The sequence below is a fragment of the Eucalyptus grandis genome, chromosome 8 (genome assembly GCF_016545825.1).
Source record: "Eucalyptus grandis isolate ANBG69807.140 chromosome 8, ASM1654582v1, whole genome shotgun sequence".
In the NCBI taxonomy this organism is placed as follows: Eukaryota; Viridiplantae; Streptophyta; class Magnoliopsida; order Myrtales; family Myrtaceae; genus Eucalyptus; species Eucalyptus grandis.
Genome location: NC_052619.1, coordinates 15,519,677 through 15,658,190, shown reverse-complemented (window position 1 = coordinate 15,658,190; position 138,514 = coordinate 15,519,677). Strand labels below are relative to the sequence as shown.

Genomic DNA, 138,514 nt, shown 5'->3' with positions numbered 1-138,514 from the left:
TGGTGGCGGCGATGGTGGGGTGCTACAAGACGTTCGGGGAGGTGAACCCGATCGCCGGCGATCTGGTGAAGATATGCTTCGCGTGGGCGGGCCTCTTGTCCGTGGTGAATCTGAAGCTCGTGTCCATGTGAAGAAAGCGATGGAGCGTCGTCGTATCACGTGGTAGCGTCGGGCTTAGAATTTGGTGTTCTAGCGTCTTCGGTTTCGTGCGCTCTCGTACAGAACGTGAGTCCGTCTCGTCAGAGTGCTTGATGTACATAATGTTTTGAGGTTTCAGTTTCTCGTCCCCTTTGAGGGAGACGATGTGGTTATGCTGGCGTCGTTACTTAGGTTGTCATATCATCCTTAGGCCATTTTGGCCCACTCTGAACGATACCCGTTTCGATATTCTGTGGTCGCGGTCTTGTGATTGTGTTGTATCCATAGGTACTTTGATCAAATAAAACGTGAGCTGATGCCACTGAAAATTTCACAAGCTGGAAGAAAACGGATGGTCTCGTGGACGGATCATACAATTTCAGAACCAACAAAATTCTACAAGCAATACCCCGGCAGCGATTCCTCAAATCCTCTATTTTCTAGGAACTTCGTCGCCCCTCACGTCTCGTGAAGATATATTATCTCAAACGCCCGGAGATGCTCAATGTGCTAAGTATTTAGGCATTTGAAGCCAACCAAAAAGTGAATAGCGCTAGAGTAAGTAACTAGGAAGCAAGATATTAGAAAGTTCCCCAGCATTGCATAGCGTTTTGGTAAAGTCAGAAATAGCCGCCTAAATTGTCAAATTCCCAAAGAGAGAAACTGCTGACTGCTGTGCGATCTCATCTGATTTACCGCTTCGAAAACGTAAACTTGCTTAGAAAAGCCAGGAGGCAAACAAGTTTCCGAAAATGACAAGCTGCTCTGAACTAATTTGACCATTGCAGTGTATTTTTCGTGTTGATCAATCTCGGTACCTATCGTCCCTTAATAGTTCTCTGATCGAGTACATCAACAAAAAGACCCTCCAAGAAGACGAAACTTCTTTCCTGAGTTGAGCTAATACGCTACTCGGCAATGGAAAGCTTTCTCAGTGTGATAGAGATTCTTCTCTTCTGATCTAGCTCCTGCCCTTGCCATACCTGAAATCCCGGTTTGCGATTGATTTCGTGTTTCCAAAGGTAGCGAGCTTCTCCTGACATAAGAACCAAGGAACCTGGAGGCAGATAGACTGGTACTTTAGACATTGGCTGCTCGTTTTCTACTTCGCTGCTGGTGTTGCATGTATCTCCAACCCAGGTGAAGTGCATGATGCATGGAGACTCGAGGGATACGATAGCAATTCCATCGCCAAAGCGCATTAGATCAACATGTGCGCAAATACCCTGCAAGTGCAATTGTCTGTTTGAGGTGGCGTGCCAACAAGTGCAACTCAAAGTAATAGAACCATTGCAGAAAATGGCTTAGGCATAGAAAAAAGCATTTGAAAGTTAAACAAGTACAGAACACAAAAGCCAAGGCATACAATCCCTTCCAACGCGAGTTATCAAGCACTTTAGAAGAGTGACCAAGAAAACGCATGGTTGAGGAGGCAATCGACAGTGATCGGAAACTTTATTCTCAAACAGTTCAAATATTGATGCACTCAGACAAAGCGAAAGCATTGCTGCTTGAGTATTCTTTCAAGATTAAATCTTTTTAATGCCTCAAAGAGATGAATGGTATGAAGTGGTAAACAATATCTTACCTCGCCCGGATGGTATAAGTTCACAATGAGTTGATCAAATAGAGGCTCTCTCCCCAATAATTCCAATGGCAGGATAGGAAAGAGAGAAGTAGCCTCCCGTGCATCTGAATTTGACAACTCAAACTCTGGGACAAAGTCCCCTAACAACACCGCCTCTCGAATAGAATTAGAAAGCTCAGTTGCCCACGCTGGAAGACTCCCAAACCTCATGGCCTGCAGAGACAAAATGCAGGACGATACCAGTTCAGTTCCAATCAGTGATGGCAAGAAGTGCATGGCTATTCACGGCCTGAAACGATTTTGCTCTGCCATTGTGCAAATGGAATGCAATCAGCTGCACGTAGTTTTCAGAAACTCGAGCTATTCAATTCGCTTTCGCTCATATAATTATGGAGCCGACAAGAAAATGCGTGCAACGGAACAGAAGGCGGATGATAAGAAATTGTTCCCAGCTATGAAAGCCCCGTCAATCTCTTGAAGAATCAATGCATCCAAATCTAAAAGACAGTAAAAGTTATCCATCTCCTAGCAAGCTGCGAAAACTAAATATCTCAAGCAAACTCCTATGATGTCCCCGATAAACTCAGAACTCTAGATCTGCATATAAGTTCACGCATAAAGCTCACTCGTGGTATTTGCGCCGATCACGAATGTACAGACTAACATAATCGCATCGACCTAAAATAACGAAATTAGCAGCCTAGATAACAACAAGATCGCATGGTTCGTTACCAGTTTAACATGCATACGACCTCCTCTCGTTACTCATCAAGTTACAGAGGTTAAAATCAAATGGAATCCTTTCGCTTGCACGCGACGCGCGGATAAAGCGTAATTATCTAAACCTAGATTTCAGAAGAAATACCGCAACAGAAGTCTGCCTACAGCACCGATTCATATTAAGCGAAAACCGAAGCCAAGCCAACAACGATCACATTGCCAGTCAAGCGGCTTGTGATGAGAATTTGCAGTGCAGAATTTCAACGCTCTTGAGGCACACAGGACAGCAAGCGCTTATCGATAGGCGGGGCGACGTAATACCTGGTTATGCGAAGCTTCGATGAACCATCCCTCTACAAGAAGAACAGCACAGCACAGAACACGCGAATCAGTGAAATCGCCGGTCTCGATCCTTCCATTTCCCCTCCGCGATCTAACAAAAACGAAACTCGCAATTACGAGAAGGAGACGCACCTTCCTCGACCGCAGAGAGCAGAGAGCGCTGCTGTTCCGGGGAGAGGAAGTCGCCGCACAGCCACAGCCCGTCGATCTCCTCGATCGGCGCCCAGGTTGGGCTCTGCCTCGGCGCCGGTCGCCGCGGCGGCTCCCGCTCGTCCCCGTCGCGAGCTACGAGCCCGTCGAGCTGATCGCCTTCTTCGTCGGAGGAATCCCCGAACGCTTGCCTGAGAATCGCCGCGGCGTCGCCGCCGTCCATTTCCGTCGTCTCCCTCTGAAGATACGGTATCGCCAGTTCGCCGTTACCGGAGCGCACGGAAGAAACGGGTTGGACTTTCCTAACCCGATTGGGTTGTCTGTTTGTTTGTCAACAAAGCATCATGGGAAGAAGTTCCACTTGGTTAAATTTCAGAAGCTCCTTTGAATATCGTTTAAGTCGCGCTGAATTTTAATCTCAGCTACATTAAAGCATTAATTTAAGTCGGATCTTGGACAAACAAAGGCAAAAACAAATTTTTTTTTTTTTTTTGGTAACCAAGAATCCACCAGGCGCCGGGCAACCCACAGCCTAAAGAGTGTGCAATGCACCCCAGACCAACTGTCAATATCTCAGAGAGCTGGCCCAATAACCCACTCCGGACCCTCACTTAAGTAGTGTTAGTGCTTGAAGATTCGAATATATTCCCTTGGCGATGAGGTAGTAAGACGCAAACCACAGGTAGTTAATAAAGTTTAATTTATCAATACTCAATAAAGTTATCACCGCCTGTGGTGACGTCGCTGGCTTCAAACTCTCTCTCCTTCACAAAAAGAAGAAGTTCAAATCCCAAAAGCATCATTAGGCTTTTTAAGCCTAACGTTAGGATGGTGGGTCATTCACTAGCATTATTCAATAAAGTTAGTAATTGATAAAAAAAAAAAAACGAAACAAAAACTAACCAATAATAGCAAATGCAATCTCAAGTCGTTACCAGAGTTCTTTTTCCTTTTTGGATGATATCAAAATTTCAAATCATAATTAACTCAAAGATAAAAAAAAATTCGCTAGGGACAAAGCGTTTTTGCCCTTTTATTTTTTCACCATCTCCCCTCACTTTCCTCGAGTACTGTTTGCTTATAGTTGTTAACTCTTCGAGTGGTCATAGATGTTAACTCTTCTGCGGATTTTTATTGTTTATGTGATTGCACACGCCTTTTCAATAGAAAGAATGTAATTGCATTTAATGTTTAATTCTTTCCCATTTTTTATGAAAATAAATGAAGAACATAAACTCATGGGGAGTTGGAAATTTGGAAAGCTTCACGTACTACGCAAACTTCAATTTCTTTTTTATTTCTATGGTACGCCTTGTATCCTTATTTGATCTTCCAAATCATCCATCCACTTTTCTTTTTCTTCGACAGAAGGCGGGTATAAACCTTTACGATATCCTCACGAGCCACGCCTTTTTCTTATGCCGCACGATGCGCCTTATACTTTGCCAAATAAGCAGCACATTAGCAATGCCAAGTTCCTCGAAAAATTCAAACGGAGCACCTTCGAAATCCTCTCGATGTGCGCACATGCGCGCGCGCTGGTAGCACAGAGGTGTGATGCGGCCCAGAGTTGGTGATGCTCCGCTTCATCGCGGCGACCACCACGTGACCAATCGGGAAGAATCGTCACCAGAACGAGTGAAAGGCAATGAAAATAAGTAGCTGGCCAATATTGATTTCAAGCAAAGATTCCAGAGATCACCGGCAGCAATATCCCTTCCCAAAACAATTGCCGTTTGGTCCAGAATAGCTTTGGCAGTCACAGTTAAGACGATGAACTTATTCAACAGAGCCAATGTACAGTAAGTCTGGAGCAGGAGCCATCCGAACGGCCATTAAATCCATCTAGGTTCGCAAATTGTTAAAAAACCATGGGCAACCACCAACCACAATAATATCGCATTAGGCATCATTCGTGCGTTCTTCGTACAGACATTGCGCCAGTGTTCGTATGGCAAGTTCGAGCCTATCAAAATCTACTGTGGCATACACACTATTGGGCATATATGAACAACAGGACAACAATTCGAGACCAGCCACAATGCAGGAAACCAGTTCCTTGACATGCACAAGATGAACAATCCCCACTGTTCAATCATCCAGACGTTTTCACAATGATATGAAATTCACTGCATCTAATTGGAAAATCTTTTAAGGGAAGACAATATTATTTGATTTTCCTCAATAATCCATCTCGTACTTGATACATCTATCAAGTAAATATAAAACGAACAAAATAGGGAGAGTTCCAAGTAAGAAAAGGACATAAGAGCCAACGAATGAGCTGCAAAATTAAGGCCCGGCATGGCATTTCGACAGTGGGCTAGTAAATTGAGTAAGTCTCACTAACCCCGGGGCGGAGGCTCTTATAGATGGCTGTCACAATGGGAAGGATACCCACAAGCGCAATCTGAAGCTGCTCAGAGCTGCTGGTACGAACCGAGATTTGTCCACTTAGCTTGTTGTTTAATCCAGCACGTACTGCAATCTTAGAACTTCGTCCAACAGAAAACTGAGACTGCATATTAGCACCTAATGCAAGATCCCCTCTCCACTTCACAAGGGACAAGCTCATAGAAGTCTGATCCTGGCCCACAGGGAAGTCCGCCTCCCTAAGCCGCACTTCAAGATTAGCTCCATATGCCGCATCACTGTTAGATCTAACGGTTCCAGCGCTACCCACCAGCATCACACGCTTTCCAAGGGCAATTTGGTCCTCAACTTTAAAACCAGTGGCTATGTTCTCACCTAAAAACGTAACAGAAAAGCCAGCAGCAGTCTTGTTCTTTTTGAAGTTCTTGAATTTAGTGTCCCCACGGACAATGTAGGCAAGTTGTTTGCCAATATTTTGGATGTCGAAACCTGCCATGGTTGACCCATTGTCGCCATGCTTTGCAGCAACTGAAGAATCCAAGTGGATGTTGAATTCTTTCTTGTCTTTGGTGATCTGCAGTGCAACTGCTCCAGGGAATTGACTGGCGATAGCTAGACTATGCTCGAGGTTTACCCCATCATAACCACAATCATGATCCCAACCATGTGTGTCCAGAACGGGCCTTGCTACGAACTGTGAAGTTGGCTCCAGAAAGCGGTACCTGCAAAGAGAGATTATTTTAGGGCCAAAATTTTCAAGCTTTAACATTGCAAGACATCCCTTTGAAGGAAAAAAGCTTTGTATGTTAGGCTCAAAAGACATTAACCATAAATATGAAAATGTAAACTATTACTTATGCACCCAATACTTCCGCAGCCAAAAGTATCATTTCTTTTCCTCCTGTGATCTTTTCTATCCATGCCAACATGCCATCGAGAAGATCGTACCTGTAAGCAGGATTGTCACTGTCAAAGGATTGTGGAAGAACCATATCATGCAAAGGAACAGGCACGGCAGCTGGACTTCCATCCTCTGGATCACCATCCTCTCCCATATAATCATACTCATCAGGAGAAACCTTTCCTTTCTTCTTAATCTCTCTCATTCTTTTCAGCTCCTCTCTCCACTGTTTCTTTTGCAGAAGTTTCACCCTGTAATCATACTCCTCAAAATATGCTTTCCTCTGTTCCTTGCTAAGCTTAGCAATTTGAGATTTCCTGAGTGGCTTAAACGGAGGAAGCTGGTCATACTCATCCTCTTCATCTTCTTCATCCGAATCAGAAGAATAAGCCATATCAACATCAGAATCACCGTTCTCCAGACCCTGATCAGAGGAGAGCCTGGGGTGTGTGCGAGACTGCAACAACCAGGATAACAAGTATGGAAGTGGAGGTGAGCGGACACGGAAACCAAACAGCTTGCGTTGATCGAATGGGTCTTGAGGTTTTGAGAGAGAACTTGCTTCTGCTAATATCTTCATGGAGAAGCACAACAATAGCAATTGAGGTCTCCAGGTTTGGCCATTTGGGAGCACCTTCTCACCATCTCGATTCTTCCGACAAGATGTGTGATTCTCCACAAGAGAAACTGGGTTCATCAGACTTGGATTCATAAGGCGTAAATCACCTACAGCCTGTCCTATGGATTGCTGAACAACATGGGAACGCTGAGCAACAAACACGTCATAACTAAGTGGAGAACCAGATGGTCCGTCTGGTGGAGCAGAAGCACCATGGGTAAGAGTGACAATAGCACTTCGCCAGATTGATGGGCCAAGGGCACTGGTGATTGATTTTAGCAATGGTAAATCATTGAGGTCTCTCGTTTGGGTGTCAAGTCGATCAACATAAAGTACGATATCTGGCGGGCATTTCTTCGTGAACTTCTTTATAGAAGAGAAGATTCTACGGTTCTCATTTTGTTCCATAACAGATGATTTTAAACCAGGAGTGTCAAAGACCCTGATCTTAACTCCATGAACTGTTCCAGTTATCTCTTTCACTGCTGTTGTGGCGGGTTCAAATGCATGGATCATTGCCTTATCCTCACCAAGAAGTGAGTTTATGGTTGCACTTTTGCCCACTCCAGCTTTTCCAAGAACCAATATGTTCAAAGAGTAGTTCAAATCATCTTTCTTTTCCAGTTCAAGCTCAGATGCTGTCTTTTTTGCTGAGTCAAGGCTAAATAATTGACCAGCTTGCCTCCCAGCAACAAGCGCCAACCTGTACAGAACTTGAGCTGCCAGTGAATCTTCTGGAGAATAACCTACCCGTTGAACAAGCCTTAGGAATTTGACCCTCAACTGCTGAATCTTCTCAAGTTTCTTCTTTTCTTCTTCGGTCAAATTGTTGTCAGACTCCGCAGGAGTCAGATTAGAAGTAAAAAGACTAGAACGGTTCGGTCGGGAGGCAGGTTTCACCGACCTAAGAGAGGACCCCAACCCAGCAGGACGCTCAACAGAGAATAGCCTCGAGCCATCTTGGGAGGTTATAGTGATGTTTCCGGCATCTGTATCAGCACCTGTTGCAGCTTTTAGCAGAGCAGCCAAAGCAGCTGAATCAAACAACTCCTTACCATCACCGTCCTCATCAGTGTCAACTTCTTCATCAGAGTCCGTGACAATCTGACCATCAATTCTCTGTGAATGATCATGAGAACTTTCAGCACCAGATTGAGAACCAGCACCTCTTTCCAGTTCTTCCAAGAACTGTTTGGCAGCTTGGGAGTTCTCAAAAAGCATACTTCCTTTTTCTCCATCGGTATCTGAGCCTTCCATGTCGGTTTCTTCATCCACCTGAAGTTTATCATCATCTCCAGGTTCCACCGACACATCTTGGTCATATGACAGAGATTGCACTGGAACCCCTGTTTCCACTCCAAGCCCCTCAACTTCAGCAATAGTTCCATTATTCTCCGGCGGTTTTGCCTTCCCATCTAGTTTAGGCTCTGCATGTCCAGTCACAGAGTCCAATGAAAGAGACTGGACTTCATCTCTCTCACCAGAAACATGACTATATGCACTTTCCACTCCATGATCGGCAGCTTTCGTCGCAGGCTCATCGTGTTTGGGTCCAGATTCTGCTTCTGGCTCCATTTGCATTTCTTTTTTTACCTCCTGATCAGGATATTCAGTCGCTTGGTCAACAACTGCTACGCCAGGCTCTGGCATGTTATCTCCTCCAACACCAGGAACATCATCTTTCTTCATTTCAGGAACCCGTTCGGAGGCTTCATCGATGCTGTTCCGTAGTCCATCGCTGCTCTCATCCAATCTAACTGCCATGATTTCAGCAGGATTTTCAGCTTTTGGGCTTATTTGATCGAAACCGTTTTCCAGTGGCACAGGTTCGCTAGAGAGTTCCACTGCTTGGATTTCAGAATCCCTCCCATCCATCACTTCCCCAACGACAGCAGCTCCCGAGGCCGTCAAATCAACTTTTACAGCATCCACAACCGTGTCTCCACCATCATTAAACTTCACGCCATCATCTTCAATTTGCTTGACATCTTTCTGCTCAAGGTTCTTGGAGTCCACTCTGTCAGCGCTAGCCACTGAACTATATACGAATTCAACTGCTTTGCTCAACTCCTCGGACTTACCACCGCCGGAGCTATCCAAAGCCTGCTCCACAACAGCTCCCTCACTTTGCAATTTAGCCACTTCCACAGCCCCAGCCTGAACACTCTGCTCAACCACATCTCCACTCTCAATTACCTTATCTTCTTTCACACCCATCGGAACCTCCTTCACGCCTTCCTGATAATCATCATCACCACCGCTTGTCTCCAGCAATTCTTTTAAACTCTTGCGCCGGGACACCCTTCTCTCCCCAAAACCAAAATTTCCACTTTCCACCCCCTTCTCCAAACTACCACTCCCCGAAACACCGCTCAGACCCCGAACACCACCCTCCAACGACCCCAATTCCTCACCGCCTTCAGCCGCACCGGCCAAAACCTTAACTTTCGGCTCCCCGAAACCGCCACCACGCACCGCCTCACCATCATCCTCCCCATCGACCACCTCACCATCCTCATCATCGTCATCATCGTTGGACACCTTAGCGACCGGCCTGAAGCTCCCCGGCGCCGCGAAAGCCGGCCGCTCCTCCTCCCCGCCGCTCACGAACCCCCCGTCCTCCTCGGACTCTCCGCCGCTGCCGCTGCCGCCGACCTTGACGGGATGGGCGACGACGGGAGGAACGTAATCGTAATCGCGAGACGAAGAAGAAGAGGAGGAGGAGGAGGAGGAACCTGAGGAGAGCGCGTTGGTCTCGGGAGCGACCGGCTTGGACTCCATGGATAATCGACCGGTGGGAAGGATGGGAATGGAGGAGGATAGAGTAGATAGAGAGAGAGAGAGAGAGGGATTTAGGGTTTATGGAGGGGGAGGGGGAGGGGGAGGGGGAGGAGTTTGGGGATTGGATTGTCTTTATCGGGGAGGTTTTGTGGTGGGGGGTGGGGGAGGGGATGGGGAAGAAGATAAGATGGGAGTCTATCGGAGGAACGAGCTCAGTCCCTAGCTGGGACTCCTCGTTGCGATGTCCGTTTGGGGTTAGCTGGATAGTGGATAGGGAAGGGAGGGAGACGGAGGGAGGAGGAGGAGGAGATGCGGGCTTTGGGGTTTTCGGAGGCGTGAAGGCTCTCTCCTCTTCAATTTTTCCCTGTCTCTCTCTCTCTCTCTATTTTCTTTTTTTTCTTTTTTTTTTTTTTTTCTTTTTACTTTGTTTTTTTGATTTGGTGAATTGCTCCTTCTTGGCAGATTTTTTGCAGCCACTTTTTTCATTTTAAAATATTTTTTTAAAATAACTTCCCACGTCACTTGAAAATTTTAGTTAATGAAAAAAAAATAAAATTATTCATCAGTAGAAAAAAATTACATTTTTTCAAACGATTTCTTGAGTTTAAATGTTTTTCCTAAAATTTTCTTTAAACATTAATTAACGAAAAATATTTTTATTTATTAATAAAAAATTATCTAAATATTTTTTAAACGATGAAAATACTTTTGATTTATTCATTTTTTCATGCGATGCAAAAAGAAATATTTTTTAAATTACTCATTTTATACATAATAAATGAAGCCTAACTAGTTGTTTGTTTGTTTCCTTGCTAAATTATAACTTAGCAGTCCACTTCGTCATTTGCTCTTATGCAAATTAGGTAAGACATTAGGAATAATTTCGCCTTGAACTCCGGAGTTGCATAGATGACGAACATGTCCCTTATTCTAGTTTAATATTTGAGTTTGAATCGTTGTGCTTGCACAAGGACCACCCCCAAGAGTGCAAATCCATGTACTCAACCAATCATTCAGCGTGCAAGGGGTCAATGTAGATTAGATGATTGGATGTTTTTTTTACTTTCCCACACTTACCATGCTTTTTCGCCAATCGGAACTAAAATCGTTGACACAACCGCATCAAATGAACTAGTAATCATACGAGTAATCAATCAATTAGTGGGAGCAATAAAAAGAAGAAAAATGGAGCGTCATAGTAGATCTATCGACGTGTTTCTTCCTAGTTATGTTAAGATTTTCTATATAATTTTCGGTTCGAAGAATAAATTAGAAGTTTAAAGGTGCTTGAAAATTAGGAGGGTTTCTTTAGGATGAGGAGTCAACGTTTTGTTTAGTTTTGAAGGTTTGTTATTAATTCGAAACAGCTTTTAATTAATTAAAGGTTTGTGATATGTCTATTATATTAATTCTTTTTCTTTATCATGATAATTTCTAGATCATGGAAATTTGATTGGATCACCCAAAAATAAAACATAAAAAATTGTTCAAAAATATTTCACGTAAAAATATCTTTGGAAAATCTAGTTGATTAAGACAACCTAACTTCTCCAAAGATCTAGCCGTCGAAACTCGATCCCTCGTCGCTGCTAGGGTTTTCTCTAGATTTTGTCAGCATTCGAGAGGACATTTTGGTGTGTCCAACGTTCGATTCGTTCGGGAGATAACGTTGGGGATTAGGTTGTTGTCAGTTTTGTTGGCTTCTGCGTACTTGCTCTGGTCCACTCCCAACTCCTCATCTCATTTGGAGGGCCAAGATTTTTTTTGCATTTTTTTGCTTTGACTCGACTTGGATAAAATTCTCGGACCAAAAAAAAAAAATAGGAAAAGAAGAACAACTCTAATAAAATTCTATTTCTTTAGAGTTTGCAATTCGTGATAATATCTTGGTCCCATCTATTTTAATTTAATTATTAAAAAAATCAGTTACTTAATTTATTTTTCTTTTTCTAGTGTTAAATTCAATTGAGTGACTTTTTTTTTCCAAGTACTTGCTATTGAAATTATGGTTGCGTATCACTTATCATGGACCAATCGAATTTTGATATTTGAATGAGAGATATCATCAATTGTATGGACTAGAGTACTAAGGTTATGATTCCATGGGTCAGTCGATCAATAGGGATGATCGATCGGAATAGTTATGTGTTGAGAAGCTTAGGTTCACAAATTTAAGATGGTACCTATTTCTTAAGTTGAACCAAAGTTCATAAGGTGCTTTCCTTTTCTTGATTGTCAATTCTTTTTATCTACTCAAGTAACCCAGATTACACTTGGAATCACAAAAAAACACGTGTCCTTGAAGCACGTGCACGCATGAAATTGATTCAAAATATTTAAGAGTAAAGTCGATTGTAATATGCTCCCGACATTGAAAAGTCAACTAAATTTGGCCCGAAGCTTTGTTCACATGACAGCACATGATTGATTATAGATAACAAATCAATCATGTAACTCAAAACATAAATAAATATGAAGAAACATAAGAGGACATTTCGCATGTGAGAGCATGCATCCAGAGCCCTGAGAAATTGACCGAAGTCAACACCAAAGACATGTTAAAATATAGTCTTGAAGTATTTTATTCGAGTCTTCCCACCTCCCTCCATAACAAGTAACATGACCAGAGAGCTCCAAGAAAATAATTGATCGAAGCCTATATTAGGGGGCATATTGCAATAGATTTCAACAAGCTGGAGTTGAATTGAAAAGATTGATATAATATGGACAACTTGCCATTCCCTGAAAAACTTAGGGAGACAGAGTAATTTGACCCTAAATTTAAGCCTGCAAGCCTTGTCCTCGTCCATATTTTCGACACATTAAATTAAATGAAATTTATTTATGCACGAAATCGAATTTATTTGGAAATTAAGTTATTATTGACGTTAGCAATAGTTGCTTTATTGAGAACGTATGTTTTTGGATCGTTCTTCTTGTATTTAATTTTATAAGTGATTTTCTTTATCTGTAATTTGCAATTTTTGATTCATTTTATTTGGTTCACTTTCGGAGAAGAGAATCTGCGAGAAGAGAACACAAATTTTGGGATTTTTAAGTTTAGAGATTTGGCTTTTTTATTCAAATTTTTTTCAACAAAAACGCCTTTATTGCAATTGCGGAGATATCACATGCTCACCGGTCAACAAGCTCAAGCCATCATGTAAAATTGACTTGACACTTGACATCTTTATTTGAAACAAAGTAACTTTAATATCTTTTAAGCAAATGGTGGCACTTTAAATATTTATTTGAAATTTTCTTTTATATATATATGTGTGTGTGTGTGTGTGTGTATGTATGTATATACTCTATTTGGTAAAGAGATAAACACCACTTAACTAATAACTTGAGACAAAACACTACCTCAACCATGAAAACTTGAAATTCTATCAATTTACTAATAAACAAATATCAAGCTCAAGTGCAACATTATATAACTATTCCTAAAAAAGACTGTATTAACTATGACTCGATTAAACTACATTTGCTAACTAAGGAATTCTAACTCACTAAGAAAGTGATGAATGCTTGTTGCCCAACGTGCCACGACAACAAATGTCTCATTGAAGCTCTATTGAGTCCATTTTAAAAGTTTCAAGTTATTGAAAAGTTAGCTCAACACCCTAATAATGCTTACTCGCTTCTAACCTAAAAGATGGCCGAAGGGTGGAAATTGTTTCGTACAATAGTGCACTTCAGAATTTCACCCAAGTCAAATCATAGTCCTAAATTTCTATGAAATTCCAAAGATCTATGACCCCCCCAGGGTTTCCTATTAAATTTGATTCCGTAGCTCAAAAATCACTGGAATCAAACCTATGACGCAGGACTCGAAACAATATGAATTTCAACTCAACCATGAAAAATGCTCCAGCAAGAGAATCGCAACTTCGAATTCTTACTAAGCGCTTTGAGAACGAAGTTAATTCAGCGTGCCAAGTCTTCCTCGAAGCATGCACCTACCTATCCTCTTTGTTTTTCAGTTTCCTTATCTCTTTCCTCGGGACTAAGCAAGGAAGGGGTTGTTTGGCAAATTTTTGTTTCTGTTACTCCGAACACACAATTTTTGTTCTTTTGTTATGGGAAACAAAAAGAATGTAAATGCATTTATTTACATTTTTGTTTTCGGGAACATATTTGGAACAAAAACAATTAATAGAAAAATTTATTCCTTATTCCCAAGAACACTTTTAAGAAACAATTTTTTTCTTCTTTTTTTTCTCTTTCTTTTTCTTCTTCTTCTTCCTTTTGCCGGTCACCGGCTCTTGGCCATGGCCGGTGCAGCGATTTGGCCAGCTTTAGAGTGGACGAGGGGGACCGCATGACCTCGCCGAAGCGTCACGGTCCCCAGGAGAGGCCAAGCCACGGCGAGGCTCATCGACTCGAGCCTTGCCATGGCCACGCGAGGCTCGGCCGCTAGATCCGGGCAAGGTCGAGCCTCGTGTGGCCACAAAGTGAAGCTCACCTTCCTAGCCATTGTGAGGCCGGGCCTCGCTAAGCCAGGGCGAGGTCGAGCCTTGTCGGTGCCAGGTTGACCTTCAGCGAGCTCGCTGGACGTCGTCTGGCCGAAGAAAAAAGAAAAATATTTAAAATATTTAAAAATTAAAAAAAACTAAAAAAATTATACAAGTTTACCAAATATGTTTATGTTTTTTTCTATTTTAGGAACATAAATTTTATACAGATTACAAACGCATTATTCTCGTTAAAAAATTGTTCCCCCGTAATAAAAATAGTTTTATATACTTTTGTTTCTAGGAACAATTTTTAAATAAAACATTATTAAACGCGCCCTAAGATTTCCTTTTGTTTTTGTCCAGATTTTGGGATTTGGATAAAACAACGATAGGGTATTGCAAGGTATAGAGCAAAAAAACCTTGTTGTACAAATTAGTGGGTGTACATTAGAATAATGAATGCATCTATAGAACAAGCGTCACTATATATCAAAAGAACAAGTCGTGGAGGCCTGTGTGAGAGCTTTGACTCCTCTTCTATAGTGAGGTTGCACTTCTTTTTTCTCTGTTCTACTCAAACTATCAACCCACCTTCAAAATATTGCTTCACTTCTTTAGAGACCGTGAAAGTCGAATCACATACTTGAAATTAAATTTCCCCACCCCTAGTCATTGGTGAAGGTAGAGAATCGAACCTCCCACTTCTCACATATGAAGGGTGATCACCTAGACAATCCACATGATTTGGTGAGTGGTTTTTTTTTTTTTTGTCGAAAGATAGTGATCATTACTAACAAGTTGCGGAACCGCAACTAAGTTCGGAATCATTACATAACAAGACCAAAAGTGGATGAGGGGAATATAAAATCCAATTGTCAAGAAGACGGTTGTCCCATTGAGCTTTTGCTATCCAATCGATAGGCTTGTTTGCTTCTCTATGCACGCAAAATACGGAGATTCCTTTGAGTTGGGCCAACAGCCTCTAAGATTGGTTCCACTGTCCATGGGAGGTTACATTTTGTAATCAACAACCAATGACCCATAGGAGATCCCTGTTTTTTATATTGCGTCTCGGTCCTCTTTGTTTCTCGGCTTCCTTGTCTCTCCTTATTTCTTTCCAAATTGATGTATTCTTGCTCTCATCGATGGGTCTTGGATGGTAATTAAAAAATTGTTTGGGATGGCATATCCCAATTCACAAAATATAATATAATGAGGCCAAGTAGACCACACCACGGGCCCTCCTCCCTATCACAAGCTTGCCGCATCAAATGAGTCCAAGGGTAAAATTTAGACATGCCTTGATAAACGGGTTTTTAGTAATAAAGTCAGCGGGACCCAGCGGTCGGCCCGATTTAGGCTCGTTTATTCTCAATAAATATTCACACTCCATTTGTTTGAAAAAAAAAAAATTTAAAATTATATTTTTAAAAAATGATCGCTTGTGTTATTTGAAATAATTAGTCAATAAAAAATATTTTCATTGACGATAATTTATGTTTAAACATAGTCGCGATCCATTTTTATAAGCGACATAAATGATTATTTTTAAGAAATCTTTTTTTCCAAATCATTAGTTTTCCACGAAAAGTAATTGGTCGACAGAAATATTTTCATTACCAATTACAATTTATATATAAATTTTGTTATAATGGAAATACTTTTCATTTATTCATTTTGTAAGCGATACAAACGATCATTTTTGTGAAAATATATTTTAGATCAATTATTTTCCACAAAATAAACGAAATCTTTGGTCCAAGATGTGAAGCATTGATCAAATTTTTAGAGATTATTTTCAAATCGGAAAGGGGAGAAAGAACTTGGAGTTGTGTTAAGTGTCGTTAAAGAAGAGATGGACCTTTAATGACAAAGAAGATGAGCGTCGGTGAAGAAGAGTTGATGACGAGCGAGCAAAAGAGTGAAGAAAGAGCGACGCACACCTCAGAAAAGCAAGAGAGTCCGGAGAAGGAAAGTGAAAGTTTGAGAGAGAACTCGATAAAAAAGGAAAGCGTTTCTAGCTTCTCACACTAAGGAATCCACTTCCCTAAAATTACACATGATACATGTGTTGGTCTTAAAGTGTTTTCCATGGACCAAATCATTTTCGGATAGCCAAATGGTTGAAAGTTCAGAAAACGCTTTTCCTGAAAACATTTTCATTGAAGTAAACACACTCTTAATTCTTTTTCTTATGAGCATGGTTTGGAATATAAGTTTTGCCTAACCCGAGACTTGACCTAGCTCATGTTCATTCAATAGTGCCAAGTACCGTGAATCCTCTTATTTTCTCCGGGATTAATAGTACTTGACGAGCAATGATTAATCTAGATGAATTGTAAAATGACATTTCATATACATCTACAGACCCTCTCATTTTCTATGCAAAGTGCTCGTGGCGAACTGCTACATACATTATTAGATGCAATAAGGCAAATAGGTGTGTCCTAGGGCATTTTTGTTGAATTTTTCTGAAACAATTTCTTAAAAGTGCCTTTGACATCAAATCATAAAGAGTTCGTTACTTAGTAATGAGAAAGAAGGTATAATTATTAGGTAACCAAATTAGAAAGATGGTGCAACTTTTAAAGGCTGATTGTCATTTCGACTTCGTAATTAAAGTTTTGAAAATTGAATAATTTCACTTTTGGTATATTTAACAAGTGCTCCGAACCATTCATTATCAAGATCTTTTTAAAATTTATAATATTCTCTAGCATGATTGCTTACTAAGTGGCATGCTGTGGTTTTCAATTAAGGGGTACCTAGGCTAATCCGATTTTATATATTAAATGGAATGGTTGAGAAATAATATTGGGGGTGATGTGGCTTCTTCGAGGGATTTCAAGCGGATTTTGAATTTTATACCGCACTCCACTACTTTTTTCACCTATACCTAAGAAAAATATAAATAAAGTAAAATATAATATACTAAGTAAAGTGCACTGAAGAGGTGAGGAGGCTTTTGAGTATTCTTTAATGGTTTTGGTTGCTTTTTTTTTTTTTCCTAATCTCACCTTTACTTCTTACGTACAAAGATTATTATATAATTTTATTTTTGTCTACTAAAAGTGAACTAATTTTTTAATAAAGACAAAGATGATTTGGTCTCTTGAAGTTTGTCTCTCTGGTGACTTAAAATTTTCTAAGCACACAGTTTACCTAGTTTATATTAAAGGAAAACTCCAAGTAAGGACTTGGAGTAGGTTTCTTCTCATAAGAGGATGTAAAGTGAAATTTGTCTTTAATAAATATCTAGAGTGATAGAGTTGTTTCAAATAATTCACTAGCCAGTCAAATTTTCACTGTCCTGTGAACACTTGGATTTTCGAGCGCTTGGAAGAGGGTGTTTTTGTCCAAATAAAAATCTGAATAAGGAACTAGAACGGCCAAAAAGATAATTAGAAAAAAGAATGAAAGAAATAAAGAGAACCTGAAACGCCGCCTCCGTGAACACAGCACCCCAACCATGTCAAAGATCCGGCGGCGTCAACTCACAAGTCGTGACGCTATGGCTCCTTCGTCAGTTCTTTGCTAATTGATCACACGGCCCAAACCACCGCCACCTAATCTCTCCCGTGTTCACACCATCGCTTTCCCACCTCTAGCTTCCCAGCGCGTCTTCGATTTCCGCCATGTCCATTCGCCTCGACCATTCTTTGCAATCCTCTTTTGTTGGTGTCTTGATTGCTACCGTTCGGTGATGCAAGGAGGCGACACCTAGGAGTGAGCACGATTCAATGATAGAATTATGAACCTAACTTGAGAATCGTACATATAGAAATTGATATGATTTCAGGTTGTGGAATATATAAGGTAAGTTTCAAGTCTAAAAAGTTTGGAAACCTGTTACGATGGACTATTTTGAATTTGAAACTTTGAACAAGTTTTTGTATTTTTCTTGTTCTATGTATTCGCACAAATCTTGTGACGTTCTATACTGCCAAATGATGAGTGTATAATATGCAATTACTAATCTAAGCTTCCATTTTTGGCGATATTCACATTTCATAATTTTTATATAGTAATTTATTGTAATTATTCAATTAAGAATACAAGTAAAACGTACATAGACTCTAGAATTAACCCTATAACTCGTGATAGGGTATGATCTAGGTTTTTAGATATATAGAGTAGGCTTCAAATTCCAAAAATTAAGAAATTTGTTCTGATAGGTAAGTTTCGGGTTTCGAATTTGGATGGAATATGAAATCACTCACCTCTAATGTAGTGATCTAGTGGGTGATTCCAAGAAATGGAGTCGTGCCATTCATTCGTCGGCAAAATTCATGTTTAAGAAAATATTTTTTAATTCATTTATTTTTCACAGAAAAAATGGTGTATAAAACCAAAATGAGTTTCAATTTGCTATGTGCTAAGGAATTTTTTGTTGAGATATTCTTCTTTTTGGGCTAGTGTTGACTTTAATCTTTCCAATACGGCATGCTTTGTCTTCGATACTTACTTTCCATGTAGCCCTATAATACTCCAATTAAAACAATGTCCAACATTATTGCGTTGGATATTATGTCTTTAAAGAGCGGTCGGTCCATATCAATCATGAAATTATAAATCTCGATCCATATGAGTATGTCGAGTAAGCAATGCAACGAGCTATGCTCCAAGAATACCTAAGGATGTATTCATATCCAATCTAGTCAAAAAGGGTAGCACTCTCAGATCGGGTTACCTAATACGGCCAATATGATAAGGTTGGCAATTATTTTATGGAATGAATCTGAAGAGCATCATCACATCCCAACTATACTCCAATCAATTGGCATTTTCGGCATCAAATGTTAAGGGTAGGTAATTTAAGCGTATCACCATTTTAAGGGTAGGTAATTCATGCCTCGGAGATTTAGGGGGTAAAAAGACAAATGGTGTTTAATTAGACATTGCCGTTTAATTTCGCAGTGCCTAACGAAATCGCCAGTCCGCCAGTACCGTAAAAATTCCACCTTTAAAACATAAAAAAAAGGAACCAAGGAGATTACCAGAAAGAAAACCTCGATAACCGATCTTCCGCAATCACACCCCGTTTCTCTCTCCTCTTTTTTACTCTCTTTCTCTCTCTCTTATAATATCGCCTTCTCTAGCACCAGCAAAAACAGAGGAAACCCTCGATTGATTCGAGAGAGAGAGAGAGAGAGAGAGAGAGAGAGAAGTGAGGAGAAGCGAACCGCGGAGCCTCCTTCAAGAACGACCTTGACCATGGTGGAGACCAGGCGCAGCGCCTCCGCCAACAAGCGGCCCCTCTCGTCGCCGCAGAATTCGTCCTCCTCCGGCAGCAAGCGGTCCAAGGTCTGTGCTTTTCTCCGCCCGCTTTCTCGCTTTCTCGTGGGCCGGCGGGGACCCGAGGAATTCGTGATGCGACCCGCGCCGGGGCCTTCTGGCGAGGTCAGATTCGGTGGGTTTCGTTTTGATTTCGTGCGGTTGATTTGGGTTTTTCCTGTCGCAGGTCGGGGAGGGTAATTTGTCCGAGAAGGCCGATTTGGGGGCGAAATCCGGGTCGGAATCTCGAGATTTCGGGCTCAGATCCTCCGATCGGCGGAGCTCGGATGCGGAGAAGGCCACCGCCGACGCATGCGAGGCGGAGAAATCGCCGCAGCCGTCAGGTCTGACCTTTCGTTCCTCTTGCATGTGGCCCTAGTCGGTTGATTTGGTTGGGGTGTTTGGGTGATTCGTGCTAGGGGTTTTCATCTGTTGTTTGGTTTTGTTCTTTGGTGGGTTTCTTGTTTTGTTAGGCGAAATTGCGATAGATGGCGAGAAACAGAACTGGCAGAAGAAGAAGTCTTCAAAGCCGACAAAGAAACCTAAGTCTGCGTGGGGACAGCTTCTTTCGCAGTGCAATCAGGTGTGTTTTTCTCTTCTTCTTAATGTCAACGGTATTATATAGTTTGCTTGGTTCATGGGAAGTGCGAGAACTTGTATTCTACTTGGGCTTCCTTGGTATATGGTGGTCCCAGAACTCTGATGAGAATGATGAGAACGAGAGTTGGATCTGAGAGGTCACTCGAGCTGTTTGGAATATGGGAATGTCATGATTTTTTTTTTTTTTTTTTGAACAGGATGGGAATGTCATGATTGATCACTGATCACTGTTCGTTTGGGTTGTTAATTTTGTAGTGGCGTGATATCTTGTGTTTATAGGGTGATTGAATGTGATAATTTATTCATGATTGTGTTGATCTGAGCATTCTTTTGAGCATCACTTTTGGTGGTTGATCCAGTCTTGATTTCATAGCAATCAATGACTGAAGTGTTCCTGTCTTGTGGTGGGAATACACTTGGCCAGGATGTTATATTTTGATCTTTTTATCTTTGGGCTGGTTGCGTTTGTATATTATGAACTGGCAACTTGTGTGCCACACTTAGTTTTGTAACTGGGCATGCATTGAATCACCACCACAATGGCTTGGAATTTATTCTGGCCTGCAAGAAATGGGCGAGGCTGGCGATTTCAATTTACATATTTATGGTTGAGTGTGACTGTCAGTTTCATTGCATTTTGGATTAGACCGAAGTGGAACAACGCACTTTATCTTGTCATCATGTCAAGCTTGTTGGAAGATGGCTTCTTATGAGGAGATGACAGATTGTTGCATTTATTGCTGGCATTTGATTATGATCATTGGAATTTTTACAATGTAAAAACGCCTAGGAGGGTGTGTTGCTGTTGCTGATTAACTTAGAAGAGTGCCAACTGATGGGCAGCAATTACTGAAGGATTGCAAATTTTATTCCTTCCCAGCTCTATTGAACAATCAGATCATGGGATCTTAAGCATTAGGATTTGTACATATTACAATTCCTATGAAAACTGTTATGGACAGGTGGCATATCTTCGGAGAATAATAAGATGCAGAAGAGATCTAGTCCAAAAAACTAAATTGGTACTTTCAAACTGTTTAGGTGAGCCTTACGGTTTGCTTAACAAAATCAACTAAAATTTATGGCCCCTGGCTACCTATCAGACTAGTCCATTGCCACCTTTAAGAGACAACTGATGTTGAACTTTATACCTCATATGAGGAATAAGATTTTAGAGTTTCACATTTAAAATTCCCATCAGAATTATTGTCTTGTATGCCGTAAACATTTTCAAGAAACTAACTTTTAGTAATAAAATGGGGTCAGTCCTTCCAAAAAGATATATGGAAACCTTAAGAATGAATTTTTTTTAATTGAGATTCCAAAGAAAGAAATTGCTTGAAGTTGACACTTGTTATATTGATATAAAAGGGATGGGGAAGCCTTGTCATTGGATCAGTCACAGAATATTGCTCTTAAGGTGTCCTAGGAAGTTTCAGAAAAGGTGAAGTCATTGATTTTGATAGTTATGAGATAGGATGATGACACTATCATTGCTTGGACTTTTATCGATTGTTCAATACTATCCCTGAAACTTTCTTTTGTTCAATTCCTTTGAACTATGGCTTTTTGGTTCTTTCAATCGATGTCTGCCACGTCAACACTTTTTGGGCCAATTAATGAACAGCAAATTAAATATACAAAAACAAGCATAAACTGTGAACATGGAATTAAAAAATACAAAACCAATCACACGCCAGAGGCTGGCCTCCCACCGGCCACTGGTGACCCTTGTGAGTCAAAAGGAGGGCCTTTGCAGCAAGAGAGGGACTGGGTGACGCTCACCAGTGCTCCCATGCGAGGTTTGCGATCCTCATTGGCGAGTGGTGAGGGTGGCAACCCCTGCTTCATTTCTCTGGGGATTGGTGGCCTTGTCGAATCCCTTAATCTCTCTCTCTCTCTCTCTCTCTCTGGATAAGATGAGGAGGCGGCAGTAGAGGCCTTTGCCTAAGGCTATGGTGGCCTAGATCCACACCCTCTCTCTAGGGTTTGAGCATCTCTTGTTTTCCATTATTGTGTTTGTTTAATTCATGTCAGCTGGTTTGTCTGCTCAATGTTGACATTTTCATGTCGGCATTTTTGTCCATATCTCAATTGGTAGGACCAGCGGAACCATAAAGACCATAGTTTAGGGATCCAATTGAAGAAGAAAAAAAGCTTAAGGATGCACTGAACAATTAGCAAAAGGATTGGTAGAGTTGTTATCATCCCTTATGAGATCACCCATGAAGAAAATTTGCACTCAGATCAAGCATATTTAGGATTGAATAATTGTGGTCTTCCTTGCGGTCCCTTTTCTGAAAAGAGAAGTTAATTGGTTTCACATTTAGAATAACTATCTATAAACTTCTGAAGTTGATTGGTTGAACTGATGTACACGAGTTTCATGATGTCCTATCTCAAGTCTCTCTCTCTCTCTCTCTCTCTTCCCTTACTCTTGGCTTATACATATTCATTATCTATTAAAAGATAGATTCAACTCTACAGTGCTCTACAAGTACAAAATTTTCTTCCTCTAAAAGGAAACCTGTCACATCTTTTTGATCCGCACAAGATGAATTGCTTACTATGTGCTATTTTGAGCCGTTCCACAAGTTGTTGTTACTCATGTGCTTGTTGCCCTTATTCAATGTCTCTTCTATGCAGAATCCCAACTTGCTGATGCGGGATAGCCTTTTCATCGTCGGTCATGGCAGCCAGTGCAATTTGTGCCTTGCAGATCCATCTATTAGCGTGGTGTTGTGTAAACTCAAACACATTGTGGTATGTTTTGGTGTACTTGCTTGCATTTATAAGTTTCTCGGTTTAGATTGTAGAAACGAAGGCAGGCATATCATCTTTTACCATTTATATCATCCTATCTGCTATTGGTGCAGCGCGGAGGTTCATCGGCGACTCTCCTTGAAATTACTGGGGGTAAAGGTACTGTCCAAGTAAATGGAAAGATTTATCCACGGAATTCGACTGTTCTATTATGTGGTGGTGATGAGGTGGTTTTTACGGAGTCAGGCAACCATTCTTATGTATCCTTAACTTTTTTGGCTTGGGCTACTAGATAGTTCATCTTTCTCTGCCAAGTTCTCCATCCTTAATACCGATAAAGGAAAGAAATGTTAGTGGACGAAAGATATCTGTAAATGCTACAACTTTTTCGCTCTACTATTATTCTTTTTTGGGTTTTTCTCTGCCAGATGTGTTCCTTAATGCATTCTTAGGTATTTCAGCCATTTGATGATAATGTAGCCGATGTAGGCATTCCTTCAGAATGTATTTTGGAAGCTCAAGGTGCTTCGATGAAGGAATTACATATTGAGTCAAGATCTGAGGGCCCCTCAGCTGTTTCAGGAGCATCAATGTTATCCTTGACTGATTTACAAGAAGACTTGTCCCTCCTTCCACCTCCTGGCAAAAGTAGTCCAGACGTGCAATGCAATACGGGAATTCCCATTGTCCCGTCTGTATGTGATACATCAGATAATCAAAATGGAGAAGTTGAAATAAGGGATAGTTCTAATAACGACGATGCGAGAGATGTTTCCACAAGGGAAAAAAGTGTTTCTCCATCTGCTGAATGCAATGATGAAAATGCAAATTTAGATGGTGCTGGCTTTGATAGTAGGGCTCCTGGGGATGAAAAGGTACCTGGGGCAGCCTGTGAATTAAGGCCATTGTGGCAAATGATTGGAAGCCCCCCCAACTTTGACATTTTGTCCAAAATTGTGGAAGATCGATGTGAAATAAGAAGAAAATTACTCAGAAATAGCGATGCTTCACTTCTAAAAAATAACGATATGTCATCTGATTCAAGAACAGATTGGCGGAAGGCATTTAGAGAAAGTCTAGAACAAGCCATAAGTGATTCTGATAATATTGAAGTCTCTTTTGAGAATTTCCCATATTACTTGAGGTATGACTCGTTTAATTTCAAGCATTTCCTATGTTGGTGGTACTTGTAACATTTGACTAGTATCTCATAAATGTATTTGTCGTTCTTACCTTTCTGATCATGTTACTGTAGTTAGTAATTGGACCTTTACAAATTTTGTGGAGCATTCCCTTCCCCTGATATTGGAAAGACTTTGCTATATTTTAAATTCCCTCAATTACTTTCGAAGACCTTTGAGATTCAGTGCTCGTGTTTGGGCTTGCAGTGACACAACAAAGAATGTTTTGATTGCTTCTACTTATTTACGGTTGAAGCGCAGTGAATTCGTGAAATATTCTAAGGACCTTCCAACTTTATGCCCCCGTATATTGTTGTCGGGTCCTGCCGGTAAGTCTTGCCCTCTTGTGTAATTCATAACATCAAGTTTTATGGTCCTGGTCTAAAACTGTTCATCAATTGGCTGGTTGTAGGCTCAGAAATATATCAAGAAACGCTGACAAAAGCGCTTGCTAAGCATTTTGGTGCTAGACTACTGATTGTCGATTCTCTGCTCTTGCCTGGTGTAAGCTTCTCCCAATTTGTCTTGGTCATTTGCTTATTAAGAATTGATTCTCTTTTTGTTGGTTGTAGAAGGTTGGGTTGGTTCGTCTTCCATCCTTTCCCAGTCATATTTTAATGACGCACTTACATAGTCTTCTGACAGAGAAATGCCAATTTTCCAGGATTTAATGCCTAAAGATGTTGATTCACTGAAAGAATGTGTGAAGTCTGAAAAAACATCCGTTCATGCCAAGCGGGCTGGACAGTCTTCTGCAGTACATCATAGAAAACCAACCTCAAGTGTCGAGGCTGATATTACCGGTGGATCTATTGTTGGTTCACGCGCTCAGACAAAGCAGGAAGTGTCCACTGCAACATCGAAAACCTATAAGTTCAAGAAAGGCATGTTTTGGTTTCGGGGGGGTGTTGCTTGCTGTGCAGATGCTTGTTATTTATTTTCTTGTCCAGTCTTCATCCTTTGCATATAGTTCATATTAATAATGCTTATTTGAGTTTTCATCATGTATTAGTAGATGGAAAATGACTTTTAACTAATTATATGCAGGGGATAGAGTGAGATTTGTGGGTTCTGCTGGGCTCTCTTCTTTGCAGCCGTTGAGGTACCTTCTCCATGATATTTTTATCTCACCTGATTAGGAAAGAAAGGAAGGCCTGGGGGGTGTTAGACTCTATAAGTTCTGTTGGTACCATGATTGGATATTGCTGTCTCTTGAGCTTTCATCCAGTGGTGACAGCTTCTGGAATACAATGCTTCAGTCTATAAATGGTGAAGATTATTTATGTTAAGTTATTTATTATGACATGAACTGGTTAAAGTAGATGGGGTTCATTTAATCATGAGGCATTGATTAACAATCCTTTGGCAATAGGAAGATGAGTAGTTGAGGAGATATATGCTCAGAAGTTTCTATGGATATGCTGTTCCTTTCTTTTTCAGTTTATGTTGAGGAATGATAACTTTAATTGTCTAGGCCATTGATATGCTGGTGCTTTGTGCCAGCTACATATGGCTACTTATGGTGGGAATACGTATGTATTTTATTAGCTCAAGGCTCAACTTAATTATTGAATAATCAAGACTTGAGTCATTTTATTCAGATGGAGACATGGTGCTATTTCTGAATGATCCAACCTATTGTATTCTTTGAAAAATAATAGATCTTGGTTGAGAAGGGTTCTGAGGGGAATTCTTCATTACTTCATTGGGGTTTCATTTAATTTTAGGAAATTTATTATCAACTTTCCCTGAATTTTTATGTTATTTTTGGCTGGCCAGGGGTCCATCTGATGGTTATCGAGGTAAAGTAGTTCTTGCATTTGAAGAAAATGAAAATGATGCAGCAAAAGTTGGAGTGAGATTTGATAAGCCAATTCTTGAAGGCAATAACCTCGGTGAGCATTGTGAAAAGGACCACGGTTTCTTCTGCTCTGGTAATTTTTCTTGGTTTTGTGGATTTTGGCTTTTGTGGATGGTCCTAGCACTCATTTCTGCAATGTGAATTCTCAACAGCCAATTCACTTAGGTTAGAAAGTTCTGGAGGGGAAGAAACTGACAGCCTGGCCATTGATGAAATTTTTGAGGTAAGCCTGGAGGTTGCTCTAGAAGCTTGCATTTCTTTGTGCTGTCATAATGTTGCTTCTATTTTGATGTGCTTAAATTTGAAGGTCGCCTTGAGTGCAAGTAAAAGTTGTCCTTTGGTGATATTCGTGAAAGATGTGGAGAAGGCCGTAGTGGCTAGCCCAGATGCAGGTCAAGTGTTTAGAGCCAAGCTTGAAAATCTGCCAGGGAATGTAGTCGTTATCGGCTCTCATATTCAATTGGACAGCCGCAAGGAAAAGGTAAGCATCCGACCTTTTCCATCTCCTGTTTTCACTCTCAGATATCTCTCTGGCTTCACGGGCCACATTATTAATAATATGGCATTTTCATTTTCAGTCCCATTCCGGTGGGCTTCTGTTCACAAAGTTTGCAGGCAATCCCACTGCTTTGTTAGACCTGGCGTTCCCGGTACACAAGTCATTCAAAGTTTGTTGCTTTGTTGTCATATTCTGAATGTTATTTGGATTTGCTCTGCTTTTATTTTTTCCGTTTATGTTGGTTTATATAGGCTTATGTTATTTTAAGGGTGTTGGACAACATTTTTACAGTTAACATAAATGTAGTTAGCATGACATACTCAATTATGAGAGTGGTCCTCACCATTTGTCCAGTGTATAAACCTAACTAGGTTGTATCCTATGCACCTTTAGCTATGACTCCAGAGTTCCATCATAGATTTAATAAATATCCATAGAATGGTTGCCTGGCCGGAATGCAAACAGAAGGTGATCAACAGGTTTAGTGATTTGTTTGCACAGGCTATATTTGTTTGACAAATGTCATCGTCCCTTCTTTAGATTATTCAGATGGCAACTTCAATACTGCTTTGGAAGTGAAAATAGACCTTCATTCAAGTTCCATCATTCAAATTATCTTCCTTGCAAATCCTGCTTAGTGCTTGCTATACCAATTGGGTAGAGACCAAAACTTTAGAATGACTTAAAAGTGAATGAACCACTATCGTTTTACAATTGTTAATGCTGTTCTAGAATTGAAAAGAGATCTTTGTTTGAGTCCCATCTTTTAAATTATTGTCGTTGGGATATCCTGCTTAGTATACGAATTGGGGTGGGAATAAAACTTTGGAACGACTCAAAGGTAAATGATCCACTATCCTGTTACCCTTAGTAGCATCTACCACAGTAACATCCACATTCTGTGGGAAGTGGAACTCGGACATGCCCATCATCTAAACTGGAGTCTTTTTGCCATCAACAACTTTGTGCAAGATTTAGGCCTCTGTGTATCATCTCTGTATATGCCAAGCATGAGCAAGTGCTGAATCTGAAAATTTTAAGGTGTATCCAGTAAGAATACCAGTTGTGCCCATAAGGAAATTGCTTATCCAACAGCAAAAGAAGTATGTGGAGAGACTTCGCCTGTTTTGCCAACATGTGCCGTGTACTCATGAATATTCCCCTGAGTCCAGATCTTGGGGTTGGCTGACTTCAAAAATTGTCATTTTCCGCATAATATTGTTCTAAGAACACTTGCAGCCGACAATCTAAAATGTATCTTTAGTAGTTGCAGAAGATTACTGGTTTGAATTTACCTAAACTAGCATGGAAACTGATGCATGAGATTATTATTAGGCTAAATTAAATAAATGCTGTTAGATCAAAGTGAGCCTTACAGCTTAAGTTTGCATAAATGTTCCAAAAATTGTAAGCAAACAAAGTTTTTACCTCTATGATTCATATATGCAAATAGATCAATGTGGTTTTGTTATTTCTTGGTGTTCCAAGGATTCATGAGGATGGCTCTTTCTCTCAATTGCTAAATAGTATTATTAGTTTTTGAACTTTATTTTACTACGCTATATTTGCAATATTTCAAATAGAAAATTATGAGAGGTTTTCAAACTATATGAATATAATTTATTCTCTTCAAAATTTGAATCATGTATTTATTTTTTGAGAATTGTTTTCTATCATCTTTATGATTGGTTAGTGTGGTTGTTGCAAACTCTATAGTTGTGTTAAAATTTTCCAAACTATGAGGATGGTCAATATTCTTTTATTGTTTTAATTTAGGTTGTTTTTACTATATTTATTATTTAATGGTTTTAAATTTTGATTAATTTAGGTTGTTTTAAATTTCTTCTTTTAAGATCTTATATTTAGAATTTGACATCATAATAAATGGTTTTAACCTTTTGATCTTAGGCTTTGTTCTATTCTATAATTTTATGCGGATTGTTTAGATTGCATAAATTTCACGCACGCCACATAGCAAAGTCACTAAATGTCAAATTTAAGTGACGATCACTAAATCTTTCAGACTACTCTGTCTAATATGAGATACTATTGATGGGAGTGGGGGTTGGTGATTAGCAGAAATGATACATAGTTGATTGTAATAGCCTCTACTTTTTTAAGAGTGCCCAAACATTGTGGACCACAATGCTGTTATTGTTCTCTAAGTCCTAGCTGATAATTGTCTTCTTTGCACAGAATGTCCAATATTTCCTTAAATGATGAAGACCTATAATATTTCCTTAAATGATGAAGACCTATATGTTAAAAATCAGCAAAACAACCTTCCTCTGTCATCCACTATTAAAAGATTCTTCTTTTAGCAACAGGAAAAAGAACAAGGAAATGGAATTTTATGAGGTGTAGGTTTGAAGGAAAGAGGGGAAGGAGGATGAGCAAGTAGAAGTTAATTATCTTGTGATGTTATCACTAAGAGGAGGTTAACCTTGAATTGACAGTTATCCTTCTTCTGAAGGAACGACCATTCATATAAGACTAAACATAATGAAGAATACGGAAAATGGCAAAAAAAGACTAAGAAGCTTGGCTGTATTTAAAGTTCATTTCTGTTGTGCTTGTTAACTTAAGTGCTGGATTGGTGTCCATATTATATCCAAACTTAGAGTAGGGTACTGAGTTTTAGTTCTATTTCAGGATAGTTTTGGCAGGCTGCATGAGAGGGGCAAGGAAAGCCCCAAAACGATGAAGCAACTTGCTCGACTTTTCCCAAATAAGGTGTCAATCCAGTTACCTCAGGTATAGATCTCTATAGACCTTATTGTGGTTATATCCTCCCTAGCTTCTTATTGGTAATGTTATCTATGGGCCTTTGCAGGACGAAGTTTTACTCTTGGACTGGAAGCAACAATTGGAACGAGATGTTGAAACGATGAGAGCACAATCCAACATTGCTAGCGTTCGTTTGGTAAGTATCGTTTTGGCATATTAATGGGAGTGTCTGAAGGGACAGTTTTTGGGCGTTCCATTTGTGATTCTCTTTTATCTTGGAGACAACCTTAAGCTTAAATCATCCTCCACTTTCATTTCTTAGGATATGATGGGTTTCTGTTTATTATAAAGAGTTACTCCTCATTCTAATCTTATTATTGTAACCTTCCTATTTGATTCGTTTTAATTTGTCATGCAACTTGCTTGCCTGTTTCTGATTGCAACTCCCCTTTCTATTTCTCTCCATCTCTCTGGGGTCAGGTGCCAAGATTATATGATTTACCTAGAATTTGAAATTCCTTCTTACCAGTACATGATTTATTTTGATGATCTACAGGTCCTGAATCGAAGTGGGATGGACTGCCCTGACATTGAAACTGTGTGCATTAATGATCAAACACTTACAAGTGAAAGTTAGTATATTGAGCTTAATTGTGCTGTACTTTCTGTTGTATCGCTCTTTTTTGTTATATGATACAATTGTTGTTTGTGAGCTAGGTGTGGAGAAAATAGTTGGATGGGCCCTAAGTCACCATTTTATGTGTTCTTCTGAAGCACCTGTCAAAGATGCTAAACTCGTGCTTTCTAGTGAAAGGTTTGCACTTTTTAAATCAATTCGTCTGAAACTAAAGTAGAACTCAGAAGAATTCACTGGGAATACTCTTATAACTTCCTCCTTGTTTTTGTGTTATGTGCACTACAGCATTAGGTATGGGATCAATATCTTTCAGGGTATACATAATGAAAACAAGGGCTCAAAGAAATCTCTGAAGGTAGGAGACTGACTCTTGATCTGGTTGGCTCATGAGTACCTTCTTGTTGTTGCTGATGGAGCCTATAAATTGTTGTATATGCGATTGCCACATGTTTTTTTTTTTTCTCTCTATTGGATGCTCTGATTTTAACTTGAAGAATGCCAGGATGTTGTCACTGAGAACGAGTTTGAAAAGAAGCTTCTTACGGATGTTATTCCACCCACCGACATTGGTGTTTCTTTTGATGATATTGGGGCCCTAGAAAATGTGAAGGATACTTTGAAGGAGTTGGTGATGCTTCCTCTTCAAAGGCCTGAATTGTTTAGTAAAGGGCAGCTAACAAAGGTGTGGTTCCTCCCTGTTTTATCTCCTTTTTTAATTTCTTTTTGACATAAGTCTGTTCTGTTCTTGACACAACTTCGTCAAGCATGTATATTAATATTTATGTATCTGAATGTGGTTGCCTAATTTTCAGCCATGCAAGGGAATACTGCTATTTGGGCCTCCTGGTACAGGAAAAACCATGCTTGCAAAAGCTGTGGCGACTGAGGCAGGCGCAAACTTCATCAATATATCAATGTCAAGCATCACTTCAAAGGTTATTTCTCTTGAAGCTATGAACTTTGGGGAATATAATGGTTGCATTGCTTTGAAACTGATTTTTAATCATACTTATGTATTTGCAGTGGTTTGGTGAAGGAGAGAAGTATGTGAAGGCAGTTTTCTCTCTGGCCAGTAAAATTGCCCCTAGTGTTATTTTTGTTGATGAGGTTGGCCGTGTCTCTAAATTTGTTATAATCTAATCCTTGTTGGTTCTTTGTGCTTCTACTTAGAAAGTCCATGCTGTGAATGAGTATATTGTTGCTCAAATCAGTTTTCCCACTATGTTTTTTCAGGTTGATAGCATGCTAGGAAGAAGGGAAAATCCAGGAGAGCATGAGGCTATGCGGAAAATGAAAAATGAATTTATGGTTAACTGGGATGGTCTACGCACGAAGGATAAAGAGAGGGTCTTGGTACTTGGTGCTACTAATAGGCCGTTCGATCTTGATGAGGCTGTTATCAGGAGGTTTCCTAGGAGGTAAGAATGATAGAAAATATTTCTCAAGTATTATTTTTTAGTGACTCTATTAAATGAGTTGAAATGCAAATGTTATTTGCAGGTTGATGGTTAACTTGCCAGATGCTTTGAACAGAGAAAGAATTCTTAAGGTCATATTAGCCAAAGAAGAATTGGGCTCTGACATTGACTTTGAAGCAGTTGCAAAAATGACAGAAGGGTATTCTGGAAGTGATCTAAAGGTTAAATTTCCTAGTTCAGCCATGCAGCTGTTGTGTGGGCTTTGAATTTTAGAACTGAGTGAATGGAGAAACTTAGGCATCTATTTCATTCCCTGGTTGCAGAATCTTTGTGTGAGCGCTGCGCATTGTCCCATCAGAGAAATTTTGGATAAGGAAAAGAAGGTTAGCATACATAATGGTCCCTTATTGTTGATTTACATTCCTTCTGAGTCAGTTGATTATGTGTATGAAATAATTTTGTTGAATTTGTCAACATTTCTGTCGATTGACTGCACTAAATACTCAGAAGGTGATGACTGACATATAAGCCAAAAAAGAGCACGCGTTCTCTTTTATTTCTCGTTGGTAATAATTATTTTACATTAGAAATAATAAAAATGTTCAAGATATACTTCGAGAGCCGACCTTGGATGATGCTTTAGGGTGGTTCCAAGTACATAGTCCTGTTAATTTATGAATGCCAGAACTTGATTCATCACGCAGCACCTATGTAACATCTACTCCTGCATCACTGGATGTGATTTTTTATTTTTTATTTTTTATATTTTTCCATTTTGAAATGGCTATGCTCACTTTTGCCTCTTGTATTTTTGAGTCATCAGCTTTTAGGGTAGATTTTCACCGCCTGAGAAATGGTTCTGGGCATTTCTAGAATAGTATTCTCTCTGTGTAATAACCATGCAACATATGTGTCTGTCAACCCGGTAGCTTATCTTTTTGTATTTAAAGAAGAGTAAATTAGCTATAAGTCTTAGAACAGCAATAAGGTTCTTTCACATTGTCAATGGAAGCCCAGCATGAAAAATGTATTAGATTTGCCGATCACACCTCTGATGAGTTCAGGTGCTGGTCTCAATGAGATTCATCAAGAGATCGACCTAGATATGACATGGCAGTAGGCAATTTAATAATTAGATAAGTCATGACATTGCTATTAGAAAATCTATATGAAGTTTGCTTCAGTCGACTTTGTAGGAAAAACAAAATGGAAATTTATGTTTTGTGTCGGAAGAACAAACTGTAGTTATTAAATGCAAGTTGAGGAAGATAATGCATCCGGGTAAGAATATATCACTTTACAATTACGAGTAGTAGCTTTCTGAGTTCTTCATTGCATGTTAATCAACACTCTTTGGAAGTTTTTGAGGCTTTTTTCAGAGAACTTCGTATTGTTCTTTCTGCCAAATAGATTAGACACAAGCTAATATTGCTGCATGAAACAAGAGTCTTCCCTTTCCCACCCAAAACTTGCAATACTTTGAGGTCTTCCAGACATATGAGGCAACTTTACTGTTCCCAGAACATCAGAAAGGTTATTTGGATCGACCAGTATATTAGTCAAGGCTTAAAGTTTGCCTAAGCCACAAGGAACTTACTTTCTCTGCTTCTGTGTAACTCGCAAGTCAGCCAGTCCCATATGCATTTGCAGAGGTAAAAAATGCATGACCACAGATGCATGAGCGATTGATTTGTCACAATGTCGAAATTGGTGAACATGATACCGGGTAGTCCACATGGAAGAGCAATGAAATTCATTTTTTTATGAAATATTTATGTAGTAAGAGTTAAGTTAGGGTTGATTGACCGGATGAGTTAGTACATGTAAAAACCAACTCATAATGGAACTTTATGTGACAATAAGGGAATTTTGTGCTTATTTGTTAAGTACTCATTGACCTCTGGCTTCAGTGGTTTGGTGAAATTTATAGAAGCTGACAACCAAACTCTTTTACACATTTGCAGGAGAGAACCTTAGCTGTGGCTGAAAACAGACCTTTACCTTCATTGTACAGTGGTATGGACATCCGTCCCCTAAAGATGGACGACTTCAAATATGCACATGAGCAGGTATGGCATTTAATATTCTCATGCTCTATACAATAAGGCCCTATGCGTTAAGCCATTCGAAAACTACCCTTTTCCCCAAACAGCACAAACCAAAAGCCCTAACCCACTTGCATTTCATTCCTGCCTTTGGACTAGGGGGTTCTTACATGCACTAATTTCTCAAGCAAATTCAACAATATATCTACATGTCTGCCTCGAATTATTTGAAAGTATAATTCCTTATAATTTCCGAGCAAGTTGAATAATGCTATAAGGTAAAGGTTTATATCTGGTTATGCCATTGTGATTGCAATATGATACGGTGTAAGAGGTAAAGGAACTCTCATTCCGGAAGCTGAATAAAGAGTGTCTGAATTGACAGTGATCAGTGACGAATGGTGGGCACTTTTTTCATTTTAAATTTCAAACCAAAAGTCAGATTCAGTTGATGAAAATGATAATATTTCTTGACTTGTTTTGTTTGGAAAGTAGGATAGAAAACAAAGATATAAGGAAACAATAGTGATATCGGGTTTGATATGGTTTTTACGTAGACGATCTGGGATATAGTTTGCTAGTACTTCTATTTGACAGCTGTTTTGTGCTTTGCTTCTTTGTTCTTAATTAACTCACACAGACTGGCTCAATTATAGACAGATCTCATAATCAGAATCAGGAGCGAAGTAAATTTGGATGGAAAATTGATTTTCATGTTTTCTTTGTTCAAAGGTGCGGTAGTAGAAGTGGTGTAATTATTACCAAACATGCATGCTTTGAATGTTTTCCCTATCTGTCTGGGCTAACCAGGATTTTAGACATTATCGGTGGCCGTATCACTGTTGGACACTAGAGCCAATGACTCTTACAATTGGCTTGGAGCCATTGCCATTTTATTCTTGGTAAAAAAAATGTCGAGTTTTTCTGGTCAAGTGAAGTGTCTTGTCTGGAATGTGGTCAATGACCTGTAATGTGAGAGGGAGAGAGGGAGAGAGGGAGGGAGGGAGGTATTATTTGGTCTTATTTCATCCCTCCCCGTGAAGCTAATCCATTGTGACCCTATTTGCTCATGCATTTTCAGTGGCTACAAATTATGTTGGCTGATATAGAGCTTGTGATGTCGCTACTTGGCAGTTCTTCTACGTGCCGCTGTTTTTGCTTTTTCCATGAGAATCTCTGCACTCCCGTGGAACAATTAATAACTATCTTTGCAAAATCTTCATCTAGAATGTTTGCTATGAAACATGACGGTGTCTTTTGGCCAAGGATTCCTGCATTAGTTTTTTGTGGTTGGCTAGACTCATGAACTCGATGTATGACCACCATGCAGGTGTGCGCCAGTGTATCATCGGACTCTACGAACATGAACGAGTTAGTCCAGTGGAATGATTTGTACGGTGAAGGCGGAACGAGAAAAAGGACATCTCTCAGCTACTTTATGTAGTGGAGGTATATATGTACAGCAATTTGTTTAGCTTCTATTTTGCTGTCGACAAAGATTAAGCGGCGTTTGTTAGAGATCAATGTGGACGGGTATGCCATCAACGCTTCCAAGCCCCGCCCAAGTGTTAATATGATATTATAGGTCTTCTCTTTGCAAATTTATTTTTCTAATTGAGGAATCGTAAAGATATCGATCTTTGAGTGGATAGTTGATGGAAGCTTTTTATTACCCTTGGCCCCTCCTTGTACAGACTCATTGATCCATCAATAAATCAACCATTAAAGCCTCTTTCATAATTTCTAACTATCGATGCAACACATAATATGCCATTATGCTCTGTGCTGTTGTGTTTTGGTCGCCGGTCTTTCGAATCTTTCATCAAAAGAATCCGTGTGGAGTTTCCATGTCTTCAATTACTGTCTGGATCGGTGTTTTTTTTTGTCCCCAGAATCAATACATTCTAGTCCTTCGAAAAAGAAGCGCCTTTTTATTTATTCAAATGATGGGTCAAGTTTCTTTCTGCTGCAGCGAACTGCAGATGAAGTGGTGGATGATTAGTTGTAGTCTCGATCTCCCATCATGTTGCCTTGCGTTAGTCATTAGTTTCCCCAATGTTCTTGCCTGATTGGATCGGAAGTACTCGGGTTCGAGGCGTTGAGTCGAAGACGGGTCTGTTTCACGTCATTGAGTGATGATCTGACGACTGTAGTTTTGAGATTTCATGGATATGTTGGGTGCTGCATACCGAACGGCTTCATCGAAGATTTACTGAACCGCAAAACCGGTTCGTGTTTGCCGCTCCATCTATGTCTAACCCGATGCACATTCCACTGATAAACTATCATAGCTAAACCTCATGGTTTAAGGTTGAGGAAGCTGAAGATAGACCAACATTAGACGTTAGGTTCCCGTCTCCTTAAGGAGTCTAGAGGTAACTCGGATGCGACCCCTCCGGAACAACAGATGTTGTTCAAATCAGGTTGTGCGTGAACACTTTGTGGTCGTCCGCATCAGATTCGACCACCCGGAATCCTCTCCTGTGTTGGGAAAGTTTTAGTTTTTAGCTTAAAGAATGTCTAGGAAAACTACGATTCTTACTCTTCAAAATGCCAGATTCTCTATTGATCCGGGAGGGGGACCCACCGAGATCGCGGCGCGGGTGCTGGTTGGCTGTCGGGACGAGAGGGCTCCACATGACGGGCAGAGAGAGATGGACAGCCTCTACGACGGCAATAATTTCGACAGCGGTCGGATGCTGTTTCTGATCGTGCTTCTGATCATCCATCGACGCGCTTGTAGGTGGTTTTCTTGATTTAGTCAGACAAACGGGGTAGATGCAATAATCGAGCGTATCTCGTGAGTGGATCGGTGGGTGGTTCTTGTCTCTTTGCGATGAACGAATGGTATTGGCCGCAGCACTCGTGCGGAATGAGCATTAGTGGGTCGAACACGTCTACCGACGAACCATATTGTGTACGGCGTTTTCGCAATGAATGGTTCCGTAATTCGTGAGAGGAATTGCACGCCAAACAGAATTCCCAAGATAGATTTCAGTTTGCAGGAAGGCGGCCGACGGGCCGGCGGGTGATTGCTCGCCTCCATTCCGTTTGACTTATCGTGAGATTGCGAGATTTATATGGGATCATTGTTTTTTTTTTTTTTTTTAATTTTTTAATTTTTTTGTTGGAGGAATCCGGCCACGACAAACCGCGTCGTAAACCCCATGCGACACTTAAGAGGAGTGACCCACCACCCCTAAAGCCACACTTAATACACCTACGCCTCTCATTGGTTTTGACCCTTCACCTTTAGCCGGGACAGTGGCCTTATTCAATGGAGCCACCGCGGCCGGTGGTTATATGGGATCGTTGCTAATTATTCAAAAATCTTAAATTATTAGATGGAGGCGTGATTTCATATTTAATTACTTTAATAAGACTGTAACTTCAAGCACGTATTATGAAATACAAATGGCACGGCCCGTCACATCGCCGCCAGAGGATGCTGTCTAGCACCCCGTGTTGTCGACGCATTGTGTAAGTTGTGAGCATGGTGCGTTGAGTGGGGGCAATGCGGGGCCTCATGAAAATTTGAAAGATAATAGAGTGCGCATATTCTTTCTCGACACAAACATAAGTAATAAATTACCGAAATAATTATGAAAATTCAAAAGTTATAGAGTGTGCATATTCTTTTTCTACACATACATAAGTAATAAATCACCAAAATAATTATTATTATTACGTGAATCATGAGTGATTACTAGAAATACATTTTCAAGAAATATGCATAAGAACGGGGCATGGCGGGGCCCTCCGCGTGCCGCCAATTTCCACAGCGGAGCCCAATTGAATATGCAAGTGGGGGGCGCAATGAACTCTCCAATATTGTATCAAATCAAATCAAAATCTCCCTAACCAAAGAAAAGTCGTACCTTACATTTCAGCCTCGCAAGACCACCGCTTACCTTCCATAGAAAATCCTAAATCCTCTCTCTGTCTCTGTCTCTCTCTCTCTCCCCGCGATCTCCGATCCGATTCCTCCGCCGGAGCGGCGCGCGCACCGTCGCAATGGACGTCATGCGCCACTGCTCCTCCTTCCTCCTCCCGGCCACCTCCACCGCCGCCGACAGCGACGGCGTCGGCGGCACGGCGGCGCCCCCTCCGGCTTACGCGCTCGTCTTGCTCAACCAGCGGCTCCCGCGGTTCGCTCCCCTGCTCTGGCAGCACGGTAAGCTTCTTCGTCGTCGTCCCCGGTGAACTCGTTCCGGTTGTCCCTTTCTTTTTTAATTTACTGTTCGTCCGGATGTCGGTTCGTTTGACTCGGATTCTGCTCGGCGCCGGTTCTTTTCTGCGCGCGTTTGTGCGTTCTGTTCGGAGCAGCGCAGGTACGTATGTGCGCGGACGGGGGCGCGAACCGCGTGTACGACGAAATGCCCGACTTGTTCCCGGACGAGGACGCTTCCGCTATCAGAAACAGGTCGGTAGCTCTGGCTTCCTTTGCGTTCTTTTTTTTTTTTTTAATAGGATTTCTCCCGCTGGTTCGGCTTCCGGTATGCGTCATGTCTGATTAGCGCGCGCTGGCCTTTTGTTTTTGTTTTTTTTTTTTTTTTTTTTTTTTGCTGCGTTTGTAAGAGGCTTCCGCCGGGAAGAAACTTACGCGTTTCCCGTGGACTTCATTTTGGTATACTCGTATTTGCGTTATTTGATATTAGCTTTTGAAGTGAAGTAGGTGGTCATGCGATTGCGTAACTGCATAACTGGAATGATTGCGGTTGTTATTGTGTTATCTCTCTAACCGTTCGCTGAAACTTGAGAGCCTGTTATTAATTTCGAACGCCTCTAAATGGGCAGACGTTTTAGTAGGGTAATTGTTGTGGGAAGCCATGGTAGTTGAGATAAGATAGCAGAGAGGATAAATGTGGGTCACTGTTATTCAAAAAGAGCGAAAGGGTTGCACCTATTTCATGACTATCGTCATTGTTTAAGGCTGCTAGAACAAACTGACAACTACATGGATACAGAGGAGTAGAGAAGTTTGCTGCAGAGTGTTCTGTAAATTATATGCTTTATGTGACCACAATTCTCCTCCAGTGTCTGTTCATTCTCAAATGATTTGCATCAATTGTAAGGATTGCGTGTTCCAGTATGAAAGCTCTACTGTTCCCTTGAGGATCCAGAGCAACTTCTCTGAGTGAAGATAATAGTTTGTTAGACCTGTCATTGCCTGCTTTAACTACTGCTACTACGTTTGGGAAATGGTTAGTCTCAAATAGGCTTTGTTGTGTTGAATGAGCAAACTTTTTTTTTTTTTTTTTTTTTTCCTTCTCTCATCTTTAACTCGCCTTCCTTCTTGCAGCATGTATAAATGCATAGTGGACCTGATTTTGTTGCCAAGTTCCTCATGTCTTGTGTAAACACATTGTTCAAACCCATTTTGCTCCAGATGAGCCTACCACTTAGCTTAAATTTGATATCGAACCTGTTCTTATGTATAACCTGCATGAAATGGGCTTTTAGAACATCTTTTTTTTCCTTCTCTTTAATCTGATATTAAATTATATAGAAATGGGCTGTAGTGGTCAGTTATTGGTTGAGGAGTCTTCTTTAATGGTCAATTTTGAGGAGAAACGGATAAAAGTTTAGATTGGAGGAGTGGCAAGTAATTTGTTTTAAAGCGCCAAGTAGATAATATCAAGTCTCTGAATAGTTGATTGCCAAAAGCACTGCTTATGAGAGTGCTTTCCTTCTCTTATTTTTTGTTAGAAACTTCAACCTAAAATGATTAAACCATTAGGTAGAGGAAGACTAAATGTATATAAGGCACATTATAACCACGTATATTAGGTAATGTGGGATTGTGTTTGACACTTCTTAAGTATATCCTCCATAATGGATACTTTGCAATTATGCTTTTTGGTGGTTTTCATTTTGGTCAACTCAGCCTCTGATTTTGAGTATGTAAAATGGACGGTATTAACCATATTCCTAAGTGACAATATTTCACTTGTTGCAGTGCTCAATAGTATTGTTGAACATTTTTCACCATGTCTAGGGTGAAATTTGACCCACAATTTAGGGTTCTCGTTGTCTTCTTTCTTTCCTTCCATATATGGATTGCCACATTAATAGACAGATAAAAATAAAACCATGCGAGTGATAGAATTGCAAGTAGACCCAACCAAAATCTACATAAGCAAGGAAATCCACTGGGTTTAGCTGTGATATGGTACTTGAAATTAGTAGGTATACTCACTGCTGTTTTGCTCAAAAAACTATGTAAAGGGTAACTTAGGTAGTATATTCTGCAAGAAATTACATATCGCTTAGGTTGAATATTTTGATAGCAATTTCTTATCATTTATATGGATATTATGCAGCAATCACTTCTTGTTTTTGCTCCAAGTTGAACATCCATGCTGATGTAGTCACGATCATGAATAGCAAATCAGGTGTCACTGATATGCTATTAGGACCTTGAGACAATGATCAGGACCTGAATGGATACTGATCTGCTATTGGCATATTGTGGACTCTTGACTGGTTGGCCAGTAAATAGCCCAAACTCTTTGCTAAATCCAGTCCCTCAACTTTTCAATTGTGGTTCAATGTGAGACCTTTGTTAAAATCGTGGATGGATAACGCCAAATTGGACACTAACATCGGTAAATAGCCGCTAATTAGCATTAGCGTCTGATGTGATTTCTTGAAATGATGCCATGTGAATAGAGACGTATTGGATGGTCTAAATCATCCAAGTTAGCATTTTCTTTCTCACCTCATCACCCAATACCTAAATGGATATGGTATAATTTTTGCGTAGTAAGCAATCCACATCAGCAATTGAGTTTTAAATTTGTTAAGCAAACGAGTCATGTGAGCAAAATCACATGATGTGGTGATTTATTCAACAAAGGCCTCACACTGAGCTAATTGATTGAAAAAGAACAAGAATTCAGGTATTTGTGGTGTCATTGACCCCAAAAAAACATCAACAATCTGGTTTAAATGAGGTAGGGCCTAGGTTATCTGTTAAACGAGAGAAGCTTGATTGAATATGTTGCAAGATGCCTATTACTTCAGGCCAATGAATTTCTGTCGTGAAAGTGAAACACAGTATAAGTCATTGCATGTCCATCAACTAATTACTCCATTGTCAAGGCTTAGTAAAGTGAGTGGAACTTTTTGGATTTGTCTTATTAAAAAATAGAACTTGGGTTTCTAATTCATGCTTCTCTGCTAGGTGGACCTTTCATGATGCTTAATTAGTGCTATTCTATGTTTCTCTTGATTGTCTTCCATAGATCCTTTTGCTCATGATAGGAGTGATTTGTTTGTCGTGTTTACTTTGGACTATAAAAGGCATGTGCAAGTTTCCCTGAGAGGAGGACATATTTACTAGTTATACCATCTGCAATTGCCTAAATCTCGAGAGCTTTATTACCAACCATAACCTCAAGTTCTTCAAGCCAACCATATACTTCATTAGACTAGGTAAATAAGTAGTGGTCCTGCTTAGAGATCTGTTGATTTATCATACTTGCTAGAGGCTTTCCAAGCGAAAATTGTTCAGTTCCATTTATCTCTATAATTAGACAAAATAGGCTGGCATTCTTCCTCTTAGAAATTATTACTCTCTGACTTAGCTGAAATGCCATGCAACAATCGATATTAGAGCTTTGGAGTTTTTAATGCTGGATGTGATGCCCCTAGTAGTTGACTAGTATTAGAATTCAAAACTATCCATGATTGAAGTATTTATGCTATTTTATCTCCCGGGTTCAGTATGTACTGCAGATCAGTCTACGGCAGTCATTTCCAGTTAAGAATAGCTTTGTCTTGTAAAGCAGATAAACTAGGACTAACTCTTATAATTCTTCCAGGTACAAACCTGAAGCCATAAGAGGAGATATGGATTCGATTCGGCCAGAAGTAATGGATTTTTACAGAACGCTGGTAAGGAACCTTTTCTGCTGAAGTACATATTGATTGTTTGTGATTTCCCTACAACAGGGAAAAATGCTAGAAGTCGTAAATCTTATGTATGAATCACAATAGGTCCTAAACCTTGTCAATTGATGCAATCAAGTCTTAAATATTTATTGAATGGTGCAATCAACTCCTCATGCATATATGTAAAACTGCAGCTTTAGGTCTCCCGGTAGGCAACTTATGAGTGTCATGTTAGCCAATTTCTTAAATTGTTCATTGAATTGACTTGACTGCATTTTGGAAAAATATTATGATTTGATTTCACCAATTTTGAAAGGTTAAAGACTCAATTGTGCTCCGTTAAAACTTTAAATAATTTTCCCTGCCCTTCTTCCAAAACTATAGAACCAAGGGATCTTCTTCTGCTTACTAATTTTCCCATTTTTCTGTTCCGACCCACTGAAGATAACTTTAGTAAGAATTTTCATGTTACTTACAAGTCCCAGTATCTATGTGTTCACCAAAATCCTCAAACGCGTTGTGCTTCGTTTGGTAAGCTGGTGTTATTAAACCTCTACTTGTGTCATTGCTAACGAGGTATCATGCTCGAGATATTGACTTTTGTGCTCTTGAACAGGGAACAAAAATTTTAGATGAATCTCATGATCAAGACACTACCGATCTTCACAAGTGTGTGTCATACATCCGTGATTCTACACCTGAGCTAAATAATTCTAATGTTAGTGAATTGCTATTAGCTGTTCTTTTTGTTATTATTACTTAATGTTGGCTTTTTCTCAAACACCTACTTTTCTGCAAATTAGAGATTTCATCCTTACTGATAATTTATGTTTTTGACATATTGGAAGCTTTGTATTCTTGTTGCTGGAGCACTTGGTGGACGATTTGACCATGAGATTGGAAACATTAATGTGCTATGTCGTTTCTCAGACACGCGAATTATCCTTATTTCGGATGATTGCCTAATACAATTGCTTCCGAGGACTCACCGTCATGAGATTCATATTTTATCATCTGTTGAGGGTCCACATTGTGGACTCATTCCTATCGGGATGCCTTCCAAAAGTACTACAACAACAGGTCTCAAGTGGGATCTCGGTAGGTTTTATTTCAACTTTTGAGCTTGTGTCATTGTGTCCTTGTCATGGTTTGTGTGGTGTAGACAAAATTGATGAACGTTTAGTGCCCATCGATATAAACAGTATTATTCTTTGGCAGCATGATATAATCGGTTGCCAGGATTCAGCTAGTTCTCTTTCGTCTAAATTAGTACCATTGTTTGTTCTCTCATTCTGAAAATCTAATGAATCAAGACTGTCTATCGCAGCTGACACTGAGATGAAGTTTGGTGGCTTAATAAGCACATCCAACATTGCCAAAGAGGAGACAGTTACCGTTCGTTCTGATTCAGATCTTCTTTGGACAATATCCATTAAAAAGCCTGGATTTGCCTCTCAGCATGAGGTGCACAAGAAATCTATCTAGCATTCAGATTCACGCACTTGGTGAAATCATGGCGGGTTTTATTTGGTCTATAGCATAGCAAGATTGAACTTCTCATCTTCTCGTCTGAAGTTTGATTTAGTTCGATGTATATTGTAAAATTCACATGCTCCCTTGTGAATTCAAATAAGATGAGGCAGTTTATTTATTTGGACTCTGTATTTGTTGTATGATAAATGTCAACTTAGCAGGTACTGGTTTTGCGCTGAGCAGTCGACTCCTTTATGATATGTTGCCGGAGCTTGCAGTAAGTACATTCGAACTCCTCTATAAAGGGTAAAATTATGCAGATCTGCGTAAGTAGCAACAAGAGTATGCAACGGAACTGCTCTCTCGAGTAGAGAAGATGGAGCACAGAAGCGATGCCAGAGCTATGCCCTAGTCGCCGACCTTTCTCTTGAAAGAAGTGAGATGCGGCATGTTCGAGTCCCCCTTCCTTCCTAGTGATATCATACATTCTGATGGATTGGATGACTCGATCATCTCCAAAAACTTGAATCGTGCTGACGTCCAGCAAAAAGCATTGTGATCCCATCGTCTTTCACTTCTCCATCAACCCCTCCTCTTTTCTTCCGTCATCATCTCGACATTCTTCTTGCATGTCACTTGGTTTCTCTTATGTTTCGGATCCCAATCTTGTCCGGTCGTCCCGGCTTCAAGTGCACATCGACTCATGTACAGTCATTCAATTCCAATGGAGGCCTCATGAAGGTACGAGACCTGACAACATCAACCAGAAGCGACCGCTGGCGTGGGGTGTTCTTAAGGCGAACACCAATGGCTCTGCTGGGCAGGACATCGGTAGAGCATGAGCACGTGGCGTGATTAGGAATGGTGATTACTATTGGGTTGTCAAGCATTCAAGATAATTTTGGCATAAGGCGTAGGTTGATCGACTAGTAAACGACATGAAATGCAACGATTCGTTGAACTCAAGCACGATCGCCCGTGCACTGATCAGATAAAATAAGAGACCTGTCTAAAGTACATGTACAGTCTCCAGACCTTACTCCTCCGACAATTGAACTAATACTACCTAAACTTATATTATCTTGTTTTTGTTAAATCAATCATATATATTGCAATGGAAACGACATCCCTGCTCTATTTGCTGATGGCTGATTCGACATTGAAGAGCAATTAAAAGAAGAAAAGAATGGCGGAAAATACTATTTTGAAGACAAAAATTCAAGTCATAGCCACTCGATCAAAACAAATCATCAACTAATTGAAGTAAAATATTGCATATTGATCGATTGACTGAATCCAAGAACTATCAACTTTCTTACACAGCCGAAAAGGGGAAGTAAAGGAAAACACTCTGCATGGAGAGACCGTACAAAGAGGCAGCATCAGCCCAGTTACAGAAGCATTACGAGGACAACGACTCTTTCTCTTTCTCCTTCTCCGACCACCTCCACACGAATACCCCTGAACCTTCCGTGACGAGCGACCCGACCTCACGACCGACTTGGAACACGCGGACGCACGCGCCGGTGCCGCAGTCCCACGAGCGGACCGTGCCGTCCCGAGAGCCGGAGAAGAGCACGCCGCTGCCGGAGGGGAGGCCGGCGCCGGTGACGGCGTCCTGGTGGCCGCGGAGCTGGGCCAGCATGCAGAGCTCGCCGCCGCGGGACCACGAGTGCAAGAACCGGGCAGTTCTCGCCGCAAGCACAGTCATTCCCGGAAGCCCATTGATAGCATAGCTTGTCTTCTTTCTACGGCCGTTGCTCCCGGGTCTGACGACGACGATCTTGATCCTGCGCGACGCTGTGGTAGGTGAGAGACCGGCGTCGATGGTGGTCATGAACGTCGGGTCAGCTTTTGCCGCCGGCCCCGTTGCCGCCGTCGTGCATGAAGCGGCAGGGGTCTCTGGAGCGGTACCCGGCGAGCCAGTGGTGGCAGACGCCGGTCTTCTTGGCGGCGGTCGTCGGGGGTCTTGTGCCGCGCGACGGGGGCGAGCGAGCCTGGGGTCTGAGCGACCTGGGCATCACCGCGGGCATTGTTAGACGATGGAAGATCGTAAACGACCTGGGTTGCTTTCAACTCCTTGTTGCTGAGTGAAAGATCAGAGAGAGGCGGTTGGTTTTTTGGTGGGAGAGCGATGCAGCGAGAACTGAGTTTATAGAGAGAGATACGACGACGACGACGACGACGACGACGACGACGACGACGACGAAGATGACGGAGTCGGGACTGATATTCTGGCAACGAAAAGCTTGGGTCCGAGATAGGAAAGTTCGAGGACAGAGACAATTTTGGGTAAGAAGATACGTGACCGTTGTGGCTCTCAAGACAACCTTGCGAAGAGATTAAGGTTGTGAGAGCCTAAATGCCATGATTCGGATGATAATATATGGTCGTTGGCCCTCCGCAACGTTGCGCACGTTCGACTAGAAATACCTTCTTGTAGTGTCGCGTTTTTGCCATGGACGTCCGCTTTAAGATTTCACGCACTCAAACTGCTCCTATTTTTCTTTCAAAATCTCCACCAAAAAGAATATATTATCTTTCAAGATCCTTCTCTCGGTATCAAAGGTGGACTCCAACGATTCAGTGGACCACGGCTCTAGCCCGCTTCCGATAGCCAGTCATTAGGTAGGTCGGATTGAAAATGATCAAGCCTAAATTGATCTATTTAACTGTTTTTACTTATTTCTCTGCAATACAATTTTAGTGATTCATACTTAATCCGATTTGACCCATATTGCTAAAACGTTTATGCATCTAAAATAATTTAGGAAAAATTATACCCAAATTAAATTGAGAGCCCTGAGTGAGCGAGGGTGAGAGAGATCAAAGAGAGGGTCATATAGATGGATTGTGTCTAAGAGCATGAATGATAACCATTATAGCCAAAAATTGAATTTCTAGAAAAGAAATATATATATATATATTTATATTTTTAATTTCTATTCTTTGATGTGTTTCTAAGTAAAAAAAAAGTTTGATAACGACACAACTTTTATTTCTCGAATAGAAATTCATTTGATAACGATACAAAATTTTTCCTTTTCTAGTGGCGACCGGTGGACGGCGATCACCACTTGTAGCGGTGGCTAGGATCGATCGGTGACTCGACGGCGAGGAGTGGCGACAATGGATGGCGAACAAAGGCTAGTGACAATGGATGAGCAACCGACTAATAGCGAGGACAAATAATGAGATGAGTTCTTTTATTTCTCATTTATGTTCTAGAAATAGAAAAGTAAAAAAATTTTACTTCTGATTATTATTCTAAACTAAATTTTTAGAATAAAAATCTATCTCAAAATAGAAAATGAAATAATTTTATCAATAGATTTCTATTCTAAAAATAAATATGAAATAGAAAAATAGTTCTAGAATAAAAATAGAATGATTGTCATGCATGCCCTAAGTAAGTTGTGAACCTATTCAACACCCACATTATGTAATGTTTTACAATTTTAAATTCGTTTATGACTCATTTTTTGAATATAATTGAACTATATAACAACTTAATTCCTCAAATATGGGTTAAGAAATGGACTTGTAATCTATTTTGATAGGGCTACTTCCGGGTGAGTATAAGGAAATATGTGAAGCTGGATTATATTCATATGAACGCGAAAGTCTCATCAGACTGGGTATAAGCTATTAATTAGCAAACAAAGCCCAATTATTTAACTAATTCAAACCACTCCACAACCATACATAATACATGACTTTCCCTAAGCTTTCTTCTCCAAGAATCTCCTGGCGACCTCTCCATTCGCGCCGTGAGGGAAGTACCTGCCGGGGACATGCTCGTTCCCCGTCCCGTACACGACCCTTAGGACCTCCTGCGGCGTCCTCGGATAAGACAGGGACGCCTTGTTCGAGGACAGCACGTTGGTGTCGATTCGCTGCTCGGCGCCGAGCACCGGGGGTACGATGATGCCCTCGTCCTTGATCCCACACATGCCGAGCTTGTTCCTCCGGATGGAGAACAAGTTGGTGAACTCCACCACCGTGACGTCGTACGGCACGACCTTCTCATGGGCCCGCTCGTAGAGTAGCGCCCGAATCACCGCATCTTGACCGGATTCCACTCCCAGGAGCCCGGCCACTAGCTGCAACCACAGGGCAACTCAAACAACCTCTCTCGAAGGGATTGATCGGATACAACGACATCAAAATGAAAATAATAAATTATGACAAGATCTCATACGTCACATGTTGACGTGATATTATAAGTATAAGTGAAAGCGTCGCAATCAAGCTACTCTTTTGAAAATATTTGGAGTAACAAATGAAAAAATGTCAAATCAAAATGAATTTTGAAGAACAAAAACTATAAAAAAAAGTTAAAATTAAGATCCTACTGAGATCAAATGGAAATAAATCATGCACTTACGGCTTTGGTGGTGTAGTTGGAAAGGTTGGGGATGGTACCAACATAACCAGTTAATCCCACGTAGGGGATGAGATACGAAGCCAAGAGATAGTTGACCGACGACAGGTATGGGTCAAACGGAGGCCACAATCTGTGCCCAAGAGCTGAATCCACTATCATGGCAAACTTCTTAGCACTGATGTCTATTAGCGGCCTTTGAATTCCACCTACTGTTGTATAAATTGCCCTGAAATACCCAACGAAAAGATTACACTTAGTAGCTTATCTCTTCCACCTTGAAACCGAATCAGGGCCTAGTTCCTAAAATTAGAAATCGGACCATTGGTCCTAGGATTGAGAATCAGACCTGACTGATGATCTTGTCTAATGAAACTAGTCACTTATTTTTTTTTTTATTTCACTTTAAAAAGTGGCTATAAACAACGAGAGAGAGTGACAAATCTTAAAATATTGAAAAAAGTGGCGATAAGTGAAGAATCATTATGCCACAGCTTATAGTACCACTGGACAAGATAATGTTTAGCTCACATTTTACTAATTATGTAGTTGGTTTGGTCCAGTCACTCTTGAAACCAAGAACCAGACTGCCCGAACACTGGTTCCATTTTTAGGAACAGGGAATCGGATTGATACTCTTGAGAACTAGACCGAATTGCCCAGTTCGGTCCAATCCAAGCGATTTCTGGTTCGAATAGTCCGTTTTGCACATTCCGACCAAACTTAATGAGAGAAAATCTAATGATTCATGCATATGCATCCTAGTTTAGATGACTAAATGACCTGAGATGGCCGACTTCCTCGTAACCAAACTCCTCAATGATCTGCTGCACGAGAGGGTCGAGGTTGGCCTTCTTGCCGCCAATGGGGGGTGGGCCGCCCAGAGCCAGGTAAGGCGCGACGCTGTCGAGCCCTTTGCCAAGCGCGCCGTAGAGGAAGAACTCGGCCTCCAAGAACTCCAAGTTCATCGCGACGTGGATCAGCTCCGCGTCAGTAGCGGGGATAGGCCCGCAGTAAGCATGGCCAGCAGTGACTGAGCCGAGTTTTAGGAAGAAAGGAAGAAGAAAGACGACACAGAAGTACGAGGCTTTCATGTTCTGGTCAAATGATGGACTACTTTCTTGGTAATTGAAAGAAGGAGGTGATGCGCAGGGAGCTGCACGGGACTAGGACGGAAAGTAGGTTTTATAAGTACAAGTTGGTGGTGGGTTGCATGTCTGTGCCGTGATCAATGTTGACTAGCGAACCACTACCCGAAAACATGCTGTCTTAGAGGAATGTTTAACTTGTGAAGAAGTACCAAATATTTACCGAAAAATGGTCTTTCCTCCTTATAAAGATATTAGGGTAGTACAAATAATTACCGAAAAAAATGGTCTTTCCTCCTTATAAAGATATTAGGGTTTCAAGACGTAACTGAGCAATGTCCTTGCTTCCCCATTTCTTTGAAAACGTGGGCGAGTGTCTCGCTGAGGTTTTGCGTAGGAAAAAACTAGTTTCGATGAAGACAACCGACGCTCAGATCCTTAGATAGCTATGCAGTCTTGTCAAGCCGAAATTTCTATGCTACATCACGGAAATTATACACCTTGAAGAAATTAGATTTCGAAGATTAGTATAAGCAATGTGAGACGATGAAGTGGTGGTACAAATTAAAATAAGAAAGCCCTATAGTTGATCTAAGGAAGGAGTGGTTTCCATGGTGCAACTAAACGTACCGAGAATCCAATGAGGTTCGCTCTCGGCCTGTCTACGCCCCACGTTCGCACCAGTAGAGACTAACGACTTCCACCAAGTAAAATGGCCTACTCTCTCTCTCTCTCTCTCTCTTTCGGAGGAAAATATGGACGAGCGTTTGGTAAACGTGGTGATGTATGGCTTGATAATGACAATGCGAATGTTCTGGTGTCAAAAGCAAGCTTTGCCTTCTGAAGTTGCAGAATAATCCCATACTGTTATATGCGAAACGAATATACCGATGTTATCTTTTTGTGACTGTGAAGTGTGTGGCGTAAGAGTTTTTATGATATAGGCTATATAAATTGAGATTGCAATTTACCTTTTTTACAAGGTTGATCTAATAAGGTAGGATATAAAGTTTTTTAGCAATCGAATATAGGCCTACCAGTGCGCCGAGCCGCCGACGGCGATAAGAGCCCCCATTCAAAACTCTATAAATAGGCTAAAGTTCCTCCTCTAACCCTCACTTTCTCGCCGTTCTCGCACACCCATTACCTCACATAAAGAACGTTAGTGAGGGGCAGTCTCATCGAGCCACGGTAGGGCAATATTTGTGAGGGGCAGTCTCATTGAGCCACGATAGGGCAATAGAGGAGAAGATTTTCAGCGTTAAAGCTCGGATTGCTATTGTTCTAAGAATCATGGATTCCAAATCAGGTATGGAAATCTTCGTCTTCTCCTTCAAGACATTCGAGTTTTTAGTTATGTTGATCTTGGGAAGCCGTTTCGATGGTTAAACATTTGGTATCAGAGCCAGCATAACTTAAAACTCGAATAACTTGCCCTATTTTGAAAATTTTAATCCGTTGAAATTTGATTTCGATTATGTATTCGGATTCGTCTTGTCGAGCCAAGCGTTCTGGTGGGTCGGCGGAGGCCAAATCTGCCACCCATGGCCATTTCAGACTTCATTGTCCAAAACAAGCTCGAAACTTTCCATTCTCCACAATCCATTGGGCCCCCAGCTATGGAAATGACCAAGGTATGAAAGATAACAAGCCTGCTCGGGGGCGAAGTAGCCAAAACGCACGCAGACCCACCGCCCCCAAAAGAAAAAAGAAGAAGCACACGACCAGTTGCTGTCGGAGGGAGATTAGAGCAAACGTACCGGAGGCGAATGGCGGGCGCGAGTTGTACAGGATCGCCGCGAAATCGGAAACCGGTCGATACCTAGCGACGCAAATCCCACCCCCAAGATTAGAGACTTGCCTGCGCAAGTGTGCAGGACATTCTCGGGCATGTCACTCAATCGGTCGCCGTCCTTGTCGCCATCACTGTCCCTGTCGCCGTCGCAGTAGCCGTCGTCGTTGCACCTTCAAGCTGACCAAGAAGAGAGGAGACGAGAGAGAATTAGAAGTAGGGTTTGCCGGTTTGGTTAATAGTTCTATTTTATTGGTTCGTTGGTTCAGTTCGATTTGGTTAACCGATAAATTTTTATTTTATTTTTAATGAGAACCGAACCAAATGAAAACTGAACAAAAAAAATCGAATTTTTGGTTTCAATTTTTGGTTCGGTTCCCGACACTCCTATAAATGGGGTTTTTCCTTTTTTTATTTATAAGCTTTTGAATCATGGCCTTCGAATTTTTAATATGTAAGTAACCCCTTGTTATTTCTTGCCGTATTTAGTGACTATTCTCTTTTTTCCTCTAACCATGCAATTTTGATCTCATATTTTATTTCTCTTAAAAAAATTGGATGACTATCATCAAGAAATTGGAACTCTGCATCTAATTTTTGCATCTAATTTTTGAATCAAATGGCTCATCGTCTCATGGGAATTTAAATTGCCAATTGAAGAGATTAATAATTGGACTAATGATTGAAAAAGTCACACGAGTTTATGGTACTCTTTGGGAACTTATCTTATGACTACAAACACATGTTATGAGGTTAGAAAGTTTTGGAGATTAAAGATAGACATCATAATCGAGATATGAGATTTGATGAGATATATAATCGTTGTAATAGATAGTAATCGTAAATCTTGATATATGAAATAACATGATTAAGGGGAAATATGAGGGTGCCCTTTTTTGCCCCCTCATCGTTCTCCATTAATAATTTACAAATTATTTTCATGCATAATTTGGCTCGTAAGTCAACATAGATAATTCCGCATCATCTTACCAATGGAGACTGCATTTAGGCAAGTAACTAAAAGCCAATTATTCACACGTGGCGGAAGATGACCCACTTCAGTTTTTATAGGAAAAAAAAAATGGTCGGAAATATCTTTCCTTTTCAAAATATAAAAACTCAGTAAACTGTTTATATGAGATTTGATTAATTGGCCTACCGAAGACAAAACGACGTCGTCTCTCAACCATCGTCTTCCCATCTAAACCCCGGTTAAACCCTCTCGAATCGCAACCCTAATTCTGCAGTTCGATTCAGAGAGAGAAAGAGAGAGAGAGAGAGAGAGATGGGGAGGTCGAGGAGGAAGTACAAGAAATCGCGGCCGAAGGTCCAGGTCGGCCTCCCGAAGAAGAACCCCCGGGTCGTCAAGGCCGCCTTCAACCTCCCCCCGAAGCTGCGCTCCTTCATCCGCGACTCCGTCTCCGCCGGCGGCGGCGGCGGCGTCGAGTGGGACGACATGGGGAGCGTCCTCCGGAACTACAAGTCCTTCGGCGTCGTCTCCAACCCTAACCTGCTCGGCGTCCGCTCCCGCAACGCCCACACCGTGGAGAGCGGCGCCCTCCAGGTCCCGCCTCCCCGGCCCTCCTCCGACGAGGCCGCCGGAGCCGCCGAAGCCGCCGAGGGCGACCTCATCGACTCGGGCAGCGATCTCGAAGAAGACGGTGAGCGATTCCGTGTTTCCGTTGGCGTTAGCTTCGTTCCGTAATTGCGTTTTGGGCTGGAAATGTGGTCACCGTTGTTGGAGCATGTTGATTTTGTACATGATGGTGTCGCTATTGATTCTGGCTGATTGATTACAAAGAAGCAAGCTTGACTAACTGTAGAAAGGTCGGGACTTGGAAATAGTAGCACAAGCTTTGACACTAACGGGAAATGGTATTTTGACTTATAGAGAATTGAAATTCTAGAATCGTAGTTCTGGAGAATTTCGTGCTGTTACTGTCAATCCATCTAATTATAAACTGCACAGGCTTCTTGAGAGGATTTGCCCGTTAGAGAGACACTCTTGTTTGTTTACTGCAGCCATCCTGTGAGACACCTTTCGTATAACTTCCGGTTTTGAGAGCATTACTGATTACCTTTGAAGGTTGAATATGAGTTGAGTAGATGATGCTGTAACTTGACTAATCCAGCTATGTGAAATTCCAATTTATAATCACTAACTCTGCGCAAGGAGAAGTATGGTTGGATTCGAAGTCATTTGTGCTGAACCTTTTTGGAGCAAACTCCTGGTCTGTGAAGTGTGTGAGTGAGTGAGTGAGAGGATCAAAATCATAAGTAGAGTTGTGCAATTACTGTTCATACATTAATAGAGTACCTTGCAAACTGCAGTTTAAAAAATAGCTAGTGATTTTGATTCACGTGATAGGCAAAGAACAACATATGTTGATGTTTTCCTAAAATTAATTTAGAAAACTTACACTACTAATAATGAATTGGGTTTTTGAAAGATTCTCCTTGAGATTTTGCTAATGTGGTTTTTCTGCCATAACGTAGATTGTTTAAGTATGATCAAATCTGTTGGAAAATATTGGTTTTGTTTGATGAAAAAGATGGGGAGATCTTTGTCATTCGTCATTTCAGTATGTTATTGTGTTTGTAATTATGGTTGTAGATCTATACAGACACTTGCGCTGCCAAGCAATTGGATATTGTATATAGGACTGACAATGAACATGTGCCACATTAAAGTTTTGGCGTTTCAAAAAACTGAACTTCTTGTTCAGTTCTGCCAGTTTAGAATTTTTGCTGAATTTCTATGTCCAACAGATTTGAAATCAGCTCTTGGAAAGAAAAGAAGAGATGGCAAATCTGCACCTCCGCAGCCATTGACTGCCATGCAGCGTGTTCACATTGGGCGGCTGATTGAGAAACACGCAGATAACTATGAGGTATTTCTTGGATCAAGTAATCAGCCACTTGAATCTACTGCTGTTTGTGCAACTCGTGTTGCTCATAATGCTCTTGTTTTTCTCAGGCCATGTTCAGGGATATGAAGTTGAATGCGATGCAGCATTCAGTTGCGACTTTGGAGAAGCTGTGCAAAAGATATCACATGTATAAAGATAAGAATCCTTTACTTTCTCGTTAGAGGTTGGGTTTTGCTATTTAAGACGGTGAAATATCTTGTAATCCATTAACACTCTTCTATGAGTGCATTGTGCTTTCAACAGTGTTTAGATTCGTGGCCGATCCCTGTACTTCCCTCTCTTCCCAATTCCGGGGGAATGGCTTCAAAGTAGGGGCAATGACACTTGCTTTATCTATTTATCGCCCTTAGTTGTCAAACCAAGATATACAAGTCAATGAATTCTATTCTTTTGTTATAAATCTACTACATTTCACATAATCCGGCCTTACTTTTGTCCAGGAAAAAATATATAACATTTAGCATATTGTAATAAATTAAGTAAAGTTGAGTGGAGAGGTAATGAGGGTTTCGAAGTGGTTTTGAACTTTTGATCTTTTTACTAATTGCGCCCTTTCGTTATTCACATTCGTCATTTTCACTCACAATGAAATTGCTGTATGCGTTTTTCTATATGTACTAAAATGAGTTGATTTTGAGCGTAAAGGTCTCTTTCTCCAGGTATACTTTGTACATTGTTCATATTTAATTTTCACCTCTCCTAAAAGTAATATTCGAAAAAAAAAATTAAGAAAAAGGGATTTGAACGATGAAGATGATTCTGTATGGTGGTAGGATAGCTTTGTTGTTCTAGGCAGAACGATTCATATTTTTTCTAATAGAACCATACATTCCTATTCTAATTTTGAACGCAAACAAAAAACTATCGTATAACAAAACTAAGTTGTGCTCCGAGAGTACGTATGAATACTTTCACCTCCAGCCCAATTTGCATTGTCGAGCTAACTGAAAAACCATATCTTGTCTTTCGATTCTATTCTTTAAGGTTGGCAAATATTCTATTTAAGGACTTTCAAGGAGTTTGCCACATTACAATATACATGCTCATCGTAATTTCATCGACCAGAATTTCAGAGTAAAGTTGAGAATCAATTTCTTCATTAAACTCGCGAGGTGCTGGACTTCGCCCGCTGTGCATGGCTAGAGTTCCATGACCAATAATGGAAGACACATGATTGAAAATGTACATGTTTATATGTTCAAAAAGGAATAGAGCAACAAGCCCAAGAACGCAAAGACTTCACAATGAGGGGCGTTCAAGGCGACAAAGTTTTCAGCAGTGCAGCTTTTTATTACATCACAGGACTATAAACAGGACTGTATAATAGCTGACATGCAAGACAGAAATCAATCTCGTTAAAGGGGAAACCGCCTTATTCCGCGCCCATAAACGCTCGGCACTGGGATTCCCAGTGCTTCTTCGCCAGCCGGATCCTTTTGACTATAAACAGGACAGCATAATAGCTGACGCAAGAGAGAAATCAAATCTCGTTAAAAGGGGAAACGCCTTATTCCACGCCCATGAACGCTCGGCACTGGGATTCCCAGTGCTCCTTAGCCTGCCGAACCCTTTCAACTCTCTCCGTTTGAAGCCTCTCCGCCCAATACTCCGGACAACTGTTTGAATTTCATGTCAGTGAGAAACGAGAAAGTTAACGAGAAATTGACTATTCTAAAATGAGCAAGTTTGCACGGTGGTGTATACCTTCTGCTGAGCAATATATTGAGTTCATCCAGATGTACGGCGCCTTCAAATACTCTGGCCTGAAATTGAGCAAAGAAGCGATGAGCTACTAGTCTGGTTATGTACTCCCAAAATTCAAGAAATTGATTCTGTCGTGGACATTATAGAATGCATTGCTAGAATCTATATGGATGGAGTGAAGTCCATTGTTGCAGTTTCGCACAGTCTGCAGTGAATTTACAAGCATCAAATAAGAAATGAGCACACAATCCTTTTTGTATAGCAGAAGCAAGAAATTAGAAACATTTTTGTATGATGAAAAAGCTGAACTTTTAATCACGAGGATTGATGCCAATGAACTAGCATGCTATGATATGCTCTTAGGACCAGTAGAAGCTTTCAATTAGTCAATTTGCATTTGGCATTCTTTTTCAGATGTCTGATGCCGCTAAATGTTGGACAAGAACGAACCATTATCTTACGCGAGTATCTAGAAGTACAAACTCTATTTTCTAGCAAGCTAAATCCAATTACTGAACAAACTGAAGATTATGGAACAAGGAGATACAGATCAATACCTCTCGACATAAAGGACATTTTTCCTTGGGTTCTGCTGCTTTTAGTCCATCAACAATTGTCACAGATGCAGCTGAGCAAGCACACATATAGCAGTATATGTGGCCACAAGCGAGAGAAACTGGATCAAACACTGTGTCCTGTTTTCCAAGAAAGTAGATTATCCATCTGCTACATGTACACTAATTGATATATTCTCTAATTGTTCGGATCAATTCTCGAAACATGATGAAATCTTTTTTATTTTTCTTCCTCAAAATGTTGAAAGACATTGTTTAAATATTTAAAAAGCATGGCTGCCCAACAGTACTAGCCCTTTAAGTTCATACAATGACATAGATTCACTGTGTAAAGTCTATTTATGCATGAAGCTAATATCTGATACAGAAACTCAAGATTCGATTACTTTCTCATACGAAGCATTATTAACACAAAAGCACTTGCAATTTTGGGAACTCACCAAGCATATAGAGCAGGTCAAGTCGATATCTAGCTTGATAGAGTCGAAGAGTTCACAAGAGAGCGATGGTTTGCCATCATTGACAACTAGAGAGCAACCCTCAAAAAGGGCATGGCCCTTCCCAGAGTTTGCCTTCGTTTCCCGTACATTAATGTGGAAGGCGATAAGCTCGCACAACCATGGAGACTGGAGGATCTCCATGTGCATCCTTTGCACTTGTGACTTGAAAGCTTGTCCTTGAGTAGAGAGATGAATCTATAACAATGTCATGGGAAAAGCTTAGCCAGGGAGGAGAAAAAATAGGAAAAGAGATTCCCGGTAAGATGCTTGAAATCTTTTATTAGGGAAACATACAGGAACATGCATGTTTTACAGATGACCCCAAGAGCGATTAAACCTTAAAACTTGATAATAATTATCACCAAAAAGCAATTTTTCTTTATGCGAAGTTATTCAAAGTCAACAAAACTTGAAGTTCGGTGGAGGCCGGTATAGCTGCAATCTCTTAGCTCTAGTGTGAATACTGTAGAACGACCAATACCTTGTCATACTTCTTCAATATCTTCCTAATGGCTATTGCATTTATCAATGCATAAGTAACCAGATCTTTTCCTTCTTGAATTAAAGCAACATGGTTTCCTCGAAGCTTGCCTTTGAACCACATCAAATACTTCTGAAATCCCGAAGCCAGGTGAAGCTCAAGCAACTTCTGCGCCTGCTTGTTAAAACAGCCTAAAACAGCAGACATCTCCTCGAGAAGAGAGGGGAAGAAACTTCCGTCACACACTGCGATAACAATTTCTAGACTGTAAGCAAGGAAAATAAGGCAAACTCATGGATGATCGATGAAGGTAAATGCAGACGGTTAACATAAACCAGGGAATCTCTGGATTCAAATGGAACCGTTTCTAGCCGATGAATAGAGGTGGAACTAAGAAGGCTGTTTTACGCACTGATCCTATCGGGAGATTTTTCTTTTCTCCTTCTTTTTTCAAGTATTTTCACTTCTGGCGAGCTTAAAAGAATTAACAACAGATGGATGGCGACGACCAGTTGCTAATTTAAAGCTGATGACAATTGTAATTTATGAAATCTCCTGGTACCTCAACTCTTTAAGAACGCTCCATAATTTTCTTTTGCTTTTTTTCTTCCGGTCCTTTTACCATTTCGATCCTATCAATCACCACCTGAACTTGAACTTAACAGTGCAGGGACCTCCGCTTCAACAACAATCCAATCTAATAACCCTTCAGTCATTTCACTTCATCCCCATTTCACTCTTGTTTTACTTATTAAGATTAAAACACGACATATATAAAGTCTCTGAAAAAAATCGTAAATTTACGATCGTCTCATCAGCAAGCGGGGCAGATCTTCCGAGTACCCCCGTTACCCGCAGAACCGTCATCAGTACACAAGCAAGAGTGCAGTCTCGATCAGCATTAACACGAATGAAATTTTCTTGTAATTCATCAAGTCAACTAAGAGCGCTTCCCACAGCGTTTTGCTTAAATCGAAGCTAAAGCCCATTAAAAACCAGCAAAACAGTTCAAAGAAGCAATGAAAAGCATAAACTATTCACGGTGTCAACTGGCTCCTCCACTTGAAAATGATATCATCCTGCACAGTTGTCACCATCATGATGGATGTGCAAGCCGTCTCCAAATTAAAAAAACCAAAAATAATTCATGCCACCACCTCCATCAGAACACAAAATTACCCAGAGAGCTTTTTTACCGATTAGCATTGCGGACGTACCGCAGAAAACACGAAAACAAAACGAATGAAAGGAAGGTTGGATTAGAGAGAAACGAACCCGAACAGTGAGCAGGGCAAGTGCGGGGATTGTCGACGGCTTGAAGGGCCTTCTGGGAATGAAGCGAGTCTCTTCGCCTGCATCTCTTCAAGATCTTCTTGAGCTTCTTGAACCCAAGACCGGGAAGCTTCTTCCCTTCTTGCCCTTGCATGTACTCCTGGTATTTCTTGCAGAACTTCATCCTCTCTCTCTCTCTCTCTCTCTATCTATCTGCGTTTTGGGTAGTCAAATCGATCCTTGTTTTCTGCAAACGACGCGAGATTTTCGTATGACGAGGCGGAGTTTTGCTGCGGGGAGGGTTTCTGCGGAAGAGACGAGACGAGACGGGACGAGATATATACGAAGGAGGGAATGGGCCAGCTTTTGTTGGTGTCGACGCTGACCTGCACTTCTTGATATCTACGTTCGCTATCCTTATATTTAATGCGAATAATTTAATGTATTGAATAATGAAAAATAATTAACTTATTTAATCAATCTCTTTATTCGATTAGATAATTGAACTAGTAGCTCGAAAATGACGACATTCCGAAAAGGTCAATTCCTGGGAAATTTTTAATGAATTTCGCAAGTGGTGCAGCTAAAATGCACCTTCTTTTAACTTCTTGTTTTTGCCATATTTTGCTGAAAAGAATTGGATCTGAGAACCTGCTCATTAGTGAGCGACAAATCCAGGATTAGAAAACAGACTAAACATTCAACAAATCCGGAAATAATTAATTTCCATCCCCTTCTTTTTCCTCTCTCTTCTATTAATTTGCATATAAATCGAAAAAAAATTATTTACGGATGTATAATGATGAAAAGTAAAAGGAGAAAAAAAGAGGGTGTGGAGGACAGATCGACAAGACAATCCTTTAATCACGTCAGTTTGACATTTTCTAGTGGGAAAACATGGGAGTCCGATAAAATCTGTTTCGGTTCGTGGGAAAAGCAGACGGTACCGGGGGGCTTCGGCTAGAGGGACAAAAGCCCGCCACGTGGAAAGCTGCTTGGCGGAGGGCCCGCCACGTCAGATCTGATCCCGATCCGGGTTAGCTGTAGGCGGGTCCCGCGGGACTAGGCGATAACCACGAGCCGACGAGCCTTGAGGGCCAAGCGTAAAGCGCGGAAAGTCTCGAGAGTGACCCCGGACTTGCTCGAAATCACGATCGGACCGCGACGGCTCTAGTAGAAAACGGCGGCGGCGCGCGAGGGGTGGCGTGGTAAATTCGCGGGGGCGCGTTGGGCTGTCGTTCACGTAAAAACCACCCGCGACCTTTTTCTCCGGTTTCTCACATGGAAAAGTGCGGGTTGTTGGCCCCCCAAAAAGAGAAAGGAAAAAGGGAGGGGGTTTCATTCTATGTAGCACCGACACGCGACACGACACGAGCGCCCGACACGACACGATACGTCGACACGTCATTTCTAAAAATAGAGAATTCCGACACGTCACGACATTGTATATTAAATAAATATTTTTATTTTTAATTAATTTGATTCAAATTCATAAATAAATAATTAATTAACAAAAGAGCCTATAATAAATTTGCACTAATAATATTAACAAATCAATTCATTTGAAATTCAAAAGATATATTTATAGTTAATGAGGAACATTTTTTTAATTTTAACAAAAGTTATCGATGAAACTAATTATTAATAAGAAATTAGAATCAATTTATTTAAATAAATTTATAAATTTCTACCATAATCAAAATTTATCATTATTTAAAATTCAATACTTTTATTTTTCGAAATTATTTTTTAATTTTATTTATTTAACTTTTCGGTTAAAAAACAATCCCCAAAATTCACCCCCTCTTTCATTCGTCCTTTTTCCTCCACCCCAAGTTTTTTCACTTTTTTTCCCCCTCCCACCACTTGACAGTGACAGGTAAGCTGTCACTTCTCCACCCCCTCACGCCATCAGTTCTCCTTCTTATTTTTTTGGGTTTCTTTATGCAAACCCTAGCGAGCCGCTGATTCCTCCTTGCCGCTCGTCGCACGACCCCTCCCTCCTCCTCTCCTCTTCCTCTTGTCGCCGATCCATCGCAACAGTGGCACCCCCTCGCCGCTCTCTCTGGCCGTCTCGCCGTCCCGGTGGTCCGTTCGTGGTTGTGTCTCGCCGGCAGGAGTTTGCCTTCTCTCTTCTCTCTCTGTTCGGCTCTTTCTCTAGCCGTCTCTCGCCGGCGCTCGCGGCCTCTGCTCTCTCGCCCTCCCTCGCCTCCACCCTCTATCAATCTTCCGGACACGCGTCAACACGCGTGTCGAGAAAAGTTGACCGCGTGTCCGGCCGTGTCCAAGCGTGTCGACGTGTCCGACACGCTCCGACACGTGTCGGACACGACACGGAAGCATGGACAACGTCTCCGTGCTTCATAGGTTTCATTTGATGCTCGCCAACTTTATTTGATGCGACCGATTGGAAAATGATCATTTAGAAATTAATACTTTTATTCAAGCATTCGGCTATTGATATTTATAAATTCTCGAAAATAATTTAACGGGCTTTCGAAAAAACCAAATGAAGTGATACGAGCTGATTCATTATAGGATTAATATCATCAAATATATCAAACTGATACATTTATAATAAATTTATTTTAAATTAATATACATATGAAAAAATTATCTTCTATTAATTTTTGTTAAATTTTATTATTAAATTTGTTGAAATAATAATACGTGATAATGACGAATATATTATTTTGAGATATTAATTTTGTAATTTTACGAGATAATAACTGAATTTATGAGAAACTAATGAAGCTTATTTTTTTTTTATAAATATGTTAATTTGGAGTTTTTGAGGATGCAAGAACCTGAGGGAATGGACCCAACATAGTGGTCCTCTTTTCTTGCACAGTTTCTTCTACTAAAGTGCTTCATTTCAAATAGATTTGTTATAGAAGCATTAGTTTAAGAATTTTGTGAATAAAAATTAATTAAGATAAATTTATCATAAATATATCGATTTAAGGTTTTTCTTGACGTTAATCCGTAATTAAAAGTGCTGACTTGTTCCATTCAAAGTATATCGGGCGTTGGATCAATTTTGAGGAGGGCACCCTACGGTCGAAATTTCAAGCAAGTACAACGGGTCATGAGTAGATTATACATTTTTCCAAGAGAAAAGACGAAAAAGGATAGTCTTCATTGTAGAGGTTGGACCAAGAATTCATTTGACGGCTATGATGATTTGTTCCACCGATTTCTCCACCACTCCTTTTTCGACAGTCTTTGGACTGTTTGCAATCATGGTGATCATGTTCTTTTTGCCTCGGTGGGTCGATAAGATATGATTTGCATGACCCACCCATTAGGACAAAGTCTCGACCGCATTTAATTAAAACACACGAGCTTAAATTTTCGTCAAGTGGCCTCGTTCATTAGCATTGGAGAGTGGAAGACATAGAAAAGAAATAGTTTGTGCTTCCTGTTTCGGTCTTTTCTCAATATATGTAGCGTTGAAAATTTCTAGGGCATGATTTGTTTTTGCCGTGTCCATGGACAAAGTAAGACTCTTGAATTTTTTGTGATGCGTGTGATCATGAGAGAATATAAAATGCGAAAAGATCAAGAAGGAAAACTCCAAAATTAGGGACTAAATCGCATGCTTAACTAAGGCTTATGTATCTAATTGAGATGGATTTAAGCGACTAAGTAATTTAATAATTTATAGATAATGAGCGGTTGGAAAATTGCTCGGATGACTAGGCGAATGGAGAAGATGGTGGCCCTTTTTGACATGAAGATCGGGATACAAAAGCCGCCCGATGGTGGAAGAGCCACCATGCATTGTCGAGGGAAGAACGAGGCCAATTTGAAGATTTCCTCGAAATGCTTTAGAACATCCTCTTTTTCTTCCTTTTGGCCAATTGGCATATTGAGTGATCATGTAGTGCACGCTGCTTTGACTAATCTGGTAAGGCATTACTCCTCCAGGGACTGTCCATAAATAACCAAGAATCAATACTTCGAATCGAACTCAATTAAGCTGATAACTTCGGCTTATGGTTTGATTTCGGCTGGGGACAAGACCCCTCCTCTTTTTGGCTAGGCTAAATAAATACGGATGAGGCTTTTATAGGCATACCCGAGCTTAGCACCGGGCAAGTGGTCTATTTAGAAATGAATGTGGGAATTGCTTGTACATTGATCGGTTAATATTTTCATTGCCAAAAGAAATTGTGACTTGTTATTTCAATTCTATTTCGGCACACAATTTCAAAGTTCACTTTTTTTTTTCTCTTTTAAAGATGAAATTTGACAATTTGTCAAGCTTTATTGGACATAAATTCACTTTATTATTGTTCAAACCTGTAACTGCCACAAAACTGAAAGCTAGTGACAAGACCGAAAAGATATTGAGAGAGCTTTTCCTTTTTTTTTCCAAGCATACACACGTGAGGGGAGATATGTTGCCATCACCGAAAAGATATGTTGTTGCCATCCACGAGGTTGATGAAAGGTACCGTGGATGATGAGATCTATCCGATGTTCGAATATGGGTGGTCCATGGATCCGATAATTTCATGATCATAGCACTGCGTGCTTTTTTCGTGATAATGTGGAGAACCTGAGACACAAAAGAAGTCTTTTGAGTGCTTAGAAAATGTGCGTTAGAAGCTGCACAGGTGAATGAATGTGCTCAGGCTAATCGTCTGCTTAGTAATAATATGCTTCTGATGGCAGAGAAGAAAGAGATGACTTCCTCTGGTTCTTCCCTCCATATGTCCCAGATTTAGCGTCCAATGACAAATCTACGGACATGAACATAGATGGGACAACGGACTTAGAGAGGCGGAGAATGACCGGTGTTTCTTCATAGAAAAATAACATTCGATCCCCCGTTCGGGAGTGGCTCTTGCAGCACAGGTCAGCCACTTCTCAGATGGGAGAAGAGAGCGATCCTCTGCAGAAGGAAAATTCGAGACCCATGGAGTCAAAGAATCGTGCGTACGCACAAAAGCACGGACATGAAAGTTTGATGATGAAGAGGGAAAGCTTAGAAATCCTAGGCAAACAAAGCTGAGCAATGTCCCACATCGCGCAAAGCTCAAGGAATTTAACAGCTTATAAGCTTCACGGGGTACAAGGAAGTTCGCCGAGCCTGGTTGCGCGGGCTTGTGACCCGAGTGGGGGCAACATTGTGGTGGAACATTGGCTTAGCTCCTGCGGGCCGGGCTCGCTGTGGCTTTGTTCTGGCCCGCCCATTCCAAGCCGAGAGTTGATCCGTGCGGTCCGGGCGAAGGCTTGGGCCACACGGGTCCTAGAGTGGAGGGGTCCGCGTGAGGCTGGCTTCACAGAGCAGCGAAGACCTCCCGCTCTCGACAGTGGAAGGATAACGGGCCGGTGTCTCTCGGGCCCATCATGACCCAATGGGCTGAGCCTACTGAACCACCACTTTTTTATTTTTATTTTTATGTTTTCCTTTCCTTTTCTCCATTTTTTTAAATAATTAATATCCTTACTTTTCTGCCAGAAACGTCAGCTGGACAAGGTGTGGCCAATTTCTCTGGGCAATTTAAAATGCTGAAAACAACAGAGAAATTCTTCCCTGATATACGAACTCGTCCCGAGTCCGCTTAATCGCGCTTTCTAAAATCATTTTTCCAGCACACAGGTAATTGTGTTAAGTTTATATTATTGTTATTACAAAAAAGAAGATGTATTTCTCCATCCATTCTCACACTGTAAAACATAAAGCCATCCAATTTTATATATATTCTTTTGGGCACAAGCCATGAAAAAACTCGGACCATATTTACCCTTAAATATTTTTTATGACAACAAAAATCAAAGTATATCAATTATGACACATTTATTCTAAGCTTTTATCTTGTGAAATAAGAAATCCTAAACTTGTATCAATCTTTAACGGTGTCATTTTTATTTTACTTAATTCATGTGAGCATTATATCAACACCTCTTGCCTTCCATCATCCATATAGTTTTGATGCTCATTGACTGAACAGTTTTGAATTTTTAGGGGCTTCTTTCCTCTCTTTTTTTTCTTTTGAGTTCTTTTTGTTTGTTTTTCTCAAAGTGCATTAATTTGAAATCCAAACTAATAATGCTTACATAAGAGTGGTTGCTTAATGCCATCCCAACGAGCAACTTTCCTTCTCTACTGCACTCTTTCAAGAGCTCATGACTTAATATTTAAGAGGAAAATACTTGAATGAATTGCAAGAAATTAGAATTTCTATTTTTGCCTTCATAATAGAAAAAAATCCAAGCGCGACCGTTTTTCTAAGTAATTTGTTCCACGATAGTAATTTTATCTTATAATATTCTCTATCGTCTCTCATGCTTAGTCTTTCATTTTATATTTATCATTTGCGCGAGTACAAAAGAAGATCTCGCATTCCACATGCTCCTGCGCTTTTTAGTGGCGAACATGATCGAAGATCGCCGATCGAAGGTGAAGCTTTCTTGGCGGTGGAAAATATAGAAAACTAGTTTGTGGTCCCTATTTTGGTTTTCCTCAATATATTTTGGTGTTTGAAAGTTGAAGGGTTGTAATTTGTCTTACTGGGTCCATGGAAAAAAAGAAGACTTTGGAGATTTTCTCGCGCACATGATGGAAAGAATATAAAATGTGATAATCAAAGAAGGGAAACTTCGAGTCATACGCTAAATCGCGTGTTTAGCTAAGAGTTGTGTATGCATGGAGATGGATTGTGATGATTTAGGTATTTTGCGATTTGTTTACAATTGGTTTTAAGTCAATAACGAGCGATTGTCAATTGCTCAAATAACTGATGAACAGAAAAGACGAATCACTTTTTTGATAATGTTAATTGGGATATGAAGCCATCTTCATCTGGTAGTGGGAGGAGAGACGCTATGCATTATCGAGGCGCAAAAAGGGCCAGCTTGAAGATTTCCTCGAATTGATTTAAGACTTTATGTTCAATTGGCATCTTGAGGGATCAAGTCAAGTGCATGCTGCTTTGACTTAGAAGATTGAAGGAGAGCGATACGCCCCCGATTAGGAGTTGAGTCGCATTTTTTTGGCTCCAGGTGAGATTCTTTTGAAATCAAATCTTTACTTTTCAAACCCAATTCTACCATGGGACTTGTTTGGTAAGAAATACTGATAATGAGGCCTCATGTAGATTACACGTGTGATACTCTCAAGAACTTAAAAGACACGAAAGAATATGTCAGAGCCTAGTCCCTTCTATCGTCTTTGTTTAGTATCCTTCTGATGGCAGAGAAGAGAGAAACTGGGTTTAGACTTCCTGGGGTCTTCCCTCCCAAAGAAACTTTGATACCCAGATTTACCATTCAACGACAAATCTAGAGGCACCAACATAGAATGAGAAATGAACTTTGAGAGGCGGACCATTGACGGAGAACGACGGGTATTTCTCCATGTGAAAAAAACATGTGGTCACTTGTTCAATTCAAAGCATATCGGGATTGAACAAGTCAGCACTTAATTAAAGGATTAACATGTGAAAAAAACATTCGGGATTGGCTCTTGCAGCACAGATCGGCCACTTCCTGCCGAGAGAAAGCGATCCTATAGGAAGAAAGATTCGAGACCCATCGAAGACGAGAATCTCGCGCGCGCGCGGGGGCATATGGGCACGTGAGTGTTTTTATGGAGGGAAACGCATGGAAATCCCATCCGAACAAAGCTGATCCAAGACCCACATCGTCCACGCGCACATGGAATTCATCGGTTTATTAGTTAAACGAACAGCAGAACCTTTTGCCGAGCTCCGTAGCGCGGGCTTGTAATCCAAGCGGGGGCAATATTGTGGTGGAACATGGGCTCAGATCCTGCAGGTCGGGCTCTTTGCGGCAGAGTTCTGGCCCGCCCGTTCCAAGCCGGGAGTTGATCCGTGTGGTCCAGGCGAAGGCTTGGGCCTCACGGGTCCTAGAGTGAGGGGTCCGCGTGAGGCTGGCTTCACAGAGCAGCGAAAACCTCCCGCTCCTGACAGTGGGTGGATTACGGGCCGGTGCCACACGGGCCCATCATGACCCAATGGGCTGAACCTACCGAACCACCACTTTTTATTTTTGTTTTTTTTATCTGTTTTCCCTCCCGAAAATACTGGTCTTCAAAAACGTCAGTCTGGATGTGATGCCAAATTATCTGGGCCATTGAAAATTGACTGAACAAATTACATTGAAATTGTGGTTGGTGTTGGGAAAACCTCTCGATGTGATTAGATGGATTGCTAAATTGTAACTTTACTCGATACTTTTATATACCGAAGAAAAATGTGAAGTTTTAATATATGATTAGATTTTCGACTAAAAGAAGTGGAAATAGATACAAGATTTGCTTCTCAGGTTTTAGTTTAAATGATATGACAAGATGGTGGTTCTTGAATACATAATAGATGTGCTTGTGTCGAGGAAAAGCCGTGCAAGACACATACACCTCATGTCCAATATTAGTCTAAAGGAAGCTGAATCAAATCGGAATCTTAAAAAGTGTGGCATGAATGACAAAGAAATTGGGAATTCAAAAGTGCAATTAAAAGTGATCCTCAGGCCGTACAAATGATGGGAATTGCCTACTATTATTCAGATTGATTTATTAGGAAAGAATTGAGATGGCGTGCAAATTCCAAAAACTCAGTTCCATCCTGAATGCTCAGGAGCTTAAAGAGACACGACAGAATATGTGAGTGCTCAGAGCATATGTGCATTGGAAGCTGCACAGGTCAATGTGTTCAGTTCCATCGTCTTGTTTATTACTCTTCTGATGGCAGTGAAGAGAGAGATGGGTAGACTTCCTGCGGGCATTCCCTCTCAAAGAAACTTCATACCCAGATTTACCATTCATCCCAACAAAGCTGAACGAAGTCCCACATCGTGGGAAGGACAACGGATTCAACAGTTTATTAACTTCACGAACGACGAAGTGGTTCGCCGAGCTCAGTTGCGCGGGCTTGTGACCTAAGTGGGGGCAACAATGTGGTGGAACATGGGTTCAGGTCTTGCGGGCCGGGCTCGTGGTGGCAATATTCTGGCCCGCCCGTTCCAAGCCGAGAGTTGATCCGTGCGGTCCGAGCGAAGGCTTGGGCCTTGCGGGTCCTAGAGTGGAGGAGTCCGCGTGAGGCTGGCTTCACAGAGCAGCGAAAACCTCCCTCTCCCGGCAGTGGGAGGATAACGGGCCGGTGCCATTCGGGCCCATCATGACCCAATGGGCTGAGCCTACCGAACCACCACACTTTTAATCTTTTTCATCTATTTTTTTTCCCAGAAAAATCTTAAAAACCAAATTACATTGAAACTGCGGCTGGTGTTCGAAAAACCTTTCAACATAATTAGATTGATTGCTAAATTGTAACCACTTCTTCTTTTTTCATCTGTTTTTCCCAGAAAATTCTTAGAAAACAAATTATATTGAAATTGCAGCTGATCTTTGACAAATCTTCCAACATAATTGGATTGATTGCTAAATTGTAACTTTACTCGATGCTTTTATATATTGAAATAAATGGTGAAGTGTTAATATATCGTTAGATTTTCACCTGAAAATATTTAAAATTGATATAAGATTTATTTTTCAAGTCTAGTTTAAATGATGACAGGATGGTAGTTCTTCGGATTCATAATAGATGGTGCTTGTGTTGAGAGAAAAGCCGTGACAGGCACGTTCGTTTCATGTCCAACACTAGCATAAAACAAGTCGAATCAAAATCGGAATCTTAAAAGGTACGGCGTGGAAAGAGTGAACTTGGGAATTCAAAAATACAATTAAAAAGTGAACCCTAGGACCTACTAACGACGGGTCTTGCTGTAAATTGCGTGCTATTATTCATATTGATTAAATTCAGGAAAGAATCGAGAGGGCGTGCAAATTCCAAAAACGCGAGACCCCATAACGATAAAAAAGAAAAGAAAAGAGAGTAAATAAATAATTAATAAACTGAAGCGGACAAAATAACGTCCCCGTCGAACAGTCAAAAAAGTCGCTCTTCCACTTGGCGGAGAAAACTCTCCCACCGCAAAACGCCACACGCCACGTCATCATCCTCGCTCGTCTCGTTCTATCTGGTTTCTTCCACTCTCTCTCTCTCTCTCTCTCTACTTAACTTTCCAACCTTTCGCTCTCCTGAAGACCGGAGAAGATCGCGCCCAATCCGTTTCCATCCGCATTCGTGCCGAACGGTGATCGGAGATCCCGCCCCGATCGAAGGCGAAGCAAGCGCTCTCTCTCCCTCCCCCATGGCGGCGCCAGCGTCGGAGAAGCAGGTGATGGTGGTCGGAGTCGACGAGAGCGACTGCGGCGTCCACGCGCTCGAGTGGACGGTCGACCACTTCCTCGCCCCCTCCATGCCCCACCCCCCGTTCAAGCTCGTCGTCGTCCACGCCAAGCCCTCCGCCTCCTCCGCCGTCGGCCTCGTCGGACCCGGTAGGGCCTCCGATCGTTCCGGCGCATATATTCCCTTCTGCGATTCGCTGCTTTTTTTTTCCGGCTGAGTGTTCGCTTGATCGCTACGCTCGTGGAACGTGAGGGTTTTTGTTTAGTCCTGTTTGTAGTTTAGCTGACTAGTGAGGATTCGCTGTGTGCAAATCGTGCAGGAGCTGCTGAAGTGTTTCCGATCGTGGACGCCGATCTGAAAAAAAGAGCCGCGAGGGTTGTGGAGAAAGCCAAGGATCTTTGCGCGAGTAAATCGGTAAGGACGTAGCGCCGGCGCGCGGATCATTTGCTGATTCTCTGACTAGGGTGATTTCCAGCCTCTTCGATCAGTATGACACGTCTCGGTCAATTATTGATTGATTGTTTCTAGCTTAGAGGCCATGCGGATGACTGTAATTTTGATGTCATTGCAGTCCAACATAGCCAGATGAACAGCTGACACGCTTAATGATGTAGCTGTTTTGGGCTGAATGTAGGATGTGATTTGTGCTGTCAAAAGACTGCGCTTGTCGTCAACCTGTGGAAATATTTGCATTAGATTTCATCACGTTTTAATTTTTTTTTTCGATTACCTTTCCAGGTTCATGATGTGACCTTTGAAGTGGTGGAAGGGGATCCGAGGAATGTTCTTTGCGATGCTGTTGAAAAACATCATGCCTCGATCCTGGTAGTTGGAAGCCATGGCTATGGCGCCATAAAAAGGTACATCTACTTACTCACCGAAGCTCGTGACTAGGGTAACCTCTGTTCTATACTTGCCTCCTGTCTCCTGGGATTGATGCGGATGTCTGGTCCAAGCTAACTTGACTATGGAGAAATAAAATTTCAACTCGAAGCAATGTTCGGTTCTTAGATGAAGTATTTGGATTGGCAAACGACACTCAATGGGTTATTTCATTGTCACCGGTCTTGATACTCTTGGATCACTTTATTGACGATATACTGATCAGATAGCTTACTAAACATTGCATTTAGCTCGAGGAGGAACGAGTGAGTTGAGCGAATGTTCGACATGCAACCCAGACCTAACAACTTGCTGTTTAATTTTACCGGGCAAAAGCAGAAACCTTTGAACTTTTATGGTAGAAGCAGGAAAGTGACATCAGAGAACATGTTTTGTAAGACAGTAATTCATGGGTGGCTACCAACATTGTTAGGGCCGATGGTTAGCGAGAATTCCATCTATTCCTCTCTTGTGAGCCTGGACTTTCTACCATAGGGGCGTAATGTTTCAGATGTTCACTATACGACGCTCTGTAGCATGACTTTGCGCTGTTGAATACTGATGAATGTCTGGTGCGCTGTTGCAGGGCTGTCTTAGGTAGCGTGAGCGACTACTGTGCTCACCATGCTCATTGCACCGTGATGATCGTGAAGAAGCCCAAGGCTAAACACTGAGTTCCAGTTTTCTTCTTCTGCAGTATCTGTAAATGGAGTGTTTGCGTGCTGTCATATTGTGCACATTGATATCTAGTTCTGAATTCCGCATGTCCATTGGTATTTCGGGTTAAATTTCGTGTGTTTAAATGCCATTAGATTTGTAATAAATTTGTAAGGTGAAATGCCACTATGGAAGTGCAGTTTGGAGAATTTGTGTACTTAATTATGCACACGACATGTTGGTTCGATGGCTCAAACCGACTAAGGTCCATTTATGCGTAAGTCAGCACACACATACGCACGAGGTGTGATCTGCCTTGGTAGCTATGTTTCCAAAAGAACGAATTACGCAGAAGAGGATATGAATTCAAATTCCAGCTTCAAGGGTATTTTATTAGGCAGTACTTTGGCATGTGATTTAAAATGAACGAGAAAGTAAATAGATGGTAGTGACGATTTACGGCTTGTGGAAGTGGAAATGAAAGATGACGAGGAAGTGGTACACTTCATCCAAAAAGTAAATTTAAACGCTTTTTAACTTTATGCAACCATCTTCTACATTATTTTCAAAAGAGTCATCCATCCAAAGAAAACTTGGTCACTGGCTTCGAAGTCGTCACATATGGAAAAACAAGTCATGTAATGAAGGACTAAATTGTATAATGAAAAGAAGAGTTTGATTTGATTGCGTCAATTGAAATTACACCATTTTGTTGTACTTTATGAATAAATTTTGATTCCTCACGACGTACTCCATCAAATGGAAAATTAATAATTTACATTCTTCTCCCATATATCTTGGGTAAATGTTTTTAAAGAAAATAATTATTTTTGTACGTTGACGTGCTTAGTAGAAAAAAAAAATAATGAATAAGAAGGAAACAATGCTTTACCTCAATCTTTTATTCCTTATTCAGTAAAAGAACATTATATTTTCTTGTGCTTTCTCGTGTACTCACGCTCTACCATCAAAATATATATAGCACGAGCAAGCAAAGCAAAGCAAGCGTTGTTTTCGGGTTAACACGAGTAGAGAGGAGCTTCCTCTGGAATCCCAAGCATATTTATGGCTTTCACCTTTAAAAGGTTGATCAGTTTCATGCTTCCAAGTCCAGGGCAAGCACTCTTCGAGTCCGAATCCCGTTGATCGGCTAAAACCCACCGGTGGTGGTAGCGCGGAGGGAGCGATTCTAGAAGGTGAAGTCATGCAAGTAAGCTGCTCCTGGCAATTCTGAGGGACCCCAAGCGATGCTCGCCAACTGTTTGCGCAAATGCCTAAGTGAATTTAGTTAGCAAGAAAAGGTATGCGTTTCGCGGTCGGACTACGAAAGAGTCCATGTTGGTTTCGAGTTTAGATTCCGAATTGTCCGGATTCAGGTGATACTGGGAGACCGTGTTGCTTTTCACGCTTTAAGACGATAAACGCGAGCTGCAGAGGCTCTAACATGTCGAGATTGCTATTTGAATCTCCGAGTTGTCTAAGGATGATTAATTTGGTAGAATTCTCTTTCTCTCTCTGTTTAGATTTTGGGTTTTAACGCTTTTCTTCTAATTCTCACCAGATATGTTTTCTCACCCTGAAAATCCAACCGAGCTTCTAGGACAAGTTTTACTTGCACGGGCTTGAAGTTCTCTCTTGCCTTTTTCTATGATTCCATGTTTTCAATTTTCCTTACTTTTTAGTGTGGAGAGTTTTCTAATTCTTGTTATTTGATTGTGAATCTCTCGCAACCATAGAAGACAATTATCTAAGGCCTCTCCTGTCATATCTTTGAACCTAATTTCAATGACTACATCGAAGCTCGGTCAAAGCATGAGAGATTATGTAAATAAGAGACTGTACTTTGATGTCTTTCAGAACCTATATTATCTTCTCTTCATCCTTTGTCTAATGCAGATATCTCAGGAGTTTAGTTCGTTTTTGCCAAAAAATGTGGCTCCGACGAATCCAGAACTCTTTTGGTCTCCGACAAATTACCGGAGAGACTGCTGCTAACTTGATTGGCAGGGACAATAAGCAGCTTCTATGTTGTGCATACTCAAGTACGTTGATATGCGTAGGCCTACCAAGAAAGCTCACAAAGCATGATCGGAAGCCGATGGTGACTAGTGTGAATGAACTAAAGCGCGAAGCTCAGTTGGTGAAGAAGCAGAGGCAGACAGTACAGGAGATTCCTTTGAAGGCTCCTGATAACGGATTGTTGGTCAAGGAACTGGTTCCGGTTGCTCATGAAGTATATAATTCCAGGACGGAATTGTTTGCTTGTGTGTCAAGAGTTGCCCAAAGCATCCCTATTTATACATGCAGGTGAAGAGGAAAAATTTGTACAATACTTCTAGTGCTTAACCTTGTGAACTTTTAGCTGATTAATGGCAGTTATGTAGCCATAAATTGCGCCTTAAGCTCTCTATTAGATCTAATTCATTATGAGATATTTTTACCGTATGTTCAGCCTAGTTTGCTTTGCAATTCACAAGTCTGTGCCGGCAACAGTTCAAGCTTTAGCTATTAGGTATAATACATCAGTTTCTAAAGACAACCAGCCTTGTGCTCAGTCTTTTTCATCAGGAATCTTATTGGTCAATACAGTATCTGCAGATATTACTAATGGAACTCGACTTCGCATTCAAGCTTTCACCCCTTTCAACTTTTCTTCAGATCTGTTTGAGTCCCCTTCTTATTATCATATCCTAGGTTCAGCACTGGGTATAAAATCATGTGCTCTCATAGTGATTGCCGTGATGATGTAAATTATGTTGCATCATTTAAAATTCAGCACTTAATGAGATATAGTCAGTTGATAACCCCAATTAAAACTGACTTGATTGAGTGAAAATTCACTCGTGTTAAGTAAGGATGAGTTACTTGGTTCATTCAGTAGAAAAAGTAATTGATGTGATATTAACTAGAATTCATTATTTAAATTAGCAGCACTTATTTTTCAGTTCTATCAATCAAATTATTGTCTTCCTTCATGTTCAGCTTGTGCGGAGAAGTTCATATTGGTCATCCACCACACCTAATTAGAACTTGCACTGCTGGGGCTCTGTCGAACAAAGAGCATAGTTGGAAACGTGGAGGCATAGAGAACATCTTGCCTGTCATTGAATCTTTCCATTTATATGATTGGGTTGGGAGGGCCGTTTCACACAATGAGAGGCTCCAAGTTGATCGGATCCCAGCAATTGTGGAATTATGTGTTCAAGCTGGTGTTGACATTGCAGAATACCCCACGAGGAGGAGAAAGTTTCCTGTTTACAATGTTGCAGGTAGAATAGTCGATTATGAGCGTAGGTTTCCTAAAGATGATTTACGTGGGCAAGGCATCAGCACATATGGGTTTTGGGGCAGAAAACAGCCAAGCAGAGCAAACTTACCAGACTTCGAACCTGACGACATTCAAGGTCTGTTTTGTCTGCTCATATTTTACCAATTACGTAACACTATGTACCTGAGGTAGAGTTTGTTAGATTTCAAGAACTATAGGTTTCTTGAATTATCAGACAAGTGAATGTTTATATTCTCATTCAAGTAGAAATGGAACATAGTGGCATAGTCCAGATTAAAGGAAACTCCATGAAAAATATTAGATTTCAAGTAATATTCTTGAATTGTGGAATGAATGGGGATGTGCTTGTTCAAGTAGAAACTGGAATATTGCTATTTACATATCCAGATTAAGTAACTTTAATAGTGATTCTTATTTCAGGAGGAAGAATATCATACTGCCAATGTTTTCTTTTTCTAGTTTTAGGATTTCCAGTTATTTTCGGAATTGAAAAATCATGCGCTTTCGCATTCCTTAGAGAAAGCAACTGATAAGCTCAAACTTAAAATATTTTGATTATTCTGATCTCTTTAATAATCTCTACGTTGTAAACAGGCCCTGGAGAAAATAGGCAATGAATTTGGAGAGACATGCCTTCAATACTTTCTCATCTGTTTTCTTGTTTCTTCATCTTTCTTGTTCTTTTCAAATCATCTGTCAACTGTTTCAGGCCCCCATCCTAGTTTAAGCACTATTGATAATTGAACTATTTAATCTGGTAGGTGTTGCTTTGCGAGGCTTGGAAGCATGGGAAAATATGTGTTCGGGAGCTGCAAGACTCATGGGGAAGTATTCTGTCCAAACTTGCGGATATTGTTCAGAGGTGCAAGTTGGGTCCAAGGGTCACAGAGTAAGGAACTGCTACGCTCGCAGGCACCAGATGAGGGATGGGCAGCATGCTTGGCAAAAGGCAACTGTTGGGGATATAGTTCCTCCAGTTTATGTGTGGCATGTTAGAGATGGGCATGGCGGTGAGGCACTGGTAAATAGTCTGAAGAGGTATTACGGGATGTTGCCTGCAGTCGTGGAACTGTTTGCACAGGCTGGGGCACAGATAGGAGAGAACTACGCCGGCGTGATGCGAGAAGATGTAGTAGTGCCGGACTTGGAAGAAGAAAGATTAGTCGTTTGAAGGCATTGGCATTTGTTTATGAGCTTCAGCAGGAATTTTGTTCGGAATTTAAAGGGGCGTGAGTCGCTAATCTGAGGATTGCCATCCCTTCCATCTGGGAATGAGTCCTGTTTACCGAAGTGCAACGGTGTAATGGGGATATGAAGTGGGAATGAAGGTACTGAATGGGCATGCTAGAGCTAGACTTCTCTCGAGAAGAGAACTTTCTGAAGTGAACGGTTATCTCAATTACAGCTTTCACGCCAGATCAATCCCACAGGGAAAAAAGAAGATACATCAATGACCAGTCGATTGACCGGAAAAAATCCCTAGCCCCGCTACGAAAATTAAGCATAGTTTGTAATGGTATGATATTATGAGGACAATGTAAGATGGATTAATTGAGTATGCGAACTTTTTGCATCCGGAAAGGGTTTAGAATGGGTGAGTACTCATTTGCTGGAATGTTAAAGTGCGAAAATCATTCATTATTCACCAGATGATCACGGGAGCTTTTTACTTTGCCTTTTCGTTGATCTCTGACGAACCATCAAAACTGGAAAAGGGATTAGACGAGTCACGGGCTTGAGTTTACAGGGATGAAGTGCATTTGGATAATTCCTCCGCGTGGCACGATTAAGTAAACAAGTGATGATCGACGTATCCAGGGTCCAAACAATCAAAATTAGCAAATCTCCAACAAGTTTCCTTACCTCACCTTACTTGCACCAGTTGTCAACGAATGTTAGAAGCATTAAGTCATTTGTAGCCACTCCCCCTTCTTAAAATTAAGAAAAAGAAACAGAGCCGAAGAAGAAGAGGAAAACGACCCACGAACATCTGACAGATGAAACATGAGCCTAAGAGAGGCAAAACGAAACCAGAAAGATATGTTAGAAGTGGCCACGTCGTCCATATTCTTGCCTATTCAACCAAGGCATTCTTCCAGGGACAATACATCACATCATCAAAAGAATGCTACGACATGATCTTCTTGTCAACGTTTATCTAGCATTTAAATCGAATTCACCTACTTCACGCCAATCGCTCTGCACGCCCGTTTCACCATTTTCGGTCTCTTCATCATTTAAGAAATCTTCAGATGGTTCCTTATCATCTTTCTGTCCATTATTTGCCCACCCATTCATCATGTCGTCTGGGTTAACACCCTTTTCCTGCTCCTCCAAGTCGTGATTCATAGGAATATCGTTGTCTTGAGATCCACGAGCATTTGCCCTTATAGGACCTCGAGCCATCATTTCCACATGAGCCTGTGACCCAACTCTGGCTTGCTCTGCCTGTGCCATTGCCGCCATGCGCAACTGAGCCTCATGAGCCTCCCTCCCAGCTTTCTCCCTTGACTCGATTTCGGCCCTCAGTTCCAGCATTGCCCGTTTTTCCTCTTGAAACAGCAACTGCTCAATCATCAACCTCTCCTCAGAGCGAAACTCCCCAAGAGCTCGCTTCTTAGTTATTATGTTGAAAGCAAGGGCCTGTTTCTCAAATGTCGAAGTAAACTCTGCTACTTTGGCAGCAATGTTATGATCCCATTGCTGAGAACGAGAAGGCATCTGACCTGTAGTGTCAGAATCAAGGATTCTATCGTCTTCCTCGGCCTCATAATCTGCTATCACATGGTAAGGCAGCAATCTGCACCACACAGAAAGGTTTAATGACCAAGCCTGAAAACTAAAGCAGCTGTTTGTAATCAGACATCAGTACTGAAATTTATGGTAAACAGTTGGACAATTTTACTCAAGGGACACTATCTTTGGGCATCACTAGCTAAGGCGGTATCCTCTTCAGGAAGAATATAAAAGTCCATCCTTATACCTAGCTGCCTGAACACCAAACTCTACTGCACTGCTCTTGACGCCATCCATATATATACTACCCTCCAAAGATAGCTGCATAACACTCCTCCATTATCTTAACAATCTAAGTTCCTGACATGAGAAACTTGGGAACTATGGCAGAACAAAAGACAGCGGAACAGACCAGAAGCAATACCGGGATTCGTCTCTAAATCAAAATGCTGGCTATCCACCTCTTTTCGTGCTGACATGAACCACTCAAAATGGCAAATTTTTGCCTGATAATTCACTACATACAGTTCTTGTCCAGATTAATTAATCTATAGATTGACAATTCAACATCAAATGTTACTAATGTGCAAAAAAGGCACCTGCTTGGATTGGAATCAACTGAATTTCCAATCAAACAATGCAGTTTACTGTCGACACAAATTTGTGTGTAGGTCATTATCTCAGCTAACTGATCTCTTGTGCAAGTGCTATCTTTATCGCATCATAGTAAAAAGTACCATTTCTTCTCATCAACTTTCCCAAACAAAAGAACTACTTCAAAAGACGAGAACAACAGAACATCTCGGCTAGAGAGAGAGAGAGAGAAGACAACCTCTCGCAGGCGTCCTCGAGAGAAGAGAAGGGGCGCTTGAAGTCCGGGTGACAAACACGCCAGGCGTCCTGGTACGCCATCTGCAATTCCACCTGATTCCCCGGTCGAATCACTTTCTGCTGCTGCTGCTGCTGCTGCAATTGCTGTTGCTGCTGCTGCTGCTGCTGCTGTTGCTGCTGTTGCTGCTGTTGTTGCTGCTGCTGCTGCTGCTGCTGTTGCTGCTGCAAATTGGGGGCGGAGACGCTAGGGTTCTGCTGGATCGGGCGGTGGGAGAGCCCCGGAGGACGGAGGTGCACGTCGATGTTGGACGGGAACCGCGACATGGCGGCCGCCTGCTGCTGCTGCTTCTGCAGCTGCTGGAGGAGCAGAATGTGCTGCTGCTGCTGCTGATGCTGATGCTGATGCTGATGCTGCTGCTGATGCTGATGCTGATGCTGCTGCTGCTGCTGCTGCTGCTGCTGCTGTTGCTGTTGCTGGTGGTGGTGTTGCATCAGCAGTTGCTGCTGCTGCTGTTGCTGGTGGTGCGCCGCCGACGATTTCGCCTCCTCCATCTCTCCCCCTAGAAAATAGGGGATTCGGCCTCTACGCAGCAACGCTAGAGAAAAGCCATTCGCGAAATCGAGCAGCGCGACGCCGGAGGAGGTGGCCAGAGGAGGCAGGTCGATCGGCCGATCGATCGAACCGGGAGCGATTTAGGGTTTTTCCCTGTGGCGGAGTAGCTGAAACTCCGGAGAGGAGAGAGATTGGGGAAGAGGAGGAAGAAGAAGAAGTCGCCGTGGAACGCGAGCGAGCGAGCGATCGATCGATCGATCTCACGGGCCGCCGTGCTGCCGCGATTCCCCCGGAAGCTCTTTGGGCCGGGCCACCGAGTCGCGCTGATGGGCCTTGATGTGGCCCATGTGGAAAGGGGCAAGCTGGCCCGCTTACGTAATTATTCACGGATTCGAGAACTTTCTAATTGAACTAAAACCAATTGTTATATCGAGCGGTGATTCTTGTCTTATTATAGCTGCAAAGTTTGTCGGTTTTGAATAATGAAATCAAAGAAAAGGAGAAACCGAAAGATGAAGTACTAGATCTAGATCTAGGCCTAATTCTTCTGAAAATTTCGGCGGAATTTGGGTCGCATGTTTACGCGCTTGCTGGGCGAGTGCAATTCGAATGCTGTTTCTTCTGCTAGTTTAGCCAATTTGCTTTTTAACGCAAGATGCGAAAGGACCGATGCTAATATTAGGGATGCATATCGATGATCGTAGAGAGTAATTGTCACTGCAGTGCACGTGAAATGGTGGGTAGTGTTTGGCATAATAACATCGTGACCGAAGTTCGGCGGTGGTTCGAAAACCTTCACGTGCGCTCTTTGAGGAATTTTCACAAACACCTCGAGGGTTCCCAAGCAAAGAAGCGTGTACATCAGAGAGAGTGCATGAAGGCAACAATCGACGTAAATTTTCCGAAATTCAAGGGTCCCTAATTCCTGGATGAAATCTGGGCCCTTAAAGGGTTCTTCATCGCTACGATGAACTCTTGCTTCTCCGATAGGTCCACCTCCTCGCCGGCCACCGTCCGCCACTTGAACTGCCACACCAGGTTCGCCACGAAGTACTCCAGGTGCAGCATCGCGAGCCCGGACGCAGGGCAGATCCTCCTCCCCACCCCAAACGGCATCATCTTTATCTCCCTACTCCCCGTGATGTCGAACCCGCTGGCTGCTCCTCCGCCGGCGGAGTTCAAGAACCTCTCGGGCTTGAACTCCATCGGGTCTTCCCAGACTTTCGGGTCCCAACCCATCTCCGCCACCATGAAGTTGATGGACGCGTCCCTGGTGATCGCGTAGCCGCCCAACTCCGCGTCCTCCTTCACCGCATGCGGCAGCACGAAATGCCCCGGCGGGTGCCGGCGCAGCCCCTCCAGTACCACTGCTTTCAGGTAGCTCATCCTCTGTAGGTCCTCCTCCTTCACTTGTTCCACCCCTTCTCCCACAACTGATTTGATTTCATCGTAGAGCCTCTCTTGGATTTCTGGGTACTTGACCAGGTTGGCCATGATCCACTGCAGCGCCGTGGACGTTGTGTCGGTGCCGGCGTTGAGGAACTCCCAGCACAGACTCACGATGTGGTCCTCCTCCAGCTTCCTCTTCTCCTCCGGCAGCTCCAGGTCCAGGAGCGTGTCCACGTACGGCAAGATCCAATCGCCATTGCCGTCGTTTCCGTCCTCCTTGGCTTTGCTCAGCTGCTCTTGCTTGGCCTTGAGTCGAGCTCTGATGAGCCGGACGAGGACGCGTTTCCGACACTGGCAGAGCTCATAGAACTCCTTCCATCGCTTCCGGAGGACGAACTTGCTCAGCCACGGCCAGAAATTGAGGACGTTGAAGCGCCATTGACTCAGCAGCGCCCGTTGCGAAACCTCCTTGATCTGCTTAATCTGCTCCTCCTCGAGCCAGTCTCCGAAGCACATGAGGACCAGCAAGCAGAACATGGCGTACTGGAAGTGGTCGATGACGCGGACTACGCCACCAGGCTGTGACTTGAGCTCCGCCCCGAGCATGTTGAGGACCCGCGTGCGGGCGCGGGAGTAGGAGCGGAGGCGGGAGGGATGGAGGATCTCCGCCGTGAGGTTCCGGCGGAGGAGGCGCCAGGTGGGGCCGTAGGAGGAGGTGTTGATATTGTGCTGGTTGGAGGAGAGGAGGCGCATGGTGGCAGAGGGTGGCGGGCGGTCGGCGAAGACGGCGCCCCGTTGGACGAGGGCCTCGTGGGCGAGGGTCGGGGAGGCGACGAAGACGGCGGGTCCGGAGCCTATGTGGAGGGTGACCATCGGGCCGTAACGGGCGTGGAGGGAGCGGAGGATGGGCTCGACCTCCGAGGAGGACTTGCGGAGCCATAGGAAGTTGCCGACGACCGGGAAGGTAAGGGGCCCGGCGGGAGGCTCTTCTTGTTGGGGGCGGAGGAGAGGAGGTTGAGGGTTGAGGGGGCGGCGACGGAGAGGGTGACGAGGATGAGGAACCAGACTTCCATCTTTTGCGGGATTGACTCTGAGTACTTGAGGAAGACCAAGTTAAGGATTTGCAGAGATATAAGATCGCAGACGAGGTTGACGACGTAGCGGAAAGAAAACGGAATGGCTGACGTCCAAAAAGTAGCTTTCTTGCCGATCGTCAGAACACATTCGTGGACCTCGCTGAATAAAATAAGGAAAAAAAATTTCAGCATCACACCCTCGAGAATATTTAATTGATGCTAGAAGACACGGCCCGGACTTGGATGATGAAAGATCGGAAAGTGCGAAGACATTGGTTCGGTTAGGAACTTGAAGGGGCCTGAGCCGCGGCCGATCTGAGGGTTGCCATCCCTTGCATCTAGGAACGTGTCCTGTTTACTGAAGTAAGCGAGAAAGAAGTGCCAATATGACGTTGATGAAATTGAGCGGAGGATCTCGACCCTCCATAGCTTCCAATATGGAGGAGAAAACGTAATGGCGCGTTTGGTAACGCTTTTATTTTTAGGAACAATTTTTGATCATAAATGATTATTTTTTATTCTATTTTAGGAAATAATTTATAAGCATTTTAAACTATTTTGTAACTGTTTAAAATTTCATTTTTCGGAATAGAATTGTGTTTGGTATCATGCTAATGCGGTATCCTCTTTAGGAAAAATATGCAAGTCCATTCGTATACCTAGCTGCCTAAATACCAAACTCTACTGCACTGCTCTTGACACCATCTATATATATATATATATACTACCCTCTTAAGATAGCTGCATAACACTCCTCCATTATCCTAACAATCTAAGTTCCTAACATGAGAAACTTGGGAACTATGGTAGAACAAAAGACAGCAAAATAGACCAGCAGCAATACTAGGATTCATATCTAAATCAAATCGCTGGCTCTTGCTAAGCAGCCAATACTAAAGCCACCTCTTTTAGTGACGACATGAACAGTTCAAAACAGCAAATTTTTGCTTGATAATTCACTACAAACAGTTCTTGTCCAGATTAATTAATCTATAGATTGACAATTCAACATCAAAGTTACTAATGTGCAAAAAAAGCACCTGCTAGGATTGGAATCAACTGAATTTCCAATCAAACAATGCAGTTTACAATCGACACAAATTCATGTGTAAGTCATTTATCTCAGCTAACTGATCTATTGTGCAAGTGCTATCTTTACCACATTGTAGTAAAAAGTGCCATTTCTTCTCATCAACTATCCCAACCACAAGAACTACTTCAAAAGACAAGAATAACAGAACATCTCGACTAGAGAGAGAGAGAGAGAGAGAGAGAGAGAGAGAGAGAGAGAGAGAGAGGACAACCTCTCGCAGGCATCCTCGAGAGAAGAGAAGGGGCGCTTGAAGTCGGGGTGACAAACATGCCAGGCCTCCTAGTAGGTTTGCAATTCCACCTGATTCCCCGGTCGAATCACTTGCTGCTGCTATTGCAATTGCTGTTGCAAATTGGGGGCGGAGATGCTAGAGTTTTGCTGGATTGAGCAGTGTGAGAGCCCCGGAGGACGGAGGTGCACGTCGATGTTGGATGGGAACCGCGACATAGCGGCCGCCTGCTGCTGCTTCTATAGTTGCTGGAGGAGCAGGATGTGTTGCTGTTGTTGTTGCTGGTGGTAGTGTTGCATGACCAGTTATTCTTTATTCTTTGCGATTCTTTGCCGCTAGGTGTTAACGGTTTGGTTTTTAAAAAAAAATCGAACGGAACCGAACCGTTAGAAATTTTTTTTGAACTGAACCAAATGTGACCCGAACCGAACCAAAATTTTGGTTCGGTTCGGTTTGGTTTTCGATTTTCGATTTTTAGCTTTTTTTTTTCATTTTTTTTTTCTGTTCAACTCAAAATAATCTAAACATGGCCAGTAAGGAGTGCAATGTCAAATTTATTCATGATCTCGTGATTGGATACCAGAGAAAATTTCAAGTCAAGAGAATTGCGATTGCCAATACATAACAAGCCTCGGAGAATCAAATATGAACCGTAACACGGGAAGGAGCACAAAGAGATGAAACGTACAAACCCGCCGGCAAAGGAGATCAGGAATTCGTCACTCTATTAGGTTTCTAGATGAATAATCGAGCGAGGGATGCACTTAGAGGTAGGATCAATTATGGAAAGCCATTGTTAAAGAGACCATAGAGAGGATCGAAACTCTTAGGGATGCTCCATGACAGCTCCTTCTCGAGGGATAGGAACAACAGATATTAATGATCTCAGACATTCTATCACGGATTTGGTAAATGTGCCACCGACTGTCCAAGTGATTTATCTTCAAAAAGCATTTTTTTTTTTTAAGACTGGTAAGCAAGTTTAATATTATTTTTTAAAGACTGTCCACCTATCCAGTATGCCGGATAATTCTCTGCACTGAAGCCTTTCGAGTAATTGCAGTTCCACTTAGGATCAATGGCAAGACTCCATTTGTTAAAGGAAGAAACCCAAAAGAAAAGAGGCAGAATCGCGATGGAAGGGGGAGAGAAGGAACTCACGAGGGAGTCAGGGCGAGCGGTCTGGCGGAGGCGAGCCTCGAGCTGCTCGGTGCGGGAGCTGGTGGCCTGCACGACACAGTAGCCGATGACGCCGGGGACAACGCCGCAGACAGTGGCGAAGGCCAGGAAGAAGGGCTTGGAGTCGCAGGTCTTCCGCACCAGCCACCTCCACGTACCGCTCTTCTCCCACAATCGGTTGCCGTCGCTGTTGCAGTCGCCGTCATCATTGCCGTTGCTGTCGCAGTCGCCATCGTCGTTGCACCTCCAAGCAGACCATTGACCAAGACGAGAGGACTCAGAGGAGATGGGAGAGAAACGGGTTTGGTTAATGGTTTGATTTTATTGGTTTATGAGTTTATCGGTTTATCAGTTCGGTTCAGTTAACCGATAAAACCAAACTAATAAAAAAAATATTGATTTTTAATGAGAATTGAACTGAATAAGAACTGAATTGAAAAAATTGAATTTTTTGGTTTGGTTCGATTCGGTTCGGTTTTCGATTAAGTTCCTGACACCACTAGATGCTGCTGTTGTTGTTGCTGGTGGTGCGCCGCCAACGATTTCGCCTCCTCCATCTCTCTCTCTAGAAAATAGGGGATTCGGGTTCTACGCAGCAACGCTAGAGAAAAGCCATTTGCGAAATGCGACGCCGGAGGAGGTGGCCGGAGGAGGCGTGTCGATTGGCCAATCGATGGAAATAGGAGCGATTTAGGGTTTTTCCCATGTTGTGGAGTAGCTGAAACTCCGGAGAGGAGAGAGAGATAGGGGAAGAGGAGGAGGAAGAAGAAGTTGCTGTGGAACGCGAGCGAGCGAGCGAGCGATCACTCAATCTAACGGGCTGCCATGCTGCCGCGATTCGCCTGGAAGCTCTTTGGGCCGGGCCACCGAGGCGTACTGATGGGCCTTGATGTGGCCCATGTGGAAAGGGGCAAGCTGGCCCGCTTGCGTAAGTATTCACAGATTCAAGAACTTTTCGATTGAACTAAAATCAATTGTTATATGGAGCGATGATTCTTGTCCTATTATAGCTGTCAAGTTTGTCGGTTTTCAATAATGAAATCAAAGAAAAGGAGAACTGAAAGATAAAGTACTAGATCAACAGCTGTCAAGTATATCGGTTTTAAATAATGAAATCAAAGAAAAGGAGAAGCTGAAAGATAAAGTACTAGATCTAAGCCTAATTCTTCTGAAAATTTTGGCGGAATTTGGGTCGCATGTTTACGCGCCTGCTGGGCGAGTGCAATTCGAATGCTGTTTCTTCTGCTAGTTTTAGCCAATTTAGTTTTTAAGGCAAGATGCGAAAGGACCGATGCTAATATTTTGGGATGCATATCGATGATCGTAGAGAGAAATTGTCACTGCAGTACACGTGAAATGGTGGGTAGCGTTTGGCGTAATAACATCGCGACCGAAGTGTGGCGGTGGTTCGAAAAGCTTCATGTGCGTTCTTTGAGGAATTTTCACAAACACCTCGAGGGTTCCCAAGCAAAGAAGCGTGCATATCAGAGAGAGTGCGTGAAGGCAACAATCGACATAAATTTTCTGAAATTCAATGGTCCCTAATTCCTGGATGAAATCTGGGCCCTTAACGGGTTCTTCATCGCTACGGTGAACTCCTGCTTCTCCGATAGGTCCACCTCCTCGCCGGCCACCGTCCGCCACTTGAACTGCCACACCAGGTTCGCCACGAAGTACTCCAGGTGCAGCATCGCGAGCCCGGACGCAGGGCATATCCTCCTCCCCACCCCAAACGGCATCATCTTTATCTCCCTGTTCCCCGTGATGTCGAACCCGCTGGCTGCTCCTCCGCCGGCGGAGTTCAAGAACCTCTCGGGCTTGAACTCCATCGGGTCTTCCCAGACTTTCGGGTCCCAACCCATCTCCGCCACCATGAAGTTGATGGTCGCGTCCCTGGTGATCGCGTAGCCGCCCAACTCCGCGTCCTCCTTCACCGCATGCGGCAGCACGAAATGCCCCGGTGGGTGCCGGCGCAGCCCCTCCAGTACCACTGCTTTCAGGTAGCTCATCCTCTGTAGGTCCTCCTCCTTCACTTGTTCCGCCCCTTCTCCCACAACTGATTTGATTTCATCGTAGAGCCTCTCTTGGATTTCTGGGTACTTGACCAGGTTGGCCATGATCCACTGCAGCGCCGTGGACGTTGTGTCGGTGCCGGCGTTGAGGAACTCCCAGCACAGACTCACGATGTGGTCCTCCTCCAGCTTCCTCTTCTCCTCCGGCAGCTCCAGGTCCAGGAGCGTGTCCACGTACGGCAAGATCCAATCGCCATTGCCGTCGTTCCCGTCCTCCTTGGCTTTGCTCAGTTGCTCTTGCTTGGCCTTGAGTCGAGCTCTGATGAGCGGGATGAGGACGCGTTTCCGACACTCGCAGAGCTCATAGAACTCCTTCCATCGCTTCCGGAGGACGAGCTTGCTCAGCCACGGCCAGAAACTGAGCACGTTGAAGCGCCGTTGACTCAGCAGCGCCCGTCGCGAAACCTCCTTGATCTGCTTAATCTGCTCCTCCTCGAGCCAGTCTCCGAAGCACATGAGGACCAGCAAGCAGAACATGGCGTACGGGAAGTGGTCGATGACGCGGACGACGCCGCCAGGCTGTGACTTGAGCTCCGCCCCGAGCATGTTGAGGACCCGCGTGCGGGCGCGGGAGAAGGAGCGGAGGCGGGAGGGATGGAGGATCTCCGCCGTGAGGTTCCGGCGGAGGAGGCGCCAGGTGGGGCCGTAGGAGGAGGTGTTGATATTGTGCTGGTTAGAGGAGAGGAGGCGCATGGTGGCAGAGGGCGGCGGGCGGTCGGCGAAGACGGCGCCGCGTTGGACGAGGGCCTCGTGGGCGAGGGCCGGGGAGGCGACGAAGACGGCGGGTCGGGAGCCCATGTGGAGGGTGACCATCGGGCCGTAACGGGCGTGGAGGGAGCGGAGGATGGGCTCGACCTCTGAGGAGGACTTGCGGAGCCATAGGAAGTTGCCGACGACTGGGAAGGTAAGGGGGCCCGGCGGGAGGCTCTTCTTGTTGGGAGAGGAGGAGAGGAGGTTGAGGGTGGCTCTGAGGAGGGCGGCGACGGAGAGGGTGACGAGGATGAGGAACCAGACTTCCATCTGTCGCCGGATTGACTCTTGAGTTTTTGAGGAAGACTCCAAGTTAAGGATTTGCGGACCTGAGCTTTTTTTAGGTGCTCATTAACTCCAATACGCTGAACGAGGGACCTGAGCTTTCTTTAGGATCGTCAGAGCACGCTCGCGGACCTCGCTGAATAAAATAAGGAAAAACTTCAGCATCACACCCTCGAGAATATTTAATTGATGCTAGAAGACGCGGCCCGGACTTGGATGATGAAAGATCGGAAAGTGCGAAGGCAGTGGTTCGGTTAGTAACTTGAAGGGGCCCGAGCCGCTGCCAATCTGAGGGTCGCCCTCACCTGCATCTAGGAACGTGTCCTGTTTACTAAAGTAAGTGGGAAAGAAGGTGCCGATACGACGTTGATGAAATTGGGCGGAGGATCTCGACCCTCCATAGCTTTCAATATGGAGGAGAGAACGTAATGGCGTGTTTGGTAAGACTTCTATCCCTAAGAACAATTTCTGATCAGAAATGATTCTTTTTTATTCTATTCCCGGAAATAATTTCTAAGTATTTTAAACCGTTTTGTAACTGTTTAAAATTTCAATTCTCGGAATAGAATTGCGTTTGGTATCATACTAAGGCGGTATCCTTTTCAAGAAGAATATGCAAGTCCATTCTTATACCTAGCTGCCTAAATACCAAACTCTATTGCACTGCTCTTGACACCATCCATATATATACTACCCTCCAAAGATAGTTGCATAACACTCCTCCATTATCCTAACAATCTAAGTTCCTGACATGAGAAACTTGGGAACTATGGCAGAACAAAAGATAGCAGAACAGACCAGAAGCAATACCGGGATTTGTATCTAAATCAAAACGTTGGCTCTTGCTAAGCAGCCAATACTAAATCCACCTCTTTTAGTGTCCACATGAACAGCTCAAAACAAAAAATTTTCGCCTGATAATTCACTACAGATAGTTCTTGCCCAGATTATTTAATCTATAAATTGACAATTCAACATCAAATGTTACTAATGTGCAAAAAAAAGCACCTACTTGGATCGGAATCAACTGAATTTCCAATAAAAAAATGCAGTTTACAGTCAACACAAATTCATGTGTAGGTCATTATCTCAACTAACTGATCTCTTGTGCAAGTGCTATCTTTACCACATCGTAGTAAAAAGTACCATTTCTTCTCATCAACTTTCCCAACCACAAGAACTACTTCAAAAGACAAGAACAACATAACATCTAGGCTAGAGAGAGAGAGAGAGAGAGAGAGAGAGAGAGAAGGCAACCTCTTGCAGGCGTCCTCGAGAGAAAAGAAGGGGCGCTTGAAGTCGGGGTGACAAACATGCTAGGCATCCCGATATGCCATATGCAATTCCACTTGATTCCCCGGTCGAATCACTTGTTCTTTGCCGCGCAATTCTTTGTTGTTGCTTTTCTTTGTTCTTTGTTGCAAATTGGGGGCGGAGACGCTAGGGTTTTGCTAGATCGGGTGATGGGAGAGCCCCGGAGGATGGAGGTGCACGTCGATGTTGGACGGGAACCACGACATAGCAGCCGCCTGCTGTTGCTTTTGCAGTTGCTAGAGGAGCAGGATGTGCTGCTGCTGTTGCTGCTAATGTAACTGTTGCTGTTGTTGTTGGTGGTGGTGTTGCATTAGTTGCCGTTGCTATTGCTAGGGTGTCAATGGTTCGGTTTTTCAGAAAAACCGAATTGAATCGAATAGTTAGAAATTTTTTTTGAACCAAACCGAATGAGACCTGAACCGAACCAAACTTTCGGTTCGGTTCAGTTTGGTTTTTCGATTTTTGGTTTGTAGCTTTTGGTTTTGGTTTTTTTTTTTTTTTCTTCTGTTCAACTCAAAATAATCTTAACATGGCCAGTAAGGAGTGCAATGTCAAATTTATTCATGATCTTGCGATTGGATACCAGAGAAAATTTCAAGTCAAGAGAATTGCGACTGCCAAAACACAACAAGCCTCGGAGAATCAAATATGAACTGTAACACGAGAAGGAGCACAATGAGATGAAACGTACAAACCCGCCGGCAAAGGAGATCATGAATTCGTCACTCTATTAGGTTTCTATATGAATAATCGAGCGAGGGATGCACTTAGAGGTAGGATCAATTATGGAAAGCCATTGTTAAAGAGACCATAGAGAGGATCGAAACTCTTAGGGATGCTCCATGACGGCTCCTTCTCGAGGGATAGGAACAACAGATATTAATGATCTCAGACATTCTATCGCGGATTTGGTAAATGTGCCGCCGACTGTCCAAGTGATTTATCTTCAAAAAGCTTTTTTTTTTTTTTTTAAGACTGGTAAGCAAGTTTAATATTATTTTTTAAAGACTGTCCACCTATCCAGTATGCCGGATAATTCTCTGCACTGAAGCCTTTCGAGTAATTGCAGTTCCACTTAGGATCAATGGCAAGACTCCATTTGTTAAAGGAAGAAACCCAAAAGAAAAGAGGCGGAAGCGCGATGGAAGGGGGAGAGAAGGAACGCACGAGGGAGTCAGGGCGGGCGGTCTGGCGGAGGCGAGCCTCGAGCTGCTCGGTGCGGGAGCTGGTGGCCTGCATGACACAGTAGCCGATGACGCCGGGGACAACGCCGCAGACAGTGGCGAAGGCCAGGAAGAAGGCTTGGAGTTGCAGGTCTTCCGCACCAGCCACCTCCACGTCCCGCTCCTCCCACAATCGGTTTCCGTCATTGTCGCGTTGCGGTCGCCGTCCTTGCCGCCGTCACCGTTGCCGTTGTTACCGCCATTGCCGTTGTAGTCACTGTTGTCGTTGCACCACCAAGCCAACCATCGACCAAGACGAGAGGACTCAAAGGAGATGGGAGAGAAATGGGTTTGATTAATGGTTTAATTTTATCGGTTTTTTGGTTCGGTTTGGTTTGGTTAACCGATAAATCAAACCAATAAAAAAAAATATATTGATTTTTAATGAGAATTGAACTGAATACAAAGCGAACCGAAAAAATCAAACTTTTTGATTCGGTTCGGTTCGGTTTTCGGTTTAGTTTCTGACACCCTTAGCTACTGTTGTTGTTGCCGGTGGTGTGCTGTCAACGATTTTGCCTCCTCCATCTCTCCCTCTAGAAAATAGGGGATTCGGGCTCTACACAGCAATGCTAGAGAAAAGCCATTCGCGAAATCGAGCAGCGCGATGCCGGAGGAGGTGGCTGGAGGAGGCGTGTCGATCGGCCAATTGATCGAACCAGGGGCGATTTAGGGTTTTTCCCCTATGGCGGAGTAGCTGAAACTCCGGAGAGAAGAGAGAGATAGGGGAAGAGGAGGAGGAAGAAGAAGTCCCCGTGGAACGCGAGCGAGCGATCAATCAATCGATCTCACGGGCCGCTGTGCTCTAGCGATTCCCTCGGAAGCTCTTCGGCCTTGGCCACTGAGGCGCGCTGATGGGCCTTGATGTGGCCCATGTGGAAAGGGGCAAGCTGGCCCGCTTGCGTAATTATTCACGGATTCGAGAACTTTTTGATTGAACTAAAACTAATTGTTATATGGAGCGATGATTCTTGTCCTATTATAGCCGTCAAGTTTGTCGGTTTTGAATAATGAAATCAAAGAAAAGGAGAGACTGAAAGATAAAGTACTGAATCTAAGCCTAATTCTTCCGAAAATTTCGCCGGAATTTGGATTGCATCTCTGCGCACCAGCCGGCTTTGCGCACCAGCCCGCGAGTGCAATTCGAATGCTGTGTTTCTCCTGCGAGTATAGCCAATTTCGTTTTTAATACAAGTGTGAAAGGACCAATGCTAATATTTAGGGATGCATATCGATGATTGTCGAGAGAGATTGTCACTGCGGTACACGTGAAGTGCTGGGTAGTGTTTGGCATAATAACATCGTGATCGAAGTGCGGCGGCGGTTCGAAAAGCTCCACGTGCGTTCTTTGAGGAATTTTCGCAAACACCTCGAGGGTTCCGAAGTAAAGAAGCAGGTACATCAGAGAGAGAGTGTGTGGATAAGCGTTTATTTATGGGAATATATTTAGAAGGCAACGATCGACATAAATTTTCCGAAATTCAGGTACCCTAATTCCTGGAAGAAATCTGGGCCCTTAAAGGGTTCTTCATCACCGTGGTGATCTCCTGCTTCTCCGACAGGTCCACCTCCTCGCCGGCCACCGTCCGCCACTTGAACAGCCACACCAGGTTTGCCACGAAGTACTCCAGGTGCAGCATCGCGAACCCGGATGCAGGGCAGATCCTCCTCCCCACCCCAAACGGCATCATCTTTATCTCCCTGCTCCCCGTGATGTCGAACCCGCGGGCTTCGACTCCGCCGGCGGAGTTCAAGAACCTCTCGGGCTTGAAGGCCATGGGGTCCTCCCAGATTTCTGCGTTCCAACCCATCTCCGCCACCATGAAGTTGATTATTGCGTCCTTGGGGATCGTGTACCCACCCAGCTCGGCGTCCTCCTTTACCGCGTGCGGCAGCACGAAGTGCGCCGGCGGGTGGCGGCGCAGCCTCCAGTACCACCGCCTTTAGGTAGGCCATTCTCTCCAGGTCCTCCTCCTTCACTTGTTCCGCCCCTTGTCCCACGACTGATTTGATTTCATCGTAGAGCCTCTCTTGGATTTCTGGGTACTTGACCAGATTGGCCATGATCCACTGCAGCGCCGTGGACGTTGTGTCGGTGCCGGCGCCGAGGAACTCCCAGCACAAATTCACGATCTGGTCCTCCTCCAGCTTCCTCTTCTCCTCCGGCAGCTCCAGGTCCAGGAGCGTGTCCACGTACGGCACCATCCAATCGCCGTTGCCGTCGTTCCCGTCCTCCTTGGCTTTGCTCAGCTGCTCTTGCTTGGCCTTGAGTCGAGCTCTGATGAGCGGGATAAGGACGCGTTTACGACACTCGCGGAGCTCATAAACCTCCTCCCATCGCTTCCGGAGGACGAGCTTGCTCAGCCACGGCCAGAAATTGAGGACGTTGAAGCGCCGTTGACTCATCAGCCCCCGTCGCGAAACCTCCTTGATCTGCTTAATCTGCTCCTCCTCGAGCCAGTCTCCGAAGCACATGAGGACCAGCAAGCAGAACATGGCGTACTGGAAGTGGTCGATGACGCGGACTACTCCGCCAGGCTGTGACTTGAGCTCCGCCCCGAGCATGTTGAGGACCCGCGTGCGGGCGCGGGAGTAGGAGCGGAGGCGGGAGGGATGGAGGATCTCCGCTGTGAGGTTCCGGCGGAAGAGGCGCCAGGTGGGGCCGTAGGAGGAGGTGATGATGTTTTGCTGGTTATTGGAGAGAAGGCGCACGGTGGTGGAGGGCGGCGGGCGGTCGGCGAAGACGGCGCCACGGTGGACGAGGGCCTCGTGGGCGAGGGTCGGGGAGGCGACGAAGACGGCGGGTTGGGAGCCCATGTGGAGGGTGACCATCGGGCCGTAGCGGGCGTGGAGGGAGCGGAGGACGGGCTCGAGCTCTGAGAGGGACTTGCGGAGCCATAGGAAGTTGCCGACGACCGGGAAGGTAAGGGGGCCCGGCGGGAGGCTCTTCTTGTTGGGGGCGGAGGAGAGGAGGTTGAGGGTGGCTCTGAGGAGGGCGGCGACGGAGAGGGTGACGAGGATGAGGAACCAGACTTCCATCTTTTGCCAGATTGACTCTGAGTACTTGAGGAAGACCAAGTTAAGGATTTGCAGAGATATAAGATCGGAGACGAGGTTGACGACGTAGCGGAAAGAAAATGGAATGGCTGACGTCCAAAAAGTAGCTTTCTTTCCGATCGTCAGAACACGTTCGTGGACCTGGCTGAATAAAACAAGGAAAAAAAACTTCAACATCACACCCTCCAGAATATTCAATTGATGCTAGCAGAAGTGGCCCGGACTTGAACGACGAAAGATTGGAAAGTGTGAAGACATCGGTTCGGTTAGGAACCCGAAGAGGGCCAAGCCGCCGCCGCCGCCTGCATCTGGGAACGAGTCCTGTTTACTGAAGTAAGTGGGAAAGAAGGCACCCATACGACGTTGATGAAATTGGGCGGAGGATCTCGAGCCTCCATAGCTTCCATTATGGAGGAGAGACCGTAAGAAGCGGGGGCAGACGGGATGCCCTTCGGTGCGGGCCCGCTAGAGCTTGACTTCTTACTTGCGTTGGTTTCTGACTATTCTTTTACGAGAATTGATGTGATGATGGCGGTAATCTCGGTTCCCCAGCCCGACCCAATTCCATGCGTAAAGCATAGAAGAAAATTCCAAAAACGAAGCATCTAGTACTATTTGAAACGTTACATCAGAACTGAACTTCTAATAGTCTGTATGGCGATTTAATAAGAAATTATAAGTTCTCTTCAATAACAGCTCAACATGAAGTCGAACTGAAATCACGAAATAAAACTGTGGAATCATTATAAACCAAAATGACTAGGAAAATGAATTGGATGTAACAACATGGCTGAAATAGAGGAGTAGGAATTGTTGATAATGTTGATGCTGCTACTGTTATTACTATTGTTGTTGCTGGTGGTGCACCACCGACGATTTTGCCTCCTCCATCTCTCTCTATAGAAAATGGGGGATTCAGGCTTGACGCAGCAACGTTAGCGAAGAGCCATTCGTGAAATTGAGCAGTGCGACACTGAAGGATGCTGAAGGAGGTGGGTCAATTGGCTAATTGATTGAATCGGAAGCGATTTAGGGCTTTTCGTTGTTGCGGAGTAGCTGAAACTCCATAGAGATGAGAGAGAGAGAGAGAGAGAGAGAGAGAGAGAGGAAGAAGAAGAAATCGCTCTGGGATGCAAGCGAGCGATCAATCTCACGGGCCGCCATGCTCCTGTAATTCCCTTGGAAATTCTCTAGTTCAGGCCACTATAGTGTGCTCATGGGCTTCTACGGTTTGGGTTGAAACGCAAATTCTTCAAGTGCGCTTAGTTCAGTTTTCTTAATGGATTTTCAATCTTGAAAGCCCATTCAGGAAATGCTGAGCAGTTTGGGAAGTTTTTCATGAGGCTTTTGGCCAAATCTAAAGTTTATCTATTAAGAGTTTTTACCAAACATAATTTGCATTCCTTCAAAAGGTTTTGGTTTTCAACATTTACATTACACCCAAACTCCATATGCAAAGCTGAACCAAATGTACTTAGGAGTACAAAAATCGGTTGTTATATTGAGTGATGATCCTTGTGCTATTACTATTAAGTTTGTTGGTTTTAAACAATAAAATCAAAGAAAGGGAGAAAGTTAAAGATAAAGTATTAGATCTAAGCCTAATTCTTATCAAAATTTTGCTAGCATTTGAATTGCATCTTTGTGCACCAGTCGGCAAGTGCAATTCGAGTGCCATTTGATAACTCTATAAAAATAATGTTATTTTACTTATTTTAGGCAACAAATAATGCAATAAGAAAATATTTAGATTTCCTTATGATTATTTGAGTTTTCATTGATTATGTAGAATAATGAAATATGGAAAAGATAAGAAAAAAAATGACAAAAATCAGAAATTCAAATTAGAAAGCATTGGAAGTGGATATCAAATTAGGGAATCCATAATTTTGTTTCCTAATTTTATTTGTGTCACGCCCCGATCCTCGGGCGTGCGCCCATCTCTTATCTGGTCGATTTATTTATGATGTCCTAGGAAGGTCGCTGACCCATTTATTTATATACGCATGCGGAAACTTAATAAAATCCCTAGACAATCAAACAATGAGATAGAAAAGTAGGATCATATTTTTGAAACCAAGACAAGTTTTTATAGACAAACTGATTAATTACAAACTTAGGCTGTTTACAAAATTGACGGCTTATAAAAAAAGGGGATTGTCTTAACATCCACTAGTCAGACCCATTTGCTGATTCTTCAGCCTCCACCTTCTGAACTCCAGGACTTCCGGTCCTCCACGATCGTCATCTAGGGACCTGGAAGATTTTTCCCCAAACTGGGATGAGATTATGTCTCAGCAAGTTCTACCCCACTAAGACCTGATTAGGAAGCCAATACGCAATAAGGGCTGTCTAAGCACAACACAGGTCAAATGGCTTACCTTGTCATCAGTTCCTTCCTGCACATCAGTTCAATTAATAATATTGATAACTACAGTAATCAATCACATTCCACCAATCAGATCGACTCAGCGATCAGTCGACTTAATCGATTACATGTCACCAAGAACTTTCCCTGGTCGGTACATTCAATACTATCTATAAAGTCCGACCATAGTCTAGAATTGCTCACTCAAAGCTGAAATAGATAGCATAGCTCGCCCAAAGCTGATAGATAAAGTATACTATGTATATGTTCGCCCAAAGCTGATAGATTGTGGCCCACATGCCAATTTAGTATACTATATATGCTCACCCAAAATTGATAGATTAGGGCCCATATACCAATTTAATATACTATATATATGTGCTCGCCCAAAGTTGATAATAAGGTATATTGCTCACTCAAAGCTGACATATTGCCCGTAGGCCGATATAGTATACCACTCCAACCATATAGTCAATTCATCATTTTTATCATTCACGATAAATAGCCGTGTGTGGGTACACGGTTGGTCTTAGCCAAAATATAATAATTTTATTTACAAATATCCCACCAATTTCAATAGCCTATTACATATTTTTGGCGCTGTAAACCGACGCCCGGTTATTTTTCCATTAATAACCAAAATCAAATAATTTAGGAATAAATCATAAATTCACAATTAATTCAATTCAACACAAATTAACGCTCAAATAAATAAACAAACCGTACCACGATAATCATCATAAAATTCCAGTCACCGGCTATCCCGGTCAAAATTTCTAGAAAATAATAAATAATTAAATTTATTCCGAAAATTAAATTAAATATATTAAATTATAATAATATAATATAATAAATAATAATATAAATTCGAAATAATTATTTAATCTAAATTAATTAATTAAGGCTTAAACAAGATTACTTTAATCCAAATATTTACTTAGCCTTAATTAATTATCCACTAAACTAATCACATCCCTTAATCTTAAACAAGATTACTTTAATCCAAACATTTACTTAGCCTTAATTAATTATCCACTAAACTAATCACATCCCTTAATCCACTTAACATTTAAATAAATTAATCTAATCACTTAAACCTACTCAGTCTAATCTAAACACCCCTTAAGCGTGATTAACCTACTAAGCGGGGATTAGTGAGTTAAACTCACCCGATTAGCGATCCGAGTGGCTCAAATCGACGGGGACGTCGAGGGGATCGATTCACTCCAAGGCGGGCCTAGCTTCCGGGGTCGGGAAGCCAGCCAAAATGGGTCATGAAGCTACTGCCATAACTTTTTTTTTTTAGCTCTCTGTCCGCTGCAGTTGAGGCTGGGAAAGGGCGGATCCAGCGGTTGGTTAAGTGAAGGAGAACTGGCAGTGGTAGTAGCTGGTCTTAGCAACTGCAGGCGGAACTCCGGCGACCTTGGTGATGGCGAACGGCAACTGGTGACGTTGAACGCAGCTTTGGACGTCGGCTAAGCCAGGGACGATGCGGCTGGAGGGTCCTGGATGCGCGAGCTGGCCAGGCGTGCGGGCGAAGGAGAATCGGCGAGAAGAGACGGCTAGGGGGCGACGGCTGGATGGAGATGGACGGCGGCTGCGCTCTTTGCCCGCTTCCACAGTTTCCGGTGGGTCTCGAACAGCACAAAGAAGAAGAAGAGGCGGAGGTCGACGTCAGCAAGGGGGAAAAGAGAGGAAGGCGGAGGTGCGTGAGGCAAGGTGCGGCTGCTCCGATGGCATGCGGCGGCGAACGGCGATGAGAGGCGGCGATGGCAGCTCTGGCTTCGTTGGTCTTCACTCCTTCGATTTGCTGGGTTTCAAAGAAGAAGAAGATGGAGGAGAGAGGGAAGCTCGATGGAAGAGAGAGGGGGAGAGAGGTGACGGAAGAGAGAGAGAGGGGGAGAGAGAAGGAGGGGGGCCACTTATTTTATTTTTCTCTTTCTTTTATCCAACAAAAATGGCCCACCATGACATCACTTGATGATGTCACACTCCACTATCTCCCACAACCTTATTCCAATGGTTGCAATTTCATTTTCCACCGTGGCATGAAATATTGTACACTTAATTCAATCAACTCTCAATTAATTCCATCCAATTGAAGCTCAATTAAATTAACCCATGTGTCCTCAATCTTCTTATGACTTTTCCCTATCAAATGATCCAACTTGCTTCCCAAAGATTCGATCAAAAATGGCCCTCTGACAATCTCGAACAAAAACGGCATTACTTTGCTTTTCCGCCAAAAATCTTGGTTGTAGAAAAATCTTTTGAGGATGAGTCGACCTTCCTAAAATGATTTGTGACACAACAGAACTCTCAATTTTTGAATTCGGGTTCGATTTCACGATTAATTTCAATTCGGCGCGAATTTAGTGCGTCCTAATCTACCGGATAGCTTTTAGGAATTTTCGAGCATTTGACATGTGGTTGATTATTCTCAAGCCACAAAGTACATCTTCGACACATTGACGACTCTCGGTTGTCGTAGAAATCTCAAGGTTTCAAATACAGACACGGGGTATCAAAACAACAGAAGAATCGATCTAGTGCCGATCGACAAGAATTGTGCAATTATGTGGAATCACCCATACTTAATCACATACATTTGTTGAGTCAACCTATCTCCGATTTCTAATCGATCTTATTGTATCGTAATGATCTCTTGCAGATTTTCACGGTCGATCTGTCATTTCTTGGTCGAATTCTCAAGTCTAATGTGTTAAAATTCCTTAACGGCTTCACCTGATAGACTAGTTACCCCATGAGTGATTAGTTCAGGGAAAATAAATATAAATGGGTCAATGAAATGCCAAACTATTTCGATCAAAATCAGAACCTGAATTTCAGGATGTCACAATTTGCAGGCATTGCAATATAGATATCAAATAAAAAATTCTCTGATTTACTCACTAATTTTATATAAAAAATAAGCAATTGCCTAGAGATAAGGGTCCTGGATGTATTCCATAAATAGGAGAATATTGAAAACCTAGGGGACAACGACGTTTTTATTTTCAGTTTGTTTTTCACTATTCAAAGAGTTTTATCAAGTGTTTTGAAGAGAAGATAAAAGTAATGACATGATTCTTGTTCTTTAATTCAAGATGGGGTTTCGAACCCCTCCCTCCTCGGTGGGGGAGAAAGCTCTAACCATTGCGGTCACCGCGGGCATGGTCCTTAACAAGTGCGGTGACGAGTCGACATCGAACCTGCATTGAATGTGCATTGACATTGCTCGCCTCCTCTCTCTCTCTCTAATCGACAAGGAGAGGCGGTGATAGGTCTAATCCAAGCATGACAAGAGTCGCCAATCCATTGGCTTAGCCCGACGACCATCGTTGACAATTGGATAGTGCCCTACTTGCCCCCTCTCTTGTTTTTTCGCTTGAGTGGAGGAAACAAGAAGAGTTGTAGAAAGTGAACCATGATCTTTTAATGGGAGAATCTTTTGAACATTGGGTTTATCCCAAATAATGGCACGGGAGAACTCAGGATCCAAGCTAACGATTTCATCTACCAAAGGCTTGTCATCTACTTGATTTCAACTCTTATGATCCAAGCTAACGAATTGTTCCAGCTCATCAATTTGCATAGGGATGTTGACCCAGTCCACTTATAATCTTTTCAGCTCGCACTAAAATCCAATATTATCTTCACCTTGCACTAGAATCATAGCACAATCAAAATATCCACATGACAAGCAGTCCAAGATTGATAACATTATCTCTAACTCGCATCAGGATCAAAGCCAATTAGAATATCCGCATGATTTGTAATCCTTGATTGATTCAAATATTATCTCCACTATAGTTATGGATTTTGTTATCAATATTTATTTCTAGAGATTCTTTCTAAGTCATATATATATAGGAGTCATCACTTATTGTCATACGTAATTTAGAAATTAAATTACATAATTCCTGCGTCTTCTATATTTTGTTTTCTTTCTATATCTATATTTCTCTCTAATTTTAAATAGTCTGTGAAGCTATTCCATAATAATTCATTAAGTTCTCTTCGATGACATAGTTATCATGGTCTTTGCATTTTTCGTAGACATGGGGGGCTTGGAATTGAGAAAATTATTTAAAAAGTCATAAACCTATTGCATATGTACCAATTTAGTTATAAACATTTTTTAATGTGGCTAATCTAGTCTTAAAAGTTTTGATAATTTGTCAATATAGTTCATCATGTCAATTTTGAAAAAAAAAATTAAAAATTCGGAAGTTTTTTAAAAAAATTAAAAATTTGTCCACATTAATGCTAGACACACCACCGTGCCATATGGGATAGCTGGGGTTGATTGGACCACGTTGTTAGTAATTTCCAATCAAAATTAGCCAAAATGACTATATTTATAATTCATTAATATGTTTAGGACTAAATTAGTACAATTGAAAGGTTTATAACTAAATTGACAAATTTTCAAAATGGTATAAAACTAAATTGGCACAATTAAAAGATTTAGGACAAAATTAGCTACTGTACAATAGGTTTGGAGGTTTTTGGACAATTTTCCCTTTTAAATTTTGTCCTTCTTATGGTGAAAATGTTATGTTTATAGCATTAGGTTATTCAAGTATCTTTTTTAGCATTAGTTAGAGCTAAAATAATAGCTTGCCCGTGGAGATTTCCATGTGCATGCTAACACGATGACTATGAATGAACCTTAAAAAAAAATGAGGTAAAGACAAATAATTGCCATTTTCGAACTCAGATCCTTTGTCTGCAAGTTTTCATCATCGGCATATAATAAACACATAACGTCTACCCTATTAAATACAACTAGAAAATAGCTCATGCAAATATTTAACTTTGAACAAAAAATTGATAAAATCCCAATTTTCTTGTGATCCTCAATTGAATCATGTCTTGTTATAAAAAGAATCATACCCAACATGCATTTTCCAGTTTTAGAAGTGTTTATACGACTTTCATATGTAACGATACGAAACTAGTACATAAGTATATCACCTAATTCCTAAAAGATAAGGTAAAAGCCAGCTGAAATTCTTACCCTATGAAATGTTCAATGCGTCTACGGAATCTATAATTCGATGTGCTTCTTCTTTGCATGATTCAGAGGCAGAGCAGGATCTAAACCGTCCATGCATAGCTATGCACAAATAATGTTGCAGAAATAAATAATGACCTCATGGTTATCAACCCATAAATTGCATGTTTTCTCTCTCGCGAAAGTTCATCCGCTCCTGCTGCTATTGCTGATGATGGTGTTGCATCAGCAGTTGCTGTTGTTGGTAGTGTCGCTGGCGGTGCACCGGCGGTTTCTCCCCCTCCATATCTCTCTACAGAAAATAGGGATTCGGACTTTATTAGACTACACTAGAGAAAGCCATTTGCAAAAATCTAAAAGCGCGACATGGATGGAGGTGGTGAAGGAGCTGATTGATTAGCTAATCAATTGAACCGGAAATGATTAGGGTTTTTCGCTATCGCAAAGCAGCTGAAAGTTTGGAGAGAGAGGAGAGAAATGGTAAGAAGAAGAAGAAGTCACTGTGGGGCGCGACCAATCAATCTCACTGGTCGCAGTGTTCTCACAATTCCATGGAAGCTCTTTGGGCGGGGCCTTGCCTCGTGCTGATGGGCTTCTATGTAGTCAGCCCAAGCCCATGTCCAAAATTCAAGTCGTGCCTGCATTTTCACTCGACTTTTATTCTACGATCATTCCTAGAATTTGCCAAGAGCACGAGTGTGACCAATTTCAAATTTCAAGAGTGACCATGTTGTAATCAGGGGTGTCAAAAATCAAATCCGACCCAACCCGACCCGAACATGAATTGAGTGCGGAATAAGATGATTACATATTTCGAGTATTAATATTGTTCGGATAATAATTACTAAACAAGCAAACAAATATGTTTCAGGTCAGGTTAGGGTTGAAATAATGTTCGGCCTCCAAACACATCATTAACTGTAAACACGTTCTCTCACCCAAACACTCCTCACCCAAATACGTTCTTCTCCTCCCTCTCAGAAGACCCTAAACGATCTTGCCTACTACCGATGACTGCACCTCCCAGCGCCTCAACCACCCCAAGCTTGCCCTCCAAAGCTGCCGGCATGAAAGATGCCGTAGAGGTCCCCTAGCTAGCCAACGCCACCATCTTCGAGTTTGGGTTCATCGCCACCACTGCTGACAAGGTCACCCTCACCAGGTACTGCCTTGTCTCTGACGACCTCGAGCCTTGCCTCCGGAGGTCTTACCCACGGTCGGCTTCGAGTGCCGCAGTTCCACGTGGTCTTTTGAGAGGGAGGAGGAGGAAGGGAAGCGATCCTGCTTTTCGGTGTCCTACTTTGTATAATAAGAGTGCAAATTGTGGAGATTCTCGTTCGGTGTCTTGGATTGAGGGGAAAAAGATATGATTTTGCTTTTTATATAGATTATGACTGCTGAGGATGATGGTTCATATGAGCTTCTTGTTCTGTATCTGGATTGGGTAAGAAATTTGACTCCATGATGATACACTCTCAGGAAAACGAGCAACTTTCGTGAAATAAATATGAGTAATGCTGTGAATGGACATTGATATTGATGAAATAGCCTTGATTCGATGTTTGCACTTGCTCATTCCTCAGATAACAACCTGCTAGCGACACTCTGAAATTGTTCAACTTGGAGACAAAATGCACATGAACTTGTCTAATATATAAAGTTTGCAGTTACCTGATGCAGAGTTTCTCTTGATTCTGCACCACGAGATTGTAATGTTGTCGAAGTCTCGATCTTCACAATTCATCCGTATACCAGAAGAGAAAATGTAGAGAACGAGGTGAGAGCTAGGCAAAATCAACATCCTCCGTCATGCCCGCATGGTAATTCATTATGATTCATGATGAGAAGAAGCTCCAATCCAAACTCGGCATTGCTAATGCTAAGACACGCTAGAGAGGTTCCTGCCACAAGCTCAATCGCATTCAACTTGATAAATCATCGGTAGTGTCTGAATGATAATGAATGCTTTTAGAATCTTTTAGATGGATCTTGCACATATCCTCAATTTTAACATTTAATGCAAGAAGCCTACAACTTAACTTTCATTTTGAGGATTGGGTCCCCTTTGCTGGTTAGCTTCTTATGCAAAACGTAAAATCAACAATTGCATTTCTGTATTGTTAACCAGAATCTCACTCCAAAACTGAGGAACGACTGTTACCTTCGTTTGCCAAATCAGTTAGTGTCGCAAACCATTTTTCGCTGCAAGAGTTTCTGATCTTGGCTGCTTCGCTACGTTTACACCTTGTTATTCAGCTGGTTTCTCCTTACACTTTCACAAAACAGCTCAATCTTCTCTCCATTAATATAATATCCCATATGCAAACTGTGCAACCGGTGGCATGTTAACAAGACTGATTTCACACGACTAATGCCACTAGGTGTGTACCAACGAGAACTCCATTAACTGATGCAGTTAGAATAGATGCATATGGAGTCATAAAATGTAATCCATAAAACAGTCTCACTCGTCAAGATTCCCAAGCAGGAGAGATAGCATCTCATCGGCTTCCAAATATATTTTAAAGGTTCTCTTTTACTAGATTAAGGCAAATAACAATCGCAGTATAATTATATGGAAAACTGCATAACAATCCCAATATAATTGTTGAAGAGAGAGGCTACATGATCAATTCCTCCACATACAAGATAGTAATCGATAATCTAAGGCAACACGAACCCAATGGGATATTCATTGGGTGATAAAGAAGAGGTGTGAAAAAAAGCATAAACCCAATACCTGACCCGATCCGAATTGTTGCTTTAGAATTATGCTTTTCGGGTCAGGTCAAAAGCCTTACGTTCGGGTCGGGTCGGGTCGGGTAACGGCAAAACTCGACTTGACCCACTAACAGCCCTAGTTGTAATGACGTCTGGAGATTGATTTTAAATTTCAAATGCAAACCATTTGGGAATGGAGTGCATGTCTCGAAATCTGGTGTTTTGAATTGGCTGGTTCAACCGAGTTCCATTCTAGCTTTTGATATGGCTTTTGGGCCATTTTTCTGTTCAATCTAATTTTGGGCAATTCAACTCTATTTAATCGAATATAGCTCAATATTTCGATTTGATTATTGATGCAAATCATAAAAACATCGCCAATACTACAATTCGTGTTGGAACTCTAACCCAAAGGATCAAGTGCTCTCAACGTAAACCAAGATTTTAATGAATGCATTGAATGCAATAGAAATTTATAGCTACCCAAATTCATCTTGTGATTAGCTCATCTCATCACTTTAATTTGATCCAATGCTCGACTTACTCAAATAAGTTCTAAAATAAAAACCATTTACTTTGAATTGACATCAGCTCGTTAGCCAAGCGTAACATATGAAATCTCTAAAACAAAGCAATTAATACAATTCGAAATGTTGCAGTAAAATTGAACATTGTCCGTGACGCAATTCTACAAACAAGCATAGTGTCATCTAAGCAAATTGTACCAAATCATTAGTTTGCTTTGATGAGATGACCAGAAGTGGAGTAGTACCAATGTCAGAAGAATTGTCAGGATGAACTGAGGAATACAAGATTAATTGAATGAGGGACCAAGCGATCATTGTACTACAATTAAGAAAAGAAGAAATTAAAAGATAAATGCTCTTGGCTGAGACAATGCTAAGGTATTGAATTTCCAAGCCTAATCCTTAATTTTTGCCGGAATGTTGGCCATACCTTTTGCACGCTAGCCTGTCATTATTGCTGTTTCTTTTTCTACAAGTCAGCTAATTTCATATTATTTGTGCGGTATCCGTGAAATGGTGAAGTAAATGTTTGGCATAACATCGTAATGGTAGGGGCGGGTAAAAAGGTTAACATGCATTTGTCTTGATCAGTGATGGACATCATCGTATGTGAGTTTGTACCTCTTGCACCCTAAGGTCCTTATGAAAGGAGAATATATTCAATGATTTCCTAATAAATAGGCCATCCTATCTACTAGATTGGATTGGGCCATGTGTCATGCCCCGATCCTCAGGCACACGCTTATCCCTTATATTTGGTCGATTTTAAAATGCGATATCCCATGACTATGTATCGTCGACTCTTTCATTTTCAATATGCACATGCGGAAGCAATTATAAATCCCTAAACAATAAAACAATGGAATATAAAAGTAGGATCATATTTTTCAAACCAAGACAAGTCTTTATAGACAAACTGGTTAATTACAAACTTAGGCTGTTTGCAAAATTGTCGGCTTATTAAAAAGGGGATTGTCTTAACATCCACTAGTCAGACCCATTCGCCGATTCTTCAGCCTCCACCTTCCGAACTCCAGGACTTCCGGTCCTCCACGATCGTCATTTAGGGACCTGAAATATTTTCCCCAAACCGGGATGAGACTACGTCTCAGCAAGTTTTATCTCCTAAGACCCGATTAGTAAACTAATACACCTTAAAGCTGTCTATGCACAACATGAGTCAGAGGACTTACCTTGGCCTCAGATTCCATCTGCATAGTAGTACATATCAAATAGGCATCAAAGCAATCACATCACTGATCAAAGTATCGATCAAATCGACCTAGTCGATTACATGCCAACAAGACCACTCACGGTCATTCCCATTCAATCAATTAATTTACAACATCAGACTCAAGGCAATGATCAATCGACTTAGTCGATTACATGTCAGTTGGACCATTTCTAGGTCATTTTAGACATTGCTATACAGTCTCAACTGATAAAACCAATCACCGAGTCACGTGCATTCTCCGAGGCGATATTCTTTATCACCGAGCCATGTGCATTCTCTGAGGTGATGGAACCGATCATCGAGCCACGTGCATTCTCCAAGGTAATGCATTAATTTACCGAGCCCACGTGCCCTTTTAAAATGCCATTCTGAATCAGCGAGCTCACGTGAATTCTCCAAGGCGATGCATCAAGTCACTAGCCCACGTGTCTTTTTAAGATGCCAAATGTACTCATTGAGACCACGTGCATTCTCCGAGGTAATGCATCAAATTACCGAGCCCACGTGTCTCTTTCCAGATGCCACACTTAATCACCGAGCCCACGTGCGTTCTCCCAGGTGATAGACCAGCTCACCAAGTGCACGTGCCTTCTCCAAGGTGATATAGAACCTATCATAGATCCACTATACACATGACCAAATTCCTAGATGACATGCCTAGTCATCGGGTCAGCATACATCTTACATACTCACTTTCATTTCCACAATTTCCAGTATGATCGGTAGTCTACCACAATACCTTTATCATTGGCAACCGATTCTCAATTATTCACCAGTCAATTACTCAAATTCATTCGATTTAGGAATAATCCCTAAAAATCAAGAATTAAATTAATTCAGCACAACGTAGAACTCAATTAAATAAACGGATTGCGCCACGACAATCAACACGAAATTTCGGTCGCTGGCTATCTTAGCCTTAATTTCCGAAAAATAAATAAATAAATAAATAATTACTAAAAATTCCACTTAGGCCCAAATTGCCTAATTAACACCCGATAAGGGTTGGGAAAAATCCCAAGAAGCATCCAATAAATACTAAGACATGTTTACTAGTTAAATGCACCATCAATTTAATTAACATGCATCAATGAGTCTTTAATTTAATTACTTTAATTTAATCTATCCACCTAATTGTAATTAATTAAATCTAATCAACCTTTAAGTATAATTAGCAAACTAAGAAGGCGTTAGTGAGCAAAACTCACTTGATTGAAGATTTGCTTGAATCAAATCGATGAGCACGCGACAAAGCTCGGTTCTCTTCAAAGCGGTTGCAACAACCGGGGTCAAACCGGGGCTGAAATCGGCTCGCAAAGCTTCGCAGCTTGGCTGGAATTCTGCTTTGTTCGGTTCTGATTTTGCTTGAGGAAGCTGAGTTGGTCCCAGCGGCTGTTGGCGGATGACGCGGGGCAGGTGATCGGCGAAGGGGCTGGTCGAGACATGTTCACTGGAGTAGATGGGCCATTGAAGAAGCTGCTGGTCTCAAGGGACGGCTTCGGACGTGAGGCAACTGGTAACGACAGTGAGAGAGAGAGAAAGAACAGAGAAACATGGTCGATCGTTGTTGCTGGGTGAGCTGCGGAAGTCAACGCCAGATGGAGGGGTGGACGAAGGAAGGAGCAGCTTGGTAGAGCCTTCGACCGAACGGAGGGGAAAGAACAACCATGAAAGAAGAAAAATGAAATTAAAGGCAGAAGCGGCTAACATGGAGGGGAGTTCGGCGGGGCAAGAACGTGCAGGGAAAACTGAAAACCCAGGGAGAAAAGCAGCATGCTCGTTGGCTTGGAGTGCGAGACAGCCCGAAGAGAGAGAGAGAGAGAGTTGAGGGGTCCACCGGTCAACAAATGAAAAAGCATGTTGGGAGACCGCTGCAGGGCTGTCCGAGAGAGAAAATGAACGAAAGAGATAAGGGAGAGGGAAATGGAAAGCGACGTGAGAGAGAGAAAGGAAAAAGAGACGTGCGGAGGGGGTTTGTTCGTGCGTGGAGAGAGGGAAAACGTGCGTGAATTTGAAGGAATGTCGGCTGAAGAGGAAGTGGGCGTGCGAAGGTGTGTTGGACCGAGAATGAAAGAGAGAAAAATAAAACAAAAAGAAATAACCAATTCAAATTAGCGGTTTTCCGTAAAAATTCCGAACTCATCGGAATTTTCTCAAAACGTGAGTCGACGTTCCAGAATGACTCGTGACACGACATAATTTTTAGTTTCTGAAATTGAATTCAAATTAGCGGTTAATTTCATTTCGACGAGTTTTTAGCGTGACCTGAAGCTCTTGGATAGTTTTCATAACTTTTTAGGGCAAATGACATGTGGTCGATTTTCTTCGAGCCACGATGAACCCACTCGAAACATTGGCGACTTTCGATTGTCGTGAAAATCTCGAGAATTCCAAATATGGACACAGGGTACCAAAATGACAGTAAAATCAAATTAGTGCCAGTCAACGAGAATTTTCCAATTTAGTGGAGTCACCCACGATCGGTCATTCTTCTCAGTCAAACCAACCTATCTCTGATCTTAATTCGATTTTTAACTGTGCCATAATGATCTCTAAAGATGAGCACAGTCGAGAAGTTGATTCATGGTTAAATTCTCAGTCTATCTGCCTTAAAGTCCTTAATAGCCTACCCAGCTAGTCTAGTTACTCATGAGTGGACTGTAGTCGCGTCGATGAAATGCCCAATTTAACCAATCGAAATCAGAGTCTGAAAATCAGGATGTCACACCATGGGCGGCTCAGAAGATGGAGGTGCACGTCGATGTTGGATGAGAACCACAACATGGCCACCGCCTATTGTTTCTACTTCTACAACTGCTAGAGGAGCAGGAACTACTATTGATGCTGATGCTGATGCTACTGTTGTTGCCGCTGTTGTTGCTGGTCATGGTGTTGCATAAGCAGTTGCTACTGCTACTATTGTTGATGGTGTGCCGCTGATGATTTCCCCTCCTCCATCTCTCCCTTTAGAAAATAGGGGATTCGGGCTCTATGTGGCAATGCTAGAGAAGAGCCATTCGTGAAATCGATAGCGCAACATGAAAGGAGGTGGTTGGAGGAGGTGAGTCGATTTGCCGATTGATTGAACCGGAAGTGATTTAGGATTTTTCGTGGTGACAAGAGTAGCCAAAAGTCCAGAGAGATGAGAAAGGGGGGAAGAGGAGGAGGAGGAGGAGGAAGAAGAAGTCGATATGGGACGCGAGCGAGCGATTGCTCGATCTCATGGGCCGTTGTGCTCCAGCGATTCACCCCACAAACTATTTGGGCTGAGCCACTGCGGCATGCTGATGGACTTTGACGTGGCCCATGTGGATAAGGCCAAGTTGGCCCGCTTACATAAATATTCATGGATTTTGATAACTTTCTAATTGAACTAAAATTGATTGTTGTATCGAGCGATGATCCTCGTCCTATTATGGTTGTTAAGTTTATCGGTTTTAAATAATGAAATCAAGAAAAGGAGAAATTTAAAAGTAAATTACTAGATCTAAGCCTAATTCGTTTTGAAAATTTCGCCGGAATTTGGATTGCATCTTTGCACACCAGCCGGCAAGCGCGATTTGAATGCTGTTTCTTCAGCGAGTTTAGCCGCTTTCATTTTTAAAGCAAGATACGAAAGGACTGATGCTAATATTTAGGGCTGCATATCGATGATTGTGCGGTACACGTGAAATGGTGGGTAGAGTTTGGCATAATAACCCCGTGATCGAAGTGCGGTGGGGGTTCGAAAAGCTTCACGTGCGTTCTTTGAGGAATTTTCGCAAACACCTCGAGGTTCCCAAGTAAAGAAGCAGGTACATCAGAGAGAGAGAGAGAGAGTGTGTGGAAAGCGTTCATTTATGGGAATATATTTAGAAGGCAACAATCAAAATAAATTTTCTGAAATTCAAGTGCGCCTAATTCCTGGAAGAAATCTGGGCCCTTAAAGGGTTCTTCATCACCATGGTGAACTCCTGCTTCTCCGACAGGTCCACCTCCTCGCCGGCCACCGTCCGCCACTTGAACTGCCACACCAGGTTCGCCACGAAGTACTCCAGGTGCAGCATCGCGAGCCCGGACGCAGGGCAGATCCTCCTCCCCACCCCAAACGGCATCATCTTTATCTCCTTGCTCCCCGTGATGTCGAACCCGCTGGCTTCTCCTCCGCCGCCGGAGTTCAAGAACCTCTCGGGCTTGAAGGCCATGGGTTCCTCCCAGATTTCTGCGTTCCAACCCATCTCCGCCACCATGAAGTTGATTATTGCGTCCTTGGGGATCGTGTACCCACCCAGCTCGGCGTCCTCCTTTACCGCGTGCGGCAGCACGAAGTGCGCCGGCGGGTGGCGGCGCAGCCCCTCCAGTACCACCGCCTTTAGGTAGGCCATTCTCTCTAGGTCCTCCTCCTTCACTTGTTCCGCCCCTTGTCCGACGACTGATTTGATTTCATCGTAGAGCCTCTCTTGGATTTCTGGGTACTTGACCAGATTGGCCATGATCCACTGCAGCGCTGTGGACGTTGTGTCGGTTCCGGCGCTGAGGAACTCCCAGCACAGACTTATGATCTGGTCCTCCTCCAGCTTCCTCTGCTCCGGTAGCTCCAGGTCCAGGAGCGTGTCCACGTATGGCACGATCCAATCGCCGTTGCCGTCGTTCCTGTTCTCCTTGGCTTTGCTCAGCTGCTCTTGCTTGGCCTTGAGTCGAGCTCTGATGAGCGGGATAAGGACGCGTTTACGACACTCGCGGAGCTCATAAAGCTCCTTCCATCGCTTCCGGAGGACGAGCTTGCTCAGCCACGGCCAGAAATTGAGGACGTTGAAGCGCTGTTGATTCAGCAGCGCCCGTCGCGAAACCTCCTTGATCTGCTTAATCTGCTCTTCCTCGAGCCAGTCTCCGAAGCACATGAGGACCAGCAAGCAGAACATGGCGTACTGGAAGTGTTCGATGACGCGGACTACGCCGCCAGGTTGTGACTTGAGCTCCGCTCCGAGCATATTTAGGACCCGCGTGCGGGCGCGGGAGTAGGAGCGGAGGCGGGAGGGATGGAGGATCTCCGCCGTGAGGTTCCGGCGGAGGAGGCGCCAGGTGGGGCCGGCGGAGGAGGTGATGATGCTTTTCTGGTTGGAGGAGAGAAGGCGCACGGTGGTGGAGGGCGGCGGGCGGTCGGCGAAGACGGCGCCGCGGTGGATGAGGGCCTCATGGGCGAGGGTCGGGGAGGCGACGAAGACGGCGGGTTGGGAGCCTATGTGGAGGGTGACCATCGGGCCGTAGCGGGTGTGGAGGGAGCGGAGGACGGGCTCGAGCTCTGAGAGGGACTTGCGGAGCCATAGGAAGTTGCCGACGATCGGGAAGGTAAGGGGGCCCGGCGGGAGGCTCTTCTTGTTGGGGGCGGAGGAGAGGAGGTTGAGGGTGGCTCTGAGGAGGGCGGCGACGAAGAGGGTGACGAGGATGAGGAACCAGACTTCCATTTTTGCCGGATTGACTGTGACTACTTGAGGAAGACCAAGTTAAGGATTTGCAGAGATATAAGATCGGATACGAGGTTGACGACGTCGCGGAAAGAAAACGTAATGGCTGACGTCCACAAAGTAGCTGTTGAATTGATATAGCTTTCCTTACGATAGTCAGAGCACGTTCGTGGACCTGGCTGAATAAAATAAGGTAAAATAAACAAATTCAACATCACACGCTCGAGAATATTCAAATGATGCTAGAAGAAGCGGCCCGGACTTGAACGACGAAAGATCGGAAAGTGTGAAGACAATGGTTCGGTTAGGAACCTGAAGTGGGCCAAGCCGCCGCCGATCTGAGGGCCGCCCCGCCGCCTGCATCTGGGAACGAGTCCTGTTTACTGAAGTAAGCGGGAAAGAAGGCACCGATACGACGTTGATGAAATTGGGCGGAGGATCTCGAACCTCCATAGCTTCCATTATGAAGGAGAGAACGTAAGAAGCGGGGGGGGGGCAGCCCGCTAGAGCTTAAGTCGATCGCTGAATGATCTTATCTTACGCTTACATGGAGTGTAAGACCAGCCAATATTTTCTCCTTTTTACTTGCGTTGGTTTCTGACTATTCTTTTACGAGAATTGATGTGATGGTGGCGGTCATCTTGGTTCCCCAGGTTGACCCAACTCCATGCGTAAAGCACAGAAGAAAATTCCAAAAACGAAGCATCAAGTACTATTTGAAACGTTACATCAGAATTGAACTTCTAATAGTCTGTATGGCAATTTAATAAGAAATTGTAAGTTCTCTTCGATTGATTGAATCGAAAGTGATTTAAAGTTTTTTTACTCTGGCGGAGTAACTGAAACTCCGTAGAGATGAGAGAGAGAGGGGAAGTGAAAGAAGAAGAAATCGCCGTGGGATGCGAGCGAGCGATCGATCTCACGAGCCGCCATGCTCTTGTAATTCCCTTGGAAATTCTCTAGTTCAGGCCATTATAGTGTGCTGATGGGCTTCTACGGTTTGGGTTGAAACGCATATTCTTCAGGTGCGCTTAGTTCAGTTTTCTTAATGGATTTTCAATCTTGAAAGCCTCTTCAGGAAATGCTGAGCAGTTTAGGAAGTTTTTCATGAGGCTTTTGGCCAAATCTAAAGTTTCTTTATTAAGAGCTTTTACCAAACATAATTTGAATTCCTTCAAAGGGTTTTGGTTTTCAATATTTACATTACACCTAAACCCCATATGCAAAGCTGAACCAAATGTACTTAGGAGTACAAAAATCGGTTGTTATATTGAGCGATAATCCTCGTGCTATTACTGTTAAGTTTGTTGGTTTTAAACAATGAAATCAAAGAAAGGGAGAAAGTTAAAGATAAAGTACTAGATCTAAGCCTAATTCTTTTGAAAATTTTGCTAGCATTTGGATTGCATCTTTGTGCACCAGCTGGCAAGTGCAATTTGAGTGTTACTTGATAACTCTATAAAAATAGAGTTATTTTACTTATTTTAGGCAACACATAATGCAATATCTATAAGAAAGTGTTTGGATTTCCTTGTGATTATTTGAGTTTTCCTTATTTATGTAGAATAATGAGATATGAAGAAGATGAGAAAAAAATGACAAAAATGAGAAATTCAAATTAGAAAGCATTGGAAAATGGATATCAAATTAGAGAATCTTTAATTTTGTTTCCTAATTTTATCTATAGGCATTGAAAGATAGATATCAAATAAAAAATTCTCTTATTTACTTGATAATTTTATACGAAAAATAAGCAATTGCTTGCAGATAAGAGTCCTGGATGTATCCCGTAAATAGGAGGATATTGAAAACCCAGGGGACAATGAAGTTTTTATTATGAGAGTTTATCAAGTGTTTTGAAGAGAAGATAAAAGTAATGATATAATTCTTGTTCTTTAATTCAAGATACTGAGTTTGATTTAAATTTTTATTTATTCTTCTACTATGTCCTAATTTTCTTTTGTTAGTGCTACGGTGTAGCCTAACCATGATGATATAAATTTCATGATTTTAATGTGTACAAGTAGTTTCATTCATGTGAATTATACATTATTGTGTTTAATGCTTTTAAGTGACTAGACATGACTTGAATGATTTGATGTACATTTTTGAGAAAATATATAATTGCTCATTATAATATATAACCATGAATTAAACGTGGATAGAGATATACTACGTTATTTTTATGCCTTTTGGTGATAAGGCAATTCAAAAGACTCATTACAAGTCAGGAATATTCATAAATTTTAATACACTTATGTTTATTTAAATTCACATAAATTTAGAGTGGATTAATAAATTGAGTAGGTTTGCTATACCTAGAGATATGATAGTACATAGATTAAGAAATTACGTTATCACATGTTTGATATTGTTTTGGTACTCGCAACAATATGAAATTCATGTCTAGTGGTTATGGTGAAATCGGATGCTCTAACATATTTATCTGATTGATTTACTGCAATTAGTCTCCAAATTTTTCTTTTAAGATTTTTAATTTTAATTTATTCTTAATTCTATTTTGATCTGCTAGAATTTTTTTAGAATTAATCTATTATTAGCATTTAATTAGTTTATTAATCATCAATCTCTGTGGGATGATACTTTTTCTCATCATTGTATTACTTGTTCGACACGTTCACTTGCGTTTAGAATTTTTCAAACAAGTTTTGGTGCCGTTGCCAGGAATTGTTCGTTTAATATTAATTAATATTGATATCGGATAATTCTAAGTTTAATCTAGCTTGCATTTTTTCTTTCAAGGTGTACATCGATTTATGACATGTAGCCAACAAGCGAAACTTGCTGAATTTGATCTAGAAATCGAATGTATATTTAAAAGGCGACTAAGAGAACAGGGAAATTATGCTAATAAGATGGCAGGTGGTGAGAATGAAAATCCACTTAGGCTCTTGAGAGATTATGCTGTGCTGACAGTTCAAGGACCACATCAAGCATCAAGAGACTTGCAATTCAAGCAAACAACTTTGAAATCAAGTTATCACTCATTCAGATATTTCAACAATTAGTGCAATTTAGTGGACTATTGGCATTAACATTTTTGAATTTTGACATGTAGTCTACAAGTGAAGAAAGATTATTGCAACTGAATGAATTGAAAGAATTTCACAATGAGGCTTATGAAAATTCTAAGTTGTACAAGAAGCGTATAAAAAGACGGCATGACAAGCACCTATTCATAAGAGAGTTCAAAATTGATCAATAAGTTTTACTTTATAACTCTATTCTTAAAAATTTTCAAGAAAGTTACGATCTCGACGGTTTGGTCCTTTCACAGTTACATAGGTATTCCCATATAGAGCAGTTGAAGTTGCGCATGATAGAGAGGGCACATTCAAGGTGAATGGTCAACGTTTGAAGCCTACTTTGAAGGTGGTTACAAAAAGTAAAACACCACTATTGAATTTCATTCTCTAAAGTAGTGACATTTTGAGATAGTTTGGTTGAAAACTATAAAGCGTGCGCTTTTTGAGAGGCAATTTAAGCATTTTAATTATGTTTTTTCATTTATTTTTAAGTTTACTTTTCGCAAAAAAAGAAAAAAGAAAAACAAAAGGAACAAATTAATTTTTCTCTGTTTATCCAAGTTAATTTTTCTTTCTTGAAGGACCACGTTCCAAGAGTTTAGTCATCAAGGCCATTCATGGACACATCCTGCAACTAGGGAGTTTTCTTGTTCCTATTTTTCTCTTTTGCATTGAGGACGATGCTTCATTCAAGTTTAGGGAAGAGACAAAATTCTTACTAAATTTGATTTTTTTTTTCATTATTGCATTTCTTGTTGTGAATTTTTGTGATTCTTAGGAAAATTTAAATTTTGTTTGAACTTGCAATTGATGGGTGAGTTAATTTTAATTTTGATTATGTCGATCCACTTATTGAGCACTAAAAGTCCTTAATTTTTGCATTGTGTGTAAATCTAGAGAATATTCGTATGAAGTATATGATTTTCTTAGATCGCACCCAAATCTAAGAATTTGTTTGATTTTCTTTTGAGGCAAAATCTTTAGTTACATCTAACTGAGAAAATGATTTAGGTAATTTTTGGATCGATTGAGCCTTTCAAGCCAACCATGTTTATTCATCTCTAGTCACCCTGTTGAGCCTTAATTATTATCCAATTTTTTTATTGACACCCACATTTTTTTTAACCTAGCTTTTATCTAATTATATAATTGTCCCATGCCCCGTGAACATGTTGATTTTTTTGAATAAAAATTTATTTGAGCCTAAAACAATTAAGGAGGAAGGATGGAGCATGAAAAAAGAAAAAAAATTGATTGGGATGGTTGTTTGGGGTGTAGCATAAAAATAAATTGCTTTTATGGTTCTCTATCCAACTTTCAATTGAGTGAGCCTTTTGGACACTCAATGGGTTGTGAATTTTCATATTATATCATGAGGGACTTTGGAAGGAACTCCACTATAAAACAATGATAGGAAAAAAAACAAGCAATGAAAAAAAGAAGAAAAAAAGGAATGACGATATGTGATCGTAGAAAAATAATCTTGAAGGAATGAAATTGGGGATATGGACAATGACATTGGATCTAATTAGATTCTAGAAATCAATGCGTTGATGAGTGATTTGAGCTTAGAATTACCATTATCTCACTTTTAGTCCAGCCTTACATTACAAACCAATAAAAGTTTTCTTGATTTTTTAATTAAATGAATAACTTACATTAGTGGAGGGAGGAATGAAAAGCAAACTTTTGAGATTTGATCGTAACTATAGAGAATATTCGAGAGGTTTCATACCAATGTGAATTTATTTGGATTGTATATGATTTGAAAAGGTGAGGACTCTCGTGCACACACACACTTGGATCACACAGTTAGAATTGGTCTTAATTTATAAATTAATTTCAATGTTTGGATGAAATTTGTATTTTTCTTTGAATTGTGAATTTGAGAAATTATGGAAAGATGTTATGGAGGAGGTTGTTGACTTGAGCATGCGTTATATCTTGCTTTTACTCAAGGATTAGCAAAATGGTAAGTTTAGGGGTTTGATGACTTTATAAAAATAGAGTTATTTTACCTATTTTAGGTAACAAATAATGCAATATCTATGAGAAAATATTTGGATTTCCTTCTAATTATTTGATTTTTTTCTTGTTTATGCATAATAATAAGATATAGAGAAGATAAGGAAAAAATGACAAAAATCAAGAATTCAAATTAAAAAGTACTGGAAGATGGATATCAATTCCTTGATTTTGTTTCCTAATTTTATCTACAAGCGTTGGAAGATAGATATTAAGTCAACGATCCTTTAATTTACTTCCTAATTTTATGCCAAAAATAAACAATTGCTTGAAGATAAGGGTCTTGAATGTATCATATAAATAGGAGAATATTGAGAGCCCGGGGGACAACGAGGCTTTTATTTTTAGATCGTTTTTTCATTGTTCTGATAGCTTTTCAAGTGTTTTGAAGAGAAAACAAAAGTGATAATAGAATTATTGTTCTTTGATTCAAGATGCCGAGTCTGATTTATATTTTTATTTCTTCTTCTACTATGTTCTAATTTTCTTTTGTTAGGGCTATGATGTAGTCTAGCCATGATAATGTGAATTTCATTATTTTTATGCATCCAAGTAATTTCATGCATGCGAGTTATATATTATTGTGTTTAATGCTTTTTAAGTGAATGATCTGATATGTATGTTTGAGATTGGAAGTGATAATATGCAATTGCTTATTATAATGTATAAGCATGAATTAAATGTGGATATAGATATATCGTGTTATTTGTATAGCTTTTAGTGATAAAGTAATTCGAAAGACTAATTGTAAGTAGGGAATATTCATAGATTTTAATGCACTTATATTTATTTAAATTCGAATAGAGATATAGTGGATTAATAAACTGAGTAGGTTTGCTAAACCTAGAGATATGATAATAAACAAATTAGGAAATTCCATTGTCACATATTTGATATCATTCTTGTACACACAACAATCTAAAATTCATATCTAGTGGTTATGGTGAAATCGGATGCTTTAACATTTGAGTTACTGCAATTAGTTTCCAAATTTTGCTAGTAAGATTTTTAGTTTTAATTTATTCTCAATTCTATTTTGATTTGTTAGATAAATTTTAGAATTAATCTATTTTTTGTATTTAATTAGTTTATTAATCATAATCTCTTTGGGACGATACTTTTTCTTATCATTATATTACTTATTCGACATGTTCCCTTGCATTTAGAATTTTATTAGCACTATTTCTTCTGCAAGGTTAGCCAATTTCATTTTGAATGCAAGATGTGAAAGGATCAATGCTAATATTTAGGGATGCATATTGATGATGGTAGAGAGGGATTGTCACTGTGGTACTTGTGAAATGGCAGGTTATGAAGCACCGATACTTTTCGGGAGTTTTCGTGTCATGTTAGACATTATGACATTTTAATAGGTGTTCTACACTTTCTGACACTTTTTGAATACGTGTAAAAAAAACCGATACCCAGTTAACTTTCCTAATAATCTTTGACAATCGAGTTTAGAATTTGGACATGCAAACTCGAAATTTCGACATTAATTCCAATATGCATATGGTCAATTTTAAAAATTTTCAATAAATGATGGGTCAAAATGCGAATATGTAAAATAATAAAAATAATAAATAGGAAAAGAAAAATACTTAGTCTTTTCTTTTCTTCCGACTCTCGCTTTTTGTGATATACAATTCACTTCTTAGGTTTTTTCTCTTCTCTTTAGACATGCTCTAACATGTGAGTCTAGAGTATTGATTGTTTGTTTGTTTTTTTTTTCCTTCAAGTTTTATAGATTATTTGAATGGAATTGAATATATAAAATTTAAATAATGAATGATATTAACAAATGATGAATTAATATTTTTAGTATAAATTCATTATAATTTCTTTTATTATTATTTATTTATGAATTTTAATCAAATTAATTTAATTAAAATAATCAAGAGAATGATAATTTATCATGTATATATAAAAATATATATTTAATATACAACGTATTCCAATGTGTCGGAACTCTATATTTTTTGATAAATAATATGTCGGTGTGTTGTTACGTATCAAGTATTTGCGTCTTGCGTGTCAGTGTTGGTGTTACTTATATGGTGGGTAGTGTTAGGCATTATAGCATCGTAATGGAAGTGCAGTGTTGGTTTGAAAAGCTTCACGTGTGTTCTTTGAGGAATTTTCGCAAACCTCTTGAGGGTTCCCAAGTAAACAAGCAGGTACATCAGAGAGAGTATGTGTGGGTAAGCGTTCATTTATGGGAATTTATTTAGAACGCAACAATCGACATGGGAATTTACTTAGAAGGCAATAATCGACATAAATTTTGCGAAATTCAGGTGCCCCTAACTCCTGGAAGAAATCTGGGCCCTTAAAGAGTTCTTCATCACTATGGTGAACTCCTGCTTCTCCGAGAGGTCCGCCTCCTCGCCGGACACCGTTCGCCACTTGAACTGCCACACAAGGTTCGCCACGAAGTACTCCAGGTGCAGCATTGCAAGACCGTACCCGGGACAGATCCTCCTCCCCACCCCAAACGGCATCATCTTTATCTCCCTGCTCCCCGTGATGTCGAACCCGCTGGCTTCTCCTCCGTCGGCGGCGCCGCCAGACATCATGAACCTCTCGGGCTTGAACTCCATCGGGTCCTCCCAGACTTCCGGGTCCCAACCCATCTCCGCTACCATGAAGTTGATGGTCGCGTCCCTGGGGATCGCGTAGCCGCCCAACTCCGCGTCCTCCTTCACTGCGTGTGGCAGCACGAAATGCCCCGGGGGGTGCCGGCGCAGCCCCTCCAATACCACTGCTTTCAGGTAGCCCATCCTCTGTAGGTCCTCCTCCTCCACTTGTTCCGCCCCTTCTCCCACAACTGATTTGATTTCATCGTAGAGCTTCTCTTGGATTTCTGGGTGCTTGACCAGGTTGGCCATGATCCACTGCAGCGCCGTGGACGTGTTGTCGGTGCCGGCGTTGAGAAACTCCCAAGAGAGGCCCACGATCTCGGCCTCCACCAGCTTCCTCTTCTCTTCTGGCAGCTCTAGGTCCAGGAGCGTGTCCACGTATGGCACGATCCAATCACTGTCGCCGTCATTTCCGTCCTCTCTGGCTTTGCTCAGTTGCTCTTGCTTGGCCTTGAGTCTAGCTCCGATGAGTGGGATGAGAATGCATTTCCGGCACTCGCAGAGTTCAGAAAACTCCTTCCACCGCTTCCGGAGGACCAGCATGCTCAGCCATGGCAAAAAATTGAGCACGTAGAAGCGTCGTTGACCCAGCAGCATCCGTCGCTGAACCTCCTCGATCTGCTTAATCTGCTTCTCCTCGAGCCCGTCTCCGAAGCACATGAGGACCAACAAGCAGAACATGGCGTACCGGAAGTGGTTGATGACGCGGACGACGCCGCCAGGCTGGGACTTGAGCTCTGCCCCGAGCTTTTTGAGGACCCGCGCACGGGCGTGGGAATAGGAGCGGAGGCGGGAGGGATGGAGGATCTCCACTGTGAGGTTCCGGCGGAGGAGGCGCCAGGTGGGGCCGTAGGAGGAGGTGTTGATGTTGTGCTGGTTGGAGGAGAGGAGGCGGATGGTGGTGGAGGGCGGTGGGCGGTCGGCGAAGATGGCGCCGCGGTGGATGAGGGCCTCGTGGGCGAGGGCTGGGGAGGCGACGAAGACGGTGGGTCGAGAGCCCACATGGAGGGTGACCATCGGGCCGTAGCGTGCGTGGAGGGAGCGGAGGACAGGCTCGAGCTCTGAGAGGGACTTGAGGAGCCATAGGAAGTTGCCAACGACCGGGAAGGTGAGGGGTCCGGCGGGAGGCTCTTCTTGTTGGGGGCGGAGGAGAGGAGGTTGAGGGTGGCTCTGAGGAGGGCGGCGACGGAGAGGGTGACGAGGATGAGGAACCAGACTTCCATCTCTTGCCGGATTGACCTTGAGTTTTTGACGTAAGACCATGTTAAGGATTTGCGGAGATATAAGACCAGAGACGAGGTTGACGACTTAGCTTAGTTATTCTTGTGCGAGAATTGATGCGATAAATGCCGTTTTCTCGGTTCCTCAGCCCGACCCAACTCCATACCAAAAGTATAGACGAAAACTACAGAACGAAACAGTCAATACTATTTGAAATGTTTGCATCATACCTGGACTTTAAAATAGTCTGTACAGCGATTTAATAAGAAATTATAAGTTCTCAACAATGAAAGCTTGGAATAGAGCGGAATTGAAATCACGAGATACCCACTAACCTCCAAACCATGGAATCATTAGATACCAAAATGACTAGGAAAATGAATCGGATATGGAGACATGGCTGAAATTAAATAACGACCTCATACTTATCGACCAAGAAGTTACACGTTTTGTCTCCGCAAAAGTTTATCGACTGTTGTTATAGTTTGCTATTGTTATTGATGTTGTTGAAGCTTAGGAAGCACCGACACTTTCTAAGAAGTTTCATGTTCTGTTGGATTATGTTGGACACTCCGATACGTGTTTGACACTTTTAGACACTCTTCCATATTTAATTGTGGTAAACTCTTCCGACACTTTTTGACACTTGAGTCTAGAAATCAAATACATAATTTCAATATATATGGGATCAATTTTAAAATTTTTCAATAAATAATGGATCAAAAAGTAAATATGTAAAAAAATAATAATAAAATAATAATAAGAGAAAAAAGAAACTCTCACTTCTCATAACACATAATTCACTTCCCAAGTTTGTTTTCTCTTTTCTTCCAACAAGCTCTAACACACAAGTCTAGAATATGGATTGTTTTTTTTTTTTTTTTTTTTTTAGTTTTATGGATTATTGGAATGTAATTAAATTTGTTAAATTGAAACAATGAATAATATTAATAATTGGTAGATTAATGTTTATTCATTATAAGCTTCTTCATTATTTATTTATTTATTTATGAATTCGAACAAATTAATATAATTGAAATAATAATAAAAATGATAATCTATCATTTATGTATAAAAATATACATTTAATATATAATGTGTCCCAAGATGTTAGAACTCTTTATTTTTTTAGGAATAACGTGTTGGCGTGTCATGTTATATCATGTCACGTGTCGTATGTCGGTGTCGGTGTTACTTTGGTTAAAGCGGCAATTGTTGTTGGTGGTGGTGAGTCAACGACTTAGCCTCCTCCATATCTCTCTCTCGAAAAATGGGGTTTCGGACCCTATTCAGCTACTCTAGAATGAGCCATTTGTGAAATCTAGTAGTGCCACATGGAAGGGAATGGTGGAGGAGATGATTGATTCGCTAAATGATAGAGCTGGAGGCCATTAGGGTTTTTAGCAACAGCAAAGTACTTGAAAGTAGGGATGAGTAAAAAGAATTGCCCGAGCCGGGAACCACCTAGATTAGACCAGACCGATGGTGTGGTAAATATGTAAAAATACTTAATTCAAACTAAAATCTTCATGGAATGAGAAAATACCTCAATTTAAAGCCTTTTTTTTAGTATTATTACAAGAGCCACGACCTTCTCTCTCTCTCTCTCTCACACACACACCACCGCCTAGAGACAAGGCCCTCCGAGCCTCCAAGAGTCCCATATCGAGCAAATATGCAAAGAGCAAATTGTTTATAATACCCAAGTCAGGCACTAGATTTAGATATGTTGTTCATGGCCTTCTTGGCGAAGATTGAGCATGACATATATGAAGTGTGATCAATGCCCACACAAGTGGAGTTTGATTTTCTTTAGCACGTGGAAAATTTTGTTTCAAGAAATGCGTTCGGTTTCGGTTCCAGTCTCTTTTGATTCGGTCTTCAGTCCTCGGTTCCAAAAATGGAAAATTGCTCCTTGGTTCTGGGGTGGGAATTGGACTGCTTGGGAATCGATTGTCCCTACCTACAATGTTGGAGAGACGAGAAAGAGGGGAAGAAAGAAGAAAACAGCATGGGAGGTGAGCGACTGCCATGCCATGGAAGCTCTTTCGCCTAGGCCACTGTCGCATGCTGATGGGCCTCCATGAAGTAGGCCAAGGCCCATGCTTTGAACACAAGGCGGGCCTCCGTCTTCACTCGTCTTGTGTTCCCCAATCATTCCAAAAATTCGCTAAGGTCACAAGTATGGCCAATTTCAAATTTCAAATGCGACCCTGCTGCTGGGACGTGTGAGAGAAGCAAAACTATCAAGAGCTACTGATTTAGAATTTCAATTGCGAACCATTCGAGAATGGGATGCATCTCTTGAAACCGAATGTTTCGAATTGGCCGGTTCAAACGGCTTCCGATCCAGCTTTTGGTACGGCTTTTGCGCTGTTCTTTTTTGTTCAATCTGATTTTGGTCGATTCAACTTAGTTCACATACAGTTCAACGTTCTGATTTGATTATCGATGCAGACCATAAAAACATCGCCAATACTACAGTCCACACTGGAACCCTAGCATGAAGGATTATGTGTTCTCAAGGTAAACATGGATTATTATGAATGCATTTGAATGCAGCAAAAAATGTGTAGATTACTCAAATTCATCTTATGAGCAACTTATCTCATTACTCAACAGCTTAAGCGAAATTTGACTAGATGCTCAACCTACACAAATAAGTACAAAATAAAAAATCATTTAATTCAAATCAGTATCAGCTCGCTAGCCCAAGTATAAAATTCAAAAACTTTCAAACAAGGCAACTAATGTCATTCAAAACGTTACGCTAAAATTGAATCTAAAATTATCTAAGAAGAAATTCTACAACAAATATATTGTCACCTAAGCAATTATACCAGATTGCAAGTTTGCTTTGACGAGATGGCCAGAAATGGAGTAACACCAACGTCATAAGATATCCCAACCTCTGATCCGTGGAATTACAATATGTTATCAAAACAATTGGAGAGATTAACGGGACATGGAAACATGATTGTCTGGCTGAGTGAAAAAAAGTCTTCATAATCACCACAATAAAAGATGAATATAATGGGGGAAGACAACGTGAAGGTATTGTTTTTCCAAAGCCCAATCCTTAATTTTCCGTGGAATGTTGGCGGCACGCTAGCCTGCCATTATTGCTATTTCTTTTGTACAGGTCAACTAATTTCATTTTATATGCGGTACCGTGAAAGGGCGAAATCAATGCTTGGCATAACATTATAATCGCAGGGTACGTTTGGTTATCCGAATTCAAATTCGGATAAGACAGGATAAAGTCAAATTAAGAATCCATCAAATATCCTCCGGTTTGTAAAAAATTCTACTACATATTTGGTACAAGCTAAGGTAGACTAAAAATCCTTGAAGGTTTTGGAAAATCTCACTTGTCCAATATAAATCAAAGTAAAATATAAAACACGAAATCAGCTATACGTTTAGAATAATACTAAAGTAACGGTGCCGTCATTGCTTGAAGATGACGGTGCAATTTCAACTGCTACTTTCACTTTATGAAGAACCGGATACTGGATTTGTGTAAGTAAGAAAAAAGGGAAGGTTGCTCAACGGGTTGCACCGCAAAGGAAAATTAGAATTTTCTTTTTTTCCATCCTAACCTCACATGTTCTTTTGAGAATATTGCAAAGTTAGGAGAACATTATAAATATAATAAACTAATTCAAATCACATTTTACCACGTTAACTCTAAATTTCTCTTTAGTATGTTTCTTTAGAATATGTTTGCATTTTTCAATCTTAGAATGTGCTTGTTCGGAATAATCATTATGATGGGGGTAGCTCACTATGGTCAATCACCTAGATTTCCCTCTCCCAATTTTTTTTGTACAATTACCCCTTCTTGGCATGCTGAGATTGAAGTGAAAGTGATTATGGTCAAACTAGCTACTGCCATTGTAATTTTTATCCCAAGCAAGCATTTTTCAAATTGAAAAATATAAACATATTCTAAAGAAGTTCACTAAAGGGAAACTTAGATTTAACGTTGTAGAATGGGATTTGATTTAGTTTGCTATATTTCTAATGTTTCCATTGCTTTGTAACTCTCTTGTTATTTATAGCAATTAAGCGCTAAATTTTATAAAATGGGAAAGAAAGATTTATACCTGACAATAAAAGATCCCATGGAGAAAATTGTGCTGGAGATCACGAGAACATAAGAGGTGAGGATGAAAGAAAAAAGGAAAAATTTCTAATTCTCCTTTCCCGTGCAACCTATTGAACAATTTTCATTTTTTTTTTCATATTTAAACAAATCTAGTAGCCGTTCCTCTTGAAGTAAAAGTAAAGGTTGAAATTGCACCATCATCTTCAAGTAATAACAACACCGTTATTCTAGCATTGCTCATATGTTTAACAGGGGCAGAAATACAGCCCAAGTGCCAAAACTTGACACAAGGGGACATTTAAGTGCTAAAATTTTGAAAATGTATACTTGAGTGTCACTTTCTTTGAAAAGTGGGAGACTTAAAATGCCACATTCGGCGAACCTTGCTGGAAATCCTACGTGGCAATATTTTATTATTTTTACTTGCCTACGTGAATCGCTAGAGAGCGACTTGGCTCAAACTCACCCGAAACGATGTCGTTTGCAAAATAAAAATTAAACTACCAGCTAAAATATTCTTAAAAATAAAAATGTGTGAATAATTAATATAAAAATTAATTAAATTAAATTTATTTAAAATATTCTAAAAATTTTAAAAAATTAAAATTTAAAAAATTTAAAAAAAAGGGGACAAGGGCCGAAGGAGGCGGCTAAGGGTTGAGCCATCGCCGTTGTCGCCGGGAAGGGTTGGCGACGAGGGGGAGGGTTGGGTGGGGTGGCCGGTCCCCTGGGCGACCGGCGACGAGGGCCATGAGCCCTTGTCGAATGCTGGCGAGGCCACGACCCTCGCCCTAGATCTAGGCGAGGCCCAAGCCCTTGCCGCCTCCCCACCGTTGCCGGCTTCTTGGCGGTGGCGGGAGGCAATGGCGGCGAGGGCTTAGCCCTTAGCCGCCTCCTTCGCCCCCTTTTAATTTTTAATTTTTAAATTTAAATTTTAAAATTTAAAATTTTTAGAATATTTTAAATAAATTTAAGTTTAAATTTAATTTATTTAATTTTTATATTAATTATTTACATAGCAAACACAAAATGACGTCGTTTTTGCATTTTCTCGCCACGTCAGCGTGCAAAATGATGCCGTTTTGCACTCACATTGCCGGAAAATTGTCACGTTAGCAATTTGGCCGAATCTGATCCATTTTACTATAATTTTGGCACTTAAGTGTACATTTCCAAAGTTTTGGCACTTAAGTATCTCTATGCCAAGTTTTGGTATTCCAGGTGTCCCAACCTCCGGAGAAGGAAAAATGCTAATCGATGTTGTTTAGTTAGTTGAAAATAGCTAATCGACCAAAACTTCATTGGTCAACGAAAACACCCGTAATTAGGAAAATTAATTCATACTTATGATTAGGGAAACTCATCATTAGTATTCAACCAACCAAACAAAATTGATTATATTTAAAAAAAAATAAATTTCGCTGAAAATATTTCGCTTTATCATGTAATTTTTATTTTATTTTTTTATTTTGAGAAGGCAACACTCCACCAAAGTTTTTCCGAAATTCAGGTGGCCAAATTCCGGGGACAAATCTGAGCCCTCAAAGGGTCCTTCATCACCACGGTGAACTCCTGCTTCTCCGACAGGTCCACCTCCTCCGCCATTGGAACAACCACACCATGTTTGCCACGAAGTACTCCAGGTGCAGCATCGCAAGCCCGCACCCGGGACACATCCTCCTCCCGACCCCAAACGGCATCATCTTTATCTCCCTGCTCCCCGTGATGTCAAACCCGCTCTGTTCTCCGCCACTATAATTCATGAACCTCTCGGGCTTAAAAGCCATCGAATCCTTCCAGACTTCCGGGTCCAAACCTATCTCCGTCACCATGAAGTTGACGGTCCCGTCCTTGGGGATCACACACCCGCCCAGCTCTGCGTCTTCTGCCACCGCGTGCGGCAGCAAGAAGTGCCCCGGTGAGTGGCAGCACAGCCCCTCCAGTACCACCGCCTTCAGGTAGGCCATCCTCTGCAGGTCCTCCTCCTTCACTTGTTCTGCCCCTTGTCCCACGACTGATTTGATTTCATCGTAGAGGCTCTCCTGGACTTTTCGGTACTTGACCAAGTTGGCCATGATCCATTGTAGTGCCGTGGACATCGAGTCAGTGCCGGCGATGAGAAACTCCCAGCAGAGGCTCACGATCTCGTCCTCCTCTAGCTTCCTCTTCTCCTCGGGCAGCTCCAGGTCCGGGAGCGTGTCCACATACGACACAATCCAATCGCCATCGCCGTCGTTCCCGTCCTCCTTGACTTTGCTCAGTTGCTCTCGCTTGGCCTTGAGTCGAGCTTTGATAAGCGGCATGAGGACCTGTTTCCGACACTCGTAGAGCTCCTCCGGAGGACGAGCTTGCTCAGCCGCGGCCAGAAATTGAGCACGTTGAAGCGCCGTTGACCCATCAACAACTGTCGCTGAACCCCCTCGATTTGCTTAATCTGCTTCTCCTTGAGCCCATCTCCGTAGCACGTTAGGACCAGCAAGCAGAACATGGCGTACCGGAAGTGGTCGACCACGCGGACCGCGCCACCTGGCTGGGACTTGAGCTCTGCCACGAGCATATTAATTGAATGGGGGACCAAGCGATCATTGTACTACAATTATGAAAGGAAGAAATTAAAAGATAAATGCTCTTGGCCGAGACAATGCTAAGGTACTGAATTTCCAAGCCTAATCCTTAATTTTTGCAGGAATGTTGGCCATACCTTTTCACGCTAGCCTGTCATTATTGCTGTTTCTTTTCTACAAGTCAGCTAATTTCCATATTATTTGTGCGGTATCCGTGAAATGGTGAAATAAATGTTTGGCATAACATCGTTATGGCCGGGATGGGTAAAAAGGTTAACATGAATTTGTCTTGATCAGGAATGGGCATCATCGTATGTGAGTTTATACCTCTTGCACCCTTATAAATAGGCCATCATATCTGCTGGATTGGGCCATGTGGGAGCCTCGGAAGATGGAGGTGCATGTCGATGTTGGACAGGAACTGCGACATGGCGGCCGCTGGTTGCTGCTGCTTCTGCAGCCACTAGAGGAGCAGGAACTGCTACTGATGCTGATGCTACCATTGTTGCCGCTGTTGTTGTTACTGGTCATGGTGTTGCGTAAGCAGTTGCTGCTGCTGCTACTGCTGGTGGTGTGCCGCCGACGATTTCACCTCCTCCATCTCTCCCTCTAGAAAATAGGGGATTCGGGCTCTATGTGGCAGTGCTAGAGAAGAGCCATTTGTGAAATCAACAGCGCAATGCGAAACGAGGTGGCTGGAGGAGGCGGGTCGATTGGCCGATCGATTAAACCGGAAGCGATTTAGGGTTTTTCGTGGTGACAAGAGTAGCCAAAAGTCCAGAGAGATGAGAGAGGGGGGAAGAGGAGGAGGAGGAGGAAGAAGAAGTCGATATGGGATGCGAGCGACCGACCGATTGATCTCACGGGTCGTTGTGCTCCCACGATTGCCCCGGAAACTATTTGGGCCGGGCCACCACGGCATGCTTATGGGCTTTGACGTGGCCCATGTGGATAAGGCCAAGTTGGCCTGCTTACATAAATATTCACGAATTTTGAGAACTTTCTAATTGAACTAAAATTGATCGTTATATCAAGCGATGATCCTTGTCCTATTATGGCTGTTAAGTTTATCGGTTCTAAATAATGAAATCAAGAAAAGGAGAAATTTAAAAATAAAGTACTAGATCTAAGCCTAATTCGTTTTGAAAATTTCGCCGGAATTTGGATCGCATCTTTGCACACCAGCCGGCAAGCGCGATTTGAATGCCGTTTCTTCTGCGAGTTTAGCCGCTTTCATTTTTAACGCAAGATGCGAAAGGACCAATGCTAATATTTAGGGATGCATATCGATGATTGTGCGGTAGACGTGAAATGGTGGGTAGAGTTTGGCATAATAACACCGTGATCGAAGTGTGGTTGGGGTTCGGAAAGCTTCACGTGCGTTCTTTGAGAAATTTTTGCAGACATCTCGAGGGTTCCCAAGTAAAGAAGCAGGTACATCAGAGAGAGAGTGTGTGGAAAGCGTTCATTTATGGGAATATATTTAGAAGGCAACAATCGACATAAATTTTCCAAAATTCAGGTGCCCTAATTCCTGGAAGAAATCTGGGCCCTTAAAGGGTTCTTCATCACCATGGTGAACTCCTGCTTCTCCGACAGGTCCACCTCCTCGCCGGCCACCGTCCGCCACTTGAACTGCCACACCAGGTTCGCCACGAAGTACTCCAGGTGCAGCATCGCGAGCCCGGACGCAGGGCAGATCCTCCTCCCCACCCCAAACGGCATCATCTTTATCTCCCTGCTCCCCGTGATGTCGAACCCGCTGTCTTCGCCTCCGCCGCCGGAGTTCAAGAACCTCTCAGGCTTGAAGGCCATCGGGTCCTCCCAGATTTCTGGGTTCCGACCCATCTCCGCCACCATGAAGTTGATGGTTGCGTCCTTGGGGATCGCGTACCCGCCCAGCTCCGCGTCCTCCTTTACCGCGTGCGGCAGGACGAAGTGCCCCGGCGGGTGGCGGCGCAGCCCCTCCAGTACCACGGCCTTCAGGTAGGCCATCCTCTGCAGGTCCTCCTCCTTCACTTGATCCGCCCCTTGTCCCACGACTGATTTGATTTCATTGTAGAGCCTATCTTGGAGTTCTGGATACTTGACCAGGTTGGCCATGATCCATTCCAGCGCCGTGGACGTTGTGTCGGTGCCGGCGTTGAGGAACTCCCAGGAGAGGCTCACAATCTCGGCCTCCTCCAGCTTCCTCTTCTCCTCTGGCAGCTCTAGGTCCAGGAGCGTGTCCACGTACGGCACGATCCAATCGCCATCGCTTTCATTCCCGTCCTCCCTGGCTTTGCTCGGTTGCTCTTGCTTGGCCTTGAGTCGAGCTCCGATGAGTGGGATGAGAATGCGTTTCCGACACTCGTAGAGCTCATAGAACTCCTTCCACTGCTTCCGGAGAATGAGCTTGCTCAGCCGCGGCCAGAAATCGAGCGCGTTGAAGTGCCGTTGACTCACCATCACCCTTCGTGAAACCTCCTGGATCTGCTTAATCTGCTTCTCCTCGAGCCCGTCTCCGAAGCACATGAAGACCAACAAGCAGAACATGGCGTACTGGAAGTGGTCGATGACGCGGACGACGCCGCCAGGCTGGGACTTGAGCCCCGCCCCAAGTATGTTGAGGACCCGCGCCCGAGCGTGGGAATAGGAGCGGAGGCGGGAGGGATGGAGGATTTCCGCCGTGAGGTTCCGGCGGAGGAGGCGCCAGGTGGGGCCGTAGGAGGAGGTGTTGATGTTGTGCTGGTTGGAGGAGATGAGGCGGATGGTGGCGGAGGGCGGCGGGCGGTCGGCAAAGATGACGCCGCGGTGGATGAGGGCCTCGTGGGCAAGGGCTGGGGAGGCGACGAAGACGATGGGTCGGGAGCCCACGTGGAGGGTGACCATCGGGCCGTAGCGGGCATGGAGGGAGCGGAGGACGGGCTCGAGGTCCGAGAAGGACTTGCGGAGCCATAGGAAGTTGCCGACGACCGGGAAGGTAAGGGGGCCCGGCGGGAGGCTCTTCTTGTTGGGGGCGGAGAAGAGGAGGTTGAGGGTGGCTCTGAGGAGGGCAGCGACGGAGAGGGTGACGAGGATAAGGAACCAGATTTCCATCTTTTGCCGGATTGACTCTGAGTTCTTGCGGAGAAGTGGGAAGTTAGTCGGTTTCATATAAAGACCGGAGACGAGGTAGACGACTGAACGGAAAGAAAACGTAATCAGTGACGTCCATGAATAGCAGTAGACTTTATCTGATGAAATGATGTCTTCACAATATTTAAAAAAAAAAAAAAAATCATTTTCTGTGCTTATTAACTTCGATATGCTGTACTTTACCCAAAAAAAAACTTCAATATGCTGTAAGAGGGACGTGAACTCTCTTTAGGATCTTCGGAACATGTTTATGAATCTCGCTGAGTAAAATAAGAAAAAAGCTTCAACATCACACCGTCGAGAATATTCAATTGCTGCTAGAAGACGCGGCGGCCAAACTTGGACGGCAAAGGATCGGAAAGTGTGAAGACATTGGTTCGGTTAGGAACTCGAAGGGGTCCCGTTTACTGAAGTATGCGGGAACGAAGGCACCGAAACGACATTGATGAAATTGGGCGGAGGATCTCGAACCTCGATAGCTTTTCCATTATGGAGGAGAGAACGTGAGAAGCGGGTGCAGATTCTCTCGCTGTGCCTTTCCGTGCGGGCCTGCTAGAGCTTGACGCCCTCTTACTTGCGTTGGTTTCTCACAATTCTTTTACGAGAATTGATGCGATGATGGCGGTCATCTCGGTTCCCCAGCCCGACCCAACTCCATAAGAAAAGTATAGACGAAAACTACAAGACGAAGCATCTAATACTATTTAAAATGTTACATCAGAACTGAACTTTAATAGTCTGTAAAGCGATTTGATAAGAAATTTTAAGTTCTCTTCGATATGACAGTTTGGAATGGAGTCGAGTTGAAATCACGAAATCCTACTAACCTCCAACCCGTGGAATCATTATATACCAAAATGACTGGGAAAATGAATTGGATATGGAGACACGGCTGAAATGCAATCACGACCTCATACTTACGGACCAAAATATTACATGTTTTGTCTTCACAAAAGTTTATCGACTGTTGTTACAGCTTGCTATTGTTGGTGATGGTGTTCAATCGGCAGCTGTTGTTGCTGGTGATGCGTCGACGATTTAGCCTCCTCCATATCTCTCTCTAGAAAAAAGGGCTCAAACCCTATTCGGCAACTCTAGAATGAGCCATTTGTGAAATCTAGTAGTGCCACGTGGAAGGCAGAGGTGGAGGAGATGATTGATTGGCTAATTGATTGAGCGGGAGGCGATTAGAGTTTTTAGCAGTGGTAGAGTTCGTGAAAGCAGGGGTAACAAAAAAAAAAAATGCTCGGATTAGGAATTATCTGGACCAGACCAGGTTTCCAGTAGTGGCAGAGTACTTGAAAATAGGAGTGAGCAAAAACAATTGCCCGAATCTGAAATCACTCGGACCAAACATGATCGAGTGGTTTGGTCCGATTCCCAAAGACATTAGTTTGGTTCCTGTCGCGACCTCTTTTTTCTCGGCACCCGATCAGGGGCGGGCGCCTTCGGAGGCTAATGGTTTGGCTATGTCTATTTTAGCCTAGACTCTCCCAAGTCCACCAATTCGCGACTTAATGGTTCAAATTTTTAACCTGTAGGTCGATTTTAAAACAGAGTCGCCACTAATCGGTTTGGGGTGGGTCGATTAAAAACCCAAGTTTAGTATCAAGAGAAATACTTGCTTCTGCGCAACCAGAGAAATTAGGATCGAGGATTTAATTATACTAGTTAATCACTAATGTCCTTTCGGTACTTAATATTGTTTAAACCCTAAGACTTTTTGGATGCTTGAGGGATTTTCCATGCATTTTGTGGAGGGAAAAAAAATACTTTTTTGGTCTTTTTCTCATTTTTGGGACATAAAAGCATTTTTTGGATTTTTGATCTTTTCTGAAAATATAAATTATTATTATTTTTTGCTTTTTCTTAATTTTTTGGCCTTTTTGGGAAAATATGGCTATTTTTGATTTTTTGGAAAATAAATTATTATTTATTTATTATTTTTTAAAAATATTATTTTATATTATAATAATATAAAACGAACTGGGTTGGATCCTCGGGTTGGGTCCGACTCGCTTCATCCGCCCGAGACACGCGGGCCCGACTCAAGTTTTTTTTCTCCTCTCATTTTTAAAAAAAAAGACCCAAACCGTTCTTGGCCCGCTTTATAAAAAACTCCAATTCAACATCTACCCAGCCCACGCGCACAACCTGGCCTGTCTCAGGTGGAAACCCTACCCGGTTCAAACCCATGCCTGACCTGCTCTTTGACCCGGTTCACAGCCGTGGCCCGGCTCACGGAACCCTACTCGGCTGCGGCCCGAGTCCGACCCGATGACCTAGGGCCGCAACCCGAAAAATTGGGAACCCTAGGGTTCCCAATTCGCAGCGCCGAGGAGGGAAGGGCTGAGGCATCGCGGCGGCGACAGTAGCAACGAGAACCGGATGACGAGGGGGTATGATGGCGACGGCGACGTAGCGGGTCTCCTCGGTTAGGGATTAGGGCTTCGCGGAGGGGAGAATGGTGATGACGACAACCGGCAGGGGAGGCGGCCAGGGTTTCGAGCAACGGTGATGGCCAAGCAGGGCTAATACCTGTCCGTGGAGTGGGCCTGGCACGACGGCGTGGAGAATGGTGACGGCAGGGAGCGATGGTCGGGACGGGGTAGCGACAGCGGGCCCTTAAACTCCAGATCTGGTGCGGCTTAGGCGAATTGGTCACAACAACGGCGTCGGGGTGGTCGGGAGCGCTCAGCTAGGCGCAGGGATGGCATCAAGCAGTGTAGACGGTATTTGTTTTCTCCTCGAATCCGACCCTCCCTCCTCCGGCTTCTCTCGTTCAGCCCTCTCACACTCAGATCTGACCCCTCACCTTGAATCTCTCCCTTAGGCTCACCTACTCGTGGATCTGGGTTCGCTTGTCGCTGGCCTCCCTCGATGTCTCTCTGTGGGAAGTCATTTAGCTTGCGACCCAATCCTTCGCCCCCTTTGGTCGCTCTTCGATTTCCCCCTTGAAGTCTCTCAAGGGGAAGCTCTCGGAGTTCGCTGTGTTCTTCGCCATCGTCAAGAGAAGCCTATTTATAGGCGAGGGGGCGGCCGGTCGACGGAGCTTCGATCGCCAGTCTTCGCACACCGAACGGCCTCCGCTGGCCAAACCGGTGTCCCATCCGTCGAGGTGGCTCTAGCTAGGCCGATTGCATTGAAGACGTGTCCACTCCATGTACGCTGTCGTCTCCCTCTCCATTCCGGCGTCGCGCGCGTCCTTGTCTCCGGTGCGTGCTGCTTATCTGGTTGGGGGAGAAGACAGAGGAGGAAGAAGACAAGGGAGAAGGGGCTAGGCTGAGTCACGCGGGTTGGGCCGGCGGGGCTTGCGCGAGAGAAAATGAGGGGCTAGGCTCAAAGGCCCGGCCCGATGGGCTGCATTTTCTTTTTCTTATTTTCTTTTTGTTTTTATTGAATTTGTTTTGTTTATTTATTTATTTATTTATTATATTGTTTTATTATCCAAAAAAGCAAAAAAAACCTAATTAACGAAATTTAGGCGTCAACAGCTGCCCCTCTTTAAAGGTGAGTTTGCAGATGTTGTATTCAAAGACAAACTGATGCCTAAATTTTATCCATGCACGCGTAGCAGATTATATTTTATTTGGGACCTATTATTCTATGCAGAGAAAGAGCAATATAACTTTACATATACTAAGACAGATAAGAAGATACCTGTAGTTACTTACCAGGAGTGAGTGAGATAAGGTGTGAACCCCGAGTTTGGCAAGTATCAAGGCGTCATTTTACTTGGTGATATGAGGAGGCTGCTTTTCCAGGACTCGAACCATTCTTCGGTCGCCTGTTAAAACAATCAATAATTTGTCTAGGACCCGAACCTTTTTTCGGTTGCTTGTCAGAGTAATAAGTGGTTTGTCTTAGACCCGAACCTTTCTTCAATCGCCGTGACGGGAGATGCGTCGACCTTTCTCAGGGCATCTATTTGTTGGTGTTTGATTTGTATTGCGGACACTAGTTGGTACCCAACCTTTCTTGGGAGGATGCGCCAACCTTTCTCGGGGCATCAATTTGTGGGGTGTCTGACTTCTGTCAGGGACACCAGTTGGAACCCAACCTTTCTCAGGGCATCGATTTGTGGGGTGCCTGATCTTTGTCAAGGACATTTGTTGGAACCCGACCTTTCTCGGGAGGATGCACCGACCTTTCTTAGGGCATCGATTTGTGGGGTGCCTGATCTTTGTCAAGGACACCTGTTGGAACCCGACCTTTCTCAGGAGGATGCACCGACCTTTCTCAGGGTATCGATTTGTGGGGTGCTTGATCTTTGTCAAGGACACCTGTTGGAACCCGACCTTTCTCGGGATGATGCACCGACCTTTCTTAGGGCATCGATTTGTTGGGGTGTCTAACCTTAGTCAAGGACACCAGTTGGAACCCGACCTTTCTCGAGAGGATGCACCGACCTTTCTTAGGGCATCGATTTGTTGGGGTGTCTAACCTTAGTCGAGGACACCGGATGGCTCCCGACCTTTCTCGGGGGATGCGTCGACCTTTCTCAAGGCATCTGTTTGTTGGGTGCCTGGACATTTATAGGCATTTTGAAAGAGTGCTTGGATATTCGCAAGTACTAACCTAGAGGATATTTGGGCCTTTACATGTGTCGAAAGAGTACTTGGATGATCACAAGTACAAATTCTTGGAGGATACCTAATTACTTGCAGGTATCGAAAGAGTACTTGAATGGTCACAAGTACAAACTCTTGGAGGGTGCCTGGATGTTCGCAGGCATTGAAGAAGTACCTGATTGCTTGCAGGTGTCGAAAGAGTACTTGGATGATCACAAGTATAAACTCTTGGAGGATACCTAGACGTTCGCAGGTATCGAAGGGGTACCTGGATAATCATAAGTACCAAACTGTGGAGAATACTTGGTCATTTTTTAAAGTCTCCTGGTAGATGAAATATTGAGGACATACCCGAGATATTCATGGAGGTCTCCTACCTCCTAGCAGTTGGGGAATATCAAGGACGTACCTTGGATATTCATAAAGGTCTCTCACCTCTTGGGAATTGGGAATATCGATGGCGTACTTGAGATATTCTTGAAGGTCTCTCACCTCCTGGTAATGGGAATATCGAGGGTGTACCTTGGATATTTATTAAGGTCTTTCACCTCCTGGTAATTGGGAATATCGATGGCGTACCTAAGATATTCGTGAAGGTCTCTCACCTCCTGGTAATGGGAATATCGGGGATATACCTTTGATATTCATGAAAGTCTCTTACCTCCTGGTAATTGGGAATACCGGGGATGTGCCCCGCATATTCGTGAAGGTCTCTCACCTCTTGGTATTATAAACTTGAATGTGGTATGAGGCTTACCTGGATTGCCGCAGGCACTTAAAAGGGGTGGAACACCTGGGTAGCCGCGGTGTACAAAGCACTGGAATACTTGGATGAACACAAGTATTTAATGATATGACCTGGGACCACTCAGCTAGTCCAAGTGTAAGAAAGCATACCTAGGTAGGCGCAGGCACACAAAGTAGTGGAATACTTGAACAACTGCTATTATTTGGGGACAACTCGGGCAACCTGAGTGTCATGAAAAGGGAGTACCTAGACGGCGGTGGGTACTTGACGATATGGGGATACCTAGACATCAGTAGGTATTCAAAGATAAAAGGGATACTTGGTCAATCACAAGTATCAATACTCTGGGGACAAGTTGAACAGGTTGAGTGTTAGGAAAAGGGAGTATCCGAACAGTGGTCAGTATTAAAAAACAATGGGGATACCTAGACAACGGTAGGTATTCAACGATAAAGAGATACTTGGTTAGTCACAAGTATCAATACTCTGGGGACAACTCGAATAGGTCGAGTGTCGATAACAGGGAGTACCTAGCAAGTGGTGGGTACTCAAAGATAATGGGATACTGAGACAGCTGCAAGCACCTAAACTCAAGGGACGACTCGAATAGGTCGAGTGTAAAAAAAGAGAGAGTACCTGGACAGTGGTAGGTACTTTAAGACAAATGAGGATAATGATATGCTTACCTGGCAATATCTATGATCTCTAAGAGTATGTCTGCTATTTGCACAATATACACATATGATTGTATATGCTGTAAATTCATGAATTTAAATGTGATTTATGCACGATAATTTTGTCAGTTTTGCATCATCTGAATTCCACCGGGGAAGATTTTGACAGACATCCTTCATTTAGAATATAGATGTCTTGAGCATGCGGACTTTCAATCTGAAAGGAATTTCCGCTCACTCTCATGGAAAAGGCTATCCTGACCATTGATGCAGGATTTATAAGGACCACACTATCTTATTATCATCATGTCAGTAGGGGTCCGAGTGTTCTCGCAAATGGTACGACTTTACCAATGTGAGAGGTCTTTGTCGAAACTGTGATGAAGTCTTAGCCAGCGGCTCATCAAAGGAGACCATCGAGGTCAAAGCTGATGGACAAAATGTTGCATGATCATCTCTGGATTTACAAGTCAAGAACCCTGTGAAAAGAGATAGAGTAATCTTGCTCGTACTTCTTCGAGCGATGCTTATGCACATATGAAATCTTACGTTAATTGAAGTGCCCTAGTCTGAAGAGACTTTTACAATGGGAATGTAACATAGACTTGGCTCACATGTATGGGGGTGAGAGTTGGTGACTGTCTTGGCATTTGTCATTGGTCTTTCTTGTTAGATGAAGGTTCTATGGACCACAACAGCAACTTTTTCTTGGCTGTATTTTTGACTGGGGGGCATTGGCCTTACTTTTACCAAGCACACTGCCTTTTCATGCCCCTATTTTTTATTCCAGTTCTTCATTTATGGGCATTGACCTTGCTTTTACCAGGTACACTACTTTTTTATGCCCCCGTTTTTTTATTCTTGTTGTTAGAGGAATTGGCCTAGGCAAGTTCAATCGAAGCACCGTTATTAGATTCTTGAGTCTTCATCTTCAGCCAGCGCTCTAAGCTATGCTGCTTAAATGGCAGTAACTTCTGTTTTGCCTCAATGTGATGGTAAAATTACAGACTCACTTTGGTTGTACAATGCGTACAATGCATACAAGTGCATAGAGAAGGAATTGCTCTTCGTCATTCTAAGGCACTTAAATTAACGCGAGTGTTCATATGCAATAAAGACATTCGAAGATTGATGCAAGTGCGAGCAAGAAAATTTCTATCTCTCTTCTCACCTTGTGACGCTGCTTCACCTTCGATCTGCCCTAGTGTGGGGTGGTTCTTGACGGGGGTAGGATAGAAATTTCACCAGTGTATGGGGCTCAATGGGGTGAGCGATGGAATGCCTCTCACTATTTTGGTTATTGTACCATTCGCGAGAGAACTCTTTACCCTACAGCCATGGAATCTTTTGCACTCATCTCACAAGTGTATAGATGGGGGACTGTGTGTAGGATATAGCTTGCCTGTCATCATTCTAAAGTGCCTCATCCAGCATGCTCAATCAATCTTGTATTCTTCAACTAGCCGTCTATTCTAATAATTCTCAATGGAATTAGTGATTTAGACAGACAAAATCATCATGCAAAATCCATTTGGAAAAGGCATGCAACATTTTAAATGTGATGGAGTTTGTACTCTCAAAACAAATGAATGATTTTGACTAAAAAAAAGACCCTATTGACAACTTTAGGGGCTAACATAATGGTGTTTCCAAATATGTTAGATTTTGAACATCAAAAGGGTTATTTGCAAATGGGTGTCGATGATTGGCCCTATTGATTAGGGATATGACACATGAATGATCAGCCAATGATTGGGAATCTGATAAGGCATCTTTGCTTTTGCTCCTGCAGAAGAGAAGATGTACAAGTAGATCAATTAGTCTGGCCAAAATCAAATGTGATTTGAGGCCTGAAGATTTTCTATTATTTGCTTTGGCGATACTTAAGACGCAATTTTGCTTGGGAGAGTTTGTCATGCCTCTCATTGATTTGTTATCTGTGTTTTTGACAGTTAGGTGATCCTACAAAAGATAGGAAAGAACAAGTCAATCACAATTTCTCTTAGGAGTTTAAACAACTGGGAGCGATACAACATTACCCTTCACTGGTTTGCAGATGATTAGATGGACCTGAAGTGCGAGTGGGATACGAAGTCCTATGTCCCTTGCTTCGTTAGGTCAATTATTTTCTGAATTGGCTCCTGGATGACACGTTCTTTTACACGAAGTCAGGTGAATTTGATGTGGGTCATTTCCACATACTAGCTTGGCCAATATTAATTTGCCAAACCTAACCATCAAGTTTGGTTCTTGAATCTTGATACTTCCTACCGATAGGGAAAATATGTCAAAAGCATATTCAAAGAGGGGGGAGCATTGGAAATGATACAAATTACTCTTCTCCAAAGTTTGTATTTGCTGACTCCTAGGGATATTTGAATGTCGATGGCAGCCTTTTCGTCTTGGCACAATTTGACATTTCTTTCGATTGGCCTTCCTCACTCATGGCCACGTATGCATGATTGATGGTTGTCAATTTATCTTCAATGCCATCATTCTGTGGAATTTTCTTCTGTCTTTGACTATATGACCATTAGCAGCATTTGGCAAAGTCATGTACTTCAAGCTTCTATGGAATTTGAGATGGACAATCAAAACTTCCAATTCTCTAATGGCAATCACTTCTTGAGAGAGCATGTGTTTGGAGCACGAAGTGAGGTTTTTAGGCCCTAAGTCATCATTTGAAATAAGGGGCTAGAGACTGCCTCAACTGTCTAGATTTTCTCCCTGTTGACAGTAGCCAATTCAAGAGGAGAAATTCCTTTTCTTTGCTTCTTGACTTGTCAAAGCTGGAAATCCCATTGATGAAACCACAGCATCTAGTTGCTCAGGTGTGTTGTGAGGAAAAGATATTGTTATGACTTGAGAAGGAGTTGGGCAGGAGCAAGGTGGAGTGTACAGAGCTCTTGGGGACGGCTTGATTTCAATCGTATGCCTGTACCTATTACGTCCTATTTTTCGTTTCCTGTAAATAGAAGAGAGATGACATCATTTCTAAAATTATATTCAGTGAATAAAACTTACTTTCTTTGAAGTGGGATGATCTTTTCTGTTTGCCTCACTGCCTTCTTGAAAAGTGTCTTTGAATTCGGCGAGTTCATATGATGCGCTAGCTTCAAATGCCCCCTGTCACACTAAGTTAATGGGATGGTGATGATATTCTGAGACACAAAGTGAGTGACTCAGAAAGACAAATATGATTAAATTTATCATCTTGTTTTGCCGAAAGCTTTTGAAACATTTTTTGTTTTCAAAAGTATATATCTTTGGGGGAAAGAAATCATGAGGAAGCCCAGCCCTTAGTATTCTCCTTGGATGATATTTTCTTTTCATGGTTGGATAGCATCACCGGGCTGGTTTGGGATACCGCCTCATGCTCTTAAAACAAAATATTAGAACTGTACATTAGATTATTGGAATGGAAAATGCAACAGTAGCACACTAGACAAGATAAGAAACATGAAATTATAAAAACAAGCAACACCCATGAAAACTCCTATGAAAAAGGAGCACTTTGATAGTGTTGGTTCTGAAATCAAGCGTTTGAGAGTTCCTTGCTTCCAGTAGACTCGAAGTATTCGCATGAGAGGACCACTTCGTTGAAGCTACGGAAGTGCAAACCATGTAACCAACAACGATGTTTGCGAGGTAAAGCTCCTATGAACAGTTTCATCATTTCTTCTTTAGCCAATTGAGGGTAGGTTTGCATCATAAAAGCCTTCCACCTCCTTGCATATGCTCGGAAATCTTCCATTGGTCTTCTTCTAAAGTGAACCAAGTTCTCGCAAGGCGCCTTCGCCCAATCGGCTTTGATACTAAAGCAGGAATGCAGAAGATAGCTCATTCCAATCTCTCGTGAGGTAGATATCTGCCGTGATGAACCATTGCAATGCAGGCCCTGTAAGACTTTCTTGAAAGGCCCGAGTTGTGAATGACATCGGGCTATAGTACCGACTCATTTTAGCGTGGAGATATTGCAAATGAGCCACGGGGCAAGTCGTGCCATTATACTTGCGGAGATTAGGTATCCACATCTCTCTAGGGGTCATGATCCTATGAGTGCAAGACGGACTTGATGTATCTTAGCTAGGCCACTAGTTTTCCCATTGCATATTTATTGTAGTGGTGAATTTTTCTGTTTAAGGGAAACTGGACTCTGCCGAGATTATCCCATTGCTTTCTTTCGGGTCAAAATTACCAAACGAGGATGAGGCATTTAAGCTATCTTCATGGTCGGGTGACAAGCTTAGTAGTTCATTGGGATCATAGCGGATAAGGACGAATGTTCCCTCTTCTGATAGGCTTTCGATCCTGTGTGTGGGCAGAAAGCAGTTATATAATGAATGGTCGATTTCATCTGTATAACATTGGTAGTCCTTGGGATTATATCCTAGGGATTGGAAGTCTTTAGGGTTGTATTCTAGGGAATGCTCGAAGTTTTGGTGCGGCGGCTCATCAGCTATCAAATTTCGCCTATACTTAGTGGTAGATGTTGAATTGATTTGTTTAGCCTTTATTTTCTTGGCTCCTAGTCCAGACATTTTGAGTAAGGCCATTCATTTTGCCAGTTTGATTCTATCAAGGGGTGTGAGAGATAGTGGAACTTCACTCTCTGATTCCCTCTCTAGGTTGATAGGGGTTGGTATTCTTTGAACCCTAGCTCTTGTAGTAAGCTTGAGGAGCTATCATGTCGTGCCCCGGTCTTGCACAGACTATGTGTCTTTGACCTTGTACACAGGCTCCTTGCCTTTCCTAGTGGGAAACTTTTCAGCAATAGGATGTTGCTCGGTCGCCCATTTATCATGCGATGCTTCATTGACATCTTCTTCTCCTATCTTAGAGACTAACGGCTCCTCGTGCTCCGCGACCATCAATTCTTCGTAGGGCAAGGCGATGTGAGGTCTGATGTCAATATTATATTCTTGGTGAAAAACATGAATTAGTTCCCCTCAGGTCTTAAGGGGACTAATCTTTCTGACAATGTACCATCGCAAGGCGGGGCCAGTCAAGCTTGATTGGTACGATTGAATCATCCTTCAGACCAGGTAGGCTTGCAAATAGGTCTTTGGGCGGGAGGTATCAACATACCTTTCGCATTCAGGTGCTCTGAGCTCTTCAGGGATCTCAATGTCGGCGTAATTGGACAAGTCCATGGGATTCTGCCCTTACAGTTGGTTTAACTTTTTCATGATCTTTTCAAACTATCTATGGTGTTGGTTATTCTCTGGCAAATTCGCGGGTGTCATGACGGTGCTTAAAGCAGCTACGGAGTTGGGCTCAGTTTGAGTGGATTCCATTTGCCTCAAGAGTTGTCCAATGACAATGGACATCTGTCCTACGCCGTCTTCAATGTTGGCGAGACGATTTTGTACATCATTCTGATAAGGCCCTATTACGTGAGGCCATTCGCGGGTGGCTGATAGTCGACGATTCATAATTACCTATCGTCGCGAAAACAACGAATAAGCATGAAAGTAAACAAAGATTGACCCATGACAATGGTCTAACTGCTTTTTTATTTATCAAAAGAGGATTTTATAGACCGCAGACTTCTAACATCTAAAACTTGAAATTGAAATGACAGAAGGAAATACTAGATATTAAACAAAAGTCTCTAAACAATGGGAAAAAACTTTCACGATATTAACACTAAGGGGCACATGATTGTTATTTTATATGCGACGGGGAGCCTTGTTCTTGCAAGGATGCCTGCTTCCTTGAACTGGCTCTGAGATATGTATCCAGTCTATTCCCAAGTCCCTTGACATAAGCTCTGCTTGCTCGTGCTAGCTAATCTCACTGATTGGGTGAGGGACCGATGGCTTCAGTTTTATTGGAATATGATGGTTGTGGATGTAGGACTTAGAGGTGTGGTGGGCTTTTTCCTGTCCTTTAAGCCCTTTAGGTACCACGATTCTTTTATGATGGCACCTGCTCCATGCTTCCTTGATGATGTCAATCTCGAATGCGTATTCATGACTTTGATGGGTGAAAAGGAGTGGAGGGACCTTCCTTTTAAAAGGCGGTGGGATCTCCTGAAGGGCTCCATACTGTCGTGCCACCCGATATGGGAAATAAGAAATGGCGCCGGTGAGGCTGAGCAACGGAATTGGATGGCGGCATTTGTAAGCGAAGCTAGCTCTCTTTTCATGGAACCAACCATCACACCATTGGAATGCCTCAGGAGCCGGGTCTCTTAGAAAGTTTATCCAATTTAAACATCTTTGATTGGGAATGTATGGTCCTAAAACCATAAATTTCTGTAATGGATTTTTGAAATCATTAATTTAAGATGATCACATGAAGCCTCGGAATTCACTTAGTGAGAAAAGAACCAAACTTGTAAAATTTCCGGAGAGACCCGCATGATTTTTTCTGTATTTTCTTTAAAACGATTAAAGGACAAGAATGTTTTAGTTAAAATCATGTTGACATAATTTTGCCCCCTCAAGATCTGATCAACTATCCATGCC

The 138,514-nt window shown here is 42.3% G+C and overlaps 16 protein-coding genes and 2 pseudogenes across 20 annotated transcripts in view; 6 read left to right on the top strand and 12 right to left on the bottom strand.

Moving 5' to 3' along the window:
- Positions 1 to 475, top strand: part of LOC104456790 (translocator protein homolog) — a 1,238-nt gene extending 763 nt beyond the window's left edge. The window contains exon 1 of the mRNA XM_010071647.3: positions 1 to 475. This exon is cut by the window's left edge and continues 763 nt beyond it. Coding sequence (XP_010069949.2) covers positions 1 to 131 — 131 coding nt within the window. The 3' untranslated portion in view covers positions 132 to 475.
- Positions 476 to 719: 244 nt separating this feature from the next.
- LOC104456791 (alkylated DNA repair protein ALKBH8 homolog) lies at positions 720 to 3,304 on the bottom strand. The gene is made up of 4 exons (XM_010071648.3): positions 2,921 to 3,304; positions 2,768 to 2,799; positions 1,727 to 1,939; positions 720 to 1,364 (listed from the first exon to the last, which is right to left on the bottom strand). Exons 1-4 carry the CDS (start codon positions 3,159 to 3,161, stop codon positions 1,047 to 1,049), a joined length of 804 nt encoding a protein of 267 aa, XP_010069950.2. The 5' UTR covers positions 3,162 to 3,304; the 3' UTR covers positions 720 to 1,046.
- Positions 3,305 to 5,044: 1,740 nt separating this feature from the next.
- On the bottom strand, positions 5,045 to 9,718 carry LOC104456789 (translocase of chloroplast 159, chloroplastic). The gene is made up of 2 exons (XM_010071646.3): positions 6,260 to 9,718; positions 5,045 to 6,033 (listed from the first exon to the last, which is right to left on the bottom strand). Exons 1-2 carry the CDS (start codon positions 9,610 to 9,612, stop codon positions 5,262 to 5,264), a joined length of 4,125 nt encoding a protein of 1,374 aa, XP_010069948.2. The 5' UTR covers positions 9,613 to 9,718; the 3' UTR covers positions 5,045 to 5,261.
- Positions 9,719 to 19,103: 9,385 nt separating this feature from the next.
- On the top strand, positions 19,104 to 34,817 carry LOC104456788. 2 transcript variants are annotated; one of them, XM_010071645.3, is made up of 28 exons: positions 19,104 to 19,376; positions 19,534 to 19,690; positions 19,820 to 19,929; positions 22,593 to 22,709; positions 22,823 to 22,969; positions 23,162 to 23,853; positions 24,098 to 24,219; positions 24,303 to 24,394; positions 24,555 to 24,774; positions 24,938 to 24,992; positions 25,670 to 25,692; positions 25,774 to 25,824; positions 25,904 to 25,974; positions 26,059 to 26,232; positions 26,330 to 26,401; positions 28,903 to 29,004; positions 29,084 to 29,173; positions 29,534 to 29,609; positions 29,695 to 29,791; positions 29,900 to 29,969; positions 30,117 to 30,296; positions 30,427 to 30,549; positions 30,638 to 30,721; positions 30,848 to 31,032; positions 31,115 to 31,253; positions 31,356 to 31,415; positions 32,997 to 33,101; positions 34,408 to 34,817. In XM_010071645.3, the coding sequence occupies exons 1-28, from the start codon at positions 19,287 to 19,289 to the stop codon at positions 34,519 to 34,521; spliced, it is 3,618 nt and encodes a 1,205-aa protein (XP_010069947.2). In that variant the 5' UTR covers positions 19,104 to 19,286; the 3' UTR covers positions 34,522 to 34,817. The 2 variants fall into 2 exon arrangements, with proteins under 2 accessions (XP_010069947.2, XP_010069946.2); XM_010071644.3 differs by having other exon boundaries at positions 19,105 to 19,376; positions 25,670 to 25,824.
- A 2,172-nt stretch (positions 34,818 to 36,989) lies between these two features.
- Positions 36,990 to 42,637, top strand: LOC104456787 (thiamine pyrophosphokinase 1). Of its 3 annotated transcripts, none has more exons than XM_010071643.3 (6): positions 36,990 to 37,251; positions 37,404 to 37,500; positions 40,904 to 40,976; positions 41,590 to 41,691; positions 41,822 to 42,071; positions 42,301 to 42,637. In XM_010071643.3, the coding sequence occupies exons 1-6, from the start codon at positions 37,092 to 37,094 to the stop codon at positions 42,456 to 42,458; spliced, it is 840 nt and encodes a 279-aa protein (XP_010069945.2). In that variant the 5' UTR covers positions 36,990 to 37,091; the 3' UTR covers positions 42,459 to 42,637. The 3 variants fall into 3 exon arrangements, with proteins under 3 accessions (XP_010069945.2, XP_018716804.2, XP_039154816.1); XM_039298882.1 differs by having other exon boundaries at positions 37,178 to 37,251; positions 37,409 to 37,500; XM_018861259.2 differs by lacking the exon at positions 41,590 to 41,691.
- A 3,421-nt stretch (positions 42,638 to 46,058) lies between these two features.
- Positions 46,059 to 48,057, bottom strand: LOC104456786 (desiccation-related protein PCC13-62-like). Its single transcript, XM_039301133.1, has 3 exons — positions 47,614 to 48,057; positions 46,834 to 47,059; positions 46,059 to 46,549 (listed from the first exon to the last, which is right to left on the bottom strand). The coding sequence occupies exons 1-3, from the start codon at positions 47,922 to 47,924 to the stop codon at positions 46,169 to 46,171; spliced, it is 918 nt and encodes a 305-aa protein (XP_039157067.1). The 5' UTR covers positions 47,925 to 48,057; the 3' UTR covers positions 46,059 to 46,168.
- Positions 48,058 to 50,931: 2,874 nt separating this feature from the next.
- Positions 50,932 to 53,040, top strand: LOC104456785 (nucleolar protein 16). The gene is made up of 3 exons (XM_010071641.3): positions 50,932 to 51,371; positions 52,480 to 52,601; positions 52,688 to 53,040. Exons 1-3 carry the CDS (start codon positions 50,996 to 50,998, stop codon positions 52,799 to 52,801), a joined length of 612 nt encoding a protein of 203 aa, XP_010069943.2. The 5' UTR covers positions 50,932 to 50,995; the 3' UTR covers positions 52,802 to 53,040.
- Positions 53,041 to 53,811: 771 nt separating this feature from the next.
- Positions 53,812 to 57,564, bottom strand: LOC104456784 (probable E3 ubiquitin-protein ligase BAH1-like 2). Its single transcript, XM_010071640.3, has 6 exons — positions 57,176 to 57,564; positions 55,901 to 56,145; positions 55,360 to 55,614; positions 54,902 to 55,039; positions 54,345 to 54,403; positions 53,812 to 54,256 (listed from the first exon to the last, which is right to left on the bottom strand). Exons 1-6 carry the CDS (start codon positions 57,354 to 57,356, stop codon positions 54,148 to 54,150), a joined length of 987 nt encoding a protein of 328 aa, XP_010069942.2. The 5' UTR covers positions 57,357 to 57,564; the 3' UTR covers positions 53,812 to 54,147.
- A 9,645-nt stretch (positions 57,565 to 67,209) lies between these two features.
- LOC104456782 (universal stress protein PHOS34) lies at positions 67,210 to 69,181 on the top strand. Its single transcript, XM_010071639.3, has 4 exons — positions 67,210 to 67,544; positions 67,715 to 67,809; positions 68,134 to 68,255; positions 68,864 to 69,181. Exons 1-4 carry the CDS (start codon positions 67,358 to 67,360, stop codon positions 68,949 to 68,951), a joined length of 492 nt encoding a protein of 163 aa, XP_010069941.2. The 5' UTR covers positions 67,210 to 67,357; the 3' UTR covers positions 68,952 to 69,181.
- Positions 69,182 to 69,797: 616 nt separating this feature from the next.
- LOC104456781 (APO protein 3, mitochondrial) lies at positions 69,798 to 73,838 on the top strand. 2 transcript variants are annotated; one of them, XM_039298853.1, is made up of 4 exons: positions 69,798 to 70,144; positions 70,831 to 71,241; positions 71,917 to 72,338; positions 72,985 to 73,838. In XM_039298853.1, the coding sequence occupies exons 2-4, from the start codon at positions 70,865 to 70,867 to the stop codon at positions 73,392 to 73,394; spliced, it is 1,209 nt and encodes a 402-aa protein (XP_039154787.1). In that variant the 5' UTR covers positions 69,798 to 70,144; positions 70,831 to 70,864; the 3' UTR covers positions 73,395 to 73,838. The 2 variants fall into 2 exon arrangements, with proteins under 2 accessions (XP_039154787.1, XP_010069938.2); XM_010071636.3 differs by having other exon boundaries at positions 69,798 to 70,235.
- A 270-nt stretch (positions 73,839 to 74,108) lies between these two features.
- LOC104456780 (putative uncharacterized protein DDB_G0271606) lies at positions 74,109 to 76,566 on the bottom strand. Its single transcript, XM_010071635.3, has 2 exons — positions 75,792 to 76,566; positions 74,109 to 75,023 (listed from the first exon to the last, which is right to left on the bottom strand). The coding sequence occupies exons 1-2, from the start codon at positions 76,340 to 76,342 to the stop codon at positions 74,378 to 74,380; spliced, it is 1,197 nt and encodes a 398-aa protein (XP_010069937.3). The 5' UTR covers positions 76,343 to 76,566; the 3' UTR covers positions 74,109 to 74,377.
- Positions 76,567 to 77,118: 552 nt separating this feature from the next.
- On the bottom strand, positions 77,119 to 79,255 carry LOC104456779 (cytochrome P450 89A2). The gene is given in 2 exon segments (XM_010071634.3): positions 77,119 to 78,700; positions 78,703 to 79,255. Coding segments are annotated over 2 exon segments (1,737 nt in total). The 5' UTR covers positions 79,001 to 79,255; the 3' UTR covers positions 77,119 to 77,261.
- Positions 79,256 to 82,769: 3,514 nt separating this feature from the next.
- Positions 82,770 to 84,898, bottom strand: LOC104416437 (cytochrome P450 89A2-like). The gene has a single exon (XM_010027833.3). It carries the CDS (start codon positions 84,399 to 84,401, stop codon positions 82,851 to 82,853), a length of 1,551 nt encoding a protein of 516 aa, XP_010026135.2. The 5' UTR covers positions 84,402 to 84,898; the 3' UTR covers positions 82,770 to 82,850.
- A 3,470-nt stretch (positions 84,899 to 88,368) lies between these two features.
- Positions 88,369 to 90,487, bottom strand: LOC104456770 (cytochrome P450 89A2). Its single transcript, XM_010071630.3, is given in 2 exon segments — positions 88,369 to 88,879; positions 88,881 to 90,487. Coding segments are annotated over 2 exon segments (1,743 nt in total). The 5' UTR covers positions 90,188 to 90,487; the 3' UTR covers positions 88,369 to 88,443.
- A 15,213-nt stretch (positions 90,488 to 105,700) lies between these two features.
- On the bottom strand, positions 105,701 to 107,778 carry LOC104416434 (cytochrome P450 89A2). Its single transcript, XM_039299337.1, has 2 exons — positions 107,637 to 107,778; positions 105,701 to 107,503 (listed from the first exon to the last, which is right to left on the bottom strand). Exon 2 carries the CDS (start codon positions 107,322 to 107,324, stop codon positions 105,777 to 105,779), a length of 1,548 nt encoding a protein of 515 aa, XP_039155271.1. The 5' UTR covers positions 107,325 to 107,503; positions 107,637 to 107,778; the 3' UTR covers positions 105,701 to 105,776.
- Positions 107,779 to 114,699: 6,921 nt separating this feature from the next.
- Positions 114,700 to 116,268, bottom strand: LOC104456778 (annotated as a pseudogene).
- Positions 116,269 to 121,873: 5,605 nt separating this feature from the next.
- On the bottom strand, positions 121,874 to 123,462 carry LOC120287009 (annotated as a pseudogene).
- Positions 123,463 to 124,382: 920 nt separating this feature from the next.
- Positions 124,383 to 126,076, bottom strand: LOC104456777 (cytochrome P450 89A2). The gene has a single exon (XM_010071632.3). The coding sequence runs from the start codon at positions 126,064 to 126,066 to the stop codon at positions 124,459 to 124,461; it is 1,608 nt and encodes a 535-aa protein (XP_010069934.2). The 5' UTR covers positions 126,067 to 126,076; the 3' UTR covers positions 124,383 to 124,458.
- Between the last annotated feature and the right edge of the window lie 12,438 nt (positions 126,077 to 138,514).

Bases quoted from the DNA above. Each gene is read 5' to 3' on its own strand.
- LOC104456791 (XM_010071648.3), bottom strand. From the start codon at position 3,161: ATGGACGGCGGCGACGCCGCGGCGATTCTCAGGCAAGCGTTCGGGGAT. The intron at 2,800-2,920 runs GTGCGTCTCCTT...TTCTTCTTGTAG, and splicing joins GCTCTCTGCGGTCGAGGAAG to AGGGATGGTTCATCGAAGCT. The intron at 1,365-1,726 runs GTAAGATATTGT...TTGCACTTGCAG, and splicing joins ACTTATACCATCCGGGCGAG to GGTATTTGCGCACATGTTGA.
- LOC104456789 (XM_010071646.3), bottom strand. From the start codon at position 9,612: ATGGAGTCCAAGCCGGTCGCTCCCGAGACCAACGCGCTCTCCTCAGGT. The intron at 6,034-6,259 runs GTACGATCTTCT...CTCTCTTTGCAG, and splicing joins AGTGACAATCCTGCTTACAG to GTACCGCTTTCTGGAGCCAA.
- LOC104456788 (XM_010071644.3), top strand. From the start codon at position 19,287: ATGGTGGAGACCAGGCGCAGCGCCTCCGCCAACAAGCGGCCCCTCTCG. The intron at 24,993-25,669 runs GTACCTTCTCCA...TTGGCTGGCCAG, and splicing joins TCTTCTTTGCAGCCGTTGAG to GGGTCCATCTGATGGTTATC. The intron at 29,970-30,116 runs GTAGGAGACTGA...GAAGAATGCCAG, and splicing joins GCTCAAAGAAATCTCTGAAG to GATGTTGTCACTGAGAACGA.
- LOC104456787 (XM_010071643.3), top strand. From the start codon at position 37,092: ATGGACGTCATGCGCCACTGCTCCTCCTTCCTCCTCCCGGCCACCTCC. The intron at 37,252-37,403 runs GTAAGCTTCTTC...TGTTCGGAGCAG, and splicing joins TCCCCTGCTCTGGCAGCACG to CGCAGGTACGTATGTGCGCG. The intron at 42,072-42,300 runs GTAGGTTTTATT...TGTCTATCGCAG, and splicing joins AGGTCTCAAGTGGGATCTCG to CTGACACTGAGATGAAGTTT.
- LOC104456786 (XM_039301133.1), bottom strand. From the start codon at position 47,924: ATGAAAGCCTCGTACTTCTGTGTCGTCTTTCTTCTTCCTTTCTTCCTA. The intron at 47,060-47,613 runs GTCATTTAGTCA...TGGGTATTTCAG, and splicing joins GAGGAAGTCGGCCATCTCAG to GGCAATTTATACAACAGTAG. The intron at 46,550-46,833 runs GTAAGTGCATGA...CTGTGGTTGCAG, and splicing joins CCAACTACACCACCAAAGCC to CTAGTGGCCGGGCTCCTGGG.
- LOC104456785 (XM_010071641.3), top strand. From the start codon at position 50,996: ATGGGGAGGTCGAGGAGGAAGTACAAGAAATCGCGGCCGAAGGTCCAG. The intron at 51,372-52,479 runs GTGAGCGATTCC...TATGTCCAACAG, and splicing joins CAGCGATCTCGAAGAAGACG to ATTTGAAATCAGCTCTTGGA. The intron at 52,602-52,687 runs GTATTTCTTGGA...TGTTTTTCTCAG, and splicing joins AACACGCAGATAACTATGAG to GCCATGTTCAGGGATATGAA.
- LOC104456784 (XM_010071640.3), bottom strand. From the start codon at position 57,356: ATGAAGTTCTGCAAGAAATACCAGGAGTACATGCAAGGGCAAGAAGGG. The intron at 55,615-55,900 runs GTATTGGTCGTT...ACATTGTTATAG, and splicing joins TATTGAAGAAGTATGACAAG to ATTCATCTCTCTACTCAAGG. The intron at 54,257-54,344 runs GTATACACCACC...AAATTCAAACAG, and splicing joins AATATATTGCTCAGCAGAAG to TTGTCCGGAGTATTGGGCGG.
- LOC104456782 (XM_010071639.3), top strand. From the start codon at position 67,358: ATGGCGGCGCCAGCGTCGGAGAAGCAGGTGATGGTGGTCGGAGTCGAC. The intron at 67,545-67,714 runs GTAGGGCCTCCG...CAAATCGTGCAG, and splicing joins CGTCGGCCTCGTCGGACCCG to GAGCTGCTGAAGTGTTTCCG. The intron at 67,810-68,133 runs GTAAGGACGTAG...TTACCTTTCCAG, and splicing joins ATCTTTGCGCGAGTAAATCG to GTTCATGATGTGACCTTTGA.
- LOC104456781 (XM_039298853.1), top strand. From the start codon at position 70,865: ATGTGGCTCCGACGAATCCAGAACTCTTTTGGTCTCCGACAAATTACC. The intron at 71,242-71,916 runs GTGAAGAGGAAA...CTTCATGTTCAG, and splicing joins ATCCCTATTTATACATGCAG to CTTGTGCGGAGAAGTTCATA. The intron at 72,339-72,984 runs GTCTGTTTTGTC...TTAATCTGGTAG, and splicing joins CGAACCTGACGACATTCAAG to GTGTTGCTTTGCGAGGCTTG.
- LOC104456780 (XM_010071635.3), bottom strand. From the start codon at position 76,342: ATGGAGGAGGCGAAATCGTCGGCGGCGCACCACCAGCAACAGCAGCAG. The intron at 75,024-75,791 runs GTTGTCTTCTCT...TGTGTGGTGCAG, and splicing joins CTCGAGGACGCCTGCGAGAG to ATTGCTGCCTTACCATGTGA.
- LOC104416437 (XM_010027833.3), bottom strand. From the start codon at position 84,401: ATGGAAGTCTGGTTCCTCATCCTCGTCACCCTCTCCGTCGCCGCCCTC.
- LOC104416434 (XM_039299337.1), bottom strand. From the start codon at position 107,324: ATGGAAGTCTGGTTCCTCATCCTCGTCACCCTCTTCGTCGCCGCCCTC.
- LOC104456777 (XM_010071632.3), bottom strand. From the start codon at position 126,066: ATGAAACCGACTAACTTCCCACTTCTCCGCAAGAACTCAGAGTCAATC.